The sequence below is a fragment of the Mauremys reevesii genome, linkage group 8 (genome assembly GCF_016161935.1).
Source record: "Mauremys reevesii isolate NIE-2019 linkage group 8, ASM1616193v1, whole genome shotgun sequence".
In the NCBI taxonomy this organism is placed as follows: Eukaryota; Metazoa; Chordata; order Testudines; family Geoemydidae; genus Mauremys; species Mauremys reevesii.
The window spans coordinates 79,969,162-80,113,340 of NC_052630.1; the positions used below are offsets into that span (position 1 = coordinate 79,969,162).

Genomic DNA, 144,179 nt, shown 5'->3' on the forward strand with positions numbered 1-144,179 from the left:
GCTCAAGGAGCCATGAGAGGTGTTCAAATATCTGATCTTGATACTCCTCTTTGTGTAGCAGGAGGCTCATCATGGGACCAAGGGCTTTGATGATAGCCTGCTTGAGCTGCATAGATGAGACACAGAATTTATGTTCCTACTCATTCATTCAGTATCATCCAATGGGCACACCTTTTCTACTTCCAATGCCTGCAACTTCCCTTGTTCCACTGTAGGAATGGGCCTATCTCAATATTTCCTAAAGAACCGGGACTCGTAGGGTTGGTTTCAGGATTATATCCTAATGCACCTCACAACTATACCAGGTAAAATATTCCCCAGATTAGTATGCATTCTAGGCCAACTCATCCCTGCTGGAACTCCACTGGGGCTGAATGGAGGAATTAATTTAAGCCACTATCCCATGTTTATCTGCACGTTAGGTGCATAAAACTAGAATCCATGTACACTGTGTACTGACAGAATTTCCATGATGTGGTGACATTATAAATGTTTGGGTTTTAGATGTTTTACATGACACTCTGTTCCATCCAAAAGGACCTACCACTAAATGCCATCATCACAATGAGTGTCAGACACATAGAATTTAACGTTACAATTTCTGCTAAAGGTTTAGAGAACCAGCAATTCTCACCTCCGGCTCCTCACAGGTCAGCCAGTTGCTGGTCACATGAGTGTAGACGGAAGAAAATGATTGCAGAGTCGCAATTGGCCCACTTTGGGAATGAGCACTTTTCCCAGTTAGCCAAAAAGAGACGTACTGCCCTTGACCATTGTTCCAGAACTGCATGGACGGAGAGAAGACAGGCAATGTGAAAAGGACACATTAGTAACGAGGAGAAGTTGCTTTATCCATGAAGACACCCTGGCCAAAAGTTTACTACAATTCCATGGCAGCTACTGCTCTGTTCAGGACTAGACGCTGAAATCCAACATCAATTTTGAGCTATTTCTCTTCCCCCCATTCCATGTCTTGTTTCTCAAAAGGCTTTTTAATTTGCAGATCTCTCAATCTTTTTTCAATTACCAGCATCTGAAGACAATTTTTTCTCCCTTCCTTGTTACCTCTTAATTAGAGCTGCTTGAAAAAACAGTTTAAATTAAATTACAAATCTTTACTGATGGTGATTTTTTCTTTCAAAATTGCAAAGTTTAAAAATCATTTCTATTTTTCAAAAACCAAAAAAATCCAGCCACCTCTTTAGATACTCAGAAACACTGGATGCACACTTCCTGATCAGACTTGTCACTGACATTTTTCACATTTGTTTTTCATCAAATTTGGGGAAAAAATTATGGAAAATATAATTAAAAATCAAAATATTTCAGCAAGCTCTCCTCTGAATGACTTGTGTCCTCTGCAGTTATTGTTTATTTAACTCTAACACTGGATGATTTTATCTCGAGTTACAGTTTGTCTGAAAGATGTTCAGTGCCCCTAACTGCCATTGGCTTTACTGGGATTTGAAGGTAGTGGGGAGCACTTTGCCCTAAAGGTAGATGTATCTAGTGTCCTTGCTAAGAAGAATTAGGGCCCAATCCTGTTGTCTATGAAGTCGATGGCAAAATTCCCATTTACCTCAAAGGCACAGGATTAACCCCTTACTGAGCATCACCTGAAAAGCAAAGGAAGAGAGAAGTGGAGAGGAAGAGAAGACAGAGAAAGAGGGTGAAAGGAGATGATGATAAAGAAACTAAGAGGAGAGAATGGGTGAAGGAGTGGGAAATGGGATTTTTAAATGTACAGTATTGAAATCTGTTCCCTTCACCTCCTCCCCCAGGAGACTGCCGGCAGATGGGCAGCTTCAGCCTTTGTGTCTGTTTATTTTAAATTATATCCATGAGTCATAAAGGGCTTGAACTTACAAATGCTCAGTGCCTCCTGCAAAGTGAGGAGCACTCCCAACTTCACTGAGTGCTGCGGGAGCCAAGGAACGCACCACCTGGTGCAATCCAGGGCAGGGAGCACAGTTCAGGGCATGTTTGCAAACTTGGTCAGTCACTCCAATCTGTACCAAGACCCCCTAAATATCCATTTGGGGCACCTGCAGTAAGTGCTGGCACTTACCACCGCAAAATGCTTGTCTCAGCCTGCCGTCCTTGACGAACTCCAGCATGGAGAACATGGTGTTCAGGGTCACTCTCACAAAAGGGATACACTTACGTGCTGCAGAGAAAGGCAGAAGAGAAGGAAGATAGATAATCGGCTGCTCTCCGCCTTCTTAGAACACACTTAGAAACACTGAGAGGCAGGATACTATGGGCTCCTGGGTCATTTTGCACTGCGTAAGCAGAGCAGACTGGCTTTAAAGGAGCCATTGAAAGCCAGTGAGGGATTCACCCTGAAGAAAGGAATCCTGCACCAGTGCACAGCTGTGCCCGATGCTCAACTCACTCCCAGCATAAGGGGAGAGAGCACTGGGGCCGGATGGGAAGTGGGGTGGAGAAGAGCTCCACTAGACCTGATCTTCCACTCATTCCCATCCTTAAGGAACTTCAGTTGGGGGCAGAAGTTAGAGCTTCCACTGCCGTCTGGACAGCTCATGATCTGGAAGCCAGAACTAGCAAGAGCAGTGAATCCTTTGTCTCTCCACACACGCACGCACACACTCAAGCAGAGCTCTGTTTAGCTGCAACATTTTTAGGTAGAGAGAGTAATCCCCTGTCCTTAAATGAAAGACGATAACTTTGAAACAAAAGATGGAAGTTACCATACCATAGGCTGATGACAGGTTGCCCAGCGTAACTAAAATAAACTCTTCAGGCAGCTTCGGTGGTTTCAGATGACAGTGCAGCTCATACATGACATGATCAAAATAGCAGCTTGCCAGAGTCACTAACGTGTTGCTAGCTGCCACTTTTACTTCATTTGTTGCTTCCTACAAAAAAAACAAAACAAAACAAAAAGAGAAAGACTGAAGTAACTGAAGCCGGTTGCACAGAGTTGTTTATATGAGTCAAGATCTTATTTCTGTGCATAAGTTCCGAATGAACTCACCCAACTTTCTGCGGATACAGTCATTAGTCATAAATATTCATTGAGTCGTTTGGCTAAACAATTTTCAGCCTTCGAGTTGCTTGCAAGCTGCTTAGTTAGACTATTCATTATTAGCTCCTTGTGGGTGGATGACTGGTCACCTTAGTCACGTGATATTTTGGCCTTCCCTTCCCTGAGGAGGTAGTGAGACACAGACCGCTTCAAGATATTCAGAGAGCTTTCCTGGAATAAACTGTCCCCCAAAAGGAGGCTGACTTCCTTTGGAACAAGAGAGAGATTTTTCCATGGGTTTTCCTGCTGCCAAACTAGATTCTAAATCCAATGCTGCTGCTTTTGGAGATAGCTCAGATTCTGTCTGTCTTAGAGCTTTATACTGCCACTTATCCCTATAGTATCAGAGCGCCTCCCACATAACATCAGTATCAAAAATGAAATCCCTAGTAGACTTTGGGAAAGACGTGCTCATTAAGAAACCACAGGCCTGTCTCTGTGTCTGAGATCATGTGTCTCGGGTCCTGATCCTGCAAAGCACTTAAGCACATGTGTAACTTTCACATGTGAGTTTTCCCATCTTATGCATGTGCACAAGTGCTGTCTAGGACCTGGGCTTTGGTCTGGAGGAAGGTGTGGGCCTCTAACAGAAGAATACATTTTCATTTCAGTATATAGTTTACCCCCCCCCCCAAAAAAAGAGAGTTTTAATTAGTTAAAGCTTTGGATCCTTTGATTAGTAGCTTAGGAGAACTAACTTACCTGAGTCTCTCTCATCTGGTCTGAGGCTAGGCTTACAATGTTTTTCACTAGCCTTATCTCTAGGCCCCCGGTGTCCTGCTGTAATACCTCCTCCAGGATATAGTAAATGGCTACTCTGTTTTGCTGGGGACAAACCAGAAAAGAGAAAAAAAAATTCGGAAAAGTTTTTCTTGATGACCACACAGTAATTTGACAAATAAGCCCCTGCCCTAAAGAGCTTCCAATCCAAACATGAAATGATTAGCCCAAGTCTTATCATAACAGAGCAGGTCTGTGGCCAGGAAGAGAATCCATATCTCCTGAGTCATTATCCAGAGTCCTATCCCCTAGGCCACAGTGACTCCTCAGCCAGCATGCTCACACAACTACTCCATTGACTTAATTGGTGTAAAACATGCCATGCCCTCCATAATCACCATATTAGCAGCACTTCAGAAGCAGCCGAACAATTGACATATTTTAATCTTCCTGCAGAGAAAAAAGCCAGAAGAAGCCTCCTTCACTGCCCCCTTCTCGAGTTTCATTTATTGAAAACAAACAATAAAAAGGAGCCCCTTGCCCTTGCTCTAGTCACTCCAGACAGAATTGGTAAATGTGTAATTACAAAATACCCAACTCCCGCAGTAAGTCCTCAACAGCTCCTAGCGGAAATTAGCTCAGCAGTTAGATCTACATTGACAGTCGCACAGTTAAAGGTGTCTTTTATGAGGCCCATCAGTGTAGAAATTCACAGATGATACTAAATATGGGGGAGTTTAGTATCAGCTGGGACAGAAAAAAAATAAAGAGGGACACAGAGAAATTAAAAACCTGAGCAGAGAACAAGATTCCTTTCAGAAAACTGCAAACTAGCACATCTGGAAAGGATGTAACTGACATAATGGGAGGGAGAAAAGTGGGAAGCAACAAGTGCCCTGGGGGTGACAGTGAAAAACCAAGTCAACGTGTATATGCAAGGGGTGACAGCTACCACAAAGAGCCATGTGGGTTGGGTCTTTTCCACACAGGGATCATGGCACAAAGCAGGAAGATGACAGTTCCTCTCTGTTCATCTAAGGTGTGACTGCATCTGGATTATTGCATTTTCTAGCACCACATTCCCAGAGAGAGCAACAAACTGGAAGTAATTCATGGGAGAGCAAAAAAAGAATGCAGGGGGGTGGCAGAACTGACTTCTGAATAGAGCCCTGCAACCTGACCCAAATCCTATGGGACCGGACTACAGGCATCAGGGTCAGGTTGGATGAAAAAACAACTGGCTCTTGGGCTCAGGTCAGGTCGGCTCTCCTTTAGCTCATGGGATCAGCACAACAGGGGGCAGTGTCAGAGGATGAAGCCATCGATGCACATCGTTGCCGCTGCGCCGGCTCCATGAGCAGGATGCAGTGGCAATATCTGGTTTGGGGGGAAGGGTTGGGACCAGGATGGAAAATGATTCAACCCTCTCAAGGTGAGGTGAGTGGGCTTGGGGCCAGTTCAGGTTGGGCTTCAAAACTGGGCCTGAGCAGACCTCTACTTCTGAAGACAGACTGAAAGATCTGCCAAAGGCAGATGCGGCAAAAGGAGAACTATGAAGGAGACATGATAATACCATACAACTATATGTAGCCTGTGAACATCAAGGAGGAAGAGGAATTTTTTAGGCAGTGATGAGCTCCAGCTGGTTCGCACCGGTTCCTGAGAACCGGTTGTAAAATTTAGAAGCCTTTTTAGAACCGGTTGTTCCAGGACAAACGGTTATAAAAAGCTTTTAAATTTAACAAAGGCTAGGGCAGCTGTCCACCCGGCCCGGCCCCAACTCACCTCACCCTCTCCCCTGAATGCTCCACCCTCCTTCTCCTCCCCTTCCCCTGCTTCCCGCGAATCAAATGTTCGCGGGAAGCCTGAAAAATGCAGCAGGCAGGTAAGCTGGGCGCGGGGGGGACGGTGTGTGCATGGCCCAGTCCGGCTCCCCCTGGCCCTGGCCGAGCGCCCCAGCCAAGCACCACCGGCTGGGGCTGGTCCCGGCTGAGCGGCTCGGACCCGGCCCAGCTGGGGACCCGCAGCTCCGGCCCGGCGAGTCGGGCCCCGCGGCCCCGGCCTCTCCAGCTCCGGCCGCCCCGGCCCGGCACCGGCCGAGCGGCCCCAGTCCCGCGGCCCCCCGGCGCCAGCCGAGCGGCCCCGGCCCGGGGAGTCGGGCCCCGCGGCTGCGGACCCAGTGCTGGCCAAGCGGCCCCGGCCCGGCCCAGGGAGTCGGGCCCCGCGGCTCCGGCCCCGGCCGAGCAGCTCCGGCCCGGCCCGGAGAGTCGGGCCCCGCGGCTCCGGCCCCAGTGCCGGCCGAGCGGCTCCGGCCCGGCCTGGAGATTCGGGCCCTGCGGCTCTGGCCCCGGTGCCCACCGAGCGGCTCCGGCCTGGCCCGGGGATTCGGGCCCCGCGGTTCCGGACCCGGTGCCGGCCGAGCGGCTCGGCCCGGCCCAGGCTGGGAGTTGGGCCTCGCGGTGCTGGCTGAGCGGCGCCAGCTGAGCAGCCCGGCCCGCGGTGCCGGCCGAGCGGCGCCGGCCCGGGGAGTCGGGCCCAACGGCGCCGGCTGAGCAGCTCCGGCCCGGCCTGGGGAGTCGGGCCCTGAGGCTCTGGCCCCGGTGCCGGCTGAGCGGCTCCGGCCCGGCAAGTCAGCCCCCGTGGCTCCAGCCCCGGTGCCGGCCGAGCGGCTCCGGCCCAGCAAGTCGGGCCCCGCAGCTCCGGCCCCGGTGCCGGCCGAGCGGCTCCGGCCTGGCCCGGGGAGTCGGGCCCCGTGGCTCCGGCCCCGGTGCCGGCCGAGCGGCTCCGCCCCGGCGAGTCGGGCCCCGTGGCTCCGGCCCCGGCGCCGGCCGAGCGGCTCCGGCCTGGCCCGGGGAGTCGGGCCCTACGGCACTGGTCGAGGTCCCGGCAGAGCGGACCCGGACCCAGGCAGTGTGGTAAGGGGGCAGGGAGCAGGGAGGCAGTGTTCAGTGTGTTGTGGGAGGAGTCAGGGGGGTCAGAGGGCAGAGAACAGGGGGATTGAATGGGGACAAGGGTCCCGGGGGGCAGTCAGGAAGGAGCAGGGGTTGGATGAGGTGGCAGGGGCAGTCAGGGACAGAGAGAAGGGGTAGTTGGATGGGGCAGGGGTCCCAGGGGGCCATCAAGAATAAGAGGAGAGATTGGATGGGGCTGCAAGGGGCAGTAAGAGGACAGGGATGGGTCAGAGGTCCCAGGGGGGTGTCAAGGAACATGGGGGGTTGGATGGGGCATGACCCCCGGGGGGGGCACGACCCCCTCATGAGGTGAGGAGGAGGGAACCGGTTGTTAATATTTTGGCAGTTCATCACTGCATTTAGGTAAAAGTAGGAGTAATGGGATTAAACTAAAAAAAGACATACAATTTAGACTTTAATAACAGGAAAAATGCCTCACCTGTGAGACGGGTCTATAAGGTTATGACATAGTCTTCTTAGGAAAATAGCGGAAGTTCAGTCATTAGGGGCTTTTAAAATTAGTTTGGCCAAACCAGTGGGAAATGGCCATTTGGAATGGTTCTGCATTCACAGGGACATGGACTGGATGATCCAATAGATCTTTTCCATCTCTGTCTCCTGGGAGTCTCTATATCTAGGTGACCTGCATGCCAAGGTCATAAAGCCCTTTGGAATGTTCAGAGCCAATCAGATCTCTCGATTGGCTAAACATTCCATTGGTGCTGCTTGAAAAGGAGGCTTCTGCAAACTGCAATCAGAACACACAGCTCCACTGGGGAGAAGCTCCTTCCATTCATTTTTAAATGTCAGGAGGATTTGTTTAATTGAAAATTGTCACTGATAATTTATGAATACATAAGCACTATGTAATACAAGTAGCTCTGGATTAGGCAATAATTTTATTCTTTAAAACTAAAAGAGAATCATCATTAATCAAGTAATTCAAATAATTAAAGTACTAGGAGGCCAAGATGAGCAGTTTGGTTCTGCTCATAAGGGCTAGTGGGGGAGGACAGACTGGGGCAGGGGCTGAATGGGAGTGGAGACCCAGTGTTAGAGGGGGGAGGGAGGTTCAGAACCACATAGTGATGGGGGAGGAGGTGCAGAGCTACACAGGGACAGGGGATGGTTGGGTGGGGCATAGAGCCACATTGGGATGGGGGGAGTGGGTATCTGAGTGGGGGTGGAGGAACACATGTGGACAAGGGGTGCAAGGACCCATGAGGGTGCAGGAACACATGGAGGCAGGGGCAGATGCCTTACTGAATGGGAGAGGTTAGGAGTCAGCCAGGGTCTGCATGGGGAGAGCTCCCTAACAATTCCTCCCCGCCCCTCCCAAAAAAACTGTTCCATACCTTTCCCATCCATACCCAGCAACCCTCCAAGTTCACACCCAGGCTCCTTCCCAGCAATTCACCTCCCTCTCCCTCAGCTCCTCCATTACCCCTGACTCCACCAAGCCATGAGGGGTGCAAGAAATATGGCTCTGTAGTGAGTTGAAGTGAATTGTTACTCAGAGTTCTGTATTAATATGCATAGTAAGGAATCTATTTGTCAAAAAAGATTTCCTCAATCCTTTTTGTTGTCTATTGATACAGACATACTTGCTGACAGGGATTTTGAAATAAATAATTTGAACTGGTGCAATTATATTGTATATTTGCAGAAATGTTAAAATACTGTGCGCATCATTTTTATTTTTTTGTTGCAGAATCCGCCCCCCCGGAAAATATATAGATAAGGTCCCTTCAGTGCTATAATCTCAATAATCTTTCTTATGATGACATGAGTGTTGGTTAGGAATAAGAGCAGGGAGTCAGTTCACTTGGGTTTTATTCACATTCTTTTACTAACTTGCTAAGTGGTGTTGAGCAAGTAACTGAATTCCCTGTGACACAAATCATCTGTAAATGGGGATCATGCTTACCATTCTCACAAGGGTGCTGTGAGTCTTAATTCACTAGTGTTAGGTAAGTGCTTTGAGATTTTTGGATGAAGATGCTAAAGAAGGGCAAAGTATTATTGGAAGAGATTACTGCAGGTCCTATAGTGTACTTTTACTATATACAACCCATGTACTCCACTGTGTAAAAACGGACAATGCTCTTTTTATAGAGCATTATATCAGCCTGATCTGTAATAACAGCATTTTGCATGATGGAGGATAGAAGGGTGAATACAGATTATGCTACTGGTGCACCAGGCCAAGTTCTATACTGAATTACCCCCATGCATTCCCCCAGGAAGTCAGGCAGAATTTGGTGTGGACACATGGAAAGCAGATTCAATTTTATGAAACTGCCCTACCTTATCCTGTTGCAATTTCTCCAGCAGAACTCTCACAACACTAGCCAGCTTGGTCTTAGCTATAGAGGCAATCCTGAGGGCAATTCTGTCCTTATCTTGGTCATCCATGTGTGCCAGGAGGGAAACAACCTCATTATAAACACCTGAAATTTAATAAAAGGATTTGGCTGGTTACCACTGATAGTAGAATTGGTGCTGGCCTCTTTAATTCACTATCCAGTAAAGATTCTGCAGGTGCCCAAACACTGTGAGGAGGAGAAGATGACCTGGGAATCATGTAAATTCTCTTCCTTCCTCCTGATGACCAGGTTTGTGTGCTGAAGGACCCAGTGTGTTTGGGAGGAAATCATAATGAAGAAAATTTGTTCCTTTCAAGTAGATCCCCATGTAAAATAATCTTCCTTTCCCTCTTTACTATCAGTTGATGAGGTTTGATAGCATACAGAATAATAATTTATGGCCCAAATTTTCAAAACTGGGTGCCTAAACTTAAGCACCTAAATCCATATTAAGGCACCTACACCCTGATTCAGCATCCTAATCACATGCTTAACTCTAAGCCAACAAAGAGACCTAAAGTTAAGCACATGCTTTAAGAGTTTTGCTTAGTCAGACCTCCCCCATAACATTCAATAGAAACTGAGATTCTCAGGAAAGTTTCCAGGTCCAGAGGCTGTAGGCCAAGTCCTCAACTGGTGTAAATCAAGACAGTTGCAAGGAAGACAACAGAGCAACACTGATTTACAGCAGCTGAGGTTCTGGTCATACAAATGGAGAACATTACAACTAATCTATCTGTATGCCTAGGCTTTCTGAATGTGTGTGTGAATATAGACTGGATCTAGAAAATACAATGCTGACCCTTACCTCTCTCAGTTACCTCCTGTTCACTCACATGATTATTCATGTTTTAGTCTTTTCTCACCACTTCTTCCAGTCCTTTCTCCAAAGAGCTCCTGATAGGCAGCTGGCCTCTCAGTCTGTCATGGCCAGGATAGCCAGTTCAGATTTTGCAAGCACTATTATGACATCGATGTGACTGTAGCATACCACACAATCTGCTGCTGGTATGTGCTGTAATTACATGGACAAGATCCTCAAAGGTATTTAGGCTCCTAACTCACACTGAAATCAGTAGCTTTTAGGAACCTAAATACATTTCAATATCTGGGCCCATACATGTAAGCAGTTCAATAGGTGGCTACATTTGCTCCAGTGTAGAATTCTCATTCTCTCAAGATCATTTTGAATTTTGGTTTGGTCCCTCTCTCAGTTTACCACACTTTCCAGTATTGGTTTTACCTGAAAATCTGCTCCTGGTTGAATTTATATAAAATAAAAGCACCAAACAAAGAAAGAGAAGAAACTGCCTTGAAGAATGCACAGTGACCCTTGAGTGTGGTTGGTTGGTTTCCTTTGCTTTTTAATTTGGTTGATCAAAAAGCCTGATGAAACCTTATTGAACTGTATTACAAATATTTTCCTTATGGGTGGCTACCTACCAATTCTCTGAGTATGTGAAAGTCTGCTTTTTCTAGTCCTTCTTCTATCATTCTCACTCCTTTGTTTCCTTAGAATCATGAAATCTATCATTCATGATCACTTTCACCCAAATCACCTTTCACCCTCACATTCACAACCAGCTCCTCCCTGTTGGTCAGAATCAAGTCTAAAATGGTTGTCCCTCGGATTACTACCTCCATTTTCTGAAAGGAAGCATTGTCGCCAGTACATTCCAGGAAATTACTGGATAATTTTGTGTTTTGCCATATTCCTTTTTCAACAGATGTCTGGGTAGGGAAAGTCCCCCATTATGATCAGGATTTGTGTTTTGGATATTTCTGTTATTTGTTCTAGAAATGCCTCATCTCCCTCCCCTTCCTGATTTGGTGGTCTGTATTAGACCCCTACCAGGACATCACTGCTGTTTTTCCCTCTTTTATCTTTACTCAGAGACTTTCAACTGGTCTGCTTCTCACCTCCTTCTGGACCTCAGAACAAGTCTACAATGCAATACTTCCTCTCTTTTTTTCCTGTTTGTCCTTCCTGACCAAGCTATAGTCCTCTGTACCAATATTCCTGTCATGAGATTTAGCCCATGAAGTATCTGTGATGCCAGTTAAGCTCAGTTATGACTTATGTACTAAAACTCCCAGTTCTTACTGTTTATTCCCCATTATTATTACTCCTCATAGAATCATAGAATATCAGGGTTGGGAGGGACCTCAGGAGGTCATCTAGTCCAACCCCCTGCTCAAAGCAGGACCAATTCCCAACTAAATCATCGCAGCCAGGGCTTTGTCAAGCCTGACCTTAAAAACCTCTAAGGAAGGAGATTCCACCACCTCCCTAGGTAACCCATTCCAGTGCTTCACCACTCTCTGAGTGAAAAAGTTTTTCCTAATATCCAACCTATAGACATCTAAGATTTTAAGCAGATGCCCCCATGGATTTCCCTCTTGTTTCTCCTATAATTCTACTGCAATTTTCCACATCTACTTCTCCCCAAATATCTAGTCCTCTATTAAAGTCACTTTTTTTTTTACCTGGTGGCTCTTTTCACCTGCCCCCTCTGAACTTAATTTTAAGCTCTTCTCATAAGGTTGGTGAGTCAGCACATGAAGATGTTCTTCTCCTTCTTGGTCAGACGGACCCCATCTCTTCCCAGCAAACTTCCTTCCTGCAATAGCAGCCCATGGTAGAGGAAGTCAAACCCTCCCATAGACCCATCTTCATAACCCTATTATGTGGATATGCTACCGTTGAGGGTGTATTGAGCAGAAAGAACACTCAGTGCAGGAGACAAGGGGACTGAGTTTAACTACAGATGTCAAGTTCACATGCTTCCATTTTCAGTGACTAATCTCTTAAGCCAGTGGGGATGGCCATGGTACAAAAGTATTTCTGTAGATCAGCATGTGATTATTTGTATTGCAGCACTGCCTCATAGTCCCAGTCACAGACCAGGATCCCATTGCGCTAGGACCTGTACAGACAAAGAACAAGTTGGTCCTTAACTGTAATTAATTGACACATATTAACAGCACAACAAAGGGACAAAAGGATAATAAAGCAAGCAAAAAAGCCCCCTTTGGCCAGGTACCAGCATATAACTAATAGAATGCTACATATTTAGGGAATGTGAGGGCAGTTCACAGTCTGTGCCTCACCCTCCCAGGTCTCCTGCCCAATCCCTGGCTGTGCTGCAGGGATGCTGTGGATCGGACGCTTGCTCTGGCAGTGGCCACATGCCCTCTGGCTCTAGGTGGCAGGATCCTTCTTCCCAGGGTTAGTCCCCCCATCACGGTTATGATCCCCCTCCAAGTCTGGCCTGCAAGGCCTCTTGGCTGGGGGCATCTCCCTGCACTGTGCCCGCTGCCCAGGTTCCCCCTCGCTCCCCACTGTGCTCACTGCTCCAGCTCCAGCCCCAGCACTGATGCTGCTCTGCCTCCAGCTCCCTGGGCTGCTTTTCAGGCCCCTCTGGCTCTGGTTGCTGCAGCTCTGCTCCCAGCACAAGTCTGCTCCTTGGACTGCTTCTGTGGCCCTGCTCCTAGCAGGGATCTGCTCCCTGGGTTGCTTCTCTGGTTCTCTCTGGCTCTGGCCGGTGCAGCTCTGCTCCCCAGCTCAGCTCAGGCTCCTGCTCTTTCCTTAGCTCAGCCCCACTCTGTTCCAGGCAATTTCAGCTCACATGGAAAGGACCCCCCTGGCCTCCTGACACCCACATTAGCCTGCCCTGCCTTGTCAATCAGGCTGACCTGGAGCACTGGCCTCTCCCCATTGCCCCTGGGGACTGTCAGTCTCAGGGTCCTGATTTCCCATCGACCCTTCCCCTTTCTTTTGGGACTGGGAGCTAGCCAAGCAACAAGGGCACACTGCTGACTCATATCCAGCTTCTCATCCACTGTAACCCCTAGGTCCTTTTCTGCAGAACTGCTGTTTAGCTAGTCAGTCCCCAGCCTGTAGCAGTGCATGGGATTCTTCCGTCCTAAGTGCAGGACTCCTAAATGATTTCCTAGGCACCGAGTGTGAGGCTGACAAGCCAAGAGCCAGCTCTTGTCCAGGCTGCAGGCATTAGCTAAGAGCAAATGGCCTCAGAGCTGGAGACCAGACCAGGTTAGTTTTGCCCAAAATAAGGATTCATCTTATCAGAATGTGTTCAGTGTTTAGACTCTGGGAAATGCTTGTTTGTTGCTGCTGCATCAATCTTACTGGTAATATCTGTATCCCAATTCATAAGGTAAGTTTCAGTGTTTGCTCTGAAACTGGAAGCCCTCAAAGAGAGGAGAGAAACATCACCAGGTGTGAAATACTAGTTTGCCGCAGGAGCTGTCATCGTCTGGCCAACACAAGAAGGCCCATAGACACCAGACAAACCCTTGTGGAACATCAGAAGACAAAAGACTTTTTTGATTGCTCTCCCCGCCTCCAGAGGAGGGATGTGCACATGGACTCCTCCTATCACCTTGAACTGTGGGGAAAGGGAATAAAAATCCCCGACAAGAAGAAACGGCACCTTTGTGGCTGTTTGAACTCTGAAGGGCCAGAGACTTGAAACTGAAGCCAGAGATCCCCAGGGGCTGCCTCCTGGGGTGCCCTGAAAGACGCTTTGAATTGACAGGTGAGGACAATTCTGTCACTCTCAGGAGTCAGATGGTAACTCATTGGTTGTACATGTTCGCTTGCTTTGACCTGTAAATGACGCTCTTAGTCCTTTCCCCTAATTAATAAACCTTTCGCTAGTTTCTTACAGGATTGGCTACAGGCATCACTTTGATGCAGGATTGAAAGTACCAAGTGATCTGGGATAGGTGACTGGTCTCTTGGGACTGGAAGCAACCTGAATGTGGTGTCATTTTTGGTGTTAGTGACCATTTATCACTAAGCCCAGTTTGTCTCGATGGCAGGATAGACTGGAGAGTCTAAAGGGACTGCAAAAAGAACAGGAGTACTTGTGGCACCTTAAAGACTAACACATTTATTTTAGCATGAGCTTTCGTGAGCTACAGCTCACTTCTTCAGATGCATAGAATGGAACACACAGACAGGAGATATTTATACATACAGAGAACATGAAAAGGTGGAAGTATGCATAACAACAGGAAAAGTCTAATCAATTGAGATGAGCTATCATCAGCAGGAGGAAAAAAAACTTTTTGAAGTGATAATTAAGATGGCCCATAGAAGGTATGAGCAGAACTTAACATAGGGAAATAGATTCAATTAGTGTAATGACCCAACCATTCCCGGTCTCTGTTTAGGCCAGAGTTAATTGTATCTAATTTGCATATTAATTTGACTTCAGCAGTTTCTCTTTGGAGTCTGTTTTTGAAGCTTTTTTGTTGCAAAATTGCCACCTTCAAGTCTGTCACTGAGTGGTTAGAGAGGTTGAAGTGTTCTCCCACTGGTTTTTGAATGTTATGATTCCTGATGTCAGATTTGTGTCCATTTATTCTTTTGCGTAGAGATTGTCCGGTTTGGCCAATGTACATGGCAGAGAGGCATTGCTGGCACATGATGGCATATATCACGTTGGTAGATGTGCAGGTGTACGAGCCCCTGATGGCGTGTCTGATGTGATTAGGTCCTATGATGGTGTCACTTGAATGGATATGTGGACAGAGCTGGCATCGGGCTTTGTTGCAAGGATAGGTTCCTGGGTTAGTGTTTATGTTGTATGGTGAGTATTTGCTTCAGGTTGGGAGGCTGTCTATAAGCGAGGACTGGCCTGTCTCCCAAGATCTGTGTGTGACTCCATGGTAAGGCTCATATTGTGATCCAGGAGTTCACAGTTGTTACTGGCTTGGTGAAATCTAATTGTAGAACACACCACCAGCTTGGGGTGTCTGGAAACCCACTGACCGCTATACTTACTTACATGCCTCCAGCTTCCATCCCGGACACACCACACGATCCATTGTCTACAGCCAAGCTCTAAGATACAACCGTATTTGCTCCAATCCCTCAGACAGAGATAAACACCTACAAGATCTCTATCAAGCATTCTTAAACCTACAATACCCACCTGCTGAAGTGAAAAAACAGATTGACAGAGCCAGAAGAGTACCCAGAAGCCACCTACTACAGGACGAGCCCAAAAAAGAAAATAACAGAACACCACTAGCCATCATCTACAGCCCCCAACTAAAACCTCTCCAGCGCATCATCAAAGATTTACAACCTATCCTTAGAGATGATCCCTCACTCTCACAGATCTTGGGAGATGTAGTCACTGGGCGTCCTGCAACACAACAGGCCAGCATGTAACTGACAGGCCGGGGCGGGGGGTGCGCCCTGATCAGAGATGGGGGATCCCGGGGGGCTGGGCCTTGCAACAGAGCGATTGTGTGATCTACCAGTCACGGGATCTCCAGGCTGGCCATGGGATCTCTCAGGTGTCTCTGGCTGCTGCTGTGGCTCAGCCAGTGTGGGACTGTGACACATGACCGGAAAGGGTTAAGCATCCTGCAGGATAAACGACTCAAATACAGCCCTTAAAAATGTTTTTTTCTATTTACAGATATATTGGTAGAGGTCAAAAATGTAATCAAACAGTCCCTGTCTAGGCTGTATCCTGTTAATTCAGAGAACAAAGGAACATCTTAGCATTTAAATGAATTGTAAATGCAGGATATCGCTGTATTCCTCTCTCTTTGAAATGTACAGCCAATCATCTGCGAATGGTGGAAAAACAGGCAACTGCCTTATGTTAATTCGCGTAGCTAATTACTAGTGATGGACCTACTTCAAAGTCACCCTGATTGCCTACTGTTGGCCTAGGGACTCCAAGCTATCCAAGAAGGCCTGGAGTTGTATAACAGACCCTTGGGTTCTGAGCCTGTTTATCTCAGATCTGCTTGAGGCTTCATGCAGGGGAAACCTAAGTCACAAGGACTGAGATCCTAGTTCTGACAGGACCTCCCTGAATATAAACATTGGACTATAACCTATGGACTATTTCTGAAAGAACTCTCTGCATCTACAAAGCTATAAATCTGAACCTCAAGAATTATACTCATGTCTGTATGTATACTGTTCTTTTAACCCATTCTCTCTCTCTTTTCTATTTTAATAAATTTAAATTTAGTTAATAAGAATCAGCTGTAAACGTGGATTTGGGTAAGATCTGGAATATTCATTAACCTGGGAGGTAACGTGTCCGATTCTTTGGGATTGGTAGAACCTTTTGTTTTATATGATAAATAAGATTTTCATTGATCCTCATCATATTTGACTTGGGCGTCTAGGTGGAGGCTTGAGGCTGGGCTGCTTTAAGGGAACTGTGTTGTTGACTTCTGAGTAACCAATGAGGTATAACAGAAGCTGACTTGGTAAATCTAAGTATTGGAATATCCACCAGCTGGGGGTTTGCCTGCCCATTCGTTGCAGGTCACCCTAATTGAGTGACCTCAGTTGGCTTCCCTGGGATCCCAGTCACAGGGACCATAAACAGTCCCAGACACGGGGAGTGTGAGGGCTGCATGGCCCAGGCAGGCTCCAAGGAGCCCCCAGGCTAACGCAGCCTGTTCCCTGGGTGCACCACGGACTCTGGGGTGTCAGGGGGCCCCATCCCCATAGGGCAGCGATGGCAGCAGGGCATGGGGGAGTGGTCGGTCAGTGGGTGCCTGCAGGGGATGGGTGGGGTTCAGGGCACAGCTGGGGCTGGCAGAGATGGAGAAATGCCCCTCCCCATCAGCTGGACAGAATGGACGTGGGTTTGGCAGGAGCCGATCTCGGACTCCTCCCCAGAGCAGGCTGATGGGTTGGGGCATCCTGGTGTGAGCAAGTCCAGCCCGGGTTCCCCAGGGTCACGGGTCACCTCACTGCGGTAGAGGTGGGAACTGACTCCCTGCCTACCAGGAAACCAGCCACTTCCCCCGTCGCTGCCAGGTGGCTCCAGCCCAGCCCTCAGTCCTGTTTCTGGCAATGGGGTCCGCTCTGAACTCGCACACTGTGGGCAGAAATGCTGGGCTCCCAGCACATCCCTCCGCCAGCCCGGGGCCCCCCTGCACTGGCAGGTCCCGCAGCCAGCCTGGGGCCTCCCTGCACCGGCCGGTCCTGCAGCCAGCCCGGGGCCCCCCTGCACCGGCAGGTCCCGCAGCCAGCCAGGGGCCCCCCTGCACCGGCAGGTCCCGCAGCCAGCTGGCAGTGTCCTATGACAGGGAGCCAACGTGCACCGGTGCAGTAAAACAGGTACAAGCTGCAGAAGAGGGCCCTGCAGTACATGTATCAACTGGGGGCAGGAGGGTTCTGAGGTGATGAGACTGAGGTGAGGAGCTTCCTGGCAGTGAGATGTGACAGCAGGATCATCCCCCATGAGAAGCAAAGCACAGCCAGGGCCGGCTCCAGGCAGCAGCATCCCAAGCAGGTGCTTGGGGCGGCAATCTGCAAGGGGCAGCAGTCTGTGTGTTTTTGCCCCCAAGCAGCGCTGCGGACAGCGGGGGCAGTCCGTGTGCCGTTAGAGTGGCACGCGCGTTTCCACGGCAGCCGCAATTGGGCAGCAGCTTCTATGTTCAGCTGTCCGCAGCGGCGCAGCTTCTGTCTTCCAGCTGAAGACAGAAGCTGCCGCCGAATTGCCGCCGCCGCACAAACACGTGTGCTGCCCTAATGGCACACGGACTGCCCCCGCCGTCCGTGGCGGCAATTCGGCGCACTGCTTGGAGGCAAAAACAGTAGAGCCGGCCCTGAGCACAGCCAGGCCGACCCCACAGGCATTCGCAGACAGACCAGCGAGTGGAAGCACCAAGCACCAGCCTCTGCCCAGTGTGCTGAGGAGCTCCACCCCCAGTGCTGACCAAAGCCTGGTGCAGCCACTACAGAAACCCCCCAACACCTCCAGACTCACCTTCCCCGGAAGGCCCCCTGCTCCTGCCCAGGCCGGCAGTAACACCCTCCAGTTCAGGGACCCATTCCATGAATCCGGACGGGCTCGCTGGGGCCAGGCCAGGAAGGGAGGGACCCTGCAGCCCATTCTCCCAACTCTGACCTCCCACAATGAGGGGGCTCCCACCCTCGGGTCAGTGCAGGGGCCTGCTGGGACAGCTGCCCCCGTGTCACTCACTCCTGGCAGTTGCTGTTGTAGCTGAAGACGCATTTCTGCAGACTGTCCAGGGTCACGAGGCTGACCTGTTCAAACATGTCCAGGGAGGTGGAGCCTGCCGCCACCAGCCTGCGCCACTTAGCCTGTGGGAGAACAGTGCCCGTGAGAGCCGTACCCGAGCAGCTGCCCGCAGGGACAGCACTGCAGAGCCCGGTGCCCACGCAGTGCGGGTGGGCCAGCGTCAGAGACAGGCAAGCAGACAGGGGAGTAGGTTAGTGGACTGGTGCAGTGACAGGGCTGGGCATATGCTTGGGACGGGTGCAAGAGCAGTGGGCAGGCGGGCGGGTGGGCAGGGTATCGGTGCAGTATATGCCCTGGAGTGAGGGGGGGTGCGGGGCCACGGGCACAGTGTAGTGATGGTGCAGCATATGCCACGGGAGGAGGGCAAGGTCACAGGCAGGCTGGGGGTAGCAGGGTGCCAGGGCAGCATATGCCGGGGGAGGGGCCAGAGGCACAGGCCTGGATTTGGTGCCATGGGGGGAGGGGAGGTACTCACATGCATGATGGCAGTGCTCTGGTTGAAGATCTTCACGTAGGGCTTCAGGATGTCGAAGTGGAAGGCTGGAGTCAGCATGCGCCGGTGCCGCACCCATTTTGCACCGTTGCTCAGCAGCAAACCATCCCCTGAGATGACAGGCACTCAGCTCAGAGCCTGGTAGCCATGGCAGACATCCCGTAGCCCAGGCCCCCAGCAGCCCCCGGGTCACAGCCAGCTGGGGTGCTCAACGAGAACCAACCTCCCTGGTGCATGTTGGCACGAGAGTGTGCACATGTGTGCAATGCGTGCATGGAGCGTGGGAGGGGTGTGAGTGAAATACGTGTGTTTGTGGGGACACGTGGGCATGAACATGCAGGTGCAGGTGCGTGGTGGTATGTGCAGGTGCGTGGTGGTATGTGCAGAGAGGTGTGTGCGCATGTCAAGGTCTATGCGTGATCCTGTGCACACCCATGTGCTGGTGCTCACGGCTATGGCATGAGTAGCTCCAGCTCCACACCGACATAAGGACAGACAGTCTGGGTCAGCCCAATGCTCCATCCAGCCCCGTGTCCTGTCTGCCGACAGTGGCCATACCCCCTTAGTCACCTCTTTTCCAAGCTGAAAACTCCCAGTCTTTTTAATCTTTTCTCATACGGAAACTGTTCCAAACCCCAATTCCAATATATCTTTTTTGAGATGGGGTGACCACACCTTCCCGCAGGATTCAGGATGTGGGTGTACCATGGATTTATACAGAGACAATAGATTATTTTCTGTCTTATTATTTATCCCTTTTCTAACGGTTCCCAACATTCTGTTCGCTTCTTTTGCAGACGCTGCACATTGAGTGGATGTTTTCAGAGAACTATCCACAATGACGCCAAGATCTTTCTTGTGTGGTAACAGCTAATTTAGGCCCCATCCATTTGTATGTGTAGTTGGGATTATGTTTCCCAATGTGTGTTACTTGGCATTTATCAGCATTGAATTTCATCTGCCATTTTGTTGTCCAGTCACCCAGTTTGGAGAGATCCTTTGGAAACTCTTTGCAGTCTGCTTTGGGTTTATCTTGGGCAGTTTTGTATCATCTGCAAATTTTGTCACCTGTGTACCCCCTTTTCCAGATCATTTATGAATATGTTGAATAGCACTGGTCCCAGGACAGACCCCTGGGGGGCACCACTATTTACCTCTCTCCATTATTCCTACCCTTTGTTTCCTGTCTTTTAACCAGTTACTGATCCAGAAAGGACCTTCCCTCTTATCCCATGACAGCTGACTTTGCTCAAGAGCCTTTGGTGAGGGAACTTTGGTGAGTCACCCCCTTTCCCTTGGTTAGTCAGGGACCACAATGAGGTAATGCTCACCTGACCCCGAGGGCGGGGGGAGCATAGCCAAGAGAGAAGAAAGAACATGATAAAAGGGAGAGACGTTTGCCAGGCTCTTCCTCTCTTGTCCACCTCCATCTACAAATACCACCACCAAGTGACTGAAGCGCTGATCAAAGGGGAGAGCCTGGCTGAAGAGCAACCAGCCAGCCTGTGGTCAGGAGCATCTAAGTTTGTAAGGGCACTGAAAGTGCTAAGATCAGCTTAGAATGTGTTTTGCTTTTATTTCATTGGACCAAATCCAACTTGCTATGCTTAGATTTTAAGTGATTATAATCAATCTTTGTAGCTAATACATCTGTTTGTTTATTCTACCTGAAGCAGTGTGTTTGGTAATAATAATAGGAGATATGCCTATCTCCTAGAACTGGAAGGGACCTTGAAAAGTCATTGAGTCCAGCCCCCTGCCTTCACTAGCAGGACCAAGTACTGATTTTTGCCCCAGATTCCTAAGTGGCCCCCTCAAGGATTGAACTCACAACCTTGGGTTTAGCAGGGCAATGCTCAAACCACTGAACTATCCCTCCCCACCCTGGTTTGAAGTGTGGCCGAGACTCTCCTTGGAATAACAAGCCTGGTACATATCAATTTCTTTGTTACACTGACAAACTTATATAAACTTGCAGACTCCAGCAGGCATAATTGGACACTGCAAGACGGAGGTTCCTGGGGTTGTGTCTGGGACCAGAGATATTGGCTAGTGTCATTCAGTTGCACAGTCCAAGGAGCAGTTACATGCCAGAGGCTGTGTGTGAACAGCCCAGGAGTGGGGGTTGTCACAGCAGAGCAGGCTAAGGCTGGCTCCCAGAGTCAAGGATTGGCGTGACCTAGCAGATCACCGGTCTAGATAACACCAGAGGGGAACATCAAACCCTCCTTTCCCCACAAGCCCGTCCCCTGGGGTCTGGGCCCCATGACACCAAGCACAAGATCCAAGCCCAGAAGAAAGCGCACTCACCGAGCCAGGGCTTCAGGAAGCCATAGAACATGTAGTCCTTGGGCGCGATGGCAGCTGTGGGGGAGACCAGAGACTGGGCAGGCCTGGGAGTTAGTGCTGAGACACACACACGGCACGGGGGGCAGTAATGGGGTGCACCCCAGCACTAGCGCTCAGACACACACGGCAAGGAGGGTGGTAATGGGGCAGACCCCGGTGCTAGCACTCAGATCCACACAGCACAGGGGGTGATAATGGGGCAGACCCCAGCGCTAGCACTCAGATACACATGGCACAGCATGGAGGGCGGTACTGGGGCAGACCCCGGCGCTAGCACTCAGATACACACGGCACAGCATGGGGGACGGTAATGGGGCAGACCCCAGCGCTAGCGCTCAGACACACACGGCACAGTATGGGGGACGGTAATGGGGCAGACCCCGGCGCTAGCACTCAGATACACACGGCACAGCATGGGGGACGGTAATGGGGCAGACCCCAGCGCTAGCCCTCAGACACACACGGCACAGCATGGGGGACGGTAATGGGGCAGACCCCGGCGCTAGCACTCAGATACACACGGCACAGCATGGGGGACGGTAATGGGGCAGACCCCAGCGCTAGCGCTCAGACACACACGGCACAGCATGGGGGACGGTAATGGGGCAGACCCCGGCGCTAGCACTCAGATACACACGGCACAGCATGGGGGACGGTAATGGGGCAGACCCCAGCGCTAGCCCTCAGACACACACGGCACAGCATGGGGGACGGTAATGGGGCAGACCCCGGCGCTAGCACTCAGATACACACGGCACAGCATGGGGGACGGTAATGGGGCAGAGCCCAGCGCTAGCCCTCAGACACACAGCATGGGGGACGGTAATGGGGCAGACCCCGGCGCTAGCGCTCAGACACACGGCATGGGGGGGCTGTAATGGGGCACACCCCGGCGTTACCGCTCAGACACACAGAATGGGGGGCGGTATTGGGGTGCACCCCAGTGCCAGCGCTCACACACACATACACGGACCAGGACACAGGGAAGGAGTGCAGGGCTACTGGTATCGGAGCCCTGGCTGGAGCTGCAGGACCTATTAGTCTGGAAAGGGGCAGCCACAGGAACGTGGGTCTGTCCAGCACCTGCCTGCTCCACTGGCTGTTTCCAAAGGAGCGTTGGAGCATCCCTCTGTGAAAGGAGCCCCCTCAGACAAGTCAGAGCCCTGCTGGACACCCTGCTCCAGGCTCCTCCCTAGCAGCCAGGAGGGCGGCTGCTGGGGCAGCAGGACAGGCTCAGTGAACAAGGTGAAGGAGCCACACAACAGGAACCAGGTGCTGAGCCACCAGGCCCTCACGCAGAGCAGGCTCTGCTCCGAGCGAGTCACTGGACAGGCAGGACACAGGGCGCAAGCAGCATCTGCAGCCTGGGCCGGGCCTGCAGAGCGACAGACACGCCACCTGGGCAGTCACAGACCGTGAGAGCTCGGCAGTCACATGGGGCCTTCACAGTACAGAGCTTGGCATCTTCAAAGCTCCCTATTTATTAGTTGTAATCCCCGGCTCTGGGAGCAGGGTGGCGATCCTGTGGCTACAGCAGGGCCTGAAGAGGGCTAGGAGCCAGGACTCCCAGGTTCTACTCCCAACTCTTCCACCCACTCTCTGCACCGTTCTCCAGATTTCCCCTGACGTCTCACAGTCATGCACCCCCACAATGGTATCTGCCCCCCCAAGAACATTGGGCATTTAGTCCTTATGAGACCCCCTGACCTGTTTCTCCCCTGCACCACCTCCCTGATTGTCCCCTTCACCCCACAGCCCTGCTGCACCCCCTTCAGGACCATGGACTGAGCTGATGAAGGGCGGGGGGTGTGTGTGTCCCTGAGCTGGCTAGATGCTATCAGACCCACTGGGCTGCTTATCACCAGCCAGGGATGCTGGCAGGGCTGCAAGGAACCTTTGTTCCCATGAGTCACTGGCGCAGAGGCTGATGGCTGCAGCCAGGGGGACGTGCTCTGCTAAGGGCTAGCTACAGCCTCTGCCCCAACCCCTCTGGGGCCAGGGGAACTCACTAAGGACCCTGGGTTGGCAGCAGCCATGTGCCAAGCCGAGCTCAGCCCGATACCTGAGCCCTTCCCCAGCTCCAAGAGCCAGGCAGCTTCCTCCTCAGCCCTGTGGAGGAGGGCTGGTCTCAGCAGCCAGTCCTCCTGGCCAGGGGATTTTCTAGGGAGCAGCACACACAACAGATAGTTCCAGGCGCCTGCTGAGCCCCAGGACAGAGACAAAAACTCCTGGCGCTGGGGCCAACCTCACTACCTGACTCCAGCAGCACGGGTTTAACTGCCTCTGGGTGGAAGAGCGGCAGAATGGGAAGCCAGGGGCTAAACCACCAAAGGCAGGAGTGGCCATAGCAGCCAACGAGCTCGTCCACGCACTGCATCCCCTCCTCTGTGTTCTGACCCTACAACGAGGAGCCACAGGCCAGCTGGGACTCCGGCCAGGGCCATGCGCTGGGCCCAGCGCTTGACTCAGCCCACTGCAGGAGCAGCAGCTCCCCAGGCAGATGCACTGCGGGCTGTTCTCAGAGTGCCCCCAGCTTCATTTCTAATGGGGGACGGGAGACTGCCCTCACCTGGCAGTAGGTTGGACGGGGCCACTTGGGGCTCCCTGTGTTATCGCAAACACAGGCTCCCAGCTGTTCTCTGTGCAGAGCTGAACCAGGGGGCATGAGCCCTCAGCCCTGGCATGAACTAGCTACATGCATTCACACAGCCCCTGCCCTGTGCTTCTCTGCCATCCAGCTGAGCTGAGCAGGAGATTGAGTGCTGAGCCGCCCCACTGGACTAGGGGCTCCTGAGCCCCGAAACACCCCTGTCCTGGCACAGTGACATACAGCTCTGCTCCAGGGAGCAACACTCTCCGCTCAGACCCAGCCATTGGCTTGGAGCACTAAAGGCAGGTCTCCCCCGTCTGCGTCCTGCCAAGCCAGCCTGGCACTGGGGGAGGGAGCAGGACTCTGTTCCTGCTACTGCATCAGCAACAGGGATTGTTTTCAAAGTTTCAGCAGACGGAACTTGGTCCCTGGGCACAGCCCCTAGCTGCTGGAATGGGCAGCAGTTCAGGGATGAGCAAACAGGCCCCCACTTAGCTCCACGTGCCCTTGGCCCTGCGAGCCCAGGCGCCACTTGGAACAGGGCTAATTGGAAAGAGTGGCAGCAGTACGTTAACGGGAACAGAGATGTCACCTCTGCAAGGGGGTAGCAGAGGATGGAGCAGGAGCCCCCAGGCCAGGGAGCACCAACCAGGCCGGGGACTGGACTCCTTCGGAGTCTGGCTTCTGCTCATTGCACATCCCCCTGCAGCGCACAGCCCCAGCAACTCGCTCACCAGGGCGGTGCTAGCGGGGGCAGATCTGCAGAGAACCCTCACCCTCTGCTACACCCGCTGACTCCTCTCAGCACCCGGGTGACTGGCACTACAAGAGACGCCAGAGCACTGGGCAACCAGCCCTAGCTGGGGCCACTCTCCATGGGTGGCAGGGAGGGGAAAGGGCCAGCACAGGCTCCCCACGTCACTGATCATTGCTGGCCATCACTATCCTGCCTCTGGAGTGTTTCCGTGTCCTCCCCCTGGGGCCCAGCTGCTCCCGCAAGACCAATGATGACACAGGTCCCCCGTGGGGAGGTGGCTCTGCTTGCTGCCCCCAAGCTGTTTAGTGCCCTTGGCCGTGCTGCTCAGAGTGTCTGAGCCATCACCCTGCCCAGGCGGAGGGGTCTTTGCGGTGTAGCAGCTCCTGCTGGGTGCTGCCTTAGGTCTGCCCTGCATGGCTGGGTCCCTCCTCCTGCTGTTCCCAGGAGCCCGGGCACAGCGCTGGTGGAGCTGAGAGCCTCAGTCCCGGCGATGGACCATTGGCTCTCATAAGAACATAAGAAGGGCCGTACCGGGTCAGACCAAAGGTCCATCTAGCCCAGTATCTGTCTACCGACAGTGGCCAATGCCAGGTGCCCCTGAGGGAGTGAACCTAACAGGCAATGATCAAGTGATCTCTCTCCTGCCATCCATCTCCATCCTCTGACGAACAGAGGCTAGGGACACCATTCTTACCCATCCTGGCTAATAGCCATTTATGGACTTAGCCACCATGATTTTATCCAGTCCCCTTTTAAACATTGTTATAGTCCTAGCCTTCACAACCTCCTCAGGTAAGGAGTTCCACAAGTTGACTGTGCGCTGCGTGAAGAAGAACTTCCTTTTATTTGTTTTAAACCTGCTGCCTATTAATTTCATTTGGAGACCCCTAGTTCTTGTATTGTGGGAATAAGTAAATAACTTTACAGCCAGGCTGTGCTCCCTGTGCCCAGGAGAGGAGCTGCTAGTGCTCAGTGGCTCTGGTGGGGTGAGGGCTTGTCCATGGCTCCCTGGCAGCACCAGCTGCAGAGATGGGGGGGGAGGTTTGCCACAGAGCTCTGCATGCTCCTGCACACCTTCTTCCCCCCACCCCCATGGGGCCCAGGGGCATCGCTGGACTCGGGCCCATCCCCATATGGCAGCAGGCAGCTTCCGGGTGCCCCTGCATCCAGAGGGTAGCAGGGGTTGGCTGGGCTGGACTCCCCAAAGCAGCAAATGACACAATCTCTCAAGAGTCAAACAGGAATCAGCCCACACCAGGGCCCAGGGAAGACCCCCATGAACACCTGGCCCCCGCAGCTACTTAGCCCCATTTTATTCCCCTGCCTCCCTGCACAGAGCACGTTGACAGCCTTTGCCCAGGGTGAGCTGGTGCAGACACTGGCCTGCAGCAAGAGCAGTAACATCAAGGGAGCTGGAGAAGCTGGACTATGGCAGCCCATCCTCTGGGGGGATCCAGAACTGCCTCGGAGGAAGGAGATTCTGCAGAGCCCAGCCCAGGTCCGATGGGGTTTCCAATGCAGCACGGCCCCCGAGACAGACTAAAGCTTGCTGGGGCTGCCTGGGCAGAGCTGTCCCACAATGAAGCAGGGAGGCAATAGCCCTTCCCTCCACTGTGCCCCACCTCCAATAGCACAGTGACAGCAGGGGAGGGGTCTGGGAGGAGCCACCAAAACAACTCAAACTCTGGAAAACCTGCCTCTCCGGGGAAGGCTATAGGAGCCCAATGGATTTAATTTCCTCAAGAGCAGGAAAATAGGTGCCTAGATCCCAGCTACCAGCCCCTCCCTGGGCAGGGACGCCTGGCAGCAGAGGGCTCTGCCATCCAGCAGGAACAAACTCAGACTGGCAGCGCCGTGCAAGTCTTTGACAGGGGGGGAACGAGCTGTGGGAACAACTGGCCCAGGGACACAGGGGCTTTGCCATCCCTGGGAGTCTTTACTGGAGATGGGCTGTCCCTTTGTAACGCTCCCTCCAGCACAGCCAGGAGCTCGGGGCCGGCTGCAGGGAGCTCTGGGGAGGGTCTCTGGCTTGTGTGACATGGGCAGTCAGATTAGAGGAGCAGAACGGTCCCTCCTGGCCTGACCCACCCTGCATTCAGCTCTGGGCCCCCTGGACCCCTCTCTACGGTAACCCAATCCCAGCTGTCAAGGCCAGAAGAGGCTGCTGGGCCCACAGTGCAGAACCCAGAGGAGAGCAGCCAAGGTGGCAGGGAAGGATTGGTTCACCTGGGCAGGAGCGAGTCAGTTGAGCCAAGGGGCCTGCACTGATTATGTACGAGAACCTGAGGGTTACAACCCATGGGGGTGGGGGTGGGGGGGTTGACCTGGAGCAGAGCGAGATCCAGGCTGGACAGTGCAGACCCTGTGGAGCTATTGCTGGGAGAGGCCCATTAGCTCCCCAGGCGGATTGTCCCCTCTGGTGCCTTCCCCAGGGCTCTGGTTGGGCTGCTCTGCAAGGCCCCAGGTGACTGGATCCCAGCCCCACCCTGGGGCAGATCAGGAAAACCTTCATACCAGCATGATGTCACACTGGGGGTGAGGGACTGGCTGGGAGCCCTGTCCCTTGGGATGGTCACAGCAGCCTGGCCAGGGCCCTGGAGAACACACTGCTGAGGCCAGTCCTGCATAGGTTCCCCGGGGACAGGCTAGAGGGGCCCAGGTATTGTCTCATCTCTGGCCCCACAGGTTGCGTCTACACTGCAATTAGACACCTGTGACCTGCCCACGTCAGCTGACTCAGGCTCCAGCCTGATCCCAATGTCTATACTGCAGTTTTACAGCCCTGAGCCTAAGTTCTGGGACCCCATGGGGGGGGGGGGGAGGTTCCAGAGGCCAGGCTCCAGCCCCAACCAAAAATATCTACACCGCAGTGTAATGGCCTGTCATAACTATAAAGGGAAGGGTAACAACCCTCCTGTGTACAATTCAATCAAATCCCTCCTGGCCAGAGGCACCAAAATCCTTTTACCTGTAAAGGGTTAAGAGGCTCAGCTAACCTGGCTGACACCTGACCTAAAGGACCAATAAGGGGACATGATACTTTCAAATCTTGGGGGGCAGGAGGGGGGGAGGCTTTTGTTTGTCCTCTTTGTTTTGGTGGTGTTCACTCTTGGGACTAAGAGGGACTGGACATCAATCCATGTTCTCCAAATCTTTCTGAACCAGTCTCTCATATTTCAAACTTGTCAGTAACAGCCAGGCAAGGCGTGTTAGTTTTCATCTTTGTTTTCTCAACCCGTAAATGTTCCTTTTGCTAGAGGGTTTCTCTCTGTTTGCTGTAACTTTAAACCTAAGGCTAGAGGGGGTTCCTCTGGGCTCTCTGAATCTGATTACCCTGTAAAGTTATTTCCATCCCGATTTTACAGAGATGAACTTTACCTTTTTTTTTTAATAAAATTATTTTAAGAACCTAAATGATTTTTCATTTTTTTAAGATCCAAGGGTTTTGGATCTGTGTTCACCAGGACTAATTGGTGAGGGTATAGTGTCAAGCCTATCCAGGAACAGGGGTGTAAGGACTTGGGGGGGGGGGGGGAGGAATTAGTCTCACATCTGCCCAGGAAACGGGGGGTGGGGCGCTCGGGACTTGGAACTCTGCCTTTCCCCAACTATTTCCCAAGTGGCTCTTCCCTAAGATTTGAAACATGCTTGGTGGTGGCAGCTTACTGTTAACCTAAGCTGGTAAATAAGCTTAGGGGGTCTTTCATATGGGTCCCCACATCTGTACCCTAAAGTTCAGAGTGGAGAAGGAAGCCTGACACAGCCCGAGCCAGCTGACACGGGCCAGCCACGGGTGTCTAGATGCAGTGCAGACATACCCTCAGTCTCACCACCACCCCCAGGAGCCAGCGTGCCTGAGGCTGTTGTGATCGGCTTGAGATAATCAGGGTGCACCAGGGCCAGGACTGGTAGGAAGGGCCCCATCCATGTCACACAGGCCTGGGAGAATGTAGCAACCGTTTGGGACACCAAGCTCAGCCCCTCCTCATCAGATATGAACTGCAGGAGGGACGGGGCAGAGTTAATATAGGGTAGGATTAGGTCCCTCCTAGAGTCCAGATAAAGTCAGTGCACACCGGACAGGGTAGAATCAGATCCTCTGACCAGAGGCAGGGATCTGCCCACTGCCACGTGCCGTGCCGCACCAAGTGTATCTGTCAAGACCCTCACTCCTGAGCATGGCCCATGCCTGATATCATGGCACATGGTGATTGGCTATGCCCTTGCCACAGCTACACCAGGTGGGGCCATCCCGCCAAGGGCTTTATAACCCTTCCTGCTCCACAGCAAAGGCGACCGAACAGGCCCAGGGGCCACTCACCACCAATGCAGGTAGAGCCATTGGGGTGCAGCGGGCTGGCAGGGGTGGCACAGGGCTGGGCCAGGAAGCATGGCAGGGGCAGGGGTGAGCAGAGAGGCATCTATGGATTGGTTCCCTTACAGCCCCCTGCCACTAGGCAAGTGTCTGGGCACCGGAGCCCAGAGTCACCCACCAGGGCACATCCCACACTCAGCCTTGGGCACTGCCTGGAGAATGCGGCATTTGAGTGCAGGGCAGTAGGTGGGTAGGGGGCCATTCACACACACACACCCTGCCACTCTGCACGTGGGCCAGAGCCCCAGCTGCCCCACCACTCCCGCCCCATCCAGTGCCAGAGATGGAGCCCAGGGCCCTGCTGTATCAGGGGTGCATCAGAGCCAGCAGCCATAGGAAGGGCCCGATCCACAGCAGGATGGGAACAGCAGTGTGACCGATGCCTCTGACTCCAGCTTCCTCGTTGGGTCAGGACATCTGACTGAGTTCAGACGCTGCCCATTCTGGTGCCAGACAGGGCATGTGCTGAGAACCTGGTGGAGCTGTCCCAGGACCCTTGTCTCCTACCCCATTCCCACGTGTCTGACCGATGGGCACGACTCCCTGAGTGACCTTCCAGGCCATGCACCGGCTGGGACCAAAATCCTTCACCTGGGATGGAGGGAGAGGCCTGAACCAGCAGAGTCACCTACCCCCAGCCCTCTCAGGGGCTATTCCACCAGCCCCTCCCTCCCTTGGGGTGGGCAAGAGTGGCTCCTCCCAGCAGGGATCAAGCCATGTCTCAGTGGCAGCAAGGAGTAAGAGGGAAGAGAAGACACTCACCCCGTCCCCACCCCCACATGACATGACACCTACCATCCCCAAGTGTCCCAGCAGCCAGTTGCGATGCGGGGGCTCTGGGAAGCAGCGCAGACGCTGGCAGTTCACATAGTAGCGGTGCCAGGAGTTCCCGAGCTGCAGGAGGGTGCGGAAGAGCAGGGCCAGCAGGGCAAGGAGCAGGGTGGAGATGGTGTAAGCATGGAGGTGGGTCCGCTCCATGCTCAGCAGCTCCAGCACCCAGTCCGTGAACGGCAGCATCCTGTGGGGAGAGACAGGGCGTTACCAGGGCTGAACTGCCACTGGGTCCCTTTGTGACAAGCTGTAGGTTACTGAGCTACTGAGAGGCAGATACGATGGAGGGTAGGGATAGGGTCCAGAGTGACCTAAACAAATTGGAGGATTGGGCCAAAAGAAATCTGATGAGGTTCAACCAGGACAAGTGCAGAGTCCTGCACTTAGGAAGGAAGAATCCCTGCACCGCTACAGACTGGGGACCGACTGGCTAAGCAGCAGTTCTGCAGAAAAGGACCTAGGGGTTACAGTGGATGAGAAGCTGGATACAAGTCACCAGTGTGCCTTTGTTGCCAAGAAGGCTAACAGCATATTGGGCTGCATTAGCAGGAGCATTGCCAGCAAATCAAGGGAAGGGATTATTCCCCTCTATTTGGCACTGGTGAGGCCTCATCTGGAGTATTGTGTCCAGTTTTGCGCTCTCCACTACAGAAAGGACGTGGACAAATTGGAGATAATCCAGCAGAGGGCAATAAAAATGATCAGGGGGCTGGGGCACATGACTTACGAGGAGAGGCTGAGGGAACTTGTTTAGTCTGCAGAAGAGAAGAGTGAGGGGGAATTTGATAGCAGCCTTCAACTACCTGAAGTGGGGTTCCAAAGAGGCTGGAACTAGGCTGTTCTCAGTGGTGGCAGATGACAGAACAAGGAGCAATGATCTCAAGTTGCAGTGGGAAAGGGGTAGGTTGGATCCCCCACACAGCCAACAGCCCTTCCTGCTCCCCAGAAGCAATGTGTGTGTGTGTGGGGGGGGGTCTCATATCCCACTCTCCCCCCCCCCGATTTCTGCCAGGGTTTTATATCCACTGCAGCCACCTGACTCTTCCCCAGGGCACAGTGACAGGCCTGGGGTCTGTAAAACTGCCACGGAGCTTCCCCCCTGCCCCGGCTGACCGCGTGGGGGGCGCGGTGGGGTGAGAACCGCCCCGTGGGGTTTCGGGGCGGGCGGGGAGCGGGAGCCGCACCGAGCTCTCCCCGGGCCGGTCAGGGCTGGGGGCGGCAGGTGCCGCTGGTCTCTCCCCAGCGCGGGGGGTTAAATCCCGCCTGCAGCCGCTGCCCGGGCCGGTGTGACGACGACCTCGGCACCAGGCGGTAGCCAGGCCTGAGCAGTAGCCAAGATGGTCACGTTCCCGTGACGGAAACCGCATCTAGCTGCCAAACGGGAGGGCTGCTCTGCGTGTCGTCACCCCGGCCCCGCTCGGCCCCGCGTGGCAGCGGGCTCCGCCCCTGAGCGCCGGGCGAGGGAAGGGAGCCGCGCCGCGGAAGCGGCGGGCGGCTACAGGTTGCTAAGGAAGCGGCTGCGGCTCCCTCTTCCCGCCGGGGAGTGCGGGGAGAAGGAGCGGGACGGCCATGGAGGGAGGCTGGTAACGTCTCCAGGGAAGCCGGCGAGGGAGTGCTGGGGCGGGGGGCGCCCCTCTCTTGCTTGGGGGCGCTGCTTGGCGGCTCAGGGTCCTGGCCGGTACCGGCAGGACAGCGCTGGGGGAAGGTGCCTGGGCCCTGCCCGGGGCAAGGGGAGCTGCTTGGGGGTGACTGGACCGCCGGTGTAGTGCCGCCCCTTTCCCGGCCCCTCACACTGACGGCGTCAGTTGCTGTGTCTCGGGTGGGGTGGGGGGGGAATCTTGCGGTCAGGCGGGCCTCCCTCCCTCCCATGTCAGTTACAGTCAGCAGCCCTCCGTTTTGGGGGGGTTATTTAACTTTTGTGCAGTGAATGTGTGAGTGGTCGGGGCCAGGTATACAGCAAATGCTAAATAAATATCCTTGCAACCCATGTTTATTAAGTATTGACTCTGGCCAGGAATTTCACTCTGTCATTTGGAAGCCTCATTCTTGTTGTGGGTCTAGGTTTTGTTTATCCTGCTTTTTGTTGGGTTTTATATTTGACTGAACTGAGGTATCAGTGATTCTTTAACTAATTTACCTTCCTTTACCAGCTTGCTTTTCTATTATTTTTGTTACAATGATGGCAATGTAGATAGATGCTTTTATATCAACTTTTAATCTTTTTGCAGAATTAAGACAGAATGTTGTCATCTGTGCACACACAGAATAACGATATTCTATCAGAGTTGCATGTTCAAAAAAAGTTGTCTTCTCCTGATGTTGCTGAGGTAAGTCAATTCATACTAATTTTCAGGGCCGTCACTAGTGGGGTGCGGGGCCCGGGGCAGAAGTGATGGATTAGTCTCTTCCAGGACCAGTTGCACCAGCCCATAGGGCCCCCCAAAGTGCAGGGCCTCGAGCGGTCGCGCCGATTCACTCTACCCAAGGGACGGCTCTGCTAATGTGTTACCGATGTATGAGCATTTCCTACAAAGGAGAGTAATCTATGCACTTTGTTACTGATTAGACCCTGACTTCAAGTCAAACTTAAAATTTTGCTTCCACTCTGTAGACTGTAGGAAGAAGGGATGCATTTGGGTTTGATTTTCAAAAGGGTATGAGGTAGTTTTGTGCCCGATTTCCCTTGAAAAATCAATGGGAGCCATGTATCTAATCCCCTAGGCACTTTTGAAGAGTCTACTCTTGCTGTTTAGGAATGGAGTGCAATGCTAATAAAGGACATAATGAATTATCCTACATAAGTGAGTTAGGGCAAATCTACATTACAGCGCTACATGGAGCGGCTACACCGCTGTAGCACACCTAGTGAAGAGACACTATGCTGGCGGAGTGTGCTTTCCCCTTGGTATAATTACTCCACCTCTGCAACAAGCAGAAGCTATGTTGGTGGGAAAGTGTCTCCCACCGACATAGCGCCAGTGTGAACAGTGCAAAACTTGCGTCACTCAGAGGCTGCTTTTTCATATTCTGGAGCGACGTATCTTAGATTGACTTAAGCGGTAATGTAGACCTGCTCTTAGACAAGTGTTCATTGGAAGCTGCTTGGTCACATCTCAAGCCATTGGGAAATAAACTCAGAGGAGAAGAGGAGAAAAATGGGGTTAGAATAGAGGATATTATGTGGAAGACTTCTGCGTTTGTTTATGAAAGTGTATGACTACTTTTAAGTTAAGTTCTTAAAATAAGATTCATGCAAGTTTGACACAAGGTAGGAGCTGGGGCGGCTCTAGGTATTTTGCTGCCCCAAGCACGGCAGGCAGGTTGCCTTCGGCGGCACGCCTGCGGGAGGTCCACCGAAGCCGCGGGACCAGTGGACTCTCTGCAGGCATGCTGCCGAAGGCAACCTGCCTGCCGCCCTCACGGCGACCGGCAGAGTCCCCCCCCCGGTGGCTTGTCCCCCCAGGCACGCACTTGGTGTGCTGGTGCCTGGAGCCGCCCTTGGGTAGGAAGGATCCCATATCCTAATTAAAGGCTACCTCTAAAAATTACATACTGAAAAAATGGATAAATTCTATTTTGTGCTTCTCTGGCTCTGGATGAACTAGGATAAATTAAATGCTATGCTAACCCTCCCAAGATGCTGCATAGAAGGAATTTGACTAATCTCAGTCATAGATTTTTGTGCTTAGTTGTGCAATGTGTAAATATAGCAAAAATATTTTCATATCAATATTAACTTGAATGTATAAAAATTATTTGCATTCAGCACACATGGAATGTAATGTATTAAGCCTCTGTATCAATATTTTATAGAACTTACTGTACTTAAGTTTACATACAAGTAAATTTGCAGGAATTTAATTTGTAGAACCAATGGAGACTTAATTCACTCTTACGACTGAAACTGGGGCAGCTTAAATTAGTATTTGGTTAACTAGCTTCATTAAATTAATATGAATTTTAATTTTGTTACTGTTTTGCTGTACATATTTATATCACTCTAGCAAAATTCTACTCCTCCTGCAACTAAGCACCCTTTATAACTTGCATCATCAAAGAAGCAATCAGTTTGCAATTATTATTATTTATTAAAACTTCAGACTGGAACTGTTATAGATTCATTGAGTACAAGATCTTTTAGAAAAACATCCCATCTGGATTAAAATAGTAACAGTGATTGAGAATTTGCCACAGCCTTTGATGAGTTGTTCCAATGGTTAATTACCCTCACTCATAATAATTTCCACCTTATTTCTAGTCTAAATTTTGTCTAGTTTCAACTTCCAGCCATTGAATCTTGTTATACTTTCATCTGCTAGATTGAAAAGCCTTCTAATATCAAAATTTCTGTTCCTCATGTAGGTACCTAATAGACCTATTAAGTCACTTAATCTTCTCTTTGATAAGCTAAATAGCTCCTTTATCTTTCACTAAAAGGCACGTTTTCCCGTCCTTTAATCATTCTTGTGGTTCTTCTCTGAATCATCTCCATTTTACCAACCCTCCCTCTTGAATTATGGACACTAGAACTGGACTCAATATTTCAGTAGTAGTCAGTTGCACCAGTGCCAAATACAGAGGTAAAATAACCTCTCTGTTCTCCTACTTGATATTCCTGTTTTTACATCCAGAGTTCACATTAGCCTTTTGGGGTATACTGCTACACTGGGAGACCCCTAAGAGTCTCCCGTCCTTTAAGTATGGCCTGCTTTCTTTGTTCCTAGATATATGACTTTACATTTGGCTACATTGAAATGTATATTGTTTTCCAATTTATCCAGTAATCCAGATCGCTCTGTATCAGTGACATGAACTCTTTTTTAACTCCCCAAATCTTTGTCATCTGCAAACTTTAGCAGTAATGTCTTTAAGGTGTGCCATTTTCCATAGCCAACATTATACAAGGGAGTAATGTGGCTAGCATCATGTCCAACTGCATTTGGTAGCACGGCATGCACTCACCGCCACAGCACCTCTTGTTGGTCAGTCCAGGAATTAACTCATCCAGCCTCAGAACAACTCCTGCTGTCACTACTTGTCTTTTTATTCTCAATCTCCACCACTATACTTCAGGCCCCACGTCCCTCCTGGCCCACAGTGCCCCTTCTGGGTACTGCCCCGAAGCAGTGGCCCCCCACACTCGGGGTCCTCCCCTCCCCAGGGAACCCCAATCCCCTAAACCCACCTTGTCTCAGTGACCCACTGCCAATCCTCATCTAGCCCCTTCCCTCAGGGGAAAACTGTAGTCTGAAGTGGCCGCTCATCATCAGCAAGGGGGTTAGATCGGTTGCCTCTTCCTTCCCTGGCTGCTCCCCACAGCCCCAGTACCTTCTCAGGCCTTGGAAGTAAAGCCTCAGTCTGGGAGTTCGCCAGGCTGGAGCTCCTCAGCTCCTGCTCTTCCCAGCACTGCTCTGTGCAAGGTACCCCCTTCTGCTTGCAGGCAGTCTTTCCTTCTTCAAGGCTGGAGAGAGACTGGCAGCCTTCTGGCCCTGCAGCCTTTTATAGGGTCCAGCCTGGCTCTGATTGGCTGCCTCCCAGCCTTCTCTGATTGGCTCTCAGCCTCAGCCCTCCTCAACAGCTGGCTTTTAACCCCTTCTGAGCCAGAGCGGGGTGACTGCCCTGCTACACCTGTGTCTTCTCTAACCCTGTGTTGGTGAACTGGAGACAGCCTTTCAGTGTAAGATCAATCAAGACTCCAATCCACAACCTCCAGGATTGTTGTCAAGTGCATTAACCACTTAGCTACTGCACCTAATTTTTTATATAAATACATTTTGTATATCACCTCCCCTCTAAACCAGGTTGTTTTTTAAGTAGTATAGCCTTCTCAGTTGTGGGATTGTACCTTTTTTTGGCATCTAGTAAAATGTTTTTAAACAACTACCAATTATCCTTAATATTTTCCCTTGTAAATTCTTTCTCTCCATTGATTTGGCTCATAATTGTTTTCAGCTTTGTATAATCGGCCCTTTTAAATCACTATGACTGTCTTTGTATGCAACAAATGTAATCAAGTCACAATCACTTGCACCTTTGGAAACACTCATTTTAATTCTGCAATCAATTCTTCCTGTCAAGATGAGGTCTTTTATAGAATTCCCCTGTGCTAGGTGTAACACTTTTGGAATTAAAAAATTGTCCTCTGTAACTTTTAGACATTCAGAGGACGTTTTCGTAATAGCAGCATAAGACTTCCAACATATGTCATTCAGATTGAAGTCCCCTATGAAATGTAAACCTGTGGAAAAACAAAGAAATGAAAATGGAAAAAATAGAAGTTAGATGTAAAATTTCACATTATGACGAGATGTGTGATGTTATTGTCTAGTTATTAAGAGAATGTTATGCTAAATTCTCAGTTTTCTCAGTTCTCACCTTCTATTACGTCACAGGGTAGGGCCTTTAGTAATGATGGAAATAAATGATGAAAATGATGATTTAGTTCAGAGGTAGGCAACCTATGGCATGCGTGCCAAAGGCGGCACGTGAGCTGATTTTCAGTGACATTCACACTGCCCGGATCCTGGCCACCAGTCCAGGGGGCTCTGCATTTTAATTTAATTTTAAATGAAGCTTCTAAAACATTTTTAAAATCTTATTTACTTTACATACAACAATAGTTTAGTTATATATTACAAACTTATATAAAGAGACCCTTTAAAAACGTTAAAATGTATTACTGGCAAGCAAAACCTTAAATTAGAGTGAATAAATGAAGACTCCATACACAACTTCTGAAAGGATGCTGACCCCTGATTTAGTTCGTCCTGAAATTTTTTTCTTGAGTATTTCTACTTAAAGAACATAAGTTGTTTTATCTTGAGATGTCTCTTAGGCTCAGGTGGCAGATAAGGATAGCAAGCCTAGCAGTGAGTGGTCCCAATTGTTACATAATTCTCAATATTGTTGTTGTAGGGAACAAGACATGCACTATCTATTACACCTGGAGAAGCAGCAAAACTCTGTTCATTGATTCAGTCCTGTGAAGATTATTTTAGAATCAGAAAAGTCAACCAACATGGAAAATATTTTACTGGTCTAAGTGAAGAAGCAGACCAAGTAGGGAATTGTGGAAGACCTAAAAATAGTATCAGTATGAGGCTGACATTCTTAAGCCTTTCTTGCACTCCTGTTGGCATTAGAGATATTTGCATATTTGTTCTTATCTCCCTTACATTAAATAATTTCCTGCTAAATTGGAAGGAATTCATAGAATGATGTGTGCGAAAGCATAAAGAAAATTCTACTTAATTCCTGACTAGCTGCAGATTCCTGTAGGGTGGGACTTCTAAAGGATCATCAGGGAGTTAAGCACACAATTCTCTTTTGAAATTAAGTGAGATTTGGTTGCCTAACTTTCTTAGGCTCCTTTAGAAATCCCAGCTGGATTGTTTTCTATACATTTTTAAGAAGCTAATAATTAAACTATGTGGCCTTAATGCTAAATTTGTTGCTATGATAACTATCATCAGAAACATCCTTCTTTCTGCCCATTTATACAAATAAACAAACTGGATTCTGGACTTCCATTTTTCTCACTGTGATGGTAATATGCTTGATCTTCAGGGTATAACATCCACTGTTGGCTGTTTTACAGCATTGGACACGACTTCTTACATAAAGACTAAAGAAAGAAGGAGAAAAATATGTAGAGAAATAGGTTATTGGGGAGAAAATTGGTACCATCTTTTAATTCCATTCTATTTCCCATAATAAAAGGGATGGTGGACATTTGAAATAACCTTCTGAAATAATTCTGGCCCCATCTTCTGGTTTGTTATCTTGTGATAGAAAATCTTTTGATTAAGCTTTGGTTGCTATAGGTAGAAAATATGTCTTGAAATAGTTGGTGAGAAGATAAAGACTGAAATAAAATGTTTGTAAGTTTTCAGCGTGCATGGAGGAAGAACCCTTGAAGCAGAATTGGAGTTCATTTACCAAAGTTATGGATAAACATCAGACCAAGCTGAAAGAACTGTCACCCCAGTTCAAAAGCAGATCACGGGAAAACTTCCTAGAACCAAACCTGAGTGAAAGTGAAATGAGATGGTATGCTTCAGACTGGGAAAAATACAATTACAGAATTTCATGAGACCAACAGTCTTTCATCAGTTCTTACAGCATTTATTTGTGCTTCTTTAGCTGTTCAAATCCACACAATGTGTTCAAAACATAAATATTTATCTTCTCTGGGTACAATTCATGCCTGAACAGAGGATTCATTTAAGGCTTTCTGTTTAGACAACATAGGGGCTTATATAGGTCCTCAGAACAGAGATTAATTTCACCTTATAATAGGGAACTTTTTGAAAGTCCTACCCTGCCTGTGTTTGCAACCCAAACACTGCTGCATATTGTACTAGTTCATGAGACCCTGCAAGTGAGATTGTTTAGTCTATTTTCATTCCCCTGGCTGAGTGAAATGCAAAAAGCAAACAGCCTAATTCATGAGAAGTACATTTGCTTTTTAAAAGTTCATGGTACAGTCATCCAAGGAGTTACTGGTAACACTTAAAATAAACTTTTCTTTAAACATTTTTTTTTAAATAGGGTAAATCCCAAAGTTCTTACTTCCGCTGGCTTTAGAGGACATAGAATGCAGCAGCAAGAAAGTGTTTCCATAAGCGTTCAGTGTAAATAATTTATGATATGCAGTTGAAAAGGAATTGTAGCCTGCATATTAAGGGAACACTATAGACCAAATTCTGAGGTTCTTACTCAGAGAAAACTTGAGAAAATTCTGCCTTTGGTTAATAAATATTTGTGAAATGGAAAAGTTTATTTATATTTATATATATTAAACATGTGTTAGTGCAATTTGATTTCTATTAAGTTCGTCTTGTGAATAGGTTGAAAGAAGATGAAATTGCCACATTACAGGAAAAGCTTCTTGAAGCAGAGATGGCAATCAGTTCAACAGAAATGTTTTTGCCTTCATTTAAAGTCACTATTGCTGGAATGACAAATGTAAGTTTCTGTATTTTAATACTATACAAAAGTTTGTGTACATATTTACCCTCAGAACTCTAACTTGGTTAGTGTTCTGGGATATAGGATATGTATGGTCTTTTTTTTTTTTTTGCTCCACTCATTTCTGCAGAATTAAACATTTATTGTAAAAAACCTTAAATGTCTAACTCATATGGTTGATTATAAAAACACTCTAAATGTTGACTGATGTGATATCTGAGTGCAGACATATATATTTAAATAAGACCTTTGAGAGGTCTGAATGTTTTTCATCTCACATGAATGTTAATTCTGAACCCTAATGTTGTCAATTTAAAAGTCAACATTCTGAGCTATTTCACTACTGATCATTTTAGCAGAAGCATATAGCTACTTGTACTCAAGTTCTGCTCACAAACCCACAATACACATTTGTATCTTCTTCCCCAATTGTAACTCTGTTTATACACAATATTGTACAGTAGATACGTTTTTTTTTACTGTGATTTTAAAAAATATTTTCAAATGAGGTTTTTGATGTCCTTAACCTGTTGAGTACAAATACATTATTACTATTTAAGTTTATAAAACAAAACGAATATTATTCTAGGAGTCAAGATATCTTGATTTTTTGCATTCCCTCAATACTAATTTGTTTAAGAATTGCCATTGGGAATTCACACTTTTCTGTCCACAGAGTTAACATTTCCAATAGTACTTCAGTTTTTCTCCAGCTACAGATAGAAGAACATGAATACATATGTGCAAATCAGGATGAAATAACTTAGGTGATAGTATTTACTAAAAGGTCTGCTACTTGATTGTCCTTTGTTATTTTTGGAGCAGCATAATTAGTTTGATTTAAATGGATTTTCCCTTGAGAGAGGAAAATTGGGTCTTTTATCAGCAAAAAAGTTAAAATAGAGGAGAGCATATGCCTGATCTCTCTGTTACAAACTTTGAAGAGTGAATATTGTATTGTGTAGTATTTCATACCAAAATGTTTAAATTCTAATCTAAATAGTATTTTGCATATTCATTATGATATTTTGCAGTGTACTTAAAAAATAGTTTTATGGTTTCTACATTTTAAAGCTAAATTTTAATAGTGGTAATTGTGCCGTTTTGGGAAAATATTGTAGTACACTTACAGTATATTTGTTTGTGGCTTAATATTTTATCAGGTGTGTAACCTTTCTACATCAGATATGATTAAGATTTCTAAACAAGAGGATTTACTGATAAAGGAACTAGAGGCTCTCAAACATATAAAAGGATTGTTACTACACCTACTTAGAACAACAGAGCATAAAGAAGTAAGATGACCCAAAGCAATCTTGGGGTGGTTTAACAGTGAGCATGAACACATTTTATTATATTTTCCTGATCTTTTAAAGTAGTGTTTTCAAAGAAAGAAAGAAATAGCTAGTCACAGAAAATGCAAAATTATAATAATTCAAATATTCTTTATTGTCCAAATCAACCCCGGGTTGTGTGGGAAGTTTAACCTGTTTTGAGAAATCTATGCTATGTTATGCTTGTATAGAATTGTAAATATCATACAATAACCATACTTTCCTTTCATGTATATGTTAGTCTTTAAGCATAATCATATTTGCTGAATAAGACAGAATAGGAATTGCTTGACTTCAAAAAGATATATTAAGTTTTTAATAAAAATCAGATGAGAGAAGACATTTTCTTCTTTTTTCTGGAGCCTACGTGTATAGAATAATCAAGGAAGGAGAGGAAGTTTAAAAACGAAAAGACAAACAAATAGAGAATGACAATTAATAAATAATAGGGAGGCAGAGAAAGAAGAAAAGTGAAGAAATATAGAGAGCATTATGTTACAATAATGGTGTGATTATCTCTGTGTTTGAATACCTGCAATTCACAGGTGTTTGTATTCAAACAAAACCAAACATACATAAGCAGTGAATTCCTAAAGTAGACATTGTACACATGTGCTGTGGCTCTGTTCAGAATGCTCTGTAAGGCTTCCCTCTCACTGATGAGCCAGAGTACATCATGCTTCTAAAATCCAGCAGAGTGCACTCTGCAAATACCAGTGCCGAGAATGCAGCTCTCATTTGCTTTTCCGTGCTTTCCGATCCCTCTGTAGTTTGACACCCAATTTGCTGGTTATCTCCTTCCTATAATTTAATATTCATATTGGGCCTGGTCCTATGACATGCTGACTTATCGAAACTTCCTTGGAAGTCAGTGAGCCCATTCTCTGAAGTTAAAAAGTTTGGGATTTACTTAACTGGAAGTTCCATCAATTAGGGTAAAAAGACTAATTGATAAATTAAGGACAACTTTGACTGCCAAATTATGTAATTGATGATTGTGTGATAGTTAGGGCTACATAAATGATTTTGCCATTCCAAGTTTGTTTATATTTGTGATAGAAGTTAATATTGTGGGATATAAGATTTTGGAGTCTGGAGATAATCTTAGCTGCCATCAAACAATATTTTCAGAAACATTTAAGGAAATGCTTCACTTTGTCTTTAAAATAGTGGAATGGAATACACACTTGACCTGTAAGCTACTATTTGAACAAGGAAAATTAAATAAGCATATTTAAGTGCTTCCATTTAAAAAATAATCAGTGTTACATATAGAATTAATCTTGATTTATTTTCCCCTATTCATAAACTCCGCACATAGAATGAACAGAATCTCTTAAGATATTTCCCACCAATTGTAAATAATCATGCATGTCAAAGTAAATATCTCCTTGCTGTTGGTATTTCAGTCTCCATTCGTACACTGAATCCGTAAATTCCATATACTGTAAAATAATTAATTGGTTGTTTTTTCTATTTTGAACTTGCAGATAAGCAGTAAACAAATTGACATTTTGATTCAGAAGTTAACTGAAAGTGAAACTGAAAATGATGTAAGTAAATTACATTTTCTGGCTCCTTACTCTATCAAGGCATGCCAAAACAGTGAAATCCTAGTCTCATACAATTCCACTAGGCAACTGCCAGGCCTAGGATCAGGAAGACTGCTTGGTCTTTCTGTCTTACACTCACACGCATGTTTATATTGATATACTTGTCTGTCTTCCACCCAATTTCCATCATTTTGTTTCTTCCTTACCCATTTGACCAGTGATATTTTTCAGGAGTATGGTGTCATGCTTATTACACAGAGTTTAATGTGCTGTACATGATCTGATATACAGCATGGGCCAGTTTCTGATGTTGTTTACCAGTGTAATTCCAGAGTAACTTTAATGGAAATGCTACTTATTTACAATGGTGTAACTGCGAAGAATGTCTAGCTCTGTTTCTCTAAGACCAGATGTTACTTTTGCTGTAATGTTATGGTTATTCAAGTGCATTGCCTTTTTATTCTGACAGAAATCGATAGGCAATGTAAGGGAGGGAAAAGCTATGAATTGGTTGCCCCCAAAATTACCATTTTTGTTATAGTTTATGTAATGTTTCCATTCCATCATGAGGTTGCATTCCTGCCCAGACGTTAACTATCATAATCAGGCTACACAGTTTTAAGAAAGCAGATGGAACTAAAAGTTTGTAAACCCTCCAAATCATTCCCCTAAATATGCCATTTGCCACAAATGAGAAAATAAAGGGCAATATGGTATCCAAGTACCTAAATCTTCAGAAGATGAATCCAGACAGTTAACTCCATGAAAGCAATGACGAGAAGTTTTAACCATTTTGGTGCAACTTCAGTATTACAAAGAATTGTAAAATTCCACCAGTATTTTTTTTAATAATTTTAAAACAAAGTAATTGGAAGTTGAAGTTCAGTTTACCCCAGTACTGAGCTGGAATAACAAGATGCTTAGCTGAAAAGCATGATACAGTGCTAAATATCTCAGGTAGCATGTATTATTATCCTCATTTTATAAATGGGGTAAATTGATGCCCAAGGTGGTGGCAATGACTTGTCCAAGGCCAAAAAATATAGCCCAAGTCACTTTATTCCTAATCTGGGCAGAAATTGACTACATTGGAATTGGAATGCTATCAGATTTAAAAGAGCTGTCCGTCCCGTTCTCCCCCCCCCCCAACCCAGGAAGTCTGATACTCAGTAGTCAAGGCAACCTGAACTATAGGTGTCAGTACAAGGGCTGCTTATGGAACACTACCAGTCTGGGAGAGGGGCGTCAGCTTGAAATGTTTGTGCCACTGGAAATGAGAGCTCAATTACCCTAAAAAAGTATCCCTTTTACTTGTGCAATTTGGGTGCACTGATATGAAAATGTAGCCCAAAATGTGCATATTGAGACCTTTTCATTTTGTGTTAATTTTCCTTCATGAAGGGTCTCAGAAAAGAAACGCTTGAAACAGAGAAGCATATTGTAGAGCTTTCTTCTCAGCTTCAAAAGGAAAAAGTAAGTCCGTTTCCCCCTCAGAATGGATGTTTTATCTCAGCTCAATTCTTACCTCCAAAACTCCTAATTTTTCAAATTATGAGAAGGGTAATATTTAATTTCAAACATTATATGAAAAGCTATTCCTGTGGGCCAGTGTTTCTCACAGAGGTGGACCCATACCAGGAAGTTTGACTCCAGATGTTTTTTTGGATTGTGAACCATCCTCACCCCAGCCCCTCCAATGGTCAATGGGAGGGATGGCTCCAGAGGGGGAGGTTGGTTTGGACCTGACTGTCATTTCTCATTTAAGGTTAGGTTTAGGCTAATGTTGCATGAATGCCTGAGGTAGAGAGGTAGGGTTGCCAAGTGTCTGGTTTTCAACCAGAACACCTGGTCGAAAAGGGACCCTGGCAGCTCTGGTCAGCACTGCTGACCGGGCCATTAAAAGTCCAGTTGGTGCGGGGCTGGCACGCTTCCTACCTGGCTCTGCACGGCTCCAGGAAGCAGCAACATATCCCTCTGGCTCCCATGGGGACTCTGCGTGCTGCTCCTGCCCTGAGCACCGGCTCCGCAGTTTCCATTGGCCGGGAAGTGCAGTCAATGGGAGCTGTGGGGGTGACGCCTGCAGGCAGGGGCAGCATGCAGAGCTCCCTGGCCACACCTCCGCCTAGGAGTTGGAGGAACATGTCACTGCTTCCAGAAGCCGCCTGAGTAAGAGCCACTGGAAGCCCACACCCCTCACCTCCTCCTACATCCCAACCCTTGCCCCAGTTCTGAGCCCCCTCCCACAGCCAAACTCCCTCCCGGAGACTACACCCTGCTTCCCCTCCCGCACCGCACCCTCTTGCCCCAGCCCGGAGCCCCCTCCCACAATCCAAACCCCTCAGCCCTACCCCCGCAGCCTTGAGCCCCCCCCCATACCCCAAATCCCTCATCCCCAACTCCACCCCGGAGCCCGCACCCCCAGCTGGAGCCTCCTCCTGCACCCTGAACCCCTCATTTCTGGCCCCACCCCAAAGCCCCCACCACCAGCCAGAGCCCTCACCCCAACCCTATGCCCCAGCCCGGTGAAAATATGCAAGTGAGTGAGGGTGAGGGAGAGTGAGCAACCAAGAGATGGAGGTGGGGATGGAGTGAGAAGGGCTGGGGCCTCAGGGCAAGCAAGGGGTAGGGAGAGGGATAGCTCAGTGGTTTGAGCATTGGCTTGCTAAACCCAGGGTTGGGAGTTCAGTTCTAAACCCAGGGTTGGGAGACCACTTAGGGATTTGGGGCAAAATCAGTACTTGGTCCTGCTAGTGAACCTTTTGAGGTCCCTTCCAGTTCTATGAGATAGGTATATTGCCATATATTATTATATAAGGGTGTTCAGTTTTCTGCTATTAGAAAGTTGGCAACCCTATAGAGAAGAGAGTGCAAAAGATCTCCTCCATTTTGCCTCTGTACAGGGGCTGTTCACAGTCACTCTCCTTGTGCTCTTTGAATTCATCACCCGCTGAAGGCTAGTGCTCTAGACCATGCTAACCTGACCAAAATGTGTAGATAATGGTTCCTTTTACCCTCTGTACCAGACAAGGGAGGTGGCTCCATGCAAAGTGAGGGTGGGAGGAAAAGCACTGACTATACTCAATAAAAGGGTTAAAACAGCTCTTGACAGTGCTTCGGTTGAGGGTATTATGCTTGAGTCTGGGTTTGCAACCTATTTCATAATTACATTGTGTCTGTACATGACCCACAGAATGTGTATACTACTATACGCTAGAAATCAATTATACCAGAAAAATAGAAAAATCTTCTTATGGCATATCTGTATAAATTAAAAGATTTGTGTTCATATCTTTGCATAGGCAAATGCACTAAAAGCAGACCACCTATCAAAGTCAGTAGAAGCTGTACAAGCCCACCTGCAATGCCAGATTCAAAAAAAGGAGGTGGAGAATGATCAGTTGAAAGCAAAAATACAGGTTACAAATATTTTTCCTTTGGGTTTACTTTTAGTTAATTGGTAAATTAATAAAAGTATATTAGGGCCAGAGGGCCATTTTTAATTAGAAGTTGTCAGTCAAATCTTAAAATGTCTTGCTATTATTAAATTAAATCCCTGGTATAGACAAATTAGAATAGAAAACCCCAAACCAGTAAAAATAATGGAAATAGATATTTCTTGAGAGCCATTTGGACAATGTTCTTAATTACAAATGAATTATACCTTACACTATAGACACTCATAGAATGATGTAAAAAGTATCCAAAGTAAGGCCTTTATGCTGCAAACACTTACACATGTACATATAAGGAGTCCCACTGAAGAGAATGTAACTATTCACATGCTTAAAGTAAACAGATATGGAAATGTTTGCAGGATCAAGGCCTAATAAAGGGATGTATATTCAGTGTTAACAAACAGAGAAAGTTGACAGGAGTTGTCAGTGTTGAAAGACTGCAAGGGTGTGATCAGGTGGCTGCAAGGGAGGAGACAGACTAGCCACAGATTCTGTATGAGTATTTGAAATTTGCAAGGAATGTGAAATTTAAGACTGAGCAGGTGAGTTGTCTTAAAAGTGGACTTATCTTCTTGAATTTACCTGATACCTTACCATCAATCTGTTGGTCAGTTGCTTGTTATCACACACACAATAAAAAAAGAAAAATCTTTATATGAATATAAGCCTCTGTTCACTTTCTCCAGCTTAGAATAATAACAATAATAAAAAGGCTGTTCACTCTTACTGAACAATATTGTGATAATGGTCTCTGCTGCACACACTTTCACTGGGAGAAACTTCAAGCAGGACTGCTACTGCTGAAAATATAACCGCCAAGCTTGTTTTTTTATTTAAACTAATTCTTGCTTGTACACTAAATAATGACAATGACATTCAGTAAAACCCTGTGTTAGCCATACTTTATTCTCCCTTATTAAAGATGAGCAATTTTGTTTGGCTCTTTCTATGGTCTGTGCTGTCTATAGGCCTGGCTGTCATGCCTGCTGGTTCTTTTCAGTTCAATTCTACATACTAGATAATATAACTGAAATTAGCTTCTTTGTCTACTACATATAGTATTGTTCTCTGAATACAGAATTATGGCTAACTGAGCCCAAACAAAACAGCCGAGTAAATGGGCTTTGTGCAGGGTTCTTTTCCAGGGCAAAGTAGCATGGAATCCTACCCCACTGGCAATGGAGCACCATTGGAGAGGCCACTTCTACAATTCATGGTCTGTGGCAGCTTGCATAAGTGCTCTGTCATCTCCCATCATATGCAGGGGGGAAGGTTTGGCCAGTTGATCTGTATAGTTAATTAAAAATTCCTAAAATAGAATTTTTTACTGGAGAAGGATAGAGCAGCATATCATTTTCATTTCATTTTAACTGAATCTCCGAATAATTATTCATGGTTGCTCCAAATCAGTTGTAACTAGCCAGATATTCAATCTTTTAAGCACAATTAAAGAAACTAGGAAAATTAATACAAGTTTGCAATATAATTTTAAAGAGGAAGGAGAGATTTTATATAATCTGAGGAAAGCTGAGGTTTGCAGTTAAATTAAGCATAGTATGTGTATTAGCTGAACATGTCAGAAAAATCAGTTGAAATCATCTTACATGCGTAATTTGGGTCTTTTGGTCACTCACAAAGCCCTCCTAGAACAGTAAGAGTTCAAAGCTATGATATGTGATATTGCAAAGGTAACTTGCCTAGATTAGTAATAAGGCTTGGATTTGACCTAGGACTCTGATGTTTGGGATACTAATGATCTCCTTATAAATACCATACAGACAAATATGCAGATTTTTTGTGTTTAGACTTACTAGAATCTTACTCAACTACAAAGATAAACTCAGTTGATAAGTTAATTATAGAAATTAATTTAATTCTAACAGTGATTATACCTGTTTCTTGGTGGATATGATGTTCTAATAGTGCATATAAACGTTTGTAATGATGTATTTTTACACTTTGGAAAATAGGAATGAAAGTGATTTTAAAACAATATCACCGTAGAGATTTCAGAGCAATGCCAAATACTAACATTTTGTGTGTGTATTCACAGACACACACACAACTGTGTAATCACAGTTAATTCACACGATTAACTCAAGAAATTAATCACGATTAATCACTGTTAAACGATAAAATACCAATTGAAATTTATTAAATATTGTTGGATGTTTTTCTACATTTTAAAATACATTGATTTCTATTATAACACAGAATACAAAGTGTACAGTGCTCACTTTATATTATTTTTATTACAAATATTTGCATTGTAAAAATGATAAAAGAAATAGTATTTTTCAGTTCACCTCATACAAGTACTGTAATGCAATCTCTTTATTGTGTAGGGTTTTTTTGCTTACATAACTGCACTCAAAACCAAAACAATGTAAAACTTTAGAGCCTACAAGTCCACTCAGTCCAACTTCTTGTTCGGCCAATCGCTAAGACAAACAAGCTTGTTCACATTTACAGGAGATAATGCTGCCTGCTTCTTATTTACAATGTCACCTGAAAGTGAGAACAGGCGTTCACATGGCATTTTTGTAGCTGGTGGTGCAAGGTATTTATGTGCCAGATATGCTAAACATTTGTATACCGCTTCATGCTTCAGCCACCATTCCAGAGGACATGCATTATCTCCCGGCAGCATTATCTCCTGCAAAGTGTAACCAAACTTGTTTGTCTGAGCGATTGGTTGAACTAGAAGTATGACTGAGTGGACTTGTAGGCTCTAAAGTTTCACATTGTTTTATTTTTGAATGCAGTTATTTTTTGTACATAATTCTACATTTGTAAGTTCAACTTTCATGATAAAGAGATTGCTTTACAGTACTTGTGTTAGGTGAATTGAAAAATACTATTTCTTTTGTTTTTTACAGTGCAAGTATTTGCAATAAAAAATAAATATAAAGCAAGCACTGTACACTTTGTATTCTGTGTTGTAACTAAAATCAACATTTGAAAATGTAGAAAACATCCAAAAATATTTAAATAAATGGTATTTTTTAATTAGGCGATTAATCACGATTAATTTTTTTAATCGCTTGACAGCCTTAATAGATAGATAGATAGATATGGTATTTGCCATTAAGAAGTGAACATTTGGAAATTAAAAGTAGGGTAGATTTTTTTTTTCCAGGTTTGGAGGATTATTTATTTTCTCCTCTAACACTTTTACTCTAGAACATGAAATTAAGTATACACATTTCAGGTTTTGTTCTGAAGGATATTGTTTTTTGTACTTCTGCACAGAGTCATTATTAGAATTCTCCTAGTGCATTTTATTAAATGGTATATTTCAAGGAATAAGCTGATCTTTGCATAAAGATTCAGTGAGAGTAGACAGCCATCTAGGCTGAAGTTTTCAAAGGAGTCTAAGGTAATTAAGTGTCTATATCACACTGAAGTCAGCTGATACCCTGACAAAGCCTTCGGACAGCTTGAATGTTTTCTGCTCATTATGAAATTAGTTCCAAGTTTAAATTTACCTAAGTCTTTGTAAAGGACAGAGCTGCATGCTACACAGAACTGTCAGTCATAGTGTGATAGTGACATCTTGTGGTGATATAAAAGATTTACAATTGTATTCCCTAGGTATTTCTTTAACTGTTAATATAAGCTACAAGGTCGGTGAGGTAATATCTTTTACCAGTGTATAAGCAACAGACTGACAAATAAAAATCTTCTCCTAAATTTGCTTCATTCATTGAAGATATTATCTCCCAAGTCACAGTTATAAATATCAAAGTCAAATATAAACTGCTTCTTTTCACACTTACATCAAGAAGTAGTGTTGTTCCTTTCTTCCCCTTTTGACTACCAAGTAAATTGCATGTTATTCTAGCTATGTATGTGTCTGGAACACACCTTAGGAAGGGACACGGCCCAAACTTGAAAGAGAAGGCACTATACCTGTTTTTAATTCATGTTACATTTAGTCATGTCTGCCTTTAAACTATTTTAAGATGACCTGAAAGGATTTTATATAGACTGGTATATGTAGCTGACATGTTTACTACTTTATTGCATGGTGGAAAAAGTGTTGATGATATCAATGTGGATTTAAGAATGTCCATCAAGAAACAGTTATATGCTGGTAGCTTGTTGATGCCATCGATGACCATCCTAAAGACTACTGTGTTTGGGCACTCTTTAAAGCAGGCTTTAAGGATACATCTGATTGCTTTCTTCACCAAATGTCACTGTACCTCGTTTTAATGTCTTTGATGTGATTTGCCTTTAGCATCCTTATTTAAATAAAAAATGCCATGTAGGGGAACAAACATAAATATCATGATAGTAACACCCATGAAAAATCTAGTTCAAGTAACTTGCCCAGCCTTGCATAGGAACTCTGTAGCCGAGGCAGGGAGAGAATCCAATTCTTAAGGGCAACATTAATCTAACTCAACGTTGAGACCATCCTTTCTCTTCTTGCAATCTTCTGCCTCATTCACTGTGTACTTCTAACTTCCACAACAAATGATGCAGGGGTGCTGGAGATAATTATCTTATTCGCTGCACAGCCCTGATTCATCCCCAGAGCAGATGCGTCCAGACCGCTGAATGAGGCAGGGGTCCTGTGGAAAAAAATAGCATGCAATCATGTAATTAAAGATTGTACTATAATGCATACACATAAGGCAGTGTTGGCATTTCCTAACTTTTGAGTGTGTGACTATGCAGCCTTAATGTTCTTTTAATGTATTTGGTTAAATGTAATTTCCTAGTTTTTTCAAAAACAAACTGGAAAAACAGAGTTTCTGTCATGTGGAGTCATATTGATCACCAGGTTGGGTTATCAGCAGATTTTAGACCCATCCACAGCACATACCGGTACCACTTGAGCTAATGTAGTAACTGATAGCAGTAGTAGGTGGTTATATTCTGTGTGGGCCAGCCACTAGAGGAGGATGAAAAACACACTTTTTCAGTGGTCTTCAGAGCTATTTGCTGACAACAGAAGAATGTAGCGATTTAGGACTCTTGGGTTCTATTCCAGGTTCTGGAGGGGAGTATTTTCTAGTAGTTGTAGACTCTTCTGCCCCTGTGACCCCAGTCTGCCCTTGTCCCCATCTGCTGCTGCCCCCCACAACCTACTCACTGATTCCTATCCTCTTCCCATTCTGCTGTGCCCCCATCCTCATGGTTTTCCCCCACCATTTGGCTCCTTCCCTACCCTCTGACTTATGCACTCTCCTCCCCCTCTGTCCCTCCATCCCCATTTCTCACTACTCAGTGGGTGGAACTACTGGGTGCGTAGCTTCTGCTCTCACCCTTGTGCATGTATTTGGGATGCAGGAAGCTTAATGCAGGTGGGGTGAAAGTCTTTCTCCCCTTCATGGTTATGTTACTGTGACTCAAAATCTGCCCCATAATGTTCAGAACATATTCATTTTGTTTAATTATGCTGCAGACTCTGGAAAAGAAAATATCTGAGTGGAAGCTTCAAATTGGCAAACACAAGCACCAAATTTTAGCTGTAAAGGAAACAAATGAGCAAAAGAAGAAAGCTCTGAAAAAAGCAACCAGAGCCCAGAAACAAAGAGCTGAATGTTTTGAAGCATCTGTTGAAAAACTAACTTCCAAAATTAGAAAGAGGGTAAGTGGCTGTGTTGATATAATCAAATATTTTTTAAAATAATCAGGTATTGTTTAAAATAATAAGTGCAATCAAACATTAAGATTGCCTCATCACTGGAGAACAGTAATGACCAACTGAGCGTACTGTATTCTGGACTGGTACATTTTAATTGGTTCCACTTTAGAGAAGGGTAATTTATAAACAGTGATCCAAAAGCAATTGCTAGATAAGATGCATGAACTTTAAGGTCAGAAGGGACCATCATGATCATCTAATCTTTGTTTTGTTTACAAAATTAAAAAGTCAGTTTAGTGAATGACTTGGACCATGTGGTTGTACACTTTGTAATTTTGCTCTAGGGGGTTTGGTCTCCTTTCAGTATGGTATACGCCAGTTAATGCTACTAGGAGTCATGCACATTAATCACTAAATATCATTGAGAAGCTTGTTCCCTTACATTCATAGGTGGGCCCTGATCCTGCAGTTTGAGCTGTGTGGATAGACACTGAAGTTAATAGGCACAAGTGTCCACTCACACAGATCAGATTGCAGGATTGGGATCTTGATGTCTTAGTACTCAGCCATTGTCTTTTTTTAAAATGGATCGAGCAGGCAGCATGTCATGTAGATGCTCAAATTTCTCTTTGTAAGCTATATGCTCTGAATTTTATAGAGCTTTGAAAATGAAGTTAGAACCCTCTCATTCAGCTGTCACTCAGACCTTGTTGAGGGCCTCTTGCTGCCTTTTTTTCACCAATGTTAAATTTCATAAGGCCAGGAGGATCAAAACTTTTGGGAGTGATCTTTCTGGAGTCGGTGGCTTACAATTCTGAATGGAATCAATTGGTCCATTAGAGTACATTTAAAACTTGGTCTCCTTTCATTGCACTTCCCAAAAGGTGGGAATATGCTTTTGTCATACCATTTCATAGCATGTTACACCATTGTAGACATACATTTGCCTAGTCGTTCTATCAGGATCTAATTAAATTTTCTTTGTGGGCTTAATTTACCTTCAGACCACACAATGCAACTTGGTTTTCTCATGATGACATTCAGTTGTACTGGACACTTTAATTAATTAATTTAATTGCCATTTGTCAAACTTCAATATCAGTTTTTTTGTGTTGTCATAGTACTTTCTCTTTATTTTCCTATTGTGAAGTTAAAGGTGAAGGTTTCCAAAGCAGTTAATTTTAATGAAATGTGTAGCTAACTCTTCACTGCTTTGAAAAGCTCAACTTAGCTGCCATTAAATAAACCACAAAATCTAATCTTTCTTCTTTTGTGTTTGAAACTCTTAGTTAGCTATTATTTCTTTTTCACAACATTTTGCTATTATGACTCAATTTCATTTTGGCATTTATTTTGATTTCTGATTTTAAAATGTCATTCTTATGTCTCAGAGATTAGTACAGTCGAAAATATTTCTTTTAAGAAAGCATTTTAGCTCAAATTTTGAAGTCTTGCTGTAGACTGCAGCTTGAAAACACCATGATTGCTTAATTCTGATTCAGTTCTAGGGACTCATAATTCTGTAGTTCAAGTTTATTTAATATATTTAAATTACCTCATTTAAAAAATTATTTTAATTTCTCTTCTTGAGATTGCAAGCTTAAGTTTACATTATTTTATACTACTGAGGTGTGATTTAAGGCTGCTTTAAGTTAAAATATTTTTTGTGTTTAGGAACTGTGCAAAATTAAAAAGCAGTTCTTATGTTACATGATCTATATTTTGTATATTCTCCAGGAAGTCAAATTGTCTGAAGTACTTTCAGCTTCCAGTGTCTGGAAAAATCATCATGAGAAGGCTGTAGAAGAAAAGACTCGGTTAGAGGTTCAGTTTGAAACTCTGAAGAAGTAAGTTAAACTGTTGAAGCTTTTTGCAAATGAATAAGAAATAATATTAATTTCATATACATGTTTTTACTATTTAAAATTCCAGGTAGAATTCAGAACTTGGAAATTGGTGCTCAGAATTAGATGTTTCAACTATGGAACATATCTTAGCATTATCACCTTCTCTCCATTGGATCACACTCTCTAGTTAAAATGGAAGTTGTAACTCCTACATCATTCCTGACTACAGGGGCTTACTGTGCTTGACACAGGGAACCCTCTCACCTGCCAGCAGTGGCTGCAATTACAGGCTATGAGCTGCTATAAGCTCTACTTGGGTTACACCCCATAGGGGGGGAATAGCTGAAGGATCTGAGTAGTAACTGATAGAACAGGGATTCTCCTCTCCAGCCCCACTGTCAAACCTTGCCTCGACAGCAGCACAGAAGAACCTCCCTGCATAGACTCCTGGCTTTCTACTCACAATTTTGCTGCAGTGAATTGGACCACTACAGAATGGACCTTCCATACATGGAGATGGGGGATGGGATTTGCCCCCGAATGCATACATGTATGCTATTTGTCTGTATTCACAGACAAAACAGAACTCCCTAAAATCTTAAAATATATAATAGAAAAAGGTTGAATACCTAAAAATGCCTTTTTCCTTGGCATATGGTAAGAAATATCCTTACACATTTTTATGGTTTGAACTACAGTTCGTATTTCCAATAGGTTTGTCATAAATACGTAAAATAAGACTAATGGCTGCTGCCTATACTTTTTAGTTGGGTTTCATGCAGAATGTTTGTTTTGTCAAATAGCTGTTTAAAGAAGAATGTTCACATGTTTGTAAGGGCCAAAATTAAGTTTACGGGTTTTAGTTTTTTGAGTTTCAGAAAACCTAATTTTCATGGAAAGCGTTCTCGTTTTTTTTTAAATTTCAAAGAAAACGTTTCTTTGCTTAGAATTAAACATTGCAGCAAAAACTATGGCACTATGCCAGTGAATGAGCACCAGAAAGCTAAACTGTCTGTGAACAGAAGTGAATCTGATTAGACAGTTTTCATTATCTAATTTGACTGTAGTACAAAAAGTAAATTGGTATAAATGATGAAAAGTAAAGTAGAATTGGTTTACTTTTAATAGTTGAAGGTGGTATTCCTAACCTTCGGAAGAAAATTTTTTAAGATGGCTTTTAATTTGGCAGTCCTTTTTTAAATTCTGCATCATAATGTCTTGGACTGTAAATATATATAATCTGATATTTGCATTGGAAGAGTGCCTGTGCATTCCATCTAATCAGCTTATTTACAATTGTTCTAACCCCATTTCACATCCTTTAATCTTATTACATCATTTATTGGAAAAGCTGAAGAACTTCCAACTTCTCCAGTTGTTGCTCATTTGGGGTGTGTAAATATATGGAGTTACTTTAATAAAAACAAAAAAAACCCCACAAACTTTTCAATAGCTGCTAGAGGAACATAATATGCAAATTAAATTTTAAAAAGTACTATATGCTAGTTGCTGCAAAAGTTCTTGATTTATTTAATAAAGGCAGATCACAAATGTTTTGGAGGACCTGAAAAAAATACAAGATTGTGGAAGAAATTCAAATGAAGAAATCAATGGAAAGCTTAATTCTATCAATTCAGAAAGTGCAAATGTTCGTCTTGAAAATGCAAAATTAAAGGTAGATTGTTATATCATTTCATTGTTCAGTATGAGAATAACCCTGGATACCTGATGTATTTTAAAATAAAGAGTACCTAGATTTAATTCAAATTTTGTTATTACTATACATTTTTAATATCTCGAGGCCTCCTTTAATAAACTATGCACTTATCCAGTACCTTCCATCCAAGGACCCCAAAGAGCTTTACAGGTATTAATGAACTAAACATCACAAGACCCCTGTGAAGTAGGTATTCTCATCCCCATTTTGAAGTTGGTGAAAATGAGACATTGATAGGTTAACACAGGAAATCTCTGGCAGAGCTAGGAATAGATCTTTGATCTCCCAGTCCTGTATCTTAACCACACTACCTTCCATCCTTTTCATGATTACTTAACTAACAGTTATCCTTTTAACTTGAAACAAAATTTTACTAATGTTCCAAACATGGGAACTGAGTTCACTTTTAATAGCTAGTTTCAAATTAAGTTAGGGAGATTTCAAACTTGCTTGGCACAATTTGATAGAGTCTCTAGGACTTCCCTTTGCTGGTTTTGCTCCTGCCTATCCTACTACTCTTTTTCTGTGGCTCATATTCTTGATCCTGGATATCCATTGTGGCCTTTTCCTGTAAACCAAAGCTTTACACACTGAAAAACCAATCACTGGGGCTTGTGGGTGGCCACTTTTCATCCCACTCCTCCAAAGATTATATTCACAATTATTATTTAATTGTTAATTACATCAAAAGATGCCTAGTTCATATGTCATCTGATCTACAAATACTGCAATCCAGTTTGTAACAAGAAAGCTTCTTTACCATTCAAGTCATTTTATTGCTGCATACATAGTTGAAAAGGCATCTGACTTTCTGTGTGAAATTCCCAAACAGTAAGTCTCGAGAGATCCAGTTAAAAACAAGATTTATTAAGAGTGAAGAGAGAATCATTAGAATCATAGAATCTCAGGGTTGGAAGGGACCTCAGGAGGTCATCTAGTCCAACCCCCTGCTCAAAGCAAGACCAAACCCAACTAAATCATCCCAGCCAGGGCTTTGTCAAGCCTGACCTTAAAAACCTCTAAGGAAGGAGATTCCACCACCTCCCTAGGTAACCCATTCCAGTTCTTCACCACCCTACTAGTGAAAAAGTTTTTCCTAATGTCCAACCTAAACCTCCCCCTCTGCAACTTGAGACCATTACTCCTTGTTCTGTCATCTTCTACCACTGAGAACTGTCTAGATCCATCCTCTTTGGAACCCCCTTTCAGGTAGTTGAAAGCAGCTATCAAATCCCCCCTCATTCTTCTCTTCTGCAGACTAAACAATCCCAGTTCCCTCAGCCTCTCCTCATAAGTCATGTGCTCCAGCCCCCTAATCATTTTTCTTGCCCTCCGCTGGACTCTCTCCAATTTATCCACATCCTTCTTGTAGTGTGGGGCCCAAAACTGGACACAGTACTCCAAATGAGGCCTCACCAGTGCTGAATAGAGGGGAATGATCACATCCCTCGATCTGCTGGAAATGCCCCTACTTATACAACCCAAAATGCCATTAGCCTTCTTGGCAACAAGGGCACACTGTTGACTCATATTCAGCTGTTCGTCCACCTTAACCACTAGGTCCTTTTCTGCAGAACTGCTGCCCAGCCATTCGGTCCCTAGTCTGTAGCAGTGCATGGGATTCTTCCGTCCTAAGTGCAGGACTCTGCACTTGTCCTTGTTGAACCTCATCATATTTCTTTTGGCCCAATCCTCTAATTTGTCTAGGTCCCTCTGTATCCTATCCCTATCCTCCAGCGTATCAACCACTCCTCCCAGTTTAGTGTCATCTGCAAACTTGCTAAGGGTGCAGTCCACACCATCCTCCAGATCGTTAATGAAGATATTGAACAAAACCGGCCCCAGCACCGATCCTTGGGGCACTCCACTTGATACCGGCTGCCAACTAGACATGGAGCCGTTGATCACTACCCGTTGAGCCCAACCATCTAGCCAGTTTTCTATCCACCTTACCGTCCATTCATCCAGCCCATACTTCTTTAACTTGCTGGCAAGAATACTGTGGGAGACTGTATCAAAAGCTTTGCTAAAGTCCAGAAATAGCACATCCACTGCTTTCCCCTCATCCACAGAGCCGGTTATCTCATCATAGAAGGCAGTTAGGTTAGTCAGGCATGACTTGCTCTTGGTGAATCCATGCTGACTGTTCCTGATCACTTTTCCCTCCTTTAAGTGGTTCAGAATTGATTCCTTGAGGACCTGTTCCATGATTTTTCCAGGGACTGAGGTGAGACTGACTGGCCTGTAGTTCCCTGGATCTTCCTTCTTCCCTTTTTTAAAGATGGGCACTACATTAGCTTTTTTCCAGTCATCTGGGACCTCCCCCGATCACCATGATTTTTCAAAGATAATGGCCAATGGCTCTGCAGTCTCATCGGCCAACTCCTTTAGCACCCTCGGATGCAGTGCATCCGGCCTCATGGACTTGTGCTCGTCCAGCTTTTCTATGTAGCCCCGAACTACTTCTTTCTCCACAGAGAGCTGGTCACCTCCTCCTCATATCGTGCTGCAGAGTGCAGCTGTCTGGGAGCTGACCTTGTCTGTGAAGACAGAGGCAAAAAAAGCATTGAGTACACTAGCTTTCTCCACATCCTCTGTCACTAGGTTCCCTCCCTCATTCAGCAAGGGGCCCACACTTTCCTTGAAGATCAGCTCAGAATAAAATAAATAGCATACATAATATCTGGTCTACGTTTAGTTATAATAAAAGTTTTAAAAAACCTAAACATGTCTAGAAAGTACTTTTTCCTTTTGTCCTTCTAGCCTTTCAGAGTATGCCTACACTTGAAATTGGAGCTTGGGGGTGTGATTCCCAGCTCAAAAAGAAATACTCATGCTCTGAACAAGCTACCATGATAAAACTAGAGTGTAGCCATGAGCAGCAGAAGGCCTAGCTGCCACGAGTACGTTCCCATCCAAGACCCCAGACATATACTCAGGGCTGCTAGCCCATCCCACTGCTTGTGCTGCCACAGCTACATTCTGTTTTTAGCATGGTAGCTTGATCAGAACTAGTGCGAGTATTTCTCCTCAAGTTGGGAATCACACTCCTAGCTTGAAGTGTAGACATATATTGAGAATCACATTCTCTGGTTTCAAGTACGTCACTGCTATCCTTTCAGATCCCTGTACTTTAATGTTGAAAGTGGTCACAGACTATAAAGATGTTCCAGAATTCATCATCATATCAGACATGCCAGTCAAGGTTACATAGGCAATTCAACAATATATTGTTTGATCAATATATTCCACTACCTGGGGGGAGTGTAATAGTCTGTTCTCTGTATAGTGACTATTATCCCCTATAGTCTTTGACATCCAACAGCCCTTCCAACTTGGAAAATAATTCCAAATTTTTCTTTTTTAAAATCAAGACTGTCAAATGCCTCTTTGATTTTGCCTGCATCTTAGTCAGCCAGAGAATCAAGCTGATTGAATCTTGGTTTGCCCTAGAGTTAGATTAACTCACACTCAGTCTGTCTTTAAAATGACAGGATTTATGTCTTTTGTATAGTATTTCTACTCTGGATCAAATATGAATGAAAGTTGACAGATTTAAATGAGTTTGTCACAGTTACTTAACATGCAAAATAACAAAATGTAATCATGTACAATTAAATACCAGTAGTTTAATTGCTAGTTATATAATAGTGCTGATGGTGCTTTGATTTCTTAATTCTCCACTATCAGAAAAAAAGTGTATTGCCTATAAAGAATAAAATATTTATTTTCTGTGTATTTTAATCTAGGCTTTACTTGCTGCTTTGGAAGACAACGCTGTTTCGGCTGAAGCTGAACTCTTAAATCTGCAAGAAAAAGTAAAGCAGCAGGAAAACCTTGCTGAACACTATAAAACTCAGGTGACTAATGGACCTGGAAGGCTTAAGTATCAGTTTTATGTCAATATGCAGTTTTGAGATAATGATGAGGGTCTTATTTGAGAGACAAGGCAGATGAGGTAATATCTTCAGTTGGTGAAAGACACAAGCTTTTGAGCTACATAGAGGTCTTCCTCAGGTCTGGGAAAGGTACTGAGGGCTTGGCTACACTTGCAAGTTACAGTGCAATAAAGGAGCACCGGGCGCACTAGTTCCCTACCCGTCCACACTGGCAAGGCACATAGAGCGCTGCTCTGACTCCGCAGCTACAGCGCTGCTGGTACTCCACCTTGGCGAGTGGAATAATGTTTGCTGCGCCCCTGCTGAAGCGCCGTGGTGCCAGTGTGGATGAGATGTTGTATTACTGCGCTCTGACCAGCCTCCGGAAACGTCCGATAATCCCCTTGTCATTGTTTTGAACTGACTGTAGGAATGCGGATATGCTGTTTGAAAGCTCCGTTTCTGACAACCGGCTGCTTATTTGCTGAGACAGATAAGTATGCTCCAAGACAAATTAGTGTGGAATGCTGTGTGTGAGAGAGAGCAGCAGAGGGAGAGGGGGTCTGCTGCTGTCTGAACTTACAAGACAGCATGCTGACATGCTCTCAGCCCCCCCAAAACCCACTCTCTCTCCCCCCCACATACACACCCCCCATTTGAAAAGCACGTTGCAGTCACTTGCATGCTGGGATAGCTGCCCATAATGCACCACTCCCAATGCCGCTGCAAGTGCTGCAAATGTGCCCACGCCAGTGCACAAGCAGCTGTCAGTGTGGACAGACTGCAGCACTTTCCCTACTGTGCTCTCCGAAGGCTAGTTTAACTCACAGTGCTCTGCCTCTGCAAGTGAAGCCATGCCCTCAGACTGTCACAGCTAAATATGAGGTTGAACAGTTTAGCATAAGTAGTTAGCACATATTCTATGGGAACATTGAAGGTGAAGTGCCCTATTAGTATCCCTGTAGTCATAGTACAAAAAGTGGGGAGGAGCCTTGTCTATACTACAAAGTTTTGTTGGCAAGTTATAAAATAATTTTTTTTTAAATGGAGATATACCTATCTCATAGAACTAGAAGGGACCCTGAAAGGTCATTGAGTCTAGCCCCCTGCCTTCACTAGCAGGACCAAGTACTTATTTTGCCCCAGATCCCTAAGCGTCCCCCTTCAAGGATTGAACTCACAACCCTGGGTTTAGTAGGCCAATGCTCAAATCACTGAGCTATCCCTCCCCCCTGAGTTAAGCTGCTTTAATTAAAACTGCTGCTGCATGTCCACACTATGCTCATTGTGTTGACAGAGTGCATCCACACTAGCAGAGAGGAGGCCACTGTGGTAGCTATCCCAATGTGCAACTGGCCGCAGGATGCTTTTGGAAGAGTTTGCAATGCCTCGTGGGGCAGGTACAGTGTCACATGATGCAGATTTCTCAGTCCCATCTTTCCATGGACATCCTAGTAGATTATCAGCTGCTTTTCAACTGAAGTGGTGTGGGGAGAGACAGGAGAGTGGTGTGTCCAGGGCGGGGGAGACAGCAGGCCAACTGACCTACCCTGAGGCAGGGGAGGGGGACATGCCACTCGATGTCTCCCCCCGGCCCTGCTCGGCACAGCAGTCCCTCTCAAAGCAACCCGCTCTGCCTGCCTGCGGTTCTGTGATTCCCCCTGAGTTCTCCTACAGCCTCCTCCGCTGCCAGGGGTGGCATCCTGAGCAGCTCTGAGCTCTGAATGCTAAGGAACCTGAAAACAGCACAGCAGTCCCCACCCACCCTCCACTCCCTGCAACAGCAGTCTGCCTGCTGCTGTGTTCCTAGTGCAGGGCAGAACAGGAGCATTCCAAGTTAATGATTTGCTCTTTGTTCCCAGAGCAGAGCAGCATGTTCAGCTGTCCTGGAGTCTTGAAAGGGGAGGGACGCATGCCTTCTGGGCAGCAGAGATCAAAACAGTGAGCAGAGTGGTCACTGCATGCATTGTAGGATACTGATGGAAGCCAGTTATGTTGACAAAACAAACAGCAGCGACTACACTGACCTGACACTTTGTCGCTTTAACTTTGCCACAAAAAGCTTTACGCCTCTCATAGAGGTGGTTTTATTTTGTTGGCAAAACAGCAGTGTTTTGCTGCCAAAGTAGCTCTGTAGTTTGTACACCTCCCCTGCTGACAAAACTTTGTAGTGAAGACAAGGCTATAGTGTCTAGCAAAGTTATGAATTTAAGTTCCTAGGCTCTCCTTTTGAAAGTGTTATTGTGCGGGTTTCCTTTGAGGATGAGGACTGATAGGTCAGATATAGTGTTCACTCACAGGTGATAAGGTGTTTTTGTCTTTTATCATTTTCCTGTGTGAGTTCATTCGAGACTGTAGTGATTGTCTGGTTTCACCCACACAGTTGTTACTGGGGCATTTAGTGTACTGGATGAGGTACACCACATGTTGTGATAAGCATGTGTAGGACCCATGGATCTTGAAAGGTATGTTGTAGGGGGTGTTAATCATGGTAATAGTGGAGATACCACCTGCAGGTTTTGCATCTGTTGTTCTGTCAGGATCTGGTGTTGCTTTGAGTTGCTGTTCTGGTCTGTGGAGCACTTGCATCTGGTGATGAGCTTGGAGAGGTTGTGGGGGGGGTTGTTTGAAGGCCGGAAGAGGGGGTTCAGGTAAGATTTTTTTCAGGATGGGGTCCCCATCAAGTATGGATTATAGTTGTTTGATGATACCCCTTATGGGTTCCAGTATGGGGTGGTAGGTGACAACTAGGGGTGTGCTGTCAGAGGGGGGTGTATTTCTGCACTGAAGCAGGTTCTCTCAGGGTATTTGGGTGGCCTGTTCCATGATGCGATCTACTTCTCTAGTGGACTGTTCTTGTTTAGTGAAGGTGGTTTTGAGTGATTTAAGGTGTCTATCCAGAACTTTCTCCTTGGAGCATAGTCAATGGTATCTGAGTACCTGGATATAGATAACAGATAATAACTCGAAGAAATTTTTTTGGACAAATGCACCATGAAACCAATGATATATCTGAGATACATCAATGATATTTAAGATGACTTAAGTTCCCTCATAGATTTCCACCATGACTTCAATAACCACCACCCACCCATTGAACACTCTCTGGAACACTCTGTTGCTAGCATCAACTTCCTGGACACAATGATCAGCTTCAATGGGACCCTAAAGACAGTTCTATACAAGAAACCCACGGATCACCACACTTACTTTGATAGATCCATTAATCACCCCAAACACACCAAGAAATCTGTTATTTAAAGCCAGGCACTCAGATACCACAGAATATGCTCCAAGGAGAAAGTCCAGGATACATATCTTAAAATACTCAAAACCACCTTCACCAAACAAGGACACTCCACCTGAGAAGTAGATCGCATCATGGAATGGACCACCCCAATACCTGGAGAGAACCTGCTTCAGTACAGATATAAAACCCATTCCAATTGCACACCCTTAGTTGTCACCTACCACCCCACACTGGAACCCATACATGGTATCATCAAACTACTACAACCCTTACTTGATGAGGACCCCATCCTGAAATAAATCTTTCCTGAACTCCCTCTTCTGGCCTTCAAACAACCTCTCCAGGCTCATCATCTGAAAAAAGATCCCCACAGACCAGGACATCTGGTAACAGTCCGGAGACTAGTGAGGTAGCACTAGAGTAATGTTTTGGCAGTCTGTTTATATGGCATATGGATATTTTGTCTCAGTGCTAGGGAAATACCAGTAAAGCCCATATTTTACAAATCTGTTTTAAGTTCCTTAGCAATTCCTTTGTAGTATGTGCCTTTGTTTACGGAGAGGAAATTTTAGCATGATGAATTAGATGTTTTATAGAATTCAGTGATAGCGTAAGGACACCCTTGATTGACATCCCTGACTCATCATATTTTGAAATTACTGACCAGGCAACAGTTTTATTACAAACTCGAAACCCTGCCAACAGGCCTAGCCTATGGAGCAAAGAGCTACAATAAAACTTTTAGCCTCTTGTAAGAGACAAGAGGTAGTTCCTCAGCACATCCAGCCTTAAGTAGTTATTAGGGTTCAAAGTAGTGGCTGGGCTACTTTCAGAAATAGACTGCCATTAGCTGACACCCACTGTTTTGAGAGGGAGGGGATTGGACAATCAACTGCCCCCACACAACAGCTGCAGCTCGTTCTCCATGGTGGATAATGAGCCATTATATTACCAGTTAATTTGGCATTTTATATTCAGAGTTGTCCTTTCAAAATATTTTCTGTGAAGCGGGGTCTGTCACGCTGCAGCAAATTTGAAAAAAAGAAAACATTAATACGAATATCATTTCCTGATGCCAGGAACTTAGTTTCCTCACTGCTTCTCTTGATTACGTTCTTTTTTTTTAAACAAACTTTCTCCCTCTAAGCCCAGTTTCTCCACTTACTTGCTGTTGCAGTGAAGCCATAATTTTGCTTTTTATCATAGGAATTTGTTACAGTGGAAATGATTGATGTAATTTTGATTTCACTACAAAGATGAGATAGAGGAGAGATTGGAATATAAAGGGGGAAATTCCTTGTTAAAGCACATATATTTTTGATAAGTAACAGAAGTTGGAGGCATGGAAAACCTGTGAAACACATGTAAGAAGAATGGGTTTACCTTTAAGTATTCTGCAGTGTAAAAGCTCTTTTTAACTGAAGTAGTATTTCTCTCTGTTAATTCTGTTACAAACATTTTAAACAGAACAGCACTTTTTTCACAGGCAGAATTTTCTAGTCTGCAATAAGATCTCATCGCACCAAATCTAAATTATGGTAAATTAATGTTGAATATTTTTATCCCCATGAGAAATAAAAATTCAGTTACTGCTATCTAACTAAAAGGGCATACAATTTGATCATTTTAAAAGTGGTGGTCCATTGACTTCAGCAGGAGCTTCTGGGTCCTCTGCACCTTAGAAAGCCACACCAGACATTTAGGTGCCAAAAAATGTGTTTAGGAGCCTAAATTTATGCACACAATTTTGAAAATGTTGGCCTTGGCCCTTTAGAATCAGTCCAGCTCCTATTGAAGTCAATAGGAGCCTGTCCAGTGACTCCAATGGGAGTTGCATCAGGCCCTTAATGAATAACTGGCAACATTCATTACACCAAGGATGAATTTGACCCCATGTATCTTAAAGTGATGAGAATTTTTGAAATTTGGAGTCATGGAAGTATGAGCTCTTGAAATGGCTAGATATATTCATATTTATGTATTTATAACTTTTTGCATATGGCCTTTGGCCATAACAAAGCCTTTGAAATGAAAGATATAGGTGCTCATAAATTATATTAACCACTTGTTGCCTTTTATTTACTGTATGAAATAAAGTAACTTTAAAGTGCAGTGACCCTCAAGTGCCTGTGTAAATTCAAGTGAATTGTTTCAAAGATTGTGGGTTTTTTTTTCCATGATAAGCACAGAGGCTTTTCATTAAAGTCTGTGGGTACGTCTACACTACCCGCCGGATCGGTGAGTAGTGATCGATCTATCGGGGATCAATTTATCCTGTCTAGTGTAGACGCAATAAAATCGATCCCCGATTGCTGTGCTGTCAACTCCGGAACTCCACCATGTCGAGAGGCGGAAGCGGAGTCGACGGGGGAATGGCAGCGGTCGACTCGCTGCCGTCCTCACGGCCAGATAAATCGACCTAAGATACGCCGAAGTTGCATATTTTAGGTCGACCCCGCCCCCCAGTGTAGACATAGCCTAAGTGTATTAACATGAATATGTTAATGCTATTTGGGCTTTGTTAGATGAGTTTTAATTGCAGGACAGAAAAGTTTGCCTCTAAAAAAAATAACTACAATGCTTGAATTAATACATGGGAACCTCATCTGAAAAGTAATTTGGTCTTGTTTGAGTCCCAGAAGACTACGTTTGCCATTTACACATTTGGAAGACTTCATCAGGTTGACCGGGTGTCGCACAGCAAGGAAGGAAAACTGTTGCAATTGGGGAGTGATGCAAGGGGGTTCAAGTAAATGAGTCAGATAATAGTCAAATAGTGCCAAGTCACAGTTTCTGCCACTGCAAAGATATAAGTTTGGGGGCAACAAAGTCAAAATAGGCTTTCTGCATCTGTACGAGTACAATACATGGCTTGGAATAGGGAGCAGTCTCCAGTTGCTCAGCAGCTTGGGTGGTATTCAGTGTTTCTGCAGCCTACTCAGTTGTGAAGGCAATTATGAGAATAGAGAAAATGAATAAGTAAGTATAGGCAATGACGAAGTACCATTTGGGGAAATGAAAGGCTGTTGCTTGACATAAATGCTTCCAGCTTTAAGGAATGATGGAGTAGCATTTGCAAATATATGTAAAATATATTGTATCCTAGGTACAAAAATTACAAACAGAAGCAGAAGAATTGAAAGCCAGATACGAAAAAGTGTTAAATGAAAACAAAATAATAACAGAAGCCAAAAATTTAGAGATTAGTGAGGTAAGTAGTCCACTTTAACAAACAGTATAACATGGTTTCATGGTATTTTATAGAACAGTGAACCTCAGACTGGCCTGGGAACCACTTGCTGGTGGTTGTAAGGTGGTGGCTTTCCTGTTTTCCAGGTACTAAATTGCATAAAATGATGCCAAAAATACATTAAATACTTCACTAACATTACTTTTCCCTGTAAGCAATTGCTGTAATCACCACAGAGTGAGAATTGCAGAGCAGGAGCAGCAGTCATTCCCAGGACAGTAACTAGGTAGGAGGTGGTCAACACTATAACAATTTGTGAACCCACCATAGACTGTTCATATTGACTGATTTGTTTGTTTGCTTTTTAAATACCAATCAGTGGCCTAGTTTACCCCCACCCTCAAGAAAAACTGTGGAAGCTGGACAGGGAAGAAGGAAATTACTGTAAGGTTTGCTTTGCTAAGCATCCTACAAATTAGCATTTTAGGAGTGCAGTAAACGTACAATAACATTGAAAATGTTCATGTTACTTTTCATAAACATTTCATTACATTTTCAGTTTCACTGAGCCCTAACTAAAATATAGGGCTGGAGGGATGAGTTTGTGCCATAATGTTCATTCCATTTTTCATTATTATTGGAGGAATAACATTATGCAAAAATGTGTGTAGAATTTTGGATGTATGTATTGTGTATGTTATCATATGGAAAGCTTTTGAAAATTTTCAACAATTAATTTATGGTTTTGTACCTACCTGTTTTCCCTTAATGCTACCGTGCAGGTGAGGAGCCAGATACAGGCTCAGTTGAAGGAGTTAGAACATGTTCGTGACTTACTGAAAGTAGCTGAAGAGAGGCTGCTGGAGTATCAGGAAAACCTGTTGTCCTACAAAAGGAGCTATGCAGACAAATCCAAAACCATTAGGGAGCTACAGGTTCAGGTGCTTAGAGCATAACCATTTAATAGTAAAGTATCTAAATGATGTGGAAGAAAGTCTTGGGAGTAGTTTTGCCATGTGAGGGAACCCATGTCAGTGTTCTCTCATCCACATACTTGCTTAATAGAACAAAAGTTCCTTCTGCAGCAATTGTGATGCTCTTTGTGATATGTGCTGCCTGCCTTTTTTTGTACGTTTAGAGAGATGAAATTGCAGCTTCAGTCCCTAACTGAAAATTCTTATTTATTTTTGCATTTAGATTTTAGAGCTTTCTAATAAGAAAGACCTCTTCCCTTTTGAATAATTAGATATGTTAAACGTGAATCCCTAGCTGAATCCTAGAAAGTTTTTCTTGTTAATATACTGTACAGTTCTAAAGGACACCATTATATCTAATGGAGTAATTTCAATCTCTGGATTTTTTTTCATGTATGAAAATACTGCATTTTAAATGCCTAATTTATTAATTGTAATGCCTAATTTATAAGCTGGGCAATACTTGTTCAGGAAAATGGCTACAAATCATAAACTTCAAAGCAGTAAATTATATCTTTTCTATTTTACAAGTTACATTGTATTTTACATATAAATATACTAAAAAGGACACTTCAGACTTCTAAAAAAGATGATTTCCAAGTAATTTTTAGAGGTTTCGTTAGTCTGTATAAAAAAAAAAAAAAAAAAAAACTAGCAGTGTTAGAGACTAAACAATTTTATTTCAGCAATTTATTTGAGCTAAAGCTAAGCTCTTCTGGATCTGCAGAATGGAACACACAGGAGACAGGATATATAGGATACAAGACAGAGAAGATGAGGGATTATGCATAATAACAGGCAGAAGGCAGAAATGAAATGATTGAGATGAGACAGGAGGAAAAAGGAAAAAAAAAAATTTTTATAATTATGATGGAAAAGAAGAAGAGGTGAGAGTAGAATAAGGAAGGAGATATAATAAAATGAATGACAGATTCATTCCCATTTTTTTTTTTCCCCAGTTAGTGTTGTTTAGTTTGTTAGTTTGCATAGTTAATTCAAGTCTCTCAGTCTCTTTTTTTCTCTTTTTTTGTTTTTTTTTGTTGCAAAATTGCAACCTTCAAGTCTGTCACTGAGAAAGGTTGAAGTGTTCTCCCACTGGTTTTGTTTTGGTATGTTATGATTCCTGATGTCATGTTTGTGTCCATTTATTTTTTGAGACTGACTTTTTTGGCCAATGTTGTACATGAGGGGGCAGGGCTGGCACATGGGCACATATATGCATATACGTTGGTAGCTCATCTCAATTGATGATACCTCTCTGCCTGTATGCATACTTCCTTTTTCCTTTTCTCTGTGTGTATATATATATCCTGTCTGTGTGTGTGTTTCCATTATGCGAGAAAAAAGTGAGCTAGCTCACGCTAAGCTCATGCTGAAATAAATTTGTTAGTCTCTAAGGTGCCACAAGTACTCCTGTTATTTTGCGTAATTTTTAGAGTTTTTAATCACTGTTTGTAGTACCTCTTAAGGGCCCCGAATGTGTTTTTCCTCCTGTTTTTAATATACATTTCATTTTTCAAAGATTTTGATTCTGAACATTGAGAGAAAAACAACTTAGTTTTTTTTATTTTAAACTTAAATTTATGTGACAGACCATATATCTTTTTTGTGAACTAGAATAATCTGAGACAGCAGAGCTCTGGGAAGTGTTTGAATTAATGGAGAAAACCAGAAAGAGTCTCCTAAAACTTATTGACAGGTAGTCAGTGGCAAAACTTCCAATGACGTCATTAGAAACAGAAAGAGGTCCCATGTGCTCTTTTTATGATCCGTATAAAAATACAAGCTCTGGATTTTATGTTAAATTTCTTGGAAAGGTCATCTTTATAGCTATAGGACCAGATTCTGCTCTCACTTCAACCTGTCCAAGGCCTCAATTCAGGAAAGCACTTAATCACGTGTTTAATTTTAAGTAAATTCCATTAATTTCATTGAGAATAAGCATGTACTTAAAGTTAATCTAATGCTTGCATGCTTTCTTGAAGAGGGAGATGGTCCTGAATTGAGGCCTAAATACAGAGGAACTCGGTCGCAAGGTTTTCACTGTGTACCCGAGATCAGAATCTGATCACTAATTTGTCGACATGACATTTAAATTCAAATAATCAGTATTTTTCTTCTATTATATCTAGCTGTAGTCTCATATATATAGTTAAAGTCTAGTATATATGTTTGCAAAGTTTATTGCTCTTTTCAAAATAAATGCTTTGGTGCTTTAATGAAATCCATCAGACAGCACTCCTAAGCTGCTCCTGCATAACAATTGTACATGTAGGAAAATGGTAAGGAAACAAATATCATTATCAAGCTTCCAAGCACTTTTTATATACTGTGAGGACAAAATCATTTTAAAATGGAGAAAAAAGGCTTTATGAGCCAGATTTTGCACGAATTTAAACCTGCCCAACTAAATGTATTAGGTTGCAGGGGTAAACCAGCCCTAAGTTCATGCCTTAATAAGTCTTTAGGTTACAGTATAGTCTGCTACTATAGTTGTATTTTATTTGCTTCAAATATAGGCCAAATACTGCTTGCCATGGTGATGAAGTAGGCCCACTGATTTTAATAGGATAGCTTGAATAAGGCAAGCTTGCTTTGGCTTATAATGTCCTGTGCAAATCTCCACTAAATAGAATGGAAACATCATTTTCACAGATGGATGACAACAACAGGTTCTTGAGAAACCATTCTTTGGAAGAGGAAAACTGTAACATTCAGAAGAAATATGAATATCTTAAAAGGTAAATGTGATATCTGACTAGTACTCACTTTTACATTTTTCTCCTCATAATCAAATTTCATGTGTGTATCTGTTTTACATAAAGACAGTTAGAAAGGATGGAAGTACAAAATGAAGAACTTGCACATCAGCTGGCAAACCAAGAGGAGAGTCTTCAGCACAGTGAATTGCAGCTTAAAGAGAAATTAGCAGAATATGATGCTTTAGCCAGACAGTTGGAGGCTGCTTTGGAAGAAGGCAGAAAAAAGGTATATATCGTGTAATATGTTTCTAAATTTGATTGCAGTTTTTCCCATTTTCAAATGAAGAAAAATCTGGAAAAGAACAAAGGGCTTGAGGAGGTGAGGGCCAGACAAATCAAGAAAGGTAGATCATTCCATAGGAGGAGGCTGTATGGAAAAATAGGTCAATGGGAATTTTGCCTGAATAAATACAAAGAACTTTGGATTTCCTAGCCCTATTGAAGCTGATGGCAAAACTCCCATTGACTTCAGTGGGGTCGGGTTTTTGTCCTTCATCTTTATACAAAGGAATTCTTTCCTTCAAACAACATGAAGAGCTTCAACCATCCAATATTTAAATGTGCAGAAGTGACAGAGTTTCTGATCAAAAGCTTCAGCTTGTCTTTTTTCATTTCCCTTTTGAATGGGCAGCCCACTAGGACTTTGATATCGAGCCCTTCTAATGTCAGAAGAGGGCTTTCCACACTCAAAATTTGCAAGTTTTTGTGTGATCATGAACAGAAAAGATTAGATTTCAAGCAATAAACAAATAGGCGAAGACGTGTAGGAACTTACATCACAAGTAACTATTGCAGTACAATCAGAAAAATATATATCTGAAGTGATAATGTTCCCAGTAAATTAACTATAAGTAAAGTAGAATGTACAATTGTATGATTGTTCTCATATTCTAGTAATACTGATGGATTCTGAATAAGTCTCAGTTCAGGACAGATTCACAGATGAGTCAGACTTTTTCCCCCCCATTAATCATTCCTGCAGTATTTTCCTATGAGACAGCTTATTTCATTTTAAATCCGAATGTATTCCATGTGTGCTCAAGATAATTGGTGGGGAATAGAGGGAGGATTATAATCAGCAAATAAGGACAAGACTATCAATTGTAGCATAAAATAGTTTAGAATAATTATTTGTTGTTTTGTGCTTCAAATGCAGGTCTATATGTAATTAAATAGCTTTTTCTTCCTTCATTACCATCACAGGAGTCTGAAGAGCTTGAAAAAATGTCATCCAAGGAGAGAGCTCTTCAGACAAAAATATTGACTCTGGAAACCGAATTAAGAGAGAGACGAGAGGAGCAAAAGCGACTTGTCTGCAAATTAAACAATGTGAGTATCTATCACTTTACTGACACTGATCATAAACTGCTTAGTTAATTTAATCACTACATACACTAAAGTGTTTTAAATAGATAAATATTTCTAAATGAATTTGTACATAATTTGGGGCATAGAGTCAGTTCACATAATTCAGTTAAGCCTAAAACTATCAGAAAGACTGCATATTTTGTGCACAGAATTATAGATGACAGGTTAGGAAAAGATCTCCGGGATACCTAATCCATCTTCCTACATTAGTGCAGGATTGTCTACTCTGCTAAGACCCTTTAGTAACCTCCCTTGGGGCTGCTCCTTATTCTAAAGGCTCACCCAGACAAACAAATTGTTAGCAGGTCCAGACCTACTTAGTGAAGTGGATAAATGTATTTCTGAGCTGATAGAAGAATCTGATCTGACCAAGAATCTATGCAAACATTTTCAAACATGAGTGCTTAAAGTTAGGCACATATAGCCTTATACGGGAATCTAAATAAGTGCCCTGATTTTCAAAGGTTTCAAGAACTTGCAGATCCTAGGTGTGGCACATTGGTACTTTCCCTATCAGCACAGCCCCATTTCAAGAAGGTATTGTGGGCTTGGCACCTTTTGAAAATCAGGCTAGCTACTTAAGTGCCAAAGTATGAATTTAGGTGGAGATTTTCAAAGCAATCTTGGGGATTTCAACACATTTTCCATTATTGTTAATAGAATGCATGTCTAAATCCTCTACTCTTCGAAAATTGCATCCCAGGTGCTTAACTTTAGGTATCCAAATAGAAAATATTGGCCCTTGATTTCATGACATCCGGCTAGAAACAACAGTACTCAAATTGATGCATAAGGTTTCAGAGACCGGGGACCTGATTCTGGCCCTGCAGTGCTGTAAAATGGTATTTTCTGCCAACAGCCACATAAACACCACAAAGGTAACAAACATTTCCCCCCTTAATTTAAAAAACAACAAACAAAATTTCATTTTTCTTTCATCCTTCATGAGGTGGATGAATATTACATAAATCCTCATAGACTTTTTTGGGAGGGTGTTGGGTGGGGGGAGAGATGAATTCCAGCTAAATTGAAGGTGGCATATGGTCAAAAGGAACTCTGGCTACACCGGGTCACCTAGAGCCAGGGATTCTTCTTACATTCTGAACTGGCCTTTTTCTCCTTCTAGAATGAACTCTGGTTTAAGATTCACAGGAAGTTTTTTAAACCCTCTAGAAGCTCGGGGAAAAAAAGCCCAAAACTGATGGCATAAGTCTCCCCATTATCACAGAATTGTTTTGATGTGTCTTTAATTATAATAAAATAAAAACAATTTACAATGGATAGAAATGATACAATAAGAATGGAAAGGCACATCACTGACAAAGATAAGCAGTATTGCAGGGAGAATTTAGTTTCTTGTTCTACTTTGGATATTTCTGTGAAGTCTGTTAGAGCTTTCCAAGTTTGAGACAGAGAATGAAGTTGGTTTTTTTGGCTGCTCCCTGTTCATCCTTGTGTAGTCAGTTGATTATTGAATATTTTTTGAATATTTTTGATACATCTTTCCAATTTGTCATGTTTCTCTGGGCAACTATTATCAAGAAGTCTAGCAGTATGTGACTGTACCAACAGTTAAAACGGTCAACTTGGGCAGGGGCGGGGGTGGGGATGGGGGTGGGGGAGGGGATAGGGAGTCTATATGGTTTTTAAATGAGTAAGGTAACTTACCTGTGGGGTTGTCAGTAACACGTGTCCCTCCACATCAGCCTAGAGCGCAATATGTGCCACTATATTTTAACAGTTTTCATGAGCATCTAGGTTGCACAACAGTTTTTACTGTTTTACTCTAAGGTAGAAACTCCTGAGTTCTGATTCCAATTTTATGTTGTAATTCTGAAAAATCTTCATATTTTATTTTTCAATAAATGTGGAGGCTCCAGCATGGCATGGGGAGACACAGGCCACTGGCTGCATGGAGGTGGGAGATCACCCTGCAGCTCCCCCCCCACCCCCCCGCCCCAGGACACAGACTCAGCAGTGAGGCTGCACCTGATCCTGACACAGCGCAAGGGCCTGGCCTGCCCCATAAACACCCCAGAGCCCTGCCCCTCCACACCAAGATAGCAAGAGAGAGTGACAGAGTCTTGCATGCACACTCAGCCCTGGCTCCCAATCCAGGTGTGAGGCTAGCAGGCTCAGCCTGGCAGGATCCAAGTTTGGAGGGAGCTTAGTGTGTGGGGGGGATCTAGGTGTGGGGCTTGGTGAGGGGTTGGTGCGGGGGGAGTTGGATGCACAGGAGTTCATTGGGAGGGGTCCAGGTGCAGGGGGAATTAGACTTTGCAGGGGGGTCAATATGAAGGTGGTTGGTGCTCAGCAAGGGTTGGGGTTTGGCAGGAGGGGCCTGAGGGGGGGCTGAGCAGAGGGATCCAGATTTTGGGGGGTGGGGCTCATCAAGGTGGGGTTCAAGTGTGGGGGTCTCAGTGGGGGTGGGTCTAGGTGCAAAGGTGGGAGTCCAGAGGCAGGGAGGAGGGGCTCGGCAGGTGAGCCAGGTAGAGGAGGGGTGGGGCTTGGCAGGGGAATCTGGGTATGGGAGGGTCTGGATGCATGGGGGTTGGGTGGGGAGCAGTTCCCCGTACGATCCCCTCTACCCCCACAGCTGAGGAGTGATAGGGGCAGGAAGCCAGAGGGTGGAGCTTCCTGCAGCTGGGGGAGGTTCCTAGTCTGACCCAGACATGGTTGCTCCTTGCAGGGGAAGAGTAAGTCCCATCCTCCCCTAGCCCAGCCAGGGATAGCAGCTGAGCCCGGCTCCGGTAGGAGCCAATAGATCCCCAAATGCCCCCTCCCTGCAGCAATTTACCTCTCCGCCAGCTGCTCCAGGCACCCAAAACGACACACCCGGGCTTCTGGGGAGAAGTGCATGACTGTTCTTGCAGCTTCCCCATGAGAAGTCATTTTTCTGCGTGGAAGCAAAGAAATCTGTTGGGTACGTGAATTCTGTGCACGCGCAGTGGCGCAGAATTCCCCCCAGGAGTAATTTTGGCTCTTTGAGGTGCTGGATTCTTGAGAGTTTAATATTTTTCTATGGAAGCTGCTAATCCTGTCATAGCTACAGGGCAAGCTGTGCCTTGGACTTCTTTTAGTTCCTCTCAAATACACCCTTTAGTTGACAGGTCTGGCTTTCTGCACCTTGCTTCAGGTAGAAGCGCTCGGTCCAACAACTCCTAAACTGGATCTCTGGGCTGCAGTCCCTTTTTACCAAGCTCAGTAATGACGCGGGCCCAATAGGTTTTGGTACCTATAAGAGGTTTCCTTCAGGGGTCTGTAGCAATGCAAGTTTGCAGTTACACAGAAAGTGTCTTCCAAATGAAGCATTATTTGTTTGTTCCTCAAAAGTACAAAGCACTAGAATACAGGGTAGAAACAATAAGACACCTGCACGCATGAATCTTACTTATAAAGGCTGCGAAGGAAAGTTTCAGGTATAAGTACTCATCAGCCCAGCTAACTCCGTCCCTGGCAGGGAGAGGCAGCCTACCCTGTACAGCATCTCTGTCTCTTGGCATCTATCTTGGTGTCAGCCTCAGTCTGCTGACACCCTTTTCTACCTGTGGCAGGGTGCTGCTACAGAAGCCCTTAATCAGCTCCTGCCGCACCAGCCCCAATCAGGGAAAATGTATTGGGGCTGGGTTAACTGCCCTGTGTTTGGCTGATAACTGACCACACCTGCCAGCCTCATTAGCAGGAGCTATAAGGCTGGAAGGAAGTGAGACAAGAGGTGTGGGGCTGGAGACTAAGAGTGGGAGGTCAGGCTCAGAGGGAGTAGAAGCCTCCTAGTCTGTTGCTGGCAAGGCCTGTGGTAGGCCAAGCAGTTGTAAAACCTATATATAGTTGGAAACTGGTGGTGGGAAACTGATCATGAATAAAGAACACGGCTGTTGCACCAGACGGAAGTATCCCTGATTCACGGAGGTCAGGGGCCAAGAGGCTGAATCCAGAGGGGTGCAGTGTGAGCCCCATTACACTACCCCTCCCTTTTTGAAGGCTAGCATCTGTAAGAGTTTAGTACAGGAACTCCTCACTTAAAGTCGTCCCGGTTAACGTTGTTTCGATGTTAAGTTGCTAATCAATTAGGGAACATGCTCATTTGAAGTTGTGAAATGCTCCCTTCTAATGTTGTTTGGCAGCCCCCTGTTTTGTCCGCTGCTTGCAGGAAGAGCAGCCCGTTGCAGCTAGCTGGTGGGTGCGTGGAACCAGCATGGACCAGCAGCCCCCCTATGAGCTCCCCACTCCCTAAATTTGCTGTTCAGCAGCTGTCCCTCCCGCCACTGCCATGTGCTGCTCCCGCCCTCTGCCTTGGAGCTGCTCCCAGAGACTCCTGCTTGCTGTACGGGGGAAGGGGGGAAGAAGGAGGCTAATGTCAGGGTGTCTCCCTCTCCCCTCTGCTTCTGCATAGGGTTACCAGATGTCCTGATTTTATAGGGACAGTCCCGATTTTTAGGTCTTTTTCTTATATAGGCTCCTATTACACCACCCCCCCCGTCCTGGTTTTTCACATATGCTGTCTGGTCACCCTAATCCTGCACCCCGCTTACCCCATCTTCCATAGAGCAGAGGGACACACGGTGGAGGGAGGGAGCTTCTAGGCAGTAGCTGCCTCTCAGCAAGCTGATTTAATTAGCAAGGCAGTGTACTTAAGCCTGTCAGCTACTTAAAGGGGAAATGTGCATTTTTTTCTCTCTCACACAGTGTGTGTGTCTCTGTCTGCCCTCCCTCCTTTCCTGCTGCCTTGTAGAGTGTTGTGAGAGTTAACCCTTGAGGGTTCAGTCAATTGCTAGTTCATTTAGCAGTAAGGCATTCCCTGGGAAATATCCCACCCTCTGACTCCTCCACCTCAACCAAGCTTCACAATCATCATCACTGTGTACCAGTATTAAATTGTTTGTTTAAAACTTTGTGTGTGTGTGTGTGTGTGTGTGTGTGTGTGTGTGTGTGTGTGTGTGTGTGTGTGTGTAAAAATATAGTCTTTTGTCTGGTGAAAAAAATTTCCCTGGAACCTAACCCCCTCATTTACGTTAATTCTTATGAGGAAATTGGATTCGCTTAACATCATTTCACTTAAAGTCGTATTTTTCAGGAACATAACGACAACCTTAAGTGAGGAGTTCCTGTATACTCTTTGGTCTCTCCCTTAGTCTTGGCAAAACAGCTTTGTTACAAGGGTTGGGGACAAGGAGTCATCTATTCACAGATGATGTTGTTGGAGTGTTTGGGATGATACTTATCTAGATCATTATTTTTATTTTTCATGCTTTGTTTCTTTAATAAACCCATGTCTCCATAACAAGAATCAATCATAACTAAGGCTGCATGTCTGTCACAGAGGTCACAGAAGTCACAGATTCTGTGACTTTCCATGACCTCCCTGACTTCTGCAGCAGCCAGTGTGGCTGACCCCAGGGCCACCCAAGCAGCTAGCCCTGGGACCAACTGTTAAGGCAACACTGGGACAGCCACACCAGCCACTGCCGCTCGGGCAGTCTCACAGTCAGCCATACTGGCTGCTGCTTGGCAGTCCAGGGGCCAGCCGCACCAGCTGCTGCTCAGCGTCCCACAGCTGCTGGCCCTGAGGACTTCCCAAGCAGTGGCTGGTGCCACTGGCCCCACGGATGGCCTGAGCAGTGGTCGATGGGGCTGGCTCCGGGGGGCCCCCAGAGCAGTGATGCCCCAGGTGCCCCCTGGAGCAGCAGCTTCCTGGGAGCACCCCAAAGCAGCAGCACCCTGGGGCCCCTCAGCTAGGATTTAGTCAAGGGTATTTATAGTAAAGGTCATGGACAGGTCACAGGCTATGAATTTTTGTTTATGGCCCATGACCTGTCCATTACTTTTACTAAAAATATCCATGACTAAATCATAGCCTTAATCATAAGCAGCTTATAGAGGCATGTATGTTATTCATACAAAGCAATACAATAGACCCCCATTTATCCATGCCTCCATTATCTGGCTCTCCATATTAACTGAACAGGGCAGCAGGGCTCGGGTTGTCAGTCCTGCCGCTGCTGGGGCTGACAGCTGGAGCCTCGCCCATTCTCCCGATTATCCAAATTTTTGATTATGCATTCTGGCCTCGGTCTCAATTAATCAGGATTCCACTGTATAGCTATTTCCCAGTTGGCCACATATTAAACTCCTAGAATACTGGCTTTTTTCAAGGCTGTGTTCTCTGTGGTACTTTTATTATTTCTTTGTAAGTAAAATCTGTTGTTTATTATGCTGGGACAGGGAATCATCTGTCCCTTGTTCTTTTAGCAATAAGTTTTAATGTTTATGATTTTTATTCCTCTAGATCAGTGTTTCCCAAACTTGGGACGCCGCTTGTGTAGGGACAGCCCTTGGCGGGCCGGGCCAGTTTGTTTTCCTGCCGCGTCCACAGGTCTGGCCGATCGTGGCTCCCAGTGGCTGCGGTTCGCTGCTCCAGGCCAATGAGAGCTGCTGGAAGCAGCGTGGGCCGAGGGACGTATTGGCTGCTGCTTCCAGCAGCTCCCATTGAACCACAGCCAGTGGGAGCCACGATCGGCCGGACCTGCAGACGTGGCAGGTAAACAAACTGGCCCGGACCGCCAGGGGCTTTCCCTACACAAGCGGCATCCCAAGTTTGGGAAACACTGCTCTAGAATGCAAATGGGAGTGTTTAACATTTCAAATAACTTTGTTTTCTTTTTCCTTTGTTTATGGACTTGCGTTCGTAAAAGGATTTTGTATGAAGCAATGCATAATTATTGTTTTCCCATTGCCTTAAATTTTTACTCCCTTCTACTTTTGTTTTCTCTCACTGTGTATCTTTTTTTTCCCAGTAGCATAGAGAAATGAAGGAACAAATCTCCACCTGGTACATAGTTCAAACAGCTGAGCCAGGCATTGGTCAGATTAGCCAGTGAAGTCAATATAAATTTACCAGAGTAAGGAGTGAGGGCTATAATGACTCCTCTGCCTTAATGGCTAGAGTAAGTGGTACCTAACAGATCTCAGCATTGGAATGGGATCATTCTGTCCCTTTCCTGATGCCCTCTACAGAAGTCAAAGATCTACAGCTGTGAAGGCATGATCCAGAGGGGCAATTGCAGAAGTAGTATCAGATCTCCTGGAAATGCATAGGATTTTGGCAAGCAAATTAATGCTGAATCTGCAAACATTAAGGGCCTGGCCTCATAAAGTGCTGTGCTCTTCCAGCACCCTCAACTCAGATCCCCAGCTTGTGTAAAAGGGATTTCTAAGGGATAGAGAAAGGGCGGAGCAGTAGGATCTGCTGGACTCCTGTCTCTTTACCTACTGAAGTCAAAGGGTCATATAGCTCTCTGTCTTTACTCAGGCAAAACTTGTCTTTACTTCACTAGGTCAGCTGCCTGGTGCCTGGCCTGATTACTTGAGTTGCGTGCTATATGTCCTCATTAGAAGCTGAAGGTGCTTATACCTTGCAGTATCAGATCTTAATTTACCCATGTCTCCAGTCTGCAGTTTGGAGTCCTTATTTATGGGAGAATCTTGGGGACACTTTCCTGTGCGCAGCCCATGGGAGTAGTGTTGGAACCACACTGCCAAAGATTCTGAGGGGCATGGGATGATTATAGAGCCAAGTGTGGAGGCACAGGGATGACCCTGTGCCACTTTGAGGCTCGAAGAACGGTTAGTCCCCCACATTAGTGGAATAATTCCAGGGGAACCTTCTGAGTGAGAAAAGATGTAACCTCCCCAACAGAGGGGGAAAATTCACCCATAGGAGAGGACGACAGATTTCAGCCCCCTACTTGAGTGTTAACAAGGAAGACGTGAGTTTCCTTTGCAACTGCTCCAAATCAGGATGTTCTGTTAGCTGTTTTTATAACTTATTTCCAACATTGTCAGTGTTACCCGAAATTGGGCCAGCTAGTAATCTTAGGGAGGACTAGTGACCCACCAGAGTTTGGGAGAAAGCAGCACATTTATTATACTGATAGCTAAGCTCAAAAGAAGGGTTGGGGGAAGGTGTAACAGACCTTTTGAGCGTACAGGTTATACATAGCATACAGATCACGGCTGCTCCTACAACCCTCTGCCCCTTGATCTATGATCATTACAGTAGTTGTTGTCGTAGGGCACAGGTGATCTGTTGCAAACAAACCAAACAATCATAACCAGGTGAATATAACTAAAACCATTACAACTGACTAAACACCAGATATAACATAAACACAAATGCAAACAATCACAATCATAATAATTGGGAATACAGTAAAACTATCACAGTAATTGGGTACATCGACAAACAAAATGAGGCCAAAGTCTGATGCTGCAATAGCCATCAAACAATAAAAGTCACTGAGGTCAGGATCTCCTTAAGTGCACACAACAAATAAGATTTGTAGGAGTACCACAGTTATCATGCAAAGTTAAACTGTTTTGGAAGATACATAGTAACAGATAACTTGGTGAAATTGCTGATACTTAACCTGTACAACTAAATGTCAGTTTATGTGGGCCCTTGAACTACTCTTCAGGGCTTGGGGAAGTAGAACCAGGGTGCATAGAGGAAAGGGTGGAATTAACAAGACAAGAAAATGGAACTAACAATACAAATGTATCAATACAAAAATTAACAACAAAATGATTATTAGAGAACCTAACAAAAAATAAACCTGATGCATTGGGGACCAAAGTCTTTAGGACAGAGGTGGATGTGATTGGTAATTTGGTTGGAGATGGGGGAAGTAGAGAGAGGAAAAGGCATTTACCCTGTTTAGTGTAGTATCCCCTCTCTCTCTGGACCCTATGCTAGCACAGGACACCCACCAGAGACAGACACAGAACATACAACACAGAGCACTGAACCCAGAATTTGTCACAATACTATAACCTTGGTATTTCTATAACTCTTCAGCTGGTACCAGCTCCCCTGATGTTCTGGTTCGGAAGCTGAAAGATAGCTTAGAAACAAATTAGCACAGTGCTCCCACCGCAGCAGACTGTGCTCGTTTGAGTTGTCCGCAGGGTACCCATTTTCCCTCTGGGATATTATCTATGCCACCCAGGGCTTTTGCTAACTCTATTGCTTGAGCAGGAGCCAACTTGGTCTCTGCCACAGTGTGTCCAGTACTTGGGGCTGCCTTGCACCCTGCGGGCGCAGGCCCATAGTTGCAGACCACCCTCCGGACCGCTGCAACACCGTGTCTGGGGTCTGGCCATCCGGGGTCAGGATCTGGGGGATCCGGATCATACCAGATATCCCCATCCCAATCATCATATGGTCCCACACCACCTGGGCTTTCACCCCAATGGCGGCGACCCGGGCTGAATAAGCCCACGGGGCCCTGTTCTCCTGGGTGGACCCCTCCAGGACCAGATCCTTCAAGCAGGTAACTGCCTGGCTCAGAGTGGCATTCTCTACTTTCACCCGCTCCAGCTCCTCCTCCTCTGCTGCCGCCACCTGTAATACGGCTACAGAGAGGGAAAACACCTGGGTGCTAGCAGTCAGAGCCTGCGCATTCCACATATCCCGTTCCTTCTCCAATGCATTACATCAGTCCTTGAGTGAATCTGTTTCAGTGGCAAGCTGACTTTTTGCCACCTGCCATTGCCAGCCTGATTTTCACAGCAGCCAGGCGGTTGCATGATCCAGTCCCACCTTGTTGGGACTGTATATAGTACAGATTTATCTAACATGAGCTCTAGTTCAGGAATTGTACTCCCAGGTGGAACCCCCCTAGCATCCAGGGGTCTGCCCTTTTCTTTTGGAGCCCTTCTAACAACACCCCTGGCGGCGGCACAGCTCCCCAAGGGGAGGGTGTCTTCTCGCTTAGGCTGCTTCGCCTTTTTCTTCCCCTTGCCCACAGTGGCATACTTAGTAGTGGCGTCCTTTTCTCCCTGCAGCAGGTTGCTAGCCTACCACTTTTTCATTCTGGCTCGAGCTGGACCCACTCAAGAGACTACCAGAGGGCACCAGGGGACCCTATTCTTGGGTCAAATCCTCCACTAAGCTGCCTGCATTGTCCACCAGTAATGTTAACCGAAATTGGGCCAGCTAGTAACCTTAGGGAGAACTAATGACCCACCAGAGTTTGGCAGAAAGCAGCACGTTTATTATACTGATAGCTAAGCTCAAAAGAAGGGGGGTGGGGCGGGGAAGGTATAACAAACCTTTTGAGCCTGCAGGTTATACATAGCATACAGATCACTGCTGCTCCTGAAACCGTCAGCATTCATCATTCCTGCTCTTCCCTCTCCCCCCAGCCACTCCCCTTTGGTATTTCTATTTCGGGCAGGGTGTTCTTGTCCTCTTTTTTGTTTTTTCCCATTTTGAAAAGTACCTCTAAAAATCTATCCATGATACCTATACACTTCTTCATTTTTTATGAGCCTGATCCTGCTTTTGTTGAAACCAGTTGGAGTTCTGACATTGAGGTCAATGGGAACGTAGTCAAGCCTCAAAGCATGGATTTATTACAATTTGCTTAGCTTTATAAAAGAATTGAAATCACATGACCAGAGACTTTCCCATGCATTCTAAATTATTTTATCTTGTAACTCCACTTCTAAATCTCCCACCTGGGTCTGAAACCTTTCAGATAAGGACTATAAGTCATTGCTATTATTTTTCAGCAGAATCTCTCTGATACCTCTATATCAGGTCTGTAGTATACTTTTCAATGGTTTCCATTCTAGAAGTATTTAGGCGCCAGTTCAAAATAAATATGAAAAGAGAATTATTTATGCCTGAGGGGAGCATTATTCTGAACAAAAACAAAACATATACATTGTTCACCTTCTCCAGTTACATATCCATAAAATTGGGAATTCAGTTATGGAAAGGAAAAACAAAAATCATATTGTTGTATTCCTGTTACCATGATGCTGGAAACAGGGCAGGGCTCAAGAAGGTAATTTTGTCTTTAGTTCACTTTAACCTGATTATTTCATATAATGTTAGAATTAAATCTAAATGTTACAAATGACTCAAAAAAATAAGAAAAATGTTTATTTTAAGTAACTCACATCTGAAATCGTGTTATGATAGGCATAAAAGAAAATCCAAAAAATGGCTATTGTTTAATGTAACAAATTACCATATATGGATCTAATAAACAAGTAAACAGTGTTATCATTCACCCTTTATTTTAAAGGGTAACATAGGCCACAAAAATCAGGCTGCATTAAAGATCAGTAACAGATGTTCTCATTAAAAAAATAAGCATGAGAGTTTTGAGTTTGTATTGGAATTAAGGTGCCACAAATCTTTAATGATGGAAATGCAAAATGTTCGACAGTTGCTGTAAAGAATATCCCAGGACTCATGTCCTTTTTTTAAGAGTATAAAGTTACTCAAACAGATCAATTTGTGCTCAGGAGACATAATGTATAGGTTCAAGATTTTGGGGTCATTTTGAAGGTCTTGCGTTTGTGTGGAGTAAAATTTTAGGGAATGACAGACACGGTTATAAACTTGAAGTACTAGTCTTACTATATTTTTATTTTGTATTTTATTTCTAACTTGCATCCCCTTTCCCTCTTTTTCTTTAGAGAGAGAAACATCAGGAAGTATGTTTGAAAGAATTAGAGCACACTCTACAAAAATCAGAAAACCAGAACCACAGCATCCACAGTTATGTACAGTTCTTGAAAAACTCATATGTAACAATGTTTGGCTGATTTCTTTAATTTAGAATATTTTAAATATTAAAGGGCAGAATGTCCTTAACTCTCAGTGAAGTCAATGGAAGTTGAGGACATTTTGCTGGATTGAACCTTGTATCATTGGGGCTTCATAGCGAAATTCTTGCTCCAAGTTTTGCAGAATTGAGCCTACCCTGATGTATATACACTGGTTGATCATGTTCTGAATGTTTACATGGTATTACTAATCTAAAAATGGCATTACTAATCTTCATTTCTTGAACAATAGTGAAGGAAAAACTGTGCAATCTCCATGAAAGATGTGTTCCTGTTATTCAATGTACTTCCATTGCTGTAGAAATCTCTCTGGATTCAATTTGCATTCCAGCTACCATGATGGTAATAGAAATACTATTCTTAATATTTTGTATATGTAATATATAATTGAAAGAAAATCCATTCAAATTATCATGTGGAGGCACTAAATGTGATGACAATCCTCCTGATAATGGCCCCAATTCAACAAGGTATTTAAGAATATCCCTAATATTAAGCACATTAGTAATTCATTTGAAGTCAATGGGATTACTCATGTGCCTAAAACAAACCACATGCCTAAGTACCTAGCTGAACTGGGGCCAGTCTGAAGGAAAATCCTGATTATGTAAATTGGTTTTCTATAGCAATAGTATAAAATATTCTTACAGAATTGTGATATAGTTTTTAAAGGATAACAGATTCAGATAACATCTAAACATCTCAATATATAAATTTTAAGTGTATATTAAATATCCTATAAATGTCCTTTTTATATAAAAATATAACTGAAGTTACTTATTTTGTTTTACATGTACATGTTTTAACTATAATCTTTTCTCAACATATAACAAACTACTAGCAATGAAATATTTATTGGTGCATCAGCGTTTTCTTTTTTACTTTGCAATTAGGTATCCATATCAACAAGCTAATGGTATATGAAGTATTATTCTGTTGGTTTACACTCTACACTTTTTTTTAAAAAAAAGAAAACTATTAAGTATATTTGATTATTGTGATACTAGCACAGTACTTTCTATTACAATTTTTTGGTTCCCTGCCTTAAAAAACTAACACTAAATTTTCTTTTGATTAGGTTTAACATTTTCCTCCACCACTTCAGAATTTACCTGTTTAGTGATACTGAACGATCATAACCTTTTAAAAAAATCATGAGTGAAGAAACATCAAGATATGCGGAAGTAAAACCTTGAATCCAGTACCAGGTTTACTTTTAAAAGCCTAGCACAGTCCAATTAAACCACATGGAGGTCACTGTAGTAAGTGTAGGCTTCTTATTTGATAAATAGTTTAAGAATTTCCAATACATTGCTTTAACCTATTCTGCTATGCAGGAAATTAGAAAAACCTGAACCTTTTGTCTTTACTTTAATGCAATAATTAGAGCCCTGCAAATACGCGGCTATCTGCTTCATATCTGTGGACCATTTTTGCGGGTAGTTGGGCGGATCCAGATACAACCTCACAGGGCTCTATGGATCTGGAGTGGAGACAGAGACGTGTTTGCACAGGGCTGAGCCAAGCTGAGCTGCGCCCATCCAAGTCTCAAACCATTTTGGAGACACTTTGCCTCTTCCCAGCACCTGGTGGGCGGCTTATAAAGTGCAGCCCGGTCCTGAGCCCCCTTCGTGGCAGCGGCAGCGAACGCCCCTCCCTTCCCCCCCCGCTGGGTCTATGAAGGCAAGAAATACGTCCAGGAAAAGGTAATCTGATTTCCGACAGAGCCCGGAGCACTTTAAATAGGGATAAAATGTATGCTGCCAGGGCTGGGAGTGGTGAGAAGGGAGAGTGAGGGAAATGGGGAGAGTCAGTGCCTGGCAGGGGATGGAGAGACCATGAAGGAGAGACCAAGGAGCCGGGCTGCCTGGCTGACGGCTCAGAGAGTGGAGGGATGAAAGTCCATGAGCCAGGGGATAAGCAGGAGCAGGTGAGAAGACTTCGGAGCCCATTCCCATCCTCTTAGGCAGGCCCACGCATGTGGGGGGTGGGGAATCTGAGCCTGGCCCTGGGGCCTCCTGGGCACCATCCTGCCCTCCTGTCCCCTGAGGCGGCAGGCCCCGTATCTGACAAGTACATGTTGAGCAGCAGCAGCTGGACTCTGGCACCGTGTCTCAATGGCAGCACCTAGGGTGAGCAGCTAGCAAGTATGAAAAATAGGACAGAGTGTGGAGTAATAGGAAAAAGCCCTGAATATCAGGACTGTCCCTATAAAATTGGGACATCTGCTCACCCTAGCGGCACCTCTCCTGTGGCATCCAGCTCAGGCAACCCAGGGGGTGCAATGCGCTCTGGGTTGGCAGCCAGCAGCCAGTGGCTGGGGTTGGGCAGCAGATTGGAATCGGGGCTGTCCAGCATGTGCTCGCCATCCAGCAGCTCAGCACCCCCTCCTCACGGCCCCTTCTTCAGACCCTGCCCCTTACCCCCAGTCCCTGCTCTCGCGCTTCCTCTTCCCTGCAACACCCCCCCCCCCGCTCGCTCATCTCCGCCACCCCCTCCCCCCCGAGACAGCTTGCAGATGTGGATAGAGGTAAAAGTTGGCTAGCAGATTGTGGGTCGGCTAGCGGGTTGATCCTGGCGGATGCAGATCCACATTTTTGTATCAGCGCAGAGCTCTATCCATACCTATACCTTTCCTACCATAGCTGGCTACATGGATTAGTGGAATTGGTGGCAATTTCAGAGGCAGAATCTTTACCTCAATGTAGTACACAAGTTTGTATGCTTCAAGTATCACATGAGTATAATACACCTCAGTTGGGTCAGGCTGACTGATGGTGATGCCCTGCTCAGAAAACACTAAGCTACTGAGATATCAGGTTGAGATTGCTGGGCTGGCAGTTAGAAAAATATCTTTTTTTTACTTGTGAACTGAGAAAAGAAATTATGGAATCAGTGAGGCCCTTATCTTGCAAATTCTTATGCATGCACTTAACTTTATGCCTGTTGAAGCCAATGGAATTACTTATATGTGTCAAGTTAAGCTTGTGCAAGGTAGAGTCTGTGGGACCATGTGTTTTTGTATAAAGTTGCTTATGTGTAAGTATTTACAGGATTGAAGCTTAAGAGACAGTAGCTATGCAGCCCTTTTACCCACATACTTTGATGCTCCTACTATAGGTAGCTGCAACTAGAAAGCACTGAGAGTTTGCCTGAGGCTACTAAATTACCAGCTGATACTCTGACTGTGCTTAAGTATTATTTACTTGGAGGCCAGGATGTGTTAATGCTAAGCAAAAAGAATAACATCTTTTATAAACACATCAGGAGGAAAAATACTAGAGAAAAAAATAGGCCCATAGTAAGTGGTAGGAGGATCAGTGTCCAATGTTGACTCAAATAGCTAAGGTACTGAACTCCTTGTTTAAGTCTGTATTCAACCACAAAAAATAAAGTAAGTTTAGACAGTTCAGAAATGAGGAAATTCTTGTAAAAATAACTGTTCACAAAGAACAGGGAACCATAAGGGAACACTTGGAAAATTTGAACATATAAAAGTCAGCTGGCATGTATGTAAGTCATGCCTTGTAGGTCAGAGATTCTTAAATTGTGTTCTGTGGAGCACTTTATGTGGTCTGCAGAGAGCTGGTTGATCACATGGTGCTAGATCCTTCCCCCTTATTTCCAACTGCTTAATGGTATTAAAAGACAGATAGATAGAAATATATGTAGTTGCCTCAGAGATATTATAGGATTGTAAATTGGAGGGCTGCAGACAATCTGTATATTTACTACACAGAAGAACAAAGTATATTCGCCTATCTTAATGTTGATAACTTGCCTGTCAAAAAATTACTAACCCCGGGCAAGTGAGTAACTTTTTGCATGGTTGAACTAATACATCTGGATAAACAGATATTCAGTAGGAGAAATTTATTGGTGATAGTGACAGCAAGTTGGACATAATTTGTAATGTCAAATGAGAGCAACAAAGGCCAATGCAGTTTTAGGCTGCGTACATAAAGGAACAATGGCCCAGGAAATGAAAGGTCTGTATGACTCCAGTGTAGAGCACCCAGAATATAATGTTCAATTCTGAGCATTTTATTTACAGGAAAATATGGACAAGTGGAGAGTGTTCAGAGAAGATGTCAGGATGCATATGTTACATTGCCAGCCATCAGAATGTTCCCCAAATCTGCCCTTTTTTGAAAATAAGACAGTACAGTTCCCGCCTGTGCTCTTTTATTGCTTCCAAATGGTTTAAACAATTGCTAGATCCAACTGGATAATACTGCTAAATCACATACATCATATGTCTGCTCAGTAGTAAGTGCATGTTGCCTCCACACTGAAAGGGAACATCCTGAGCGTCAGAGAGATGACAACCCAAAGAGGATTTTACTTCTTTATAAAGCATTAGCTATGTGTTACCATTAACATTTGTACATCTTGTATTTTAGAAGGTACCTTTATGGCTTTGTCTCCTTGTTTTTCAGCATACACAGCAGCTTGTGATCTTTATTTTCACATTACAGAATTCAAATGTCTTTATGTGTAGTTCTCTTATTATGAGTCATGTTCATTGGCTTTTTTCTCATACTGCTAGTGGCAAAGTTGACATGTCATTTAGTCAGATCACTAAAATGACATCATTGTAATGCTTGTACTCAACCTCATGATATGCAGCCACCACCAATGCACTGTGGAAGAAAACTTAATTTTATAAGCAGCTTTTAAGGACACTCTTGACCATATCACAAATCAAATCATATGAACACTGTGTTTATTACCTGGGTTCCAATCGAAGGTAATAAAGTTTGAGGTCTCTTATCCTTTAAATTATTTTATTTGTCCCCCCTTTTCCCCCCCATGCACGAAAATGATGACAGAGCCTACACCAGGTTCTTCATTTCCTATATGTATATCTTAACATTCTAGAAGCCCTGTTTGATAGAGATTTGCTATATGTACCTTTTACTGTCATTTTCATCTTTAGAGACACTTCATGACAAAGCTACTAACATAAGTGCCCACGTGGTTTTCAAATAAGCTTTTGATATTTTTTTCCAGAAAAATCTTTAGATGTTCAACTGCAGCTGTATCACTTCAAAAGAGAGAAAGCTGGTTGCATCGAACTTCTTTCTAGTTGTTGTTACAAAAAGTTACAGAAGAATTGTCAAGTAGCAATATGAGCTCATCGGTACTGTACTTGCTTACGTGGTCATGAATGTCTGTCTATTATAATACTCTTGTAGGAGCTTTAGCAAGTGGGACCCTTCCCTTTCTGCTGCTCTGAGTCACATAGAGTAGCAAAAGTGATCAGACATTCTTCATGTCAGTTTGAACATCCTTTTCAAAGATGAGTTCATCCAGCAGAAACTGATCAAGAGATTTAAGCTATGTAAGAACACAAACAGTTTGTGTTGTCTGTATAACGATGAAGAGAAAAATAAGGCTGCAATATTGGTCAGGTCTACACTATTCTGTTTTAAGAAGCTTCTCTAGTAAAAATATATTTCACTATAGCTTTTTAATTTTTAATACAAAGCCAGTCATTCTGCATAGTATAGGATTTTAAATTCTAGATGAGACATCTGACTTATAAACAGTTTGTGCCAATACAACCTAAAGGCTGATTCAGCATGGTACTTAATCTGTACATAACTTTGAGCATGTGAGTAGTCCCGCTATCCCATCAATGTCATTGGGACTATTGTCTCATTGTTAAGTTCCTCACTAAATCAAGGTCAAGGACACTTATACTGTTTACATTATGCTCTTGATCGTACTGAAGTATCCATGTTTTTTAATCACTGTATTTGTACTAGTAACTCCACATGATGAATGGGATTTTTTGTCTTAAATTAAGTTTTACTGTAGCTTCCATCCAAGGATTGTTAATATATGATCCATGGACCCGGGTCTCTTTAATCAACCTGACAGATTGGTTTGAGTGTTTCGGTTGGGAGGAGAATCAGCCCATTAAAGGGACAGTGTCATTCAGAAGAGTTGACTTTCCTCCGTTCTCTGTACCTTTCTGTGTATATTTGTTAACACAATAAAATGTAAATTGTTTTGTTTAGAATTATCTAGGACAATCTAGACTCAGTAAAGTTGGAAGATGAGTTGCATTTTGTCCATTCTATCCAGAAAATTCCATATCCATGCACACCATCTTAATTATCACATGTTCTCTGTATGTATAAATATCCCTGTCTGTGTGTTCCATTCTAAGTACTCCTGTTTTTTTTTTTATCCATGCACAGTGTCCCTTAATTAAGGTTCTGAAATTCTAACCAGGTGGAGTTTTGAGTCTGCTAGTCCAAAAGAAGCCAATAAGCACTCAGTCACTAGTCTTGCAATTATTGATCTCTGATAAAAGGGAAAGTAATGCACCAGTGCCCCATTTTTCACTGTATTTGGGAAAATCAGGATTTGAAGTAGAAGATGCTCATAATATCATATGCTTTAGATTTGTTAATGTCTGGAAAAACAGAATTTAAAGCAGAAGCATAAATTTTAAGGCTACTTGGGGCCCTACCCTCTTTAATCCTGTCTGCCAAATAGGCTATTACTAGTAGTTTAGGGTTGATAGAAGATCTTTTATCTCTGTTTCCTATCCATGGCATAAAGCTGCTATAAATTCTGTTGTAAGATATATTCATGGAGGCTTTCCAGAGAGATAATAGAAAACTTAATAGCTTCCCTCTGTAAACCTGCCTCCTCAAGGAATTTCTTGATAGAAGACATATGAGATATGATCTCCACTGAGTTCCTTACAGCTGAGTCATCAGCCTGATGTGATATGTTACTAGCTCTCAAGCCTTCCCAATTCTCTTGCATAGTCCATTAGTATTCTTATTAGTGCCTGGAACCAAGATCTGGATCTCCAGATAAATTTAAAAAGGGACTACTAATATCCAGCTCATCATAACTTCCACTAAAATCTCCACTACTGCATTTTGCAGCAAAGAGAATAAAGGAAAGAAATTAGTCCCCGTATATGCACTTTTTTTTTTGCAAAGGCACCTGTCACTTTGTCTTCCCTACAAGGAAACTTGCAGATAAATGTCTCCAATCTCCTGTTTTCTGATTGTTCTGGAAGTCCCCCATAGAGTTATGTATCTATGGAAAATTCTCTTCCTCCTGAAGATTTTCCTTTTCAAAAGGGCTTTCCCCATCATCTTTCTTTTGCTTGGAATGTGAAGAGTTGCAAGAGAAGCTGCTAGAATCTAGCATAATTTCAGAATTATTAGTAGAGCCATCTGTCTAATTTTGCTCTCTACAATCTCTTCCCTGGCTAAGATACCACCAATTTGCCTTAGAACTTGTGGATGATCTCTTGTGGGACATCTAGAAGGAGGAGAACATTTCTAGATGTTCTAGATTTTAAATGTTCTGGATTAATCTGTTGATTTTTAGAAGATTCTCTCAACTCCCTTTCCATGTTTGATTGGATGGGCAGCCCACCTTCCTTTGGAAGCCTTTTGCTCCATAATCATAGGAGGTACAATAGAAAGGAGAGAATGCTTGGACAGATATCAGGCACAGATTCAACAGCTCTGTCAAATCCATTAATTTCTCAGTTGCTCAGGGAATAACAAATTATTTTGTTATACTTAATACTTAGTTCCTAACTTTAAAGTGGGTGAGGAAGAGGATAAGAAGAAGCAAGGGCAGTTAGAAGCCAAGAAAGAATGGAGTCAAGGGGCAAGTTGATAAGTTAAAGTTGCCAGTAAAAGAAAAAATTGTCGGAGCCTGAGCTGAAATAGTCTTGGTCAAGTTGAGCAGGGGAGGGATGGTGCATGGGTGAAGGTGAGCATGACTACATGGGGAAGGAAACAGCTCCTGCTTTCTCTATGAAGTAACTGGTGAGAGGTGGGCGGAGTGGAAGGAAAGGCTTGGCAGAGACAGTGAGCCTGACTTACTCCACTAACAGAATCTAGGCTGCAGTGTAACAGTAGAAAGTTAGCTATATTCCTTCCCCTGGTGGGAGAGCTAGAGCCAGTCAGTTCAACCAACAATTGAAGCAGAACCACCCGGAAAGGGAGTTGGGCTACAGCACCAAGTAGGTGCAGTGATTTAGCTCAAATTTCAGGCTGCTTTTGTTGGTGAGGCTCCTGTGGAGCTCCAGTCAGGTAAAGCTCCACAGAAGAATTCTTCTGCTGATGGAGCTTCCCCCACAGGTACAGGGAACTTGCACACTCCCTGAGCCCATACAGGTAAATAAACCCCATTGATGCCGTTCTCTGGCAAGGAATTCCTGCAGTCAGAGGGCACATTTATTGTAAACCCCCTACCTATCCCCAGCTGAACTTTGGATTAGCATATTTACTCTTTTGTTCATGGTTGATCCCAAAGCTCATAACTGCATGATCATTGAGTGATGAAGCTTCAGAGTATCCATCAGTGGTGCAATGATTACATCATCACTAAAATGAATTCACAGCTTGCAGCCCAGAATCTTAGCATAACATGGCTGGTTTGAGACCCATTGCAAAGGTTCTTGGTGCTTATAAGTAGCCCAAAAGAATATCACCCTATTAAGTGATGAGTAAATTATTCCTGCCCAGAGAAATCTGATACCTTTTGACATTCTGATTGCATAAAAGGCATTTCTCCCCAGGATTCTCCCAGGAAATCGCAGACCTCTGAGATTGATTGACCTTCTACACATTTTATTATTTTCAAAGGTTAAACTGTACCAAATACTTGATACAAAGCAATTAACACAAAGCAATTAATCTCTGATCTGGTTCGTTTGAAAAGGGATGGGAAAATATGCTTCTAAGTGTGTACACCTTCCCACAATCTCACCACATCTTCTCACAACACAAGTTATCTTTTTCTTCTGTAAAATTGTGCCTTCTGAGTTATTGTTAGCATAAATCAAATGCCCGTTTATTTCATTGGCTTTGCTAAAAATAGAAACTGTGGCCTATCAGTTATACTTTGTATCTTTTTCATCTTAATGTAACCCTTTTAAAGTAATCTGTGCCATGTAATTTTTAGTGTAGTTTTTATGCACCCAGCAACTACCTCCATAACTTTAATCATTCCCCACCAAAGCTTCTTTCAGGCCAAGCCCTTTTTAATTATCACTGTGACCACATCTATTCTTAGTAAAGATCCTTGCAGATATGCAGTTTACTCCGTTGTGGCAGCAATCCACTTGCCAATTTACAGCCCCGCCCACTAAAGTGCCCCTTTGAATTATGAACTACTAAAGTAAACATGTATTTTTAACAGCCTCATGTATTTTTAACAGTCGTGCCTGGTTATCAAAACTGAAAACATTTTGAAGTACGAAAATGCTAGGTTGGCATTTCAGATTATTTTCAGAATACATGGTGTTCTTCCAGGTTAGGTCTTTTTCCTCTAAGAAAATCAATATACAGTATATTATAAAACATGAGCTATACGTTACTTACATTTAATTATTTTCTGTAGATTACAGCCCAATTTTCAGTAATCTTAAAAGAAATCCCAATTTTTTCTACCTTTTTATAATGGTCCTAATGCATGAATATACTTTATTCTTTTTGGGGGTTGTTTTTCTTAATTTATAATGCGATGTACTACACAGTACTTTTTATGACGAGTATAAAACATAACAGAACCCAGAGCAGTTGAAATGCTTTCACTGAGCTTCTTCCCCTTTCTTCCTCTCTTTCTTTCTCTTTTTATGAAGTTAACTCTTATATACTAGAAGAGGCCACATTTAACTCAAGTCCAGTTTGGCTGTAGCAAATTTGGGCCTCAAACTTGTAGTCACTTATATATGTGCTTAACTTTAAGCACACAGGTTGTTCCATTGACAAGTCCAGGGCAAATACTGTATATTTTCTTACAGATTCATTCACACAGATTATTTTTCAGATAAATTACTATCTGAATAGGATCATTATATTCAAAGAAAAATACCTACAAGATCTGTACTATTCCATTAAAGTGATCTGAGCCACTGTAAATAGCTTTTATATTTTTCTTTGTTTTTAGTTATAGGGTGCTGCAATTTTTTTCAAAATCAAATATAAAAAATATGTCATAATTACTTAAATAAAATATCAGATTATTTTTTCACTTTTGTGTTAATGATAATCCTAGTGTATGGAGTACTGTCAAGCAGTACCGGTAACAATATTGACATTTATATTGATATGATTAGATTTCAGAGTTGACTGTTCTGTGACAGAGGTCTGAACCTCTGTCTGTAATTCATAGGTTATGGAAAAAAAAAATTGCTTGGAAGGTTTGTCATGGGACTTGACCAAAAATGCCTAATCACCAGTGAAAGTAAAATCTGAGCTAGGTTGTAAACCTTTGAAAGGCAGCCATTAATCATAGTTAAGGATTTTCTTTTCCTCAATGGACCATCTTCTACAAGGTGAAGAATGAAGCTGTTTTACCAGACATTATGGTGTGCATAGGTAACCAGAGAAAACTGGTTAGGAAAGAGGAGTAGCAGCCCTGGATCAGGTTGGGCTTGATTGGGAAGTCTTGAGGATAGCAGACAAAAGCATTTCTGTACACAGTGTGATGCCAACAGATGGGCAAAAGAGTTCAGAAGGAGGATGCTGCTTTCAAGGGGTATAAGGCAATCACTTTTTTTGGTAAGTGAGTTGAAAATACCTCAACTAACTAACCAAATAGTTAGTTCCCTTTTCTATTTTTACTAAATCTTTTTATTTAGATTACTGTTGTAAGGGAAATTTCACAGAGCTGCCCAAAGAGAAAAGAACCCCACAACTTCTAAGTGCAAGTGCTGAAGGATAAAAAGTCCCTGAAACCTAAATTCCCAACTCAAGCTTGTTCAAGGAGTATGGACAGAAGAGTCTGCTCCCAATGAGTTCTGTTATCAGGCTGTAGAGGAGAATGCAAGGAGAATGAAAGACCAGTGTGGAGATGAGAGCTGGCCATTATGTTGGTCACACAATTGGTTCAAGATGTTTGCATACTCAAGTGGGCTATGCTGCATTGGTTATTCAGTTTATGTTTTGAGGGCTATCTTTGCAACAATAAGGGCTACAAGGTTTTTGTTTGTTTGTTTTTTGTTGTTTTTTTTTTTAAATGAAAATTTAGATTCGGAGTATAAGATGGCAAGCATGAAAGCTTCTGTGAGCTGGCAGAATGCAATCCCCAAGCCAGAAAGGGCAAAAGACATAAGTATGATTCTCAGTCTCGCTATCCAAATTTGGTTAAAGAAAAGCCCTTCGCAAGCAAATATTTTAGAAGTATGTAGCTCGGCCTTGATTATCCAGATTTCAGCTATTTTAAACTCCCTGTTATCAAAACAAGGTACTACCCATCAATGTTTATTAATTACTGTAAATCTCCTGATTACCAGAATTTATCCCAAGTCCTCAGCGACAACTATGTAAGTCTGGAAATTTATTACTATAAAAATCATTCTCTTTGGGAAACATCAGTAAACATACCTGGCATAACACACTTGTTAAATGCATCTTAAATTACATTGAAAAGTGCCATTTAAAGCTAATGTAGGAGGGTCTCTATCATTTAGCCTTTATCCATTTAGTCATGTCCAAATTATTGATGTAATTTTGGTACAGTTAGAATGTAATGGTGCTTATATCTATCTGTCTGGGATGCATGGATTGGAGATAGAAATATAAAGCTTTCTGTACCTGGGCCACAACCCCTTTTTGTAGGCTTGTATTTAAAGGGAATTTCCCCCATAGACAGACGCATTCAGAGGTGGTGCTCATGTTTATTTCTCTTTCAGTCTGCATATGTAGTAATGAGGAGGAAATTTAGTTGTCCTATAATGACATGATCTTGTCAGGCAACCATCACCCAAGGTCTTAAACAAAACAAACTCCCCAGCACAAACTAAATCTCCACAACAAATACAAACCTCCTCGTCACTCTTTTGTGTGAGAGACATTGTCTAAATCCTACCAGGGCTTATTTTCTGTTATCACTTCTGCAGTAGTTTCTCTGCAGAGTTCCACATACCTACACAAACAGTTCTTACCCCCAGCAGCACACAGGGCTTATCTGGGTCTATGAAATAAGCTTCTGTTCCCACTTCTATAAAATACCACTTGCTAGGACTCAGTTCTCTTCTTTTGGCTTCAATTACCAGACTAACATCTGGAAACAAGAGTACTTTATGATTTTTGTACAATGTCTTGTTTCTTTTTAGCAGCCTAATCATTTAGTCTCAGTTCTTGGCATCTGATCAGGCCTTGAATAGCAAATTGTTAACAAGAAGAATTCCCTTTCCCTTCTGTCTTCTCACCATATTGATTAAACTAATAACTTTATGTTAATAGTAGGCACTATTTTCCATCCAGTTCCACATTGGTTTGAGCCTCGCATCCAATAATTGAAAAATAATATCCCTTCTTGCCATGGTCTAGTCCCACACTTAGCTTTCTCACCAAGATTTGGAACACTTTATCTGAATGTTCCTATACAGTATCCAAAACCAAATGGTAGGCATCCAGTTTTTCCACAAGCCCTATTATTGGTATCCGTTCTTTCTGAGCCTTTTGACAAACCACATTTGCCCTAAGAGCTCTACAGTTTTTCTAAATGGTATTCAGTGCCTGGTTTTCCTTTCACAGAACAGCATTTAAAATGTTGGAGTGAGAAACTTTCTTCAAACCTGCTTTCAGATGTGAACAAATTGATGTCTTTTACATTTCCTAAGTCTCTGATCCGGTTTCCAGAATAGTTGCAATAGAGATGAGTTTGCCTGAGTTCCTGCGTCACTGGAGCTGCACAGGAATAACTGAGGGCAGAATTAGCCCTAAGATTTGCTACTGTTTGCATTTTGTCTTACTTTACATGGCATTATTTGTTTCTATTAATAGATTTTAAGGCATTGTTACAATCAGAGCTGTCCCTAAGGGGGTGCGGAGCCTGGGACATTAGAAACTCGGTGTCTATCTGCTGGGGGGTGCTCTGCCCAGGTCCCACCCCCACTCCATCCCTTCCCCCAAGGCCCCACCCCGCCTGTTCTTCCCCCTCCCCCAAGCATGCTGTGCCCTCGCTCCTCCCCCCAGTGCCTCCTGACATCACAAAACATCTGTTCCGCAGCAGGCAGTAGGCGCTGGGAGGGAGAGGGAGGTGCTGATTGGCGGGGCCTGCTAGCAGGCAAGAGACACTGGGTGGGAGGGGGGAGGTTCTGGTAGAGGGGCTCCTCCTTGCCCCCCCCGCCCATCTGCCCACCTGCCGCTCACCTCCCCATTCGCCTCCTCACCCCACTCACCCACCCACCTCACCTCCCCACCCACGGGGACCCCCAAAGCACAGGGACTGGGGCAGTCACCCCGATTCACTGTACCCAAGGGACAGCTCTGATTACAATCATCTAGTCCAGTGTTTCCCAAACTTGGGACGCCGCCTGTGTAGGGAAAGCCCCTGGTGGGCCGGGCTGGTGTGTTTACCTGCCACATAGACAGGTTCGGCTGATCGCGGCTCCCACTGGCCCCAGTTTGCTGCTCCAGGCCATTGGGAGCTGCTGGAAGCGGCGCGGGCTGAGGGACTTACTGGCCGCAGCTTCTGATCTAGTCTTATGTCCTGTATAACACAGGCCATAGAACTTCTCCAAAGTAATTCCTACAGCAGATCTTTTAGAAAATCATCCAATCTTGATTTAAAACTTGACAGTGATGAAGAATCCACCAAGACCCTTGATTCCAGTGGTTAATTATGCTCACTGTTAAAAATTTACACCTTATTTCCAGTCTAAATTTGTTTAGCTTAAACTTTCAGCCATTGGCTCATGTTATACCTTTCTCGGCTAGACTGAAGAGTCTATTTGTTCCCCATGTAGAAATGTATAGATTATAATCAAGTCACTGCTTACCCTTCTCTTTATTAAGCTAAATAGATTGAGCTACTTGAGTCTGTGACTAGAAGGGTATGTCTACACTACGAACTTAGGTTGATTTTAGAGACATTGATTTTTAGAAATTGATTTTATACAGTCGATTGTGTATGTCCCCACTAAGCGCATTAAGTCCGTGGAGTGCGTCCTCACTACCGTGGCTAGCACCTACTCGCGGAGCAGTGCACTGTGGGTAGCTATTCCACAGTTCTCGCAGTCTCCACTGCCCATTGGAATTCTGGCTTAAGCTCCCAATGCCTGATGGGGCAAAAACATTGTCATGGGTGGTTTTGGGTACATGTTGTCAGTCTCCCTTCCCTCCCTCCCTCTGTGAAAGCAACTGCAGACAATCATGTCGCGCCTTTTTTCCTGTGTTACCCGTGCAGACACCATAGCACGCCAAGTATGGAGCCCGCTCAGCTCACCGCTGCTGTTGCGTGAGGTGTTTACAATGCTCACATCACACTGCAGTATGTGCAGAACCTGGCTAAGAGACGGCAGCATGAAGACAATTGTGAGGAGGACACAGACACAGACGTTTCTGAAAGCAAGGGATGTAGCAATTGGGACATCATGGTGGCAGTGGGGCTGGTTAATACAGTGGAACGCCGATTCGGGGCAGAGCAAACAAGCACAGACTGGTGGGACAGCATAGAATTGCAGGTATGGGATGGTTCCCAGTGGCTGTGAAACTTTCACATGCATAAGGGCTCTTTCCTGGAACTCTGTGAGTTGCTTTCCCCTGCCCTGAAGTGCAGGAATGCCAAGATGAGAGCTACCCTGACAGTTGGGAAGCGAGTGGCGATAGCCCTGTGGAATCTTGCAATGCCTGACTGCTACCGGTCAGTTCGGAATCAACTTGGAGTGGGCAAATCTACTGTGGGGGCTGCTGTGATCCAAGTAGCCAATGCAATCACTGACCTGCTAACGAGGGTCATGACTCTGGGAAATGTGCAGGTCATAGTGGATGGCTTTGCTGCAATGGGTTTCCCTAACTGTGGTGGGGTGATAGATGGAATGCATATCCCTATCTTGGCACCGGACCACCTTGCCAACTAGTACATAAACTGCAAGGGGTACTCCTCAATGGTGCTGAAAGCACTGGTGGATCACAAGGGATGTTTCACCAACATCAGTGTGGGATGGCTGGGAAAGGTGCATGATGCTCGCATCTTTAGGAACTCTGGGCTATTTGAGCAGTTGCAAGAAGGGATTTACTTCCCAGACCAAAAAATTACTGTTGGGGATGTTGAAATGCCAAGAGTTATCTTTGGAGACCCAGCCTACCCCTTGCTCCCATGGCTCATGAAGCCGTACGCAGGCAGCCTGGACAGTAGTAAGGAGCAGTTCAACTATAGGCTGAGCAAGTGCAGAATGGAGGTAGAATGTGCCTTTGGACATTTAAAAGCTCGCTGGCACTGTTTGTTGACTAGGTTAGACCTCAGCACAACCAACATTCCCACTGTTATTACTGCTTGCTGTGTGCTCCATAATATCTGTGAGAGTAAGGGGGAGACATTTATGGTGGGGTGGGAGGTTGAGGCAAATCATCTGGCTGCCAATTTTGAACAGCCAGACACCAGAGCAATTAGAAGAACACAGGTAGGCGCACTGTGCTTCAGAGAGGCTTTGAAAACCAGTTTTATGACTGGCCAGGCTATGGTGTGACAGTTGTGTGTGTTTCTCCTTGATGCAAACCCGCACCCTTTGTTGATTTTAATTCCCTGTAAGCCAACCACCCTCCCTGCTTTGATCACAGCTGGCAAAGGAAATAAAGTCACTATTGTTTTGAAACCAGGCATTCTTTATTAATTAAAGAAAAGGGAGGCTACACAGGAAGATATAGACCGAATGTTGCTTGAATGCGACCAAAACCGAGGACCATTCGCTGCCATGCTTTGTGCTGCAATGATTCCAGAATACTTGCTACTGGCTTGGTGTGGTAAAGTGTCCTACCATGGAGGACGAAATAAGGCAACCCTCCCCAGAAACCTTCTGCAAAGGCTTTCAGAGTACCTCCAGGAAAGCTTCATGGAGATGCCCCTGGAGGATTCCCACTCCATCCCCAGACACGTTAACAGACTTTTCCAGTAGCTGTACTGGGCACGAATGCATCCCAAGTCTTCAGGGCAAATCAAATATTAAACACTATTGCTTTAAAACCCTGTACTGTAGTTACAAATGTGCACTCACCAGAGGTGCCTTCTCCGCTTTCAGGGAGGGTATAGGCTCCAGGGTGATGAAAAGATCCTGGCTGCCAGGGAGAATGGATTCGCTGCTTGCCTGCTGTGCATTCTCCTCCTCCTCTTCCTCATCCACAAAATCCTCCTCTGTGTTGCATGAGACTCCCCCCTTGCAGGTGTCCACGGACAGTGGTGGGGTAGTGGTAGGGTCCCCCCCTAGAATGCCATGCAGCTGATCATAGAAGCGGCATGTATGGGGCTCTGACCCAGAGTGACCATTTGCCTCCTTTGTCTTTTGGTAGGCTTGCCTGAGCTCCTTGACTTTCACGCGGCACTGCTGTGTGTCCCTGTTGTAGCCTCTGTCCATCATGCCCTGTGCGATTTTGGCATATATATCAGCATTTCTTCTTTTTGATCGGCGTTCTGCCTGCACAGATTCTTCTCCCCATACAGCAATCAGATCCAGTGTTTCGTGCTCGCTCCATGCTGGAGCTCGTTTGCATTTCTGGGGAGACTGCATGGTCACCTGTGCTGCTGAGCTCACCACGCTGACCAAACAGGAAATGAAATTCAAATATTCCCGGGGCTTTTACTGTATACCTGACTAGTGCACTGAAGTTGAAAGTGCTGTCCAGAGCGATCACATTGGAGCATTCTGGGATAGCTCCAGGAGGCCAATAATATCGATTTGTGTCCACACTACCCCAAATTTGACCCAGCAAGGTCGATTTTAGCGCTACTCCCAGGGAGGAGTACAGAAGTCAATTTTAAGAGCCTTTTTGGTCGACGGAATGGGGTTGCTTGTGTAGATGCATTCATTATAAAATTGACCTAATGTGGCTAAATTCAACCTAACCCTGTAGTGTAGACCACAGCTAAGACATGTTTTCTAATCCTTTAATCATTCTTATGTCTCATCTCTGAACCCTCTCCAATTTATCAACACCTTTCTTGATTTGTGGGCACCAGAACTGGACATAGTATTCCAGCAGAGGTAAAATATCCTGTCTACTCCTGCTCTAGATTCTCCTGTTTATGCATCCCATGTTCACATTAGTGCTTTTGGCCACAGCATCACATTGGGAGATCATATACAGCTAATTATCCACCACCACCCCCAAATCTTTTTTCAGATTCACTGCTTCCCAGGATAGAGTCCTCTACTCTGTAAGTATGACCTACTTTCTTTGTTCCTAGATCTATACATTTAGTCATATTAAAACACATATTGTTTCCTTGTACCCACTTTACCAAGCAAATCCAGATCGCTCTGAATCAGTGTTCTCTTCAATATTTACCACTCCCAATTTTTGTTTCATCTTCATCTCCAAACCTGATCAGTGATAATTTTATATTTTCTTCTAGATCACTGATAAAAATGTTAACTAGTACAGGACCAAAAACCAGCCTTACATTAGCCATAGAAAGTTCAGGAATTCAATTCAGCATAATTCCCTGGGATCAAACAACTCTACAATGAAGACTAAATAAATCACTGAGTAGCCATTTCATTCTCTCTCTCATGGGCATTTTCCAGTGGCAGCTGTAGTTTAGCCAATTAAATACTGGAAACAAGAAAATCAAGCCAAAAAGACCTCAAAGTGGACTCAATAACTTCTCTCTGGGGCTGTGTTCTTCCTTAGTTTGCCTTCAGTACAGTTAGAGCAAAGCCTTTGATATGAATATTTTAAAGACTTATAGCTATTGTCTTCCCCACATTCCAGTATATTCCTTTACCAATCTCTTGCCCTTACTGTAGTCACTATTACAAAGTTAGTGTTTGTCATTGCTAACACATAGTTTCCAAGATGCATAGAAATTTGGCTTCCCAAAGTATTCTCAAACAAGTTTCATTAATTTTGACACTTTGGTATTCAATGTTATTTGACTATCCCAAGCAAACAAATGGCAGTCTATGGAATAGTCATAAAAAATCAGGGCAGATTGATTTAAATAGAAATGTTTTACATCACAGATTTCAATAATTATTTAAATTAAATGAACCCTTGATTCAAATAATTTATTTTAATATTTGTGTTTGTACTTTAATTTTCCTAAAGAAAGATTGATTCTCATTGGTTGGTAACCATTAAAGCATGTTGATTTGTAATGAAATACAGCATTTACATTAAATGTGGTACTTCTTTTTCCTAACAAAGAGAATACACTGTATTTATATATGTTTATTTAAGCAGTTATGTTGCTTAACATATATTTATTCAAATTCTTAATTTTTACTTTTTTGTTAGAAAATAGTGAACGATGCATTTCTTATTAACAAGATCATGATTATTTTTATTTATGTATGATTTGCGTCAATCTGCATTTGAATGGAAATTCAATTAAAAATGCACAACTAGAAAAACTAAAATTGTTTTAAATTAGTTAAATAAAACTACCTTAAATGTGTTGAATACATAAGGAAAAAAAGGTAAGTTTATCAAAACATGTTTTGCATTTAAATTGATTTATTAAATAAAGGATGTGTTGTTTGTAGTTCATGCATAGAACTGATTGGTTTTGATCACTATGACCTTCTAGATCAGGGGTCGGCAACCTTTCAGAAGTGTTGTGCCGAGTCTTCGTTTATTCACTCTAATTTAAGGTTTCGCATGCCAGTAATACATTTTAATGTTTTTAGAAGGTCTCTTTCTATAAGTTTATAATATATAACTAAACTATTGTTGTATGTAAAGTAAATAAGGTTTTTAAAAAGTTTCATTTAAAATTAAATTAAAATTCAGAGCCCCCAGGACTGGCAGCCAGGACCCAGGCAATGTGAGTGCCACTGAAAATCAGCTCGCGTGCCGCCTTTGGCACGCGTGCCATAGGTTGCCTACCCCTGTTCTAGATTTTAGAACTACTAGATCTCCTTCTTTCTCACCTCATTTTTGTTCATAGATTGGAAGAAGAAAACAAATGGAAACTCCCAATTGGTTTCTCAACTTTGAATGAACTAATCATTCAAATGAACTACTTGAATAAACTGAAACAAAGAAAATATTCTCTGTGCACCTGCAGGAGAAGTTACTGCTACCAAAGCTGGTTAACCACTTCAGTGAGCTCTGGTTCCAGGTGCGAGGTCAGTGACTTCCACCAGTTTAGTTGCCTGATTTTCTTTAAAATTCAACAGTAACCATGTAATGCTTAAATATTTTTTTATAATTTAAATTAAATGATTTAAAGAGATTATAGAATGTCATAATTTTGAATAGGTTTACTTTGAAAACAGAAGAATGAATGTAAATAAAATTTTGGGGTTTTTTCAGTTGAGTTTTATGCACCCTGCAAAAAATCCATTGTTGATAGTTGAGTTTCAGAATTGGTGACCAAGAGTTCTAGTGAGCAGAAATCACACACTGTGCTCAGTGCAAGGCCAAAGAGGTGGGCCAAAAATGGTTTAAAGTTACGTTTACTTTGAAGAACATAAGAAAGGCCATATTGAGTCAGACCAAACGACCATCTAGCTCAGTATCCTGTCTTCTGACAGTGGCCAATACCAGGTGATTCAGTGAGAATGAACAGAACAGGCAATCAAGTGATCCATCCCCTCTTGCCCATTTTCAGCTTCTGGCAAACAGACTAGAGACATCATCTCTGCCCATCTTGGCTAATAACCATCAATGGACCTATCCTCCATGAATCTACCTACTTCTTTTTTGAATCCTGTTATAGAGATGGTCTTCACAACATCTTCTGGCAAAGGGTTTCACAAGTTGACTGTGCATTGTGTGAAGAAATACTTCCTTTTGTTTGTTTTAAACTTGCTGCCTATTAATTTCACAGGGTGACTCCTGGTTTGTGCATTATGAGAAGGAGTAAATAACGCTTTGTTATTTACTTTCTCCACACCCGTCATGATTTTTATAGATTTCAATCACATCCCCCTTTAGTCGTCTCTCTTTCAAGCTGAAAAGTCCTAGTCTTATTAATCTCTCCTCATATGGAAGCTGTCCCATACCCCTAAGAATTATTGTTGCCCTCTTCTGTACCTTTTCCAATTCCAGTATATCTTTTTTGAGATGGGGCAACGACATCTGCACACAGTATTCAAGATGTAGACGTACCATGGATTTATATAGAGGCAATATGATATTTTCTGTCTTATTATCTATCCCTTTCCTAATGTTTCCCAACATTCTGTTCGATTTTTGACTGCTGCTGCACACTGAGTGGATGTTTTCAGAGAAGTGTCCACAATGACTCCAAGATCTCCCTCTTCAATGGTAACAGCTAATTTAGACCCCACCATTTTATATGTATAGTTTCTGTTTTCCAATGAGCATTACTTTGCATTTATCAACATTGAATTTCATCTGCCATTTTGTTCCTCAGTCCCCCAGTTTAGTGAGATCCCTCCAGGGGGGGCGGGGGAGGGGAGCCTGGGGGGCGCGCGGGGGGGGGGGCCCAGGGGGCGGCGGGGGGCTGCTGCGCGCCGGCCCTGCCGCCTGCGCCGGAGGAGAGACCGGAGGCGGAGGCGACGGACCGACGCGCCGGCTGCAGGCGGGGCGGGGTCGCGGCTGGCGCTGCTCGGCTGGACCTGCGCAGGCCGGGCGCGGCAGCGAGCAGCCCCGCGGCGAGCGAGCAGCAGCTGCGGCGAGGTCCAGCTGAGAGCAGCGCGCGCAGCGCGCTCTCTCCAGTCAAGCCAGTCAAGCCCGCCGCGCCGCTGCTGGCGCGGGGGGGGCGGGGGCATGATTGCTTGGGGCGGCCAAATTTGTAGAGCCGCCCCTGCCCTTTGTGACTCTTTGCAGTCTGCTTTGGACTTAACTATCTTGAGTAGTTTTATATCATTTGCAAATTTTGCCCTCTCAGTAGTTTCCCTTGATTCTATTGCTGCTCTCATTGATGCCCAGCCCAGATGGTCCCAAAGTACTCTTCCAACAACACCGGATCCCTGTAGGCACACCATCTTTCTCTCCAATCCTGTCCCCTGTCCCAAAGGCTGGGTTGGAGGGTGGTGGAGGAGATTCTACACTGGTTCTCCATCAACCTAGAGTTTCCTCTCTGTGAGAAAATAACCCCATTAAGGGCTTGTCAACACAGGGAGGTTACGTGCCCACAGGGGTGTGATTTCTAAAGCACGCTAACACATGGAATGTTAGTTGGTCCATGTAGACCCTGCTGATGTGCACAAACTGTTTTTAGTGTGCCTTAACACAGCACACTTTAGAGAACATTTAGTGCACACCAGCAGCATCTACACAGACCAAATAATTTGCAACACATTAATGCACTTTAGAAATCACACCCATTTAATGTGCATTACCCCACTGTGTGGACAAGCCCTTAGAGATCCTGGGTGAAATCTGGCTCCATTGAAGTCAATGGGAATTTTGTCACTGACTGCAATGGAGCCAAGATTTCACCCTACATCTCACTGTGCAGGTGTACTTAGATTAAATTTATAGCTATAATGAGAGCTTGGGTTTTTTTAAGACAGCAATCTTCAGTGACTGGCTTAGTTGGTTTCTTGGCAGCTTTACCATGCTGCACTAGCACAAGCCAGCTAGAACAGGGCTAAGGATCTAGGGTGAAATTCTGACCTTATTGGGGTTGACAGAAGTTCCACTATTGACTTCAGTGTGGCCAGGATTTTACCTATGGTTTCTAAAGTATACAAAACCCTATAACTCCTAGTCTTCCCTACAAAGTCTAAAACAACACTCTGTACAGCTAACAGGAGTTAGCTCTCTGCAGAGAAGCCCAGGGAAATGGCAGCAAGGGCTGAAATGGTGGAGACATTGGCTACTGATTGTGGGGCCCCCGGGCTGGAACCTAAATTAGCAGGTGTGCCTGAGTTCCCCAACTAGCCACTGGGGAAGTGGCACAAAATTGATTAGAAAGGCTGCCTGGAATGGCACCCAGAGAACAGTGAGACTTGGTTACCCTGGAAGGGGAGAACTGGATAGTGAGCCGGCTGGAGGGCCAAACCACAAAGGGGAAGCAGTAAAACTCCTGAAGAGCAAGAGGGGCCACGGTGTCAGCAAGAGAAGAAAGGAGGCATCAGATCCAGCCAAGCTAATCCCCAGCCTCAGCCACGGGAGGTACCCCCGCTGTGAGTAAAACCCCATGATCGAGACAACCAGACAGCTGGAAAGATACATTTCTTCTGAGAGAAAATGGCACCTACCAATGAAATCATGGCCATAGAATCCCTAGAAAATACATGTTCAGATGCTGCATGCCAGACTACAAAGGAATACATCTAATAGCAGTGCATATTAATAAACCATTTAAAATCCTGTCCAATATTTCCATAATTGATTCTGGATTTTACTAATTTAACATCTATTTTGGGCAGAGATGATGAAGATGGAGTACTTCCACTAAGAGCTCGTAATGGGAACTCTTGTGTCCTTTATAAAGGTATATGAGAGAGTATATGGATTACAGTGATTCTTTCAAGGTAGCTAGCAGGCAGTATTTTTTGGTTCAGTGGGTAGAGTTTTTGAGGCACAATATCCAACAATGCGCCCAAGTGGCTCTCCCAATGAAATTATTTTTGTTGTGACAGATGAGGCTGGCCCATGATGTCTCATTGTGGCAAATGGGCCTGTGATATGCGACTAAACTTCCTGTATATATTTGATTACCCATCCAGAAGCTTAAGGTCTTGAACCTAGGATCCAGAATTGATCATCCTTGTTTAATGTTAGCACACTGGAGCTGATTAAACATTCTTTGAGCTAGATTGTTCACCTATCAATATCTCACTTAAGATAAATGTGCACTTAGCAGATCAGTATGTTCTGGTAAAACCCAAGTGGTGCTTTTACAACCATGGAAATTGTGTGTGTGATACTGCGTGAAGCGCTACGGCTGGTGGGTGGGGGTACATAATCATAAGTCACTTGTGGTTTTAAAATCCAGTAAAACAACAAATGTAAGGTATTGCCTTGCAATACAAACATGATAGGGCTGATCTTATCTAGTAGTAATTACCCACATTTCCCTGCAAATTGTCATGACCTGGTGCTGGAAGTATTTGAGCCTTTCTAGCAGCAGTGCAGTTCCTCTGGTGCTAGAAAACAGCCCAGGTGTAAAGTTTTCTGGTGTAGCTACTGCCCACTGACTTCAGAGAGTGTTGCGAGCCCTCTGCATTGCTCAGGATCTGACCTTTAGGGCGGTGATGGGCCTCTCACAAGTGTTAGGCCACATTCATCTCTCAAAAGCGACAAAGACTCCTGTGGCACCTTATAGACTAACAGAAGTATTGGAGCATGAGCTTTCGTGAGTGAATACCCACTTCGTCAGGTGCATGTGGTCATGCGTCAGACCATGCGTCTGACGAAGTGGGTGTTCACCCACGAAAGCTCATGCTCCAATACTTCTGTTAGTCTATAAGGTGCCATAGGACTCTTGGTGCTTTTTACAGATGGGAGAAATTCATTTGCTCAAGGTAATGACAATTTTTCTAATTGTCCATCTCTAGTACCAAATTGCACCCTCAATCATATTTTTAATTCTGGCTCTAATGATTACAATTCATGGCATAGAGCACATGGTAGCCATCTGAAAGTGTATGTGTGAGACTTGCATTTTAGAGCTCTTGTGGTTCCACTCTGTAAAACAATGTGTATATGTGCTGGCAAATATAAAATTATATTTGAACTACACACCTTTCCTTGGATGACTACAAACTATGACCACATTCTTGAAACTAGGAACAACAGACTTACAGTGTACACATGAATCCCTTCTGCAAAAACCTATTGCTGACAGCTGCATTATTATGAGTACAATAAAAGCAGCTATATTTAGATTCCTTTAAATGAATGAATGAGAAGTCCTAACATAACTTTAACCTGTATGAAACAATTGGATAGATGGGCTTTGACTCTCTTGAACATGTGTTCAAGAGACGATGTTGAAAAGTCTGACTTCAGTCGTCTTAGACTTGCTGCCTGGCAAGTCTTGTCCTGCATTCATTAGTTGAAACTTTTTGACTTTATAAAACAGAGGATATTGCAATCCAAATAGGTGAAATTAAAGGAGATTTCTATTTACACATTAAAGAGCAAAGTTGTTCAGCACCTAGAAAATACTAGTTTCACTGCCAACAAACTCTTATAGAAATTACTTGTACATAATTTTTTCTGACTAGTCCAGTAAATTGTTGTGCATCAGGTTTTGATTGCTTGCCTCTTTCCACTTTAAAATATCCAGGATAAAAACACACAAAAGTAGCAATAATAAAGCTTTGAGTCTGCAAGACAAAGAGCTAAAACTTCAGCAAAATTACAGAAGTTAAGGTTTCTTTCAATGATGTTAACTCCTATGCATATCCTATGTATTTTCTGGTATATGATTACAGCAAACAATATTTGAAAGCTTACATCAAACAAGGAAAAGAGAAACAGACAATTCTGAATACATTCTGCTTGGCTACTCATGAAGCTGTTGTTCAGGTGAGACCCACCTGTAGCTTCCACTGTGGACATGTCAGATCCTTTAACCTGAGCTTCAAAAGTAGCATCAGTTCCATGACTAATTAATTCAAATTCCTTTCACAGCTATTTGGTTTTCTGCAGCTAATGCCTCTTTTCCCAGCAAAGATTGTCAGCAGAGCTACTGAACCTACAAAGGCAATGTAAAGCTCTTTAGTCTGGAGATAAGCAGTTTCCTGTACTTACTAGCTACACTGTCCCTTGCACCAAACTTGTTAATCCTCTCAAATGTACAGTTTCCTTCCTCCTTCTCACAACTGCGCTTGTAAATTCCTGTAGCCAAAGAACTGGCTGTTAACTATCTGCTTGTATATGGACAACACATCGACCCTTACACACACAGCTAACAATGTAACAATTTTCATAGGTGGGGGGAAATGTATTTTAATTTTGTCATTAGTATTATTATTATTTATATTCTAGTACTGCCTGCGGGCCCCAGTTAGGAATCAGGGTCCCTTTGTTCCAGCACTATACAAACACATAAGATGGTCCTTGCACTGGAGAGCTTACAAAGGAAGTATAAAATGAGTGATCACAGGTGGATACTACAAACAGACAAGGGGTAATACGAAGTTTATGAAAGTTGGCAATGAAAATAACTAACTTAGCTACAGGCGTCTCAATTCTGCTGTCTTCCAAGTTACCTGAACCTCTCCAAATTACAGAGGCTCTTCCTTAATAAAGTAAGATATTGTTAGCATGTAGCATTCTTTGCTTTCCACTGATCTAGTGTATACTCAGTTCCCTTTGATATCTGTATATAATTTCACAAAGGTCTAATCTCTGACCATGCAGTTGAATTTTTATCTTACTGTGTCAATGTATTGGTTTATGCTTTCCCTAATTTCCTTAAGAACTGGAAACAATTGAAGAATAATTTATATACTAAACTGAAGTGGTGTGTGCAAGCAGATTTGTAAAGATTTTAATTAAGCCTGAGCTTTCTGTCATCAGTAGACTTTGATGTTTTTACTTAAAAGAAAAGGGAGGTTCAATTAATTGTGGCAGTTAATTACACAAATGAGCAAACCCAACTATCTGTGCTAACTAATTATTGTAATGGGCTGGCAGAGCAGTAGATGGTCTTACACTTCTTTAAAAAGAATTGCAGTTCTTAAGATGCACTAAAACAGAATAAACGTGAGGAAAACCTTCCAAACGCCTGGTCTGAAAACCTCAGAGACAAGGGATCAGTGAATCCACAACCACAAGCCAAACCTGTTTCAGAAGAACATGCTTGTGACTGTATATCCAGGCAGGTAATTCTGAAGGTAACATGTCACTTTCAGTCTGAGATACAGATCCCACCAGTCAACCTATGGGATGTCAATATATTGTGTTGTTATTTATTACACATTCTCTCTTCATTTTTCTATATAATGTCTGTATTTCAAATGTTCATTAGTGATATAGGCAAACTGCAATCTTACCACAAGATAGTGTATGAAGATTCTTGGAAGTCCTTGCAATAGGTCACAGTACTGTAATGATTAACAGACACTCAAGGGTCAAGCTGGTTGGAGAGAAGAGCGTACCTTGTCTTTCTTTAAGCTGCACAAGTACTCCTCTCAATCTGATGCTGTTCAGCCTTCTCAAAATGTCTAGTTCACCCTGGTCATGCTCAGATACTTTAAAGGCAATAGCATAGTCCTTCCCCTACAAGTAACATGACACCTCTCCCATAAGTGTTACAGGCATTGTTTATGACCACAATAACCTATAACACAATTAATTATTTATAATTAGACCAAAAATGTACCACCAATAGGTTGCTCTGTTAATCAGGAACCTAATGTCTGAACTTTCCAAATATTGCTCATTGCAAAATGTTTGGCAGTTCCAATATCAACGTAAACTTCCCAGAGAAATGTAAGTGGATGGAGGTTATATATATTCTCCATGTAAACTTCCATATGCACATTTCTGTAGCATAAGTTAAAGCTGACCCCAGCTAGCCATGATTTACGTGATCTTCATTTATACCAGATGTTGGTAAAGAAATTCATCATTCGTTTAATATCAACAAGCAATTCCTATAGACTTCACTCAGGCATCTCATACAGTTATTTAAACCTCTAGACACATATCCCAAAACTTGTTCTCACACTTTCCAAAATAAAACAATGCCTGCACTAATCAAAAAAAAATCCTCTCCAGAAGTCTTTAGTACATAAACATATTTATCAGTGTAAAAAGAAACTGTAGACTCTCCATTACCTAAGTCTATTTTTAAAAAAATAATTGATCTCACATGTCATGGTTTTTAAGAGTTTAAAATATATTAACAATTTTGTTTTAGAAAACATATAGGTGGAATTTTCAAAAACATTCAGCATTGTCCTGTCTTCCCTTTGAAATCAATCCTTAAACTCCTGTTGACTTCAGTGGGAACAGAGAGGCCAATACTGATTCCTTTAAAAAATCCCACCCATAATACCCAAGATGAAAACCTTGTTGAAAATCAGGGTTGTTATTTTTATAGACGTGCATTGCAGACATGCAACTGTGTCTGCAAAATCTATGTGCATACCTCAGTCGTGTATTCAAACTGGATAGCTGCACATCCAAGTGACGATAAATATCCATTTACATATTCAGTTATCCAGCTTGTGAACATAGTGTGCATAATTGCATGTGCAAATTGAGAATGTATTTGCATCCTTAACTTGTTTAATATTCAAACCCAATCCTTATAAAATCCTTATTGACTTTTCTGTCATTCAGTTCATCCTGAAGAGGTCTCATAGTTATCTTTCATTCCATGTAACTTAAAAATATAAATAAATATAAATGAGTAGAATTTAGCAGTGATGAAAGGTGCCTGGCTGCCTTCATTAGAGATGGCCTATCTATAGACTAGGTACGCTAACAATCAAACATTTCCCTATCTTGCCCTGTTAATGTGCCTCAATCCTTATCTGGTGGAATTGCCTTTATGGAGAATGGGAGTCTCATATCTTTTAACTTTGGGGCTTTGATATGAGAATATCACTTATATTTTTTGTGATATGGATACTTAGGATTAACTGTATATGTGTGGTTTTGTGATATGGATACTTAGGATTAACTGTATATGTGCTGACAGAATGCCACACCTAACTGATACTTGACACCTAACTGTATTGTGCAACTCTTTTTGGATGTAGCTTGTCAGTGGTTTATCTATTAAGGTCAAATGGGCATATTTCCACTGACGTCACTTGGCTTTAGATCAGGTCCTAAGTCATTGGGCTAAATTCCCTGCTGGTGTAAATGGATGAAACTCCATCAAAGCCAATGTTGTCACTCAAAAACCTAATAGCAGTGGTCAATGTTCCATGCTGCATGCATTCCATAAGAATACAGATTGCCATATTAATGCATGTTACTCTTTGTGGATTAGGCATTGTATATTAGCCACTCCATAATTGCACAGCTCAGTATTATTCCATTCCTTTAAGGAAAATTTAAAAATAGAAATTTAATATTAATTGAACCAAACAAAATCAGTTAGGATAAAATTTTTGAAAGAGCCTGACTGACAGGCACTTAGGTGCCAAAGTCTCATTGAAAGTCAATAGGATTTAGGAGCCTACATCCCCTTTAAAGGGGCCTTTGGCTCCTAAGTCAGTTAGGTCTTTTTAAAAAAGTTACTCTTACACTTAAAGTCCATCCTTAACTAATATTGTTCTGTAGCTATAAAGCAGAGCTGTCAGGAGAACATATGTTGTAGTATTGTCACCTCACAAAGATTTATTTTCAAGTGTGTTTTTCAGAAGTTTTTTATTTTTTTATTGTATATCACAGAATTTTATGTTGGTTTCAAGTTGTATATGGTTTAATGAATACTTCTCATTGTTCTGTTAATGGCATCCCACAGGAAAATGGTCTTGGCCCGGGGCCTTTCCCAAGGAGCTCTCTTCATCTCCTTCAGTGCTGAGTATTAGTAGTCAGATCCTGCAAGGCAATGAAGACAGCAGGAGCTGAAGCTGCTCAGCACTTCATAGGCTTGAGCTCTTGAAGGACAATGCTCCTGGTACAGTATCTCTGCTGTTGGTATTGATGTCTCTGTTCCTAATGAGGTTTTTGCCTCAGAATTCTCTGAAATTCTAATGTCTTCCTTCTCAGATTCCCCTCTCTCTCCTTCCTCAGTGAGTACCAAATAACAAAATAATAAAATCCTACTCTCCAGTAATAGTTAAATACCTTCTGCTTGTTCTTCACAGAGGCATATTCCAATATTAGCGCCCACTCTTGCTGACTCAGCTTGTCTTTCAGTTATTTGTAGAGGTGAGGAACTGACTCGACCCCAAGCCAATAGAAAAAATTTGGAGAGGAGTCTAAAGCACTGAGAGAATGTGCCACAGGGAGAAAGCATACTTGAGTCTTGTTAGGGCAAGAAAAGAACAGCAAAGTCTCTGACATCATGTCTAATGAACTTTCCAAAAGATTTTTCAAAAGAGGCAATAGGAGGTTAATGAGAGGGAGGGAGAGAAGTGTGAAACGGTCAGAAAAGAGTTACTAGTCGTGTCCCAGCACCTCTGGAAACCTTTCTAGTGTTCAAAGTGAGAAGCTATTTTGGTTCACGACTGCTTCTGTATTTGATTGTGTTGGTAACGCTCTTTCATTCAGTTTTTATCTCTAGTTCTATCTAGTCCCTTTCTGTAATCAGCTTTCATATGCTTGATCACTAGCCACAAGGGAGAAACTTCTGCACCATTAAAATTGCGCTTCTCGAAAGGTGTTCAAGAAAGGAATTTTATGTTTATAAATCTTCATCCTTCTATCCAAAGTAAGGAAGAATGGACAATATTATACCCACAGTTCCCTGGCCAATGACTTGAAACAACCATGGTACTGGAGATGTTGAACACTGAAGTATTGCTTGAGTCCAAGTCTCTTTGCCCAGATTTTCTAATACCATTAGGCCATATCATTAAGAAGACCCCCTGGACCCATCACTGTAAGGGGTTGCACAATCAGGCTGCATGGCTCTCACCCATAATACCAACACACATTTTATGTGTGCTATGAAAATGTCTCTGTCATGTGAGAAGGCAATTTGTTAAGGATTTAGGTGAACTGTGAACACAGCTAGCCTATACTAAATACCCTATTGTTATTGTTACCTCTCCTCTCCCGCATTTGTTTGTCTTACTCACCTGTAATGTCTGGTTGGGTTGCTCGGCGTGTATCTGCATAAGGTGCCTAGGGATAAGTGGAGGGTTGTGACAACCTAAAGATGGAGCCATTCCAGCTTCATTTCCAGCAAGCCATGATTGTTTTTATTCTCACGTAGAAGACAAAAAGAGGGTGAGAAAGGGAACCTGCTCTCCATCTGCTTCTCCCTCTACAATCTGCTCTGCTCATTCATGGGTGGGTTCCTGATCCATAGGGAAGCACTGTTTCCATGGCTCAGAACAGATTTTGCTGACTGCTGCTTCAGATGAGGGGTCTGCTATAGATCTCTCACTGCCACCTGCTCTTCTCTGGCACTGGTCCACTTCTTTGCTGGCCCAGTCAGTGCCCATTTGCTGTTCTGAGTGGCCACAGTGAATGAAGCCTGTTCACTGGTCATTCCTCCAAGTGTCCTGCTGGCACTATTTTCACTTAACCAATTGGCCGGTTCCTGGGTGAGGGTGCTATAAATTTGCTTTACCAATGCAGTAGCTGCTCCGTTCAAAGGAAGGGCAATCCACCCCTCTGGGTTTCCCACTGTATCTCGATAGAGCACAGCTGCATAAAATTCATCAAGTGGAAGAACTATAATTAAAGGTGACATTGGCAGAGAGAGGGACATAGGCTGAATACTGGGGCAGGGAAGCAGAAATTCTTCAAAAAACACATTCTGCTCTGCTATCGTACATTCTAGTTTGCTACCTTACTCATGCCTCTCCCTCATGTCTCCTCAGATGGCTCAATCTCTTGTCTTTCCCAGCCTCAGTCTTGTAGCTAGCAGCTGTGAATGCTTGAATGAGAACACACTATTTATTTGAAAGTATTCCTGGGTTGTTGGTTTTTCTGTTTGCTGCTTGTTTTGTTTCCATCAGTCCAGTAATAAACAGATTATTTGTTTACCCACAATTTTTTCAGGTAACAGGTAATTTGGCAAAGATATTCTTGAGCGTATCAGTTAAGTGAGTATGATCATTATATGTGATATTCTATATATTTGATTATCATCCTTACTGTTTTGAAGAAGCTCTCTTTGGACACAGATGACCCAGATATATACTTCTCTGGGAACTACCATGCCCAATAAAGGTATTTGATAGAATAGTAAATATTTAATGCAGTGGTTACAGCCAATTTCTGTCTAGTGTTAGCTTTGAACTTCTGTCAGTCGATAAAACATAATGAAGCATTTGTGATCTCATTGTGGTGGGAAGAATTCCAGATCAAAGGAAAACCTTTCATGTTTCCCTCATTTTATTATCCAAACTTTTTATTCTATAGTCTGTGGACTATAGGATAAAAAGCTTAATTAACAGTTAGTGAGTTGTGTTGACTTCAGCAAAATCATTAAGGAGCTTACTTCAAAGATGCTAGCTGCCAGATGGATTATGTTTAGAACTAGGTTAGCATCCTCACTCTATTTTTAAGGGAGACACATTAAAAAGATATATGTGCACTTACAGTAGGAAGTGAAGATCAGGTCACAGCAAAATTACACTGGGTTACAATTTAGTGAGATCTGTGCTCCTATATTGAACTTTGAACAGGGCATTATGTTATTTTGTTTTCCTAAATCAAAGGTCCAATCTCCTGCCTATAAATTATGCTAATTGATATTTGCACGCTGCAGAATTAAATAGACTTTTAGTGATAAATATACTTATCTACTGTTGGACTCAGGGTGTCCTTTTTCAGTGGCAATAGAAGAAACATCAATGATATACATATTTCAATTAATGACTTGATAAGTTCACGTCTACATTTTAAAATCTAGTTTTGTAAAATGTAGCTAGATCATGTGTCATTCTCCTTAGTTACAGTAGTGCAAGCCATTGGCTTCAATGGAGTTGTGCTCAGTGGAGAACCTGGTCTGCAACTGCTGGAAACATTTTTAGCTTTCAGTTCTGAACCTGAGGATTTTTATTCACCTTAGTGTTATATTTGCTGTTCAGTGTTGGCTGTAACTAATATGATTACAGGTATTTAAAAGGTTATTTCTAGTAGACTGTACTTTGCTTCACATACCACCAGTTGTCCTGAAATGCTGCTAGCAATAGTAGGGAATGCTAGCAAACATTTTATTATGATCTATGTTAGTGTACTGCCATGGCCAAGATCAAGCTGGACTGTAGAAGGACATAGTGATAGTCTGTCACAGGGTGACTGGCCCCTTAAGAGGAAGTGGGGTCCAGTGGATCTGTGACTTGCTCACTGCCTCCCACTTGGGTTTAAGAGAAGGCGGCTGGGCCTGAGAAGAGGAAGTTATGAAGGGGCACTTGAGAGCTCCCTGAGGAGGTGAGAGACATCACACAGGCAGAAAGAGGAGCAGCAGAGGAGAGCTGGTACAGAGAGCCGTTGGAAAGAACAAAAGGTGAAAAATGTTGTTGATGGGGATTGTCCAGAGCTGGGGAATCCCTTCTGAGTTCTCAGAGGTCTTGGGCAGTGGGACCTAGAAGGAAGGGGAAGAGCCTGCCTGATTAGAGGAAGCCAAGCCCTAGCAAGAGAGTTGGTGCTGGAGGGTGGATCCACAGGGGTAGGACTCACAGGCAGAGAGGCCTGGGTGAGTAGAACACTGAGGGAAGCCCCCTTGCAATAGGTCTGAGTGAAGGGCTGACAGGCCGGGAGGCCTGGCCGAGTGGAAGATGCCGAGAGTTCTCTTACGGGACCCCTGACTTGGGTCGGGAAAGCAGCCAGTCTGGGAGCTCTCCAGTGGCTGGCCTTGGACAGTGAAGCCCTGGAATAAGGGCAGAGAGTCTGGGAACAGACTTGAGATGGATTCTTGGGAGGGTGAGCTGAAAATGATGTCCCAGAAGAAGGCATGGAAAAGTGCTGTCAACCTGTTGTACTTTGGGATTTGGAGAGAATGGTTTTGTCATGAAGGGTCTGGACTATTGAATCTGTACATGAATACCTTATGCCTAGATATGGGGTTCTGAATTAGGCTGTGATGGGGTGCGCACCCCACACAGGGCCTGGTAGGGTTAAAGGGGTAAGCAGGCCAATTAATTGCCCCAACTGCACCTAAAAAAGGAGACAGGGAGCAGGTCACTAACTGGAAATGGGCTCAGCTGTGTAGGAACAGGCAGGGCCTGTATAAAGCCTAGGAGCTGTGAGCAGCAAGAAGGCTGCAAGGACGTAGTCTACAGTCACTCCCTGGGAGGAGGAAACTTGGGCTGGCAAACCCAGAAAGAGGGTGAAGCCAGATAGTTAGGAGGAAACCCAGGGAAACAGCAGCAAGGGGTAGGACTGTACAGACCTTGGCTGCTTGTTCTAGGGTCTCTGGGCTAGAACCCAGTATAGAGGGTGAGCCTTACCAGCCACTGGAAAGTGGTGGAGGGTGCTGGAGACACCAGCTGGACTGCTGGTCTAGAAGGACTTTGACTTCCCTGCAGGGCCGGCTCCAGCTTTTTTGCCACCCCAAGCGGTGAAGTGGGAAAAGGAAGAAAAAAAAAGGTAAAGCCGCGATCGTTGGCACTTCGGTGGCAGCTCTACGGCACTACTTCGCTCCGAGAGGCACTGAGGGACCCGCCACCGAATTGCCGCTGAAGACCCGGATGTGCCACCCCTTTCCATTGGCCACCCCAAGCACCTGCTTCCTGCGCTGGTGCCTGGAGCTAGCCCTGCTTCCCTGGAAAGGGAAGACATTAGTGACCTGGCTGGGGAGGCCAAGTCACAAACAGGAAGCTGCAACTCCGGTAGCAAGAGGAGCCAAAGGGTGGAAGAGACAATGGATAGAGACACTGCCAGAGGAGGGCAGTGCCTGGTAAGAGCTAATCCCCCAGAGCTGCCAGGAGGAGGCACCACGTGCAGTGAGTGGACCTCTGGACCAAGTAGAAACTGAGGCAGGGGTACCTGTCTAGGCATTGTCTGCCACAGGGCAAAGCCCTAGGCAGGGGCCTCCTTATCATACCGTTGATGCTGTGAAGAGCTTACAGTCTAAAGAGGCAGGACAGAGAAAGGATGTGAGGGAAAACAGAGGCACAAAGAGGTGAGGTGATTTTCCAAAGGTCATTGACTAGGTCAGTAGCAGAGTTGGTATTAAAAGTCAGCTCTCCTGACTCGCTGTACAGTGGCCTGTCCACTAGATCATGCTGCTTCATTTCCTAGTGAAGACAAAGTCAAATTGTTTCAGTGCAATTGCAATTCCATTCACTAGGAAGTCTCCTTATACTGGCGTTCTTGAAAAAGAAAGCTCTTCAGGGCAAGAGCTTTCCGATAGTCTGACTGTATTTATCCAATTTCATATGTCTATAAACTTGAAATTCTATATTTAGGCTTCTGAAAACAAAGGAAATGGAAATAGAGCCACAGAAACATGTGTCTGTCTGTCTGTCTCCAGGTTGGAGGTTTTAGTTGGAAGCCTTTTAGCAGATATTGTGCTCCTGCAGTCCATGTGTAATGGTGTTGTGTTGTGATAACAGACAAGGACAAATATGACAGCAAGACATCAGTTTCACTCCTACACCTGGAGGTAATTTTCTCCAGAAAGTTTCTGCAGTAGAAAACCATTTTCAAAGAGCCGTTCTTCCAACCTGGTTATTTTATTATAGTATAATAGGAAAAAGAACAATAAAGAAAAGAACTCTAGGTAATTTTTTTTCATTATAAAGATATATTTGCATCTCCACTCAAGCCAGGTATATATGCTCCTGTTTTGATTAACTCACCAACACTGTTAGTAAAAGCATCAGAAGAAAATAAGTCCTTTCTTTTATACCAAAACAAAAGGACTGCACTGCATATGACAACTCTCAATAGGAATTCTGCAGAATGTCAGTCCAAACTTTCTACAGCTTGTTTCCTTAATAAGAGAGCTACAAAGGAAGTGGTTAGTTCACAAAGAGACTCATGAAGAAACAGTAACCTGAAACTGGAGAGCGAGATGAAATAGACATTAAATACAGAGGAAAATAAACAACAAACTAGACATTACAAAATAGGAAGCCACAAAATCAAATTTGCATTTATGGTATTAATAAACCATCAGGAACAGTGGGCAAAGCTGGAACGTTTTTTCTGTTATCGTTTTGCCACCAAGCTAGATAGTATTCGTTCTAGTGGTATGCCCTGTTGTAACTAGAGGACAATCCAGTAGGCATACGCAAACTGCTAATATCTTTACAAAGGTAAGACAGAACTTTTTGGTTGCACCCACTGAATGGCAAAATGACTTGGGTGGTTGTCCAGTGCCCTGCTACATTGAAGACCTGTTTAAAATTAATCTTGGTCTCTCAGATCATAACACCACCAAATGCTCTGAATACCACAGAGATCCTTCTTTCAGTCTTCTTGTAAGGATGCAGTTCATGATGTATTGCTCACAAGCAGTCTTCTTAACAGGATTAATGGCACAAGAGCTGCTTAGCCCTATTGTCTATGTAATAAGAGGTCACATAAATTGTGGATACGTTATGAAAAATGGGGAGGAGATGGCTATAAAGCATCTCCTGAATGGCATAAAGAAGAAAGCCATATTCACTTGACTCAGACTTACAATAAATCATAAAACAAAAGGCTTAACAAAGAAGAAATTCCCTATTAACATATGCCCTGATCAGGCCAAGCCAAGTGGGAAATTCCCATTCTTCTACTGCTGCACCCAGATTGCAAAACTCTTACTTACCCAAATAGTCCCCATTGTCATGAATTAAACTATCTGTGTGAGTAACCACTCACCAATATGGTCCAAAATGATGAGCCCAACTGAATAGAAGTGACCTACAAAACCTAACATGTAACTAACTGCATAAGAGCACTGTCTTCAGAAAAAATAAAAGTTATGGAGTAGCATCTCTCCATTGGGTGCATCTCTTTAAACAGGACCAGACACTACATGTAGTGATAGAGAATACTCTGTGCACTTGTACCATGGACTGCTATTGGAATATGTCTAACTTGTATAAGTAAAAATAAAAAGGGGTGGGGGAGGTTGTACTACCAATCCTGCGATTTCCTCCTCAGAGCTGAAAGTCAAGCTGGGTTCATTCTTGTTTATGCCCCTTCGTTAATAACAAAGATTTTGTAACTGAAACTTTAACAATTCAATTGCTGTAGAAACCAGAATAGAATTCAGCCCCAATAGTTGTAGTGGCTCCGTTGGACTACAAGAGATTTTTTAAAGAGGCTAATGAAAAGGTTGTGGGTTTTTTTTGTCAGTAATGTAAGAAGTCACTATTCTGAAATGTCACAAGGTGCCTCCATTACTACCCAGCGTGGCACACTGCCTGGCCTGGCCTGTCTCTTAACCACAGACACACACCAGGTTGTCACCCCTTTACCATTTGTGTATTTATTCTTCACTTACAAAATATAACAGCGCATACTGCAGGCATACACAAGGCAGATTTCCATGCAGTCGTCTCCCCTCAGCCCAGGCGCATCCTGTTCCTCCCACTTATATCTTCCCAATTACTGAGCCAATTGCCTCATTAGCCTAGAAATTGCCACCCAAGTGTCAGTAATCCCCAACAGAAACTGATTAAGTGGCTTAAATTAAGCCAGCACTCCAACCAGTGCTGCAGCAATGTCAGTGACCAGGGTGCTACCAATAGTGCCCTGTCACATGAAAACACACAAGCAACAGGTCTGATCACATACTATAACACAGGTGTGAGGATGTCTCAGAAGAGGAATCTAAGACCATGTTGTTTCAGTAAAGTAACCAAAGCAATTCTTTAGGCCGATCACTTTTAAGTCTTCTGTCCATGAGTTTTCTTTTCCCTGCTATATTCCTTAGTAATTAAACTCAATAATTCAAGAAGGAATGGGACCATTTAAAAAAAAAACCCTTATGCTATAGGGTGGCATTTTAAACTATTCAGTTGGTGGTTAGGACTTAAGTCTTAACTTATTGCAGCCGCAGTCTCCATAAGACTTTGAACAACATTAAGGCCTTGTTGTTTTTGTAGAAGATTCTCAATTTGGAGCCTTTCAGGCTCCCACCAATTAGGGGCAGCCGCCAAAGATTTTCCTCTAGAAATCAATTGCAGAAGCCGCCAGAAACCAAGCTGTCTCTCTGTATTAAATATGTGCGCAGCTCACAAAGACTGGATTCCAGAAAATTAGGCTCTTAAAGTGAACTCTGTGTATTGCATCATTTATTTTTTCAGCCATGGACCAGATAGATAATTCAAGGAATGTTATTCAATTACAAACTGCAATAGAAAGAAAATCTCAAATTTAATAAAAGGGTATGTCTTACTTCAGAAGATGCAGAGCTACTGCAGTAATGGAATATTCCTGCACTCAGAATCTAATAGAAGATGGTTTGGTCTGAAAACTGTAAATCAGAGAACATATGGCTCAAATTATACTGTGTACGCTAAACAACTCTTAAATTGTAAACATCCTCTGTCAGACCTTCTCTTTAGAGATGCTAGAATGTCTCTGGCATAGTCTGATGACTCCAATAACTCCTTTTAGTAAAATAAGGTTTTTTTCGTTTAGAAGATTTATGTAAGAAAACTCATTTTTACTAGTTTAGTGTGACAGACTGTCTGCATAAATCACAGTACCAGTGGCGTGGCAAGTGTTGGCCCTATGTATGAGATTGGTTTAAAACAAAACCTGCCAGTTGTAGAGCCAACCAAATTCTGCTCCAAAAATTATTAAAGTCAGCCTGGTTTAAGTTTGAATGTCTAGGAACACACCCTAGCTTATTTGTATGTAGACTGCGATTTGACAAAAAAGGTTTGCAAAAAGCTTCCATCTTTAGGTTTCAGCAAATTTTTATTTATGGTCTATTTTGATTTCAAGACTTGTTCATTGGATTACGTCAAATGGGGGAAGTTGCATGGTATATCTTCTGTGTTTTTGATTCACTAAGATGCTCACATGCATAGGAGTGTCAGCTTGAACTAAAATCCTTACTTCAAACATAAACCAGCATTTTAGCACAAACTTTACAAAAACTCACTGAGGTCAGTAGGAATAATTCTATCGACTTCAAAGGGCACTGGATCAGGCTCTTAGCCCTCTGACTTCTAGCAAATCTCTGCCACTCAGCATTATTAACATTTTGTCTGATAACTAGTACAAAATAATCTCTGATGAGGTTCTTGTTGTTCCAGGTGATGATGTAATCTTATGTTTAATCATAAGGATGACAAAATGTTCTACTGATCATTAATAAAGATCACTTATATAGTACAATAAGATTGTACAGTTTCAGAAACAGAATACACATGTACCCTACAACAGAAAGTTTACAACATAAAGGCTACCTTAAGATTTTTGTAGTCTTGGGAAGATGGTAAATGGTAGGAAAGTTTTTGACTGCTGAGGTGAAAAATAGAAAATCTGAAAAATAGAAAAACCCTTAAATCTCCTGGAAACAGATCTGCAAAATAATCAATTTGCAGTTGGGAAGGTGCAAATAAATATTCCAAAAACTAAATACTCCAAAAACCAGGTTTCAGGAAGAAAGTATGTGTGGCAATGATATGAGAAGGCATGATACATAGTGTAAACTAAACCCATGGATTTAGATGCAGGAAACAGATTATAAGTGTAAAAGACCAGTTCAGGATGACATGAAATGGGGAGGGAAGTTGTTTCCTTCAAAGAAATTGCAATCATATTCCAAATGAATAATTAGGCTAGATTAGTCAAATGTTCTGAATTTTGGCTTTCTGTTTCAAAGTAAAGAATTAGAAAATAAGACTATGATCATTTTTGTTCCCTACTATGCTAAATAAAACAGCAATTGAATTAAAATGAAGGCTGTGATACAAGGAAGAATTGATATTCTAACTTAAGACTCCTGCTTTATCTCGGTCTCCATCTTGAGTAGGCACTGAAAAAAGAACATGAAAATCATGTGTGTACCATATGTTTCATTAATTATCCACAATGGAAAGAATTATGAAGTTGTTAAAGTCTTAAATTGGAATTTCTTGGCTCTTGTTCACTTCGGTTATAATCTCAATGTTAGTTCAATTCATCATTTTTTGTTTTAATCTTACAAAAAGGGTTAAAAAAGAAGTTACTTCCACTTTGATTCTAGGAATCTTTGTTGAGATCTTGCATCTCAATACATCCTGGAAGCACCACAAGTAGGCCTGATGCTTTAAAAAACATAGCTCTGTGCTATTCAAGACACGGAGAGAGCGTTATTATGGATCAGTTAATACATGCATGATTTAAGTCATCATAATTTATATTATCAGTGCATAGCAGAAATTCCTTAATGTATGGACCATTGACAAAATATCATAACAGAATGTATTATTAGTGTAATCTTAATCTTTAGATTATTTATAACCACTGTGATGAATGGTGCCAATGCATGCTGCCAGGGAGTCTACCTGCTATGAATAAAACAAAGCTACTAAGTCTTTGGAGTTTGTTCTATCTAAGCATATATATTGCATTATGTTTTTATATCTCATAGAATCATAGGGTTAGTAGGGACTGCAAGGGTCATCTAATCTAACCCCCTGCCAAGATGCAGGATTTGTTGTGTCTAAACCAGGGGTCGGCAACCTTTCAGAAGTGATGTGCCAAGTCTTCATTTATTCACTCTAATTTAAGGTTTTGTGTGCCAGTAATACATTTCAATGTTTTTATAAAGTCTCTTTGTATAAATCTATAATATATAACTAAACTATTGTATGTAAAATAAATAAGGTTTTGAAAAAGTTTAAGAAGCTTCATTTAAAATTAAATTAAAATGCAGAGCTGCCTGAACCGATGGCCAGGACTCAGGCAGTGTGAGTGACACTGAAAATCAGCTTGCATGCTGCATTCGGCCATAGGTTGCCTGCCACTGGTCTAAACCATCCAAGACAGATGGCTATCCAACCTCCTTTGGAAAACCTCCAGTGAGAAGTTTCCACACCCTCCCGAGGCATCTGTTCCATTGTCCTACTGTTCTTACAGTTAGGAAGTTTTTCCTGAGATTTAATCTAAATCTGCTATTCTGTAGTTTGAAGCCATTGCCATTTGTCCTGCCTCCTGTGTCAAGAGAGAACAACTTTTCTCCATCTTTTTCGTGGCAACTTTTCAAGTGTCTGAAGACTGCTATAATATCCCCCCCCCCCAATCCCCTCTCTTCCAAACTAAACATACCCAGTTCTTTCAGCCTTTGCTCATATGGCTCGCATTCCATCCCTTTGATCATCTTTGTCGCTTGCCTCTGGATCCTTTCCAGTTTCTCTACATCCTTTCTATACATTGGTGACCAAAATTGGACACACTACTCCAGCTGAGGCCTAACCAACACCGAGTAGAACTATCACCTCCTGTAACTTGCATGCTATGCCTCTGTTAATGCCACTAAACTTGCATTTGCTTTTGCAACAGCATTGCATTGCTGACTCATGTTGAGGCTGTGATCCACCACAGCTCCCAGATGTTTCTCAGCAGTGCTGCTGCCAAGCCAATTTCCCCCCATTCTGTGTTTGTGCATTTGGTTTTTCTTCCCTAGGTGTAGCACCTTACATTTGTCTTTGTTAAATTTCATTTTGCTGGCAGTAGCCCAGTTCTCCAGTTTATCAAGATCCCTCTGAATTTTGGCTCTATCTTCCAACGCATTGGCAACACTCCCAGTTTAGTGTCATCCGCAGACTTGATCAATAGGCTCTCAATACCTACATCCAGGTCATTAATAAAGATATTAAACAACACCAGACCCAGAAGAGATTCCTGTGCAACCCCACTTGAGACCTCCCTCCAATCATTCCATTAATAGTTATTCTTTGTTTGTGCTTGTTCAACCAATTATGAATCCACTTAATGGTAGTTCTGTCAAGCCCACATTTCTCCAGCTTATTTATCAGAATGTCATGTGAGACTGTGTCAAAAGCCTTGCTAAAGTCCAGGTATATTATGCCCACCACATTCCCGCTATCCATCAAATCAGTTACCCTGTCAAAGAAGGAAATCAAGCTGGTTTGGCATGATTTGTTCTTGGTAAATCCATGCTGGCTGCTAATGATTACCCCTTCATCCTCCAGGTATTTACAAATTGATTGTTTTATACATTGCTCTAGCAGCTTCCCAGGCATCAAGATCAGGCTGACTGGTCTTTAGTTGCTCAGCACCTTCTTTTTCTCCTTTTTAAAGATGGCCACTACGTTAGTCCTTCTCCAGTCTTCCAGGACCTCTCCTGTCCCCCATAAATTTGTAAATATTATTGCCAGTGGCTCAGATAATTCCTTCAGTAGCCTGAGGTGAATAGCATCCTACCCCACTCATTTGAATTCATTGAAATTGGTCAGAAGATCTCTGATGTGTTCTTTACTTATCCCCATCTGCTTCCCTTCCCCTTTATTGTCTATGGTAACTTCGCTAATCATCTGGTCCCATGTTATTTTTTGTGAGAAGACTGAAGCAAAGTAGGCCTGGAGCAACTTGGCCTTCCTATCTGTTCTGTTCAGATGCACACACACTTTAATCTAGCTCCTCTGTATTAATAATTTGCAGAAATGTAAGCAACTCTCACTGGAATTACATAGTCAGTTTTCTGCTTCATTTGAGTTGGTGCGTATCTTGAGGAAGCTTGCCAGTTGTGGTGTGGGGAGGGAGGGCCAGCAAAGTATGTGCTGTCCAAAAAGACATACAGTATCAAACCCAGAAGGTGAAAGCAAATTACATGCGCTTTCATCCACTAAATTGGAAAATAATTTAAAGCTGCTCCTAATTGGCTTTAGTAATATGCAAGATTTGTTCTCAGTTCAGGCTTTGCACAGCATTTTTTCTAACCAAAATTATCCAGCCTTCTGTCATATTAGCCCTGATTCAGAAAAATACTTCTATCCAAGACAACATTAAAGTCCCATTGAACTCAATGAATTTGCTTAACTGCTGTTCTGAATAAGGACAGACTAGAACATATGCTTAAGTGCTTTCCTTAATGGGAACCCTATTGACTGCTATATAAGTGTCCCTGGATTGTCATAAGATTGCGTAGCAGTAGCAAAAACAAAATAGCATCTGAAGATTTAAAGGCAGATGCTGATAAATTTTCTTTTACACAGAATTCTTTACCTATTTAGAACTACTCATTTCATGTAGAATACAATTTTAATTTGTAATAACTCAGACAAAGTTTGTAAGGCCTAGAGCATTTATTTGTCTTGTTGCATAAAATCAGGGCCGGTGCATCCATTTAGGTGACCTAGGCGGTCGCCAAGGGCACTGGCATTTGGGGGGCGCCATTTTCTTCGGCAGCGACCGTGGCGGCCAGATCTTCGGCTGTCCCAGTCGCCGCTGGCATTTAGGCAGAGGGCGCTGGAGCGGGGGAGCGCGGGGAGGGCCGCCTGCAGCAAGTAAGGGGGGGAGCAGCACGCAGGGGAACACCCTGCCCCGCCTCCTCCCTGAGCACACCGTGGCCGCTTCACTTCTCCTGCCTCCCAGGCTTGCGGCGCCTAAGCTGATTGGTGCCACAAGCCTGGGACACGGGAGAAGTGAAGCAGCGACAGCGTGTTTGGGGTGCTCGTGCTCGTGCGCGGAGCAGGGGTGAGCTGGGGGGGGCACCTCAGGGCGGAAGTGGGAGCTGCTGCGGGGCACCTCAGGGCGGGGGCGCAGCGGGGGGGGAGGGCGCAAGGTGGAAGTTTCGCCTAGGGCCAATCTCAAGAAGAATGAATTACAGATGAGTTTCCCAGACCTAAAGAAGAGCTCCCCACACTGAGGGACTGTGATACTGTCCCCCGGAAGAGCGGAGCACAGAGTGCGGCACAGCTGGAGGGCTGAAGAGGCTGCTGCATCCTTGGAGCAACACAAGTCCAGGAGCAGAAGTGATGGTGGTGAAACACCACCAGCAGAGGGTGCACTGGCTAGCAGACTAATCCCTGGGACAGCCAGCAAGAGGCACTGCAGTGGTGAGTGAACCCTGTTACAGGTGGAAACTTTGGAAAATCTATTTTAGAAACATTATTATGCATATAGTGCATCTTCTAGATTTGTTTTCCATTAATCTTTATTATAAAAATAGGTGTATTTAAATTAATTAATAATGCATTTACTCTTGGTGGTGGTTTCCCCTGGATAGCCCTGGCACATTGTTGCATCCTAGTGATGACTATGAATTTGAGTGAGGAATCTTAAAAGCGGATATTGATTTCTTGTACATGTAGACTGTAAAAAGAACACAGATGGTAAAATTTAGAACATATGCTATCCACAGTGTTGTGCCTAAATTATATAGTTTCCATAAATCAGCTCTTGAAATCATACATTTTAATCACAGATCTAAGGTCTAACTTTCCTGTACTTGTCTTTATATGTTTAAAACCTGTGACTGTGAAATGGAAGAGTAAATCTTTGGACAGGGGCATATATACAATTTGGGTATTAACATACAGCAGAGAGATTTCAGCTTTCATATGAAATGAAACCAGTTTTTCTGTAATACAATACGCCTCTAACTTTTTATTAAGCTTCCAACCGTATTCCTCTACTGATCGTTGCCCTTATCTGATTTAAAGTGCTGTATCAGAAAAATGGCTGTCTTCCTTTTAATTTCATTTGTGCAATGATACAACCACTGAAGTCACTATAAGTGCACAGATTTTGTTTTTTTCAAAATAATAGCAGCAAACCTCATGGAGAGACCGGGTAGTGATGGCTGTTGTTAAGGCTGTCTAGGACTATCTGTTATATAGAAATTTGAGGCCTGTTTGGAGATGTAAAGGGCAGTGATGGTCAGAGTCTTAGGGCTGTGTCAGCTCATCCATGTAGAGAGACTCCAGGTGGAGTGAACCAGTGAGTGCTCCATTAAAGAGCAGGAGAATAGCGAGGAAAGGCCAGTGAGGTGGCCTGGGCCTATGTCACCCACATATGAAGAGTCATGGGACGCAAAGTCAGAGCAGTTCACATTGCAAGGCAGACAGTCGAACTGTTAGGTTCCCAGGGCAGTGGGAGAGTGGACATGGGCTCCTTAGGCTGCCACCTTGTGGAGAGGGTGTAGACACCCCTAGTCAGCAAGGGGAGAAGGCTCTGGTTGGAGCCCAGGAAGGAAGTTGGAGAAAACAAAAGGCTAAAGACTGTTGCACTCTAGCTAACTTTGGAAAGGCTGGATTCCTATGACTTAGCCAGACTAAGTCATTGCAGTGAGCTAACAGTGCTGGAAGCTGGTGGATGTCTTCTGAAAGAGGAAATTGACATAGCATGCTGAGTGGACAGGTCTGAAACCAGAGTGGGTAAATCCCTGCTATAGGTCTCTATAAAAGCCTAGCTAAGCATCTAGGGCCACATTCTCTGCTGGGGTAAATGGGTGCAGTGGTATTGACTTCAAGGGAGTCTCACAAACTGACACCAGCAGAGAATTTGTCCCATAAAAGCTTCACTCTGCTTAAAGCTCCCAGAACTCATGCTCTGGTGGCCCTGCAGAGGTAGCAGGTTCCAGAGGTGTGGGCCCTGCTCCTTTAGATGGTTGTCTGTTAAAAGGTCAAGAAAGGAAAACTTTCAAATCATTTTCTCACTGTTAAGCCCTAACAGATTAAAATGACATTTTTCTCCCTTGTACAGACACACCAGTTATGTTACAGTAGAACTGGTTGTGGCTACTGACGTTGGTTTTCTTTCTTCAATGATTTTTTTCCTGAAACATTTGTTTTGTAAAACAAATTGTAGAAAGAAATTGAAAAGAGATGCTAAAAATTACAATAAATCAAATGTTAGGACTTGCCCACTGTGCTTTTAAGGATCATAATGATTACTTTAAAAAATATCTGGATCTTGCCCATAATATGGTAACCACTTTACCAGAGGCTGGCTGTCTTGTCTCAACAGAGAGTGCATTTCTCTAAAAGTTTTGTAGTATATGATTCCTCTCCTGCTAACATGCTGGTTACAATGTGGGCACTAGTGTCCATATTGTCCCACTGTAGTTGGTGTATTGCTATTGAATGGCACATCCCTCCAGACTTTCTAACTGAAACTATAAATTTCAGATGGGCAAATCCTCTGCTGATTGACTCTGGTGAGCAGGAGGATGCCAGTATGACCCACTGTAGAACATTCATGTCAAATATGCTCATCTATCTTAAATCAAATGTACTGAGTTGGGGTAGTCATTCCAGTACTATCACCTCATGGGATTTATGTCTAACTTCCATTGGTACAATCCCCTGTTTCAGCTGTGAATAGACATCATTCATGGGCAGGACTGTCAGATTTGGCCTTTGAATTTGTAGCAAATGAAGCCGTAGCACTAGTATCTAAAGTTTATTAGAATATTCACTTACAGGAATCCTAGTTAACTGGTGTTTACTTTCATCGCCATTCCAGTGCCAGTTATTCAACCTTGTCAGTATTTGGACTCACTTGATCATTAAAAATGTTTCTCATGCTGCTGAAAAGGCATTTGGATGTGCAGTGACAGCAAAGTAGGTGTTTTACTACCATTTAAACTGAGGCAGTGATTCTTGTAACTGTGGATACTGAAACAAGGCTGAATTGACTCTGAACCTTTTTAAGAAGGTTCTCAGCAAGACATTATATTAAAGAAAATAACCCCCACTGTTTTGGCATTACAGCTACAAGACTTGGTCATTCTGGGAGTATCATTTTGGTAATGTAGGAAGAGAGTGGTGTGATTTTTGGAAAGAGGTACTGAAAAGTGTAGGGTAGAAGATTATTTCCTTCATTTTTGAAGAAAGGAGGCTTTATTTTGAGTGATGCACCGAGTTTTAGAAGGATTGTTTATTTACAGAAAGTCAGTCTCTATCTTTCTTAACTAAATCAAGCCTCTTGTTTACACATTGCAAAAACGGAAATGTTGCCATATACCATTAAATTATTCCCTCAAATTTGTGGATTCTGCAGGATTAGAGTGGAATTAGATGCCCCAGATGTAGGACAATATGACAAAGCTATGTGGCCGTCTTAGAATGTAACTTTGGCTCTGTAGTAATTGCCATGTACAGCAACTATGATTGTTTTGTGTTTTTCCTCACTCTGTGAACCGGAGATGGCCATAAACAAGGCCTCCTGTTGATCACGGACAGGAAAAGATACCCAAAGAGGCTCCAATTCAAACAACACAGAGTGAGACTGCAGTTGTAGTGAGTGGTGCTATTCCAGGGCAGGTGGAAGCAGCAGCATTTTCAGACTGCTTTCCCAGCAGTTTTTGAAAAGGGGAAAGGTAGAATTATAGGGAGGAAAGAGGAGCAGCTGGTAATCCTTTGAGTCCATCTCTTTGTAGTAAACTAGCAGCTACCCCACACCTTAATGCTCTCCTTTACATAGATACATCCCTTCTCATTCCTTCGAAAATACTTCTTTACATTATTTAAAGGCTAGTCCTTGTTTAAAAAGTTGGAGGAGGAGGAGATGGCAGCAAGGAGGAATAGAGGGAGACAGGAGAAGGATTTTAAACTGGTTTTCCAAGGAAACAGATTAAATGGAAGTGAAAAGAAAAATCTTTGTCTGGAGCTTCCTGTCTGGCATGAATATTGGGATTAGGAAGAGGAGAGAGGGAATGAAGAATGGAGTTAGGGTCAAGAGAAGGCAGTGAGTTCAGTATGAGAGATGCCGCCTCTCCTTTCTGCAGAAAGCAACAACAAAGTAGCCATACACACAACAGCCCCAGAATTCAGCCTGTCAGATTAATGTGGGGGAACTGGGTGTGTGGGGGTGGGAGGAGAGAGAAAAGAAGTTTCCCGAAGCCTCATGTGCCCCTTGCAGGGGTCACTCACAACTGCAGCCCTTGTACTTGTGAAAGCACAGGACCTGCTCTCTTTCCCTGCAGCCCCAGAGATGCACGCTACTCCAAAAGGAGGCAGGACCATGGCTCCTCCGCTTATCCTTGTACTGGTCTGTGGAGGGGTGCCCCGGGAGAGTAGATGGCAGATAAAGGATCATGCAACCTACCCAGTTCCTCTGCGTTCTTATGTTTAACTACTCCAAGCTTAGTTTCCTGCTGATTCCTAAGGCCTATCCCCTCCCCGTGGGCAGTGTGGTTCTTCACTACCCCTGAAGAGCCCAGTGACTAAGTGCCAAATCCATAAATTGGTTTTTAACCTATTATCCTCTACACAGGAATAACCCTCTGACAGATGCCAACGGCCCCACTCCCTTTCCCCGGAGAGCTCCCAAGATCTGCAAGTCTCAGAATCTCTGCAGTAGGAAGGGGGCATCCAAGCAGATGTCCCTGGCCTCCCTTCTAGTAACTGGCCCCACTAGGAGCAGTGCAGGGACCCTCTCAGCTGCCCCTGGAGCCCTCCTTCCCTGCAAGGAGGGGTTCTGCAGCACAAGTAGTTTAATGCAGCTTTAGTCCTATCTTCTGTTCTCTTGTAGATCTGGGCCAGGGGAGAATCTAGAAAAATCCAGCTGGTTGAAAATAAATGACTCATTCTTTACTGAGTCAAAACTGCCATTGATTTTAATTGGAGGTATGATAGAGTAAAGACTTCAGGATTTGGCTCCAAAACACTTTATCTTAAAATCTATTGTCACGACAAAAAGTGAGACCTTAGCTAATCATAATCTAGTGCCTTTACTGGCAATGACAGCAATTAACATTCAGACTTTGGTGTGATTGGAGGTCAGATGTACATAGTAAAGTACCATACATGCTGGGGATGGGAAAACACATATTTCTGACAATCAAGATCTCACAAATCTCACACCCCCCAAAATGTGATTTGAAGGTTTGCGTTCCATTTAGACACTGTTTGAAAAGGAGTGAAATCCACAGAGGGAAAAATCTGATTGACAAATAGGATTTAAAAAGGAGTGGGGAGCAGGTAGAGTGAAAAACTAGTCCAGTCAGTCTGTGAATTAACGAGTAGGGAGGCTGAGGGAAAATTCTGGATGTGAAATATACTATTTGTGTGTGCAAGGCTTTAGGAGCTGAAGGAGACCTTGTTCCCAATAGAAGGAAAACAGTCCTCTTCCCCCCCTCCACCACCCACAGAATTACCCTTCTGGGTGCATGGGGTGTATTATGAGTTTAAATTTCGAAGGAAAGGGATTGAGAACCTGGACTACTTTTGGAAACCAAGAAAGAAAATGATCATTTGAGATAGTACAAAACCTCTGACTGTAGAAATCTTCCGTTCTTATTTAATGTATTGCCCCTTTAGCCCAGGAGACTTGGATTCAAGTCTTATTTAAGCTGTGAGTAATGAATGTACAAAATAGCTAAGATAAGGAACCTTAAAATTCTAGCCCGTCTTGCAAGGCAAGTTCCACTGAATAACCCTGACCTTGTAAAAAGGACACATCCTTCCTGCAGAATGGAACTCTATAGTCCTAGGACTGTATTATTATTATTTGTATTATGGTAAAGTCTAGAGGCCTCACTGTACTAAATATGCTCTGACATTCTCTTCCATCTTGCTTTCCTCTCACATTGATTGATTTTGCATCGTATTAGCGAATTCTTTCATCATCTTTGTAAGTTCTCTTTAACAACACTATTAGAAAAATGTACTGCCAGACTCTCCCCCTTTATATAAAGAGTGAAGCACTACCTGTAAGTGCTGTTCTGTCCAATACAACTAAACTGGGCATCACATGATGAATCAGAAGATCATTTGATACATCCCTTAAAACAGCTTAGCCTTAGTTTGGGGGGTTTGTTTTAAGCGTGCATCACAGCAGACTGACAAATTCAGTTTCACTTCCATTCAAAGTCATTTCCTTCAAAAACTGCAAAACCTGGCACAGTTACACACTGTGAATTGTTCTGTAATTAAAAAGATCCTGGGCAAAATGCCCAAACTTGGGTGCTCTAACGTGGCTCAATCCAGATTCAGGCATCTAAGTGGCCTGATCTTTCAGAGGTGTTCAGCTCTTACAGTTTCTACCGACTTTCTTGAGAGCCATCGATGCTCAGCACCTCTCAAAATCAGGCCACTTATTTAGGTGCCTAAATATGGATTGTGGTGCCCAATGATAGACAACCGAGCTTGAAAATGGTCACGCTGTTCCTTATTTACTGCATAATTTATGCATAACCTTCTGTTGCTTAACAATGTTTACTGTCTCTCATGTAATGCACTACGCAGGGAGGAGCACTCTGTATTTCTCCTCAGTCTGAACTGGATCTTCTGTATATTTGCTTGCAATGTCTTCAAACCTTTTGTCCTCTGCCAAGTTCAGGCAGGAAACAAGAGCCCCATGTGTGTCACTGACACTTTGCACTAAGTGCTAACATTGGCTCAAAGAGGCTATAGATCTTAAGAAGGGACTCTCATGCTTATTTGGGTCCTTTATAGCTGGGAATGTTGGGTGCCGTATTATAGATATTCAGTTAAAGATAGTTGTATATTGAAGTCTTTGGGAATGCTGTTAAATCCTTGAGAAGTGGAAAATAAAACTAACCTCATACAACCTCATACAACTGGCTTTTTATTCTCCAATTCACATCTTGGTTGTCAGTATATTAAAAATCTGACTCGTCTCTGGGCTTGTGTTGGCAAACTGGACACTGCCTTATATAGGCCAGCTGGTGCTGCACTGTGGGCTGCAGCATTATTAGCTATTTGAAACAGCTGCTGCTGGTAGAAATGCATGCCAAGGACTGTCTCATCGAGTCTCCATTACACCAATAGTGGTGATCACCTGGATGGGTACAAAATGACTTCTGTATTTAATGGCTTTTTTCGGTCAGTCAAGGCTTTTCTTCAACAATATTTTCTCCATTTCTTTTCACTGCTAATGATCTATGTAAAGCGATTGGGAGAGCTGCTGAGACAGCATGGGGCTGAAGTGGCAGCTGTAGAGGGATGACACCCACATCCCTGTCTTTTTTTTTTGTGATGCCTGGATCAAATTGGCACACCTCCATTGACGAGCAAGTGGTTAAGGCCAGGTCTATTCTACAGACCTTACAGCGGCACGGCTGTAGCGCTAAGCTGTGCCACTGTAACGTCTCCTGTGTAGCTGCTCTTTGCCGGCAGGAGAGAGCTCTCCTGCTGACATAATTAAACACCCTCAATGAGCAGCTTTAGCTATGCTGGCAGGAGAGGGTCTCCTGCCAACATAGCACTATCCACACCAGCACTTTTGTCGGTGAAACTTATGTTGGTCGGGGTGTGGTTTGTTTGTTTTTGTCACACTCCTGACCTACAAAAGTTTTACTGACAGAAGTGGTAGAGTAGATAAAGCCTAAACCTGATGCCAGGAAAGACTGAGGTGATGCTGGTAGGAAAAGAGAAAGCACTTTGAGGAATATGTCTCCTCTATAAAATCCCCTCTCATGACCATAGCTTGGTTCAAGCTAAGACCTAGTTTATTCAGCTGGGAAAAAGAAGAATAGACAGGGCATTGCTACTCCTCCTCCGGTCTTCTATAAATGTTTTCTTCTTTGATTAATGGCCTGTCCTACCACTTAGAGCAGGGACATATTTTGTATTCCTGTAGCCAACTTAACATCCTTAATTATATGTGTCTTTATATGTCTACGGAAAATTTAAGGTTTGAAAGTGAATGAAAAGTTACTATATTTGTAACGGTGTATATATTTTTTTTCATCTAGCACTTCCTGTCAGACATCTGGGACTGATTCTCACAGACAATAAGGCCACACTACTGTTCTGCTGGTGTGAAGGGGCTTTAAAGTGAAGTAAACTATATTTACTGCTAGAGCAGTGCAAAGTGGCCTTAGTATAAATGAGAATTAGACACATTAGAGTCCAGCTGTCAACTTGAAAGTGATGGTACTGTTTGGGGTGCTATAGCTGGGGAAATAATTATATAGTCTCTCATGCATCCGACAAAGTGGGTATTCATCCACGAAAGCTCATGCTCCAATACATCTGTTAGTCTATAAGGTGCCACAGGACTCTTTGCTGCTATATACTCTCTGAATCTTACAGACAGTTCTCCTGAAACTCTCTCACATTTGTGATAGTGTCTGGCCAGCATGCACTGAGAATGAAAGCATAATGTACAGAGTTAATGTGGGAAACTCACAAAATAAGTGGGAGAGAGAATCACAGTTGTGAAAATCAAGAAGGCATCTGAGTATTTGGATTTGAAGCAGTTTCCACTGACGACAAAAATGCTTTGAGAAAAAGCAGCTGAAACTCAGTTTTAGGGCAAAACCTTAATCCCAATTAAATCTATGGTAATTCTTCCATTGGGACTGGCTCTTTGCTAAGCAGTGTTTGAAAGTGCAAACAAAAACATGTATTGCAATAAGATATTATCTAGAGTCCTCGTTGCTATCAGTCAGTTTAGTATATCTGTATACAACCCTCATTCTGCTTCTTCTCAAACTTGTTTTGCTTCCTGGTCTTGCCTCGAGGTTGTTTTTTAAAAAGGATCATCTTTATCTGAGCCTATTAGACTCTTTGGTTACGCTTCATGAAATTTGACAAAATAGGCAGAACCTTAACTCTGGTTTTCTATCAGAATGATTTTTCCAATGGAAACTGTTTTTCACAAATCCGAAGTTTCCTGTAGGGAATTTTTGATTTTGCTGAAAACTTTTTCCCATTGGGAAAATCAAAAGGGAATATTTCATTTCATGTCAGTTCAAAGCAAATCAGGATAGTTTTTTGGCTTTTTTAATGAACCCTAGAAACTTAGTTCAGCAGAACATTTAAATTGCATTTTCCTATCAGCACATTGCCTTACAGGAGTTGTAGTTTGGAGGACTATATCTCCCATAACAAAATGCAGATTTCCCACTCACTGAGCTGCATGCTACATCATGGGAGTCTCATGGCTCTGGGCTCATCATAGAAGATGTAGTCCACCAGGAAGCCTGGCCCATAGGAAAGAATAGGGGCATCGTAATCTTAAACTACAATTCCCATGAGGCAACTGTAAGGTGGTGGACTTGGTCACCAACCTGGGACAAACAATTGGACACACTCAATTCAGTCTGTAGCCTCTGCTCAGGGCTTTATTTATTCTTCAACACACAAACAAAAGGAAATGTGGAATAATAACAAAAAGTAAGACTATTGTTCTCAAGTGAGATTTTGGGAACCTTTGTCCTCAGATAGCTAAAGGTCTAGACCTTCCCCAGCCTTAGGAAGGTCCACAGAGCTTTCCTCCCCTCTTGCAGCCTTCTGCTGAAGCCACAAGAGAGGGTTCCCTCATCCTTCTCCTGGTCCCAGGCTCCCTCATGTGGCTTAGGCCCTCATTTATATCCCCCAGCTGGGAATAATCAGACTAGGGTTGCCAATCCTCCAGGAATTAAAGATTAATCTTTTATTAGAGATTATGTCGTGATGAAACCTCCAGGAATATGTCCAACCAAAATTGGCAACCTTAAATCAGACCCAGTTACTAGATGCTGTCCAGCTGGGTTGGCTGATCCCCAGCACCTGTCTACTGGGCTTCTCTCCAGAACAGGGCTGGCTGTTCTCTGGCTCTCCCTGACACTTAAGAGTGGCAGATAGTCCTATGACAGTTTACAGTTGAACTGACTAAAACAAAAAGGCATTTTGCATGATTTGAACAAACCAAAAAGAAACATTTCCAAGTCAGGAATGTTAAAATGTGTTGACACTTCCAAATCAAAATTTCTCAGTTTTCATTCCGCAAAAATGTTTTAAATTCATCTTCTGTCCTGATTTGGGACAAAACCAAATATTGACGTGTTAGAATTTTCCATGGATGGAAATTCCATATTTTGCTCAGATCTATTAATGATGGTTAGGATTTCCCCCAAAATCTTATGATGGACTATAGAACCTCTTCAGACATTCTTTAACTTAAAAATCATGGTAGTATCATATCCTGCCTCTTCACCACCATCTGCTTAGATCATTGCATTCATTCAGACTCCAAGACAGCAACAACTGGCAGTCGAGTACTATAGGATAATGTGAAATAGACTAAGATCATGTGCAAGATGTTTTCTGATCTCTCTCTGCTGAAAAATAACCATACAATGCATCTTCTCCTTCTGCTTGGTAGTCCAGTATAGGAAAAACTATACAGTAACTCTGATTGTGAAACTACTACTGATTGAAAGTACTACTTAGTCTTCTATGAAGGAAAGACTCTTCATAACCCATGATGCAGTATCACAAAATGCATTATGATCTGAAACGATTATTAAAACAGCCACAGACGAACTGTACTTAACAATGAAAGTTTTTTTTAAAAACTTACATTAAAAGGAACTATTAAGATTACACTCTACTTTTCATTTATGTTTTACACTCTCTGCATTTAAATGAGCAAATATACATCTGTTTTGCTAAATACTGGTTCAGTGTTGGAATTTAAAGTAGTGGAGTTTGAACACAGGTGATCATTTCTTACTCATCTTTAGAAGAGGAGGTTCAGAGGTTTCTCCATAACCAATTCACAGAAATGTATATTGTTACCAGTTATTTTCACTTTCTGAATATATATAAGATTTCTCTTCCCAAAGGAGCTACCTACCAGAGAGTCAGAGTTTACTTTGGTCTAGAATAAAAAGGAAACATGACAGAAATTTACATAGCTTTTGCTTGCTTGCTCAATGCACAAACCACTGTCTTTTTTTCCATTTCCTCTTCTTAAACAGGGCTGGAAAACTCATCAAGAAGACAAATTCATTCATTTTAAAGATGTTGAATCAGGAAATGAAATGGAAAACTCATTTATGCTAGATACTTTGGGGTGGATTTTACTATTTAACATTCTGATGGACAATTGTTTTGGGTGCTTTATCAGACAGAGGTCTGTTTTCCGTTGGATTATTTGGCAGTCTGCTGTTGTAGCCATTAATAATATCCTAAGCAAAGGATAAAAGTAGTCTGATGGCTGGTTTGACATGTCAGATGCTTATAACCTGTACATACGTAATTAAGCAAATTATTGGGAATAAAAGTACTTTCTTTCTTTTTCTTTTTTTATAATGTGTATTACTGTACTTGTTTATATACATTTATCATAGTGTCCCAAAAACCTTACACAAAAAGATTTTTTGTTTTTTCCAGATAAAGAAACTTGTATGCTAGAGTGGTTAGATCGGACAATAAAACTAAATAGTATCTTTTACAAAGGACTTTGTTAAGAGACAGGTCTCCATTCAGAAATGAATTACCCCTTGAATTGGAGCTCACTCTAATAAACTAGAACATACAAAAAGTGCAAATCCCATGCTTCCCCTGTTTACTCATCTTCTCTTATTTCCAAAGTGGCTAACTCTCAACACCCAAAAGATGTGAAAATCAAAAGAAGAATAAATTGGCCTAAAGAAACAATTCAGAGCAGGACACAACTCTGTTCTTGCTAAGGATAAAAACTGAGACCTATCACCAGAAAATTCATTGAGACCAATTCTGCTCTCCAAACACCAATATGAAGCTGGTGTAACTCCAAAGCAGTCAAGAGAATTAGCGTAAAACCAATTGGAGTGAAAAGAGAATCAAGCCTGTTGAATTCAAGTGGAACTCATCAGAAGCAACTTCAACTCTCAGTACCACAGACTACTTTGGATTGTATTTAACTATTTGCTATTGTGTTCTATACATTAGTTTTCCATTGAGCCAAATCACACAATCCTTATTCTGGCAATTGAATCAATGGGAATTTTGCTGAATAAGGACTATAGGGTTTGGTCCCCTTTAAGAGGTTTGTTTGTTTGTTCTTCTTGACAGTTTTCGAAATATGTGCAACATCATCAACTTCAAAGTTTGGTTCATTTTTTCTTTTTCTAGAGTTAGTTTTAAAGGCTTTCTGTTTTGTTTACGGAAACCATGGATTTAGTAAACCACACTTTCACCCATTTCTGGGCTAACCTATAATATTGTGATCCATCACTTCCCACAGTAGGAGTGTGACACTTCATGTTAAATATTGCACTGCAACTGGATGGTCCAGATGCAAAGAGTTGTGACATGTCTGTGCAGGAAATCCTTAAAAGTTTGGGTCTCTTTTTTAAAAAGTATTGCAGCTTTTGTATTTTTTTTTAAGTCTTTCAATGCATGAAAGCATCAGGCAGGTATTTGCAGGTAGAAATATCAAAGAAAAGAGGATGTGTTTGTCCCATTCACTTATATTTAGTTTCAAGCAAAACAGAGTGGTGAGCTTCTTGGTAATTCCTAACAAAGAACATGGCACTCATTTCAAATCCTGCCATATGGGTTGTAATACTTCTTTATTAGCACCTGTGGATGCTGAAATATTATATATTTACTTCTCAGTTTAGTTCTGATACAGGTTCACAGCTCCCATTGAAGTTACTGTGCAACTGAGTACTGGCTTCCCTTAGGGCTTGATCCAAAGCCTATTGAAGTCCAGCAGTGTCTTTCCATTGATTTCAGTTAGCTTCGGATCTGGGCCTAAATATTATGTTTTTCTACAATCTATAGATAAAATCTTGTAGGGGGCACATCATATGATATGACACTTTTCTCTAGAAATAGTCATTTGAGTAAGCTTCACATGGGCCTGCTCCTTCACCAATGGGAATTTTGCTATTAATTGGAGATATACCAATCTCCTAGAACTAGAAGGGACCTTGAAAGGTCATTGAGTCCAGCCCCCTGCCTTCACTAGCAGGACCAATTTTTGCCCCAGATCCTTAAGTGGCCACCTCAAGGATTGAACTCACAACCCTGGGTTTAACAGGCCAGTGCTCAAACCACTGAGCTATCCCTTGAGGTCAAGGGGAACATACTGGGCCCAAAAGGAATTACAAATATACCAATTAAGTTTGTAACCAGCCATTCTCTGGGCAAAAATTAAGGGTTTCCAGTCCCTGTTGTTAAGCAGTATACGTGCAAACTGTGAGCCAGATTCTGATCTCATTTACACTAATATCAATTGAGAGTCACTCCTTTGAAGTCAGTTGTCACTACAGACTTGCACCACTGCAACAGAGACTATAATTTAGCCCATAAATTGAATGTTTTATTTCTGGGCAAAACATATCATATCACTGAAAATACAGGCATTCCAGGAGAAATTTGTAAAAGATTGACTGTCATATTCTGTTCGTGAGAAGAGCTACTGTATTGAATATGGGTTTACATAACAATGAGGCAAAGTAAAATTAAGAATGACCAGAAGAATAAGACCAAAATAATTCCCTAAGGAGGTCTGCCATTACCAGGCATTAGAGAAGCAATTCATGATTTTCATGTAGTTGAATATAACCTTTTCTGAGCTGAGCTACAATATCAACAAGCAGCTAAGAGTAACTTAACAAATGGTAGAAAATCTGGGGGAAACAGAAAATGTATAAGAGTCCATGGACAGGGTAAAGTGATTAGAAGATTTGTCAGAGGAAGGGGGAAATTAGTAGGAAGATTGTCTCTACAAACTTGAAAGCAGATCTCATTGGGCAGCTTTTCTGCCTACTAAAAACTCCTTTGTTCTCTCTTTAGAGTAATAGGAAAAATTTATTTCAAACTGCTGGCCAATTTCTCTCACAGAATGAATGAAAACCATTAGGTTACATACGTAATAACTCAGGGCAGAATTTGGTCCTTAGATTTTAAATTCTACATATGCACCAGTGAACAATTTCTTTAAGAAGCATGTAATAGGCTATGAGAATATATAACTGCTATTGGAGGAAAAACACAGCATTTCAGTGAGGGGAAAAAGATTAAGTCAGGATCATGATGTACATATCTACAGAAAAGAAGAAACCTGGATTTGTTTGTAAAATATGATAATCCTGAATCAAATTCTGCTGTTCTTAACCTCTTTATGAAAGGTTATTGAATGATTTTAGTAGGTGTTTTATTAAGGGCCACAACACTTCAAAAGTGCAATACACAAAAGCAGACCACTATGTACAACACACAAAACAGGGGCAATCCTCACCTGGATGGATAAACCAGCGGTGTGGGGACCCCCTCTATCTCCAGAGCAGCACAAAAGAGCCATAACAGACCAAGAAATCTGGCCTAAGATATCCAAGTGTGAAACAGACAGTCAATCCAGGAAGCAAAATATAAATGAACCACTGAAACCATATGAGGATCTTGATCACCCTTGGGCCTAGGCTGTCGGATCTATTTGAATTAAACTGTAAAGATTACCTCTTTCTAGTAGACTACTGCTTAGTTGTGCTTTTTTAAAATTGAGTAGCAATATCATAATACATTGTAAATTGCTGTCTGATCGTCATGAGATTCCAGATGAGTTAATAACAGATAAGCACTCACATTTCGGTAATTCTCTTTGATAATCAGTTCAAGCACACCGTGTCGAACCCTTACTATGCACACACAAATAGGTTATAGGAAATGTCAGTGCAATTAGCAAAGAAAGTGCCAACAACAAAAAAAGCGCTGAGAACAATACCTGTCATTGTTTAAAATATCGACATATGGCTTTCGGTGCTTTATTATGACTTGTGGACCAAAGGACAAAAAAATCCTAGTGCCAACATCAGTCAAGTTTTTTGAGCTGAAGACAAGTCACCCTGAATCAGTTTCTAAAGAGCAATATGCCAAGAATCTGCAGCAGAAGAATTACTGTAATAAAGAATACAATGATGCCTGCCATTACAGGTGAGAAAATTAGAGTTGATTGGGAATTTTTTGACAAAATAGAGTTTCATTGAAAAATGCTAAATTGTCAAAATACAAAATGTTTTGCGAAAACATCTCTGGTTCAATGAACTCTAGTTGAATCAAATAGGTTCTGTCGAAAACTGCCTGGTTTTCTGACTGGTTGCTGGAGGCCATGAGGCTGGGTGTGGGGTGGGGAGGAGTCATATGGAGAGTCATGTGAGGAGGTCACATGCATCCCCCTGTACGGGTAAGAAATGGATTCCACTTGCACCACTGCCCAGGCTGCAGGAATTGGGAAGCCCAAGGAGGCATCTGGATGCCCTGGGTCCCCTGCCCAGTCCTGGCAGGGCTGCTGTACAGATGGAGGAGACCCTGCGTGGAAAGGCTGGTGGCAGTACAGCTGCGCCAGAGGAGCTGCCGAGCGGCCCCACGTTCTGCTCCTCCTGTACAGGGCCGCCCAGAGACAGGGGCAAGTTGGGGCAATTTGCCCCAGGCCCCAGGCCCCACAGGGGACCCCACGAGAGTTTTTCGGGGCCCCTGGAGCAGGGTCCTTCACTCGCTCTGGGGGCCCTGGAAAACTCTTGTGGGGTCCAGGCCCCCGGAGCTGTTTCTGCTCCTGTAGTCTTCACTGGTGGGGGACCCCCCGCCCCCGAATTACTGACGAAGCGGGGGCCCCCGCCACTGGTCTTCGGGGCACTTTGGCAGCAGGTCCCAGAGCGGAAGGACCCCCCGCCTCCGTATTACCGCCGAAGCGGGGGCCCCCCGCCACCGAAGACCCCAGGCCCCCTGAATCCTCTGGGTGGCCCTGCTCCTCTGTCTTTCCAGTAGGCCGTACCAGCTATAAATATCTTGCTGATGCAGCGTTCCAGACCGTACCACCATACTTGCACTTGTGAGCCTGCAGAGGCAGCTGGCCTGGCAGTCTTGAAGCCCTTTATCTCCAGTTCTGGCTAGTCTGCAGGGTAGGGCTGTCCCTGAACCACAAGCCCTGGTTGCCTCTTAGTGAAATTGACATGATCTTTGTCAGTTTTTTGTGCAGGGGAGCACTTCTAATGTCACAAACACCATGTGTGGGTGTTTCTAAAACAAATTACCAAATTTTTCAAAATTTCTCAGGCAATGGGATCTGTCTCACCCAAATGTCATTTTGTACCGATTATGTCAAAATGTCCTGCAAAGTGGAAATTCTGAGTTTGGGCCAGCTGTAGAGAGAATATTAGACTTCAAACTGATGCTAATTGGCAAACTCCCAAGGTAACAGCTACACTATTTACACCAAAGTTATATGACCTAATCACCTCTTATAGTTAGTCCTAAAGGAGGAAGAAAACCCCCTCTAAATAAAGCCAAAACCAACACTGCCTGTAGGAGTCTTAAAACCAGAATGCTACTGACAGTGTTCTGTGTTGACAGAATTAATGCAAGACTCTGTTAATCAATGATGGAACAAGAACAGGAGTAGCACACGTAGGCCTCAAAGGCCAAATTGACCTTAGCAGTTGAATAGGCCACTGCAGAAAGTACTGTTTTGAGAACAGGAAGTGACCGTGTGATTACAATATTAATTGATTATACTAGTTGTCAGCTTTGATTATGAATTCTGTATGCATTTGATAGTCCCTTTGTAAGTATGTAAGAGTAACCACTGGAGCCAGCGCATACAGAACTCCTCTTGTGGCATGGACATTTGTCTTTGGAACCGTAACCCAGGTCCATTTGACTAAGGCCAGGAAATAAAACTTCAGATTCTTACCACCATTGCTGTGCAGCAGACCCTTACTAAAATACTCATGAGTACACATTTGAATCATATTTACAAGTTGTACCCTGTATGCTGTGCCTATAGTAGGTCCAGAATGAGGAGTAAATATTTCATTTAAAGCATCGCTGAGCAAAATAGAATAAAACCAAACATCGGGTAGAAGAGAAGAATGACCAGATATGTACTGCATCTATGGAGTATCTCAATATTATTGCTGTTAAGATGCTGAATCATTACATCTCTCAGTGCACGTGTGCATGAATGCCTCCCAAGAAGGGTACATTGAATCAATCCTTAAAGGCTGCTCTCCACACATTCAGAACAATAGACAAATATCATATTGACAAGGGAGACGATTCATTCAGACATGGTGTTTGGAACAGGCCAAGAGTTAGCCAAAATCCAACCAGAAAACAACTATCTGAGGTAAAAAAAAATGTGTGCAGTCTTTTAAAACATGACCATGAGAGCAGGGAGATCCAGGTCATTCAATTAAAAATACCTGCTTATACAATAGGACCTGGATAGGGTGACCAGATGTCTCTATATGAAGGGCTTTGTCTTGTATGCAACTATATCCCTATTGGGGGAAAAAGTGTCCCGATTTTTCACACTTGCTATTTGGTCACCCTAGATGAACTTTCACTGGTTTCTGCTGGTGTTTGAGGATCTTCACTAGAAACAGAATCCCGTTAAAAACATTGGGGATACTTTGAGATGGTTTTTAAGGTTAGAGGGTGATCTGCTGGGGGTAGCTGCTAGTTCAGTCTTCACTATATAGGAAAACATTAATTTGGGTGTTTCATAGAACGGAAGGGACCTCGAGAGGTCATCCAGTCCAGTCCCCTGCACTCATGGCAGGATTAAGTATTATCTAGACCATCCCTGACAGGTGTTTGTCTAACCTGCTCTTAAAAATCTCCAGTGATGGAGATTCCACAACCTCCTTAGGCAATTTATTCCAGTGCTTAACCACCCTGGCAGTCAGGAAGTTTTCCCTAATGTCCAACCTAAATGCCCTTGCTGAAATTTAAGCCAATTGCTTCTTGTCCTATCCTCAGAGATTAAGAAGAACAAATTTTCTCCCTCCTCTTTGTAACAATCTTTTATGTACTTGAAAACTGTTATCATGTCCCCTCTCAGTCTTCTCTTTTCCAGATTAAAGAAACCTGATTTTTAAAATCTTCCATCAGAGTCATGTTTTCTAGACCTTTAATCATTTTTGTTGCTCTTCTTTGGACTTTCTCCAATTTGTCCACATCTTTCCTGAAATGTGGCATCCAGAACTGGACACAATACTCCAGTTGAGGCTTAATCAGTGCAGAGTAGAGCAGAAGAATGACTTCTCGTGTCTTGCTCACAACACCCCTGCTAATAAAGCCCAGAATGATGTTCGCTTTTTTTGCAACAGTGTTACACTGTTGACTCATGTTTCGCTTGTGGTCCACTATGAGCCCCAGATCCCTTTCTGCAGTCCTCCTTCTTAGGCAGTCATTTCCCATTTTGTATGTGTGCAACTGATTGTTCCTTCCTAAGTGGATTATTTTGCATTTGTCCATATTGAATTTCATCCTATTTGCTTCAGACCATTTCTCGAGTTTGTCCAGATCATTTTGAATTTTAATCTTCTCCTCAAAAGCACTTGCAACCCCTCCCAGCTTGGTATTGTCCGCAAACTTTATGTGTGCACTCTGAATGCCATTATCTAAATAATTGATGAAGATATTGAACAGAACCAAACCCAGAACCAATCCCTGTGGGACTCCACTCATTATGTCCTTTCAGCATGACTGTGAACCACTGATAATTACTCTCTGGGAACGGTTTTCCAACCAGTTATGCACTCACCTTATAGTAGCTCCACCTAGTTGCATTTCCCTACTAGACCATGCTGTATTAGACCAGGTTGTTGTAATGCAGTTTGAGTTTGGGCTAAAGTCATATCTAGGGTAAGTGACTAAAACTTCACTGATGTTACACCCACTTAAGGTCTGAAGTTAACCATCATATTTGTTTGACTTCCGAGTATAAAGTAGAATTTATGCACCTCTATACAGCAATCTACCAGACCCAGAAATCACAATAAACCTTGAGTTTTTAGGTAATTCAGCATACTAACCATTAGAGCTCTCCAAGTTTCTGACTACTGTCCTTGCAACTAATCTATTCTGGATCCATCCCAGTCTATGTATATGCTTTGTAAACACTTCCTCTTCCAAAAGGCTACAAGTATCATTTTCTTCAAACTTTATGGAAGATTATCAAATGACTCAAACAACTGAACTAAAGAGACATAGGAAAGGATGGAAAATAGATTATGTAATATTAACATGGAAGTGACTGTCATACTGTTAAAAAATATTCCCCTGAGTGCTGCACTTTTAAAATATTTATGAAATTGGCTTAAAATGATATCCTGACACAATGCAGATGTGGTGATTTACATTTCTTTTCCTGAAGGGATCATAATTTATATATTGTTTTTATATTTTTTAAATAGGGAAAAAATTAATCTGTGAATTTACTGGAAGTTTTCATATTTGTAGTGGATTTAGGTGCCAAATAGGCTGAAGAACACATGACAGAAGCCAGCATAGGCAGTATGGATTTCCCTACACTTCCCTGCCAATATGCCTAGAAGGACTAACTGGTGATGATGATATAGTTCAGCCTCCATGCATGTTTGGTCTTTGGCCCCTCAGCTGAGACTGCCGACAAGGCTATTAGTTACAGTGTGATGTCAACATTTGTCCATTGCAATTTAGATCAAACCCACCAACTCCTCTTATACAGAACATCAAAGAGACATCAGCTGTTAATGGGTTTTTTTCCCCACTGACAACCTGGCCTAGATTCAAGCCAGTGACCTAGAAATAAGAGCCTTGAAACCTAGGGGCTTTCTCCTGATTTACACCAGTGATACTAAAAAAAAGAGTTTCCATGTACTCCCTCACTGCATAAAGGGAGCAACATAATCAAGAACTCTGTGGCAGTGTTAGAACTGCAGTTTAGGTGAACATTCCCTCCTGAGTCATGGGACTGGCCATGGTTCAGGGCATGCAGGGGTAGGACCAGGGCCAGGACCTGGAAAAGGACCAGAGGTTGTGGCCTGCGAACCAGAGCCCAACCCCATGACTGTTCAAGAGGCTACATAACATGGCTGATGTAGTTGCCAGGCTGCCAATAGCTATCAGACCAATGCTGTATATCCCTTCAAAACGGAATCACAGAACACAGAGCCTTAACTATACATTTATTGCCTATGTTACTCAGTTTTCCCAGGGAAATATACCACTTAATGTTCTGTCTTCTGTCCGTCCCCAGACACAGCCCCTTCACTTTCTAGGCAGTTCCTTGGGTATGAGGCTGTTTTATGGAAGACCCTAATCTATGCAGAAAGGGGAAGACACTTCCTATATAGCTGCTTTTCCCCACTGTGCTGTCCCAACATGAGACTCTATCAGCACTGTGCAGTGCTCTCTATCCTTGCCCACAAGCAGTAACTTTCCTGTCTGTTGATTGCTTACTTGTGTGGTGGTTTATACATTTGCGAGGCCAGTATTTAAACACTGTTCAAGTAGCAGATCCAGTGGTGCCTCCTGGTAAAATAAATGATAACCAAAGGCCCGGTGTGGCAAGGTGCTGAGTGCCCTTAATTCCTGCTGAAGTCAATTGGGGGCCAGCTATATGCATGATTGCGCTCCAGTTGAAGATAAGCCAAATGAAAGACTTTCCTTACTTGGCTTCTTTCTTAGGAATCCATCTCACTGAAAACTTTCATGCCTCTTTTAGTTACAATAATAAGTGTTACCTTTTTGAGCTACAGGAAAACATCCATTAGTTCCTGCAGCTGTAGCAGACCTAACATCCTCTTTCAAGTACCCAGTCCCTAGAAGAATGAAACTATTCTGTTTTCCCTCAGCCATTGGACTATGTGACACATCAGCTCGCTGACACTCACAGACTGTTTTCACCTCAGGACACTTTTGCGGGTTTGAAATGGATTTGTTTTGGTTTATTTTCCTTTGCGCTTTACACGTTATAAAAAAGGGGGCAGGTGGAAAAGTGGAGGGTGATGGTGCTGTATGAGATTTGAGCACCTGTTATGATTGAAGGAATTTTCAGAAAGTGCTGAGTGTATTAAAACGAGGCTACAGAGGCTGCCCCTTGACTCTTTTAGGCCCTCATCTCTGGAGACACTAATACTGCTTTTGCTGGCATCAATTACTAAATGTTATTCCTTTCTCTCCTCACACCTTTTATCTCTTTGTATAGCAATTTAGCATCTCTTGGACTGACAAAAAAATATGCAGATTTTTATGAGATTTTTTTAAACTTATGCATGCTCCAAGCCCTGTACTGTGTATTCTGATGTATC

The 144,179-nt window shown here is 43.4% G+C and overlaps 3 protein-coding genes across 22 annotated transcripts; 1 reads left to right on the top strand and 2 right to left on the bottom strand.

Annotated features, from left to right (window-relative positions):
* Window positions 1-644: 644 nt before the first annotated feature.
* Window positions 645-10,004, bottom strand: LOC120371020 (maestro heat-like repeat-containing protein family member 2A). Its single transcript, XM_039486463.1, has 6 exons — window positions 9,895-10,004; window positions 9,028-9,170; window positions 3,752-3,874; window positions 2,717-2,879; window positions 2,069-2,167; window positions 645-784 (listed from the first exon to the last, which is right to left on the bottom strand). Exons 1-6 carry the CDS (start codon window positions 9,932-9,934, stop codon window positions 645-647), a joined length of 708 nt encoding a protein of 235 aa, XP_039342397.1. The 5' UTR covers window positions 9,935-10,004.
* A 5,227-nt stretch (window positions 10,005-15,231) lies between these two features.
* Window positions 15,232-30,907, bottom strand: LOC120371021 (cytochrome P450 4F22-like). Its single transcript, XM_039486464.1, has 8 exons — window positions 30,846-30,907; window positions 29,505-29,727; window positions 29,278-29,300; window positions 28,189-28,382; window positions 20,949-21,002; window positions 18,621-18,748; window positions 18,086-18,207; window positions 15,232-15,265 (listed from the first exon to the last, which is right to left on the bottom strand). Exons 1-8 carry the CDS (start codon window positions 30,905-30,907, stop codon window positions 15,232-15,234), a joined length of 840 nt encoding a protein of 279 aa, XP_039342398.1.
* Window positions 30,419-87,100, top strand: ODF2L (outer dense fiber of sperm tails 2 like). 20 transcript variants are annotated; one of them, XR_005583792.1, is made up of 22 exons: window positions 30,770-31,123; window positions 31,769-31,867; window positions 36,456-36,599; window positions 37,426-37,589; window positions 38,390-38,507; window positions 39,674-39,805; window positions 41,335-41,397; window positions 42,799-42,870; window positions 44,697-44,813; window positions 50,269-50,454; window positions 52,189-52,298; window positions 53,838-53,973; window positions 57,765-57,875; window positions 64,250-64,354; window positions 65,116-65,274; window positions 67,963-68,048; window positions 68,133-68,295; window positions 69,273-69,398; window positions 80,928-81,009; window positions 81,310-81,419; window positions 82,156-82,339; window positions 86,091-87,100. XR_005583792.1 is itself a non-coding variant. In XM_039485447.1 (21 exons), the coding sequence occupies exons 2-21, from the start codon at window positions 31,781-31,783 to the stop codon at window positions 86,100-86,102; spliced, it is 2,283 nt and encodes a 760-aa protein (XP_039341381.1). In that variant the 5' UTR covers window positions 30,770-31,123; window positions 31,769-31,780; the 3' UTR covers window positions 86,103-87,091. The 20 variants fall into 20 exon arrangements, 18 of the variants coding, with proteins under 18 accessions (XP_039341395.1, XP_039341381.1, XP_039341383.1 ...); XR_005583791.1 differs by lacking the exon at window positions 86,091-87,100 and adding an exon at window positions 82,465-86,047; XM_039485447.1 differs by lacking the exon at window positions 82,156-82,339 and having other exon boundaries at window positions 86,091-87,091.
* Window positions 87,101-144,179: the final 57,079 nt, after the last annotated feature.

Excerpts from the sequence above, each read along its gene's own strand:
- LOC120371020 (XM_039486463.1), bottom strand. The coding sequence starts at position 9,934 with ATGAATAATCATGTGAGTGAACAGGAGGTAACTGAGAGAG. Across the intron at positions 2,168-2,716 it reads CAACCTGTCATCAGCCTATG|CACGTAAGTGTATCCCTTTT; the intron begins GTATGGTAACTT and ends CTTTCTCTGCAG. Across the intron at positions 785-2,068 it reads GAGACAAGCATTTTGCGGTG|TTCTGGAACAATGGTCAAGG; the intron begins GTAAGTGCCAGC and ends CCGTCCATGCAG.
- LOC120371021 (XM_039486464.1), bottom strand. The coding sequence starts at position 30,907 with ATGCGGTTTCCGTCACGGGAACGTGACCATCTTGGCTACTGCTCAGGC. Across the intron at positions 29,301-29,504 it reads TGCTGGGACACTTGGGGATG|GTGAAGGATTTTGGTCCCAG; the intron begins GTAGGTGTCATG and ends CCTCCATCCCAG. Across the intron at positions 18,749-20,948 it reads CTTCCTGAAGCCCTGGCTCG|GGGATGGTTTGCTGCTGAGC; the intron begins GTGAGTGCGCTT and ends CTGTCATCTCAG.
- ODF2L (XM_039485444.1), top strand. The coding sequence starts at position 31,781 with ATGTTGTCATCTGTGCACACACAGAATAACGATATTCTATCAGAGTTG. Across the intron at positions 37,590-38,389 it reads AGTGAAAGTGAAATGAGATG|GTTGAAAGAAGATGAAATTG; the intron begins GTATGCTTCAGA and ends TCTTGTGAATAG. Across the intron at positions 41,398-42,798 it reads AAAGTGAAACTGAAAATGAT|GGTCTCAGAAAAGAAACGCT; the intron begins GTAAGTAAATTA and ends TCCTTCATGAAG.